Source organism: Sinohyriopsis cumingii, chromosome 16, assembly GCF_028554795.1.
Source record: "Sinohyriopsis cumingii isolate HCF-2022 chromosome 16, ASM2855479v2, whole genome shotgun sequence".
In the NCBI taxonomy this organism is placed as follows: domain Eukaryota; kingdom Metazoa; phylum Mollusca; class Bivalvia; order Unionida; family Unionidae; genus Sinohyriopsis; species Sinohyriopsis cumingii.
In genome coordinates this window covers 70,534,691-70,651,770 of record NC_142976.1, presented here as the reverse complement: position 1 = coordinate 70,651,770, position 117,080 = coordinate 70,534,691, and the positions used below count along the sequence as shown (strand labels likewise).

Genomic DNA, 117,080 nt, shown 5'->3' with positions numbered 1-117,080 from the left:
TCAAAAAGATAAAGGCTAGAAAGCTTAGCGTGACGGGTAATAAAACTGGATAGACATAGACATATACATATAAATAAGGACATACATACATACATACATACATACATACACGCACGCACGCACGCATGCACACATACATACATACATACATACATACATACATACATACATACATATATTGATGACCATCAATCTATCACAACTAAAAGATAAATTCGACTAAAAAAAATTAGGCAAGAGAGCAAATCTTTTCGAGACAGTGGAGTGGCCCTGAAAGGGGCCATTCGTTTATTTGTTAACACCATTCCGTTAACACAGAGAGCATCGCATACATCTTCTCCTCTTCTCAAACTTCTTGTGACTTCTGGACCGTAGATGATGACTCTCTTTAGACAGCTTTATCTCTCCACATAGATCTTTCTTTTCCAAACGCTCGTTTCGGTAATCCGCATGATTGTCCATGATGATTTGACGTACATGGGTAAGTCCGTATGGAATAGAATCAAACGATACGAGAGTAGATAATTCAACGTTAGTCCACATCTAGTGACGAAAACAGGTGAATGGAATGAAGTGAACCACTGTTATTTATAGTGGAAGAGGGGATCGAAACAGATTGAGTTTTTCACCAATCTTAACACACGTTACACAATTTAGTAACAGTGCAGATTTTGTCTTTGAATCCGAAGAGAGCTGACTGTTACGTCACATTCCAAACATAGATGCGCTGTCGTCTGTGCGCAGTGAATCAATGCGACAGAGTTTTCAAACATGACTGAAACCAAGAAGACGATGTATTGGGGTGCGCCAGCCGTGGAGACGAGACGGGATGTTATAGCATCAGCTATCAAAGTCAACACGGTCCTACTTCCAGAAGAGACCGGTTTTAAATAGGATTTAGTGGATTTTCTCTCTTCTTCGCAAGAATTTGTTCCGGTATCAGCACCTTCGCCAGCTTCTCCTTCCTTACCACACGTTGATGATTTTAAACAGAGACAGAAAGAAGAATTGGAGAAATTTTTGCAACAGCAGAAAGAAGCAGAAAAAGCATTTCTCCTTCAACAGCAACGGCGAGAAGAAGAAGAGGCAAGAAGGAAACAAAAGGAAGAAGAAGACGCAACAGAGAAGAAACAAGGTCTAGGAGAGAAGGAGAACAGTGAAAGTCAAACGGTTCTTGGATGCACTTCTCGCACGGTCGATCGGCCACGCAGAAATTAGACATTTTGGCAGAGTTAAGGAGTCTGAAACAAATGTATCAGACTTCTTTAATACGACCCAAGAGAAAAAGACCTTCCGGAGTCAAACAGCCTAACCTTGTTATTACGCCTGAGATACCAACCATAGCGATTTCTACCAAATCATCGACAGAAGCAAGTCCAGAGGTAGGCCTTGGCCGTGGCAAAGGGTGAAGGTAGTTAAAGCTGATTGCTTCCAGTTCCTGAGTTTTTTCTAGAAACTTTAGAACCACGGCCTACCCGTACACGGTGAAATTTAAAGATTTCATGTCCGACGTACTGATGGAGAAAGCAGAGGAGTTCACCACCAATGTGTGGGATTCTTTGTTAACCACACTGAAACGACAATGTCAAGCCAAAAAAAGATGATCGCTTGAGATTTTCCATTTATCACGACTGTGTGAAGTCCCCTTTTGGATCGAATTAAACAGCCCATCGGAATTTCCCCTTCCAAAGTCAGCAACAAGAATCAACACGTACAACAATCCAACGACAAGTTTCACCCATGGAAAAGCAACACTGTTCAAGACCCATGCGTCTCTTACCCAAGGGACCGGACGCAAAAATGTGTTATGGGTGGACAACCATCGCGTCACCAAAAGAGCTTCATCCAAATTAACAACCCTAAAGACAAGATGTTTTTAGCCCGTGCCTGTGGTCGGACAAACTTATGCTGACGAGAACGACACAGTAGAATGGAAAATAGCATGTAAAACTATTCAACAATCGGACCGAGTAAGAAACAACGAAGAGAAGCAGAACTCCTGTTACAGCAAGCGGGTATATCAAAAGACACACACTGTGGCATTCCTGAAATGCAAAATCTGCAAGACATCTTGGCTCCACGTTACACCTTGAAAGTACACCCTCATGAAGTGCGTAGACCTCTGTGGTTTCAGGCAAAAAGTTCAAAGATGGAAAATACATTCACGTCTATCATCACGATGAACATTTCGATGCCATTGCCAGTATCACTGCATTCCTGAGATGCAGTTATTACTGTGAGAAATTTGACTATGGCTATAACAATTGATAGGAACACAAGCAATGAGGATCGAAATGTGTGGTCTGTTCGGCCTCTAAATCCTGTCTGGATGAAGGACAAGAACGAGTGCATTGACTTGCTTGTCAGCGCACTTTTGTCAGCCATACCTGTTACCAACAACATCTGAAGACGCAAGGTTCACAGCAGAAAAGTGCTCGTCAACTGCTGAGATTGTGCCCTACTTGTAGACAAGGCATATATACCAATGATGCCAACTCTCACGTATATTCAGGAAAGAAATGATGTCACATTTCTCACCAAATCATGGATTTGGAACACGAATGCTACATTATAAAATACCATTCCAGACGTGAAGAGGAAGATGACCAGAAAAAGAAAGGCAATTTCATCTTTTCCGATTTCGAATGCATGCAAGAGACTGGTATTCACATTCATAATTTCTGCGTGGCCGATCGACCGTGCGAGAAGTGCATCCAAGAACCAAGCTTTAGTCATTGTCCTCACTGTAGCGAGATTATTGAAGGACGCGAAAAAATCTTTCTGGGACCTAACACGCAAGCTGATTTTGCCCAATGGTTCTTAGACCCCATCAACGAGACGTGGAGCCAAGAGGACATAAAACATTACGAAGACTGTCATCGCCACGGCGATGGATCACAATTTATAGGGGTACGATGGGCAGTTTCTTCTCAGATACTAAGTACCGAACGTCTTAAAGTCACTTGGAACGGAGCCAAACTCATTTCCATGCAAGTGGGAAAAGTGCAATTTAGAGATTCGACTAGTTACTTGGCCATGCCTTTGAGTCGAATGCCTAAAACATTTGGAATGATAGAAATGACCAAAGGCTATTTACCACACTTTTTCAAAACCGAAGCCAATCAACACGCCAATTCTACCCTTTAGCTTGAGTTTCACTGCGACCCCGACAACATGCGCACCGAACAACGAGAAGCTATCTACGATTGGTACCACACTCACGCCCCTAACCCCTCCGACTTTCAGGAAGAAATGCTAAAGTATTGTCGTTCCGACGTGGACATTTTACGGCGTTGCTGTGGGAAATTTCGAGAATTGTTCATGGAGCACGGAGGGATTGGTCCTTTTAAAGAAGCCTGCACCATTGCCAAAGTGTGTTCCTTTGTGTACCGCCAACGATTCATGCCCGAAAATACCCTGTGGGAAGACGAGTAGATCACCGTTTCAAAACCGATCCCGAATTTAAACGTATCATGGAACGTTACAAGCTGATGGACCGTCTGAACCTGCGGTACAGTTTGTACGGATGACGGACGAATGCCAACTGTTTGCTGTACCAAGCCGATTAGGAGAAAGGAAAAGAAATCAAATACTTATACGTGTGTTCGCTGTATCCTTACGTGTGAAAATATTGTCACTTTCCCTCAGGGCACCCGCAATTACTGACCGAACACATCGACCCGGACAAAATTCGACAATACAAAGGCTTGATTAAATGTAAAGTGTTGCCTCCCACGAACTTGTACCATCCCGTTTTACGTCAAAATTGCCAAAGAAAACCAAATACATGAAACACGTGGACGTCGTTCGTGAGGACTTGATCTAAGTCACTTATGAAGAAGAACTGGACATTGTAGAGTATAACGAATTCGGAAATGTGATCGTTGCTACTTACGTGACAACCCCTGCTCGCTTAAAATTGTACGAAACGTGACACCAATTAGGAGATCGTGTGCTGTATTTTGACACCGACGGTTGCATCTACATCTATCGCCTGGGTCCCTGTCACCCTAACACCAAAGGAGACCGTTTAGGAGCCCGGACGGACGAGCACACCGACGACAATATTCTAAGTTTTGCTAGTGGCGGTCCTAAAAATTACGGCTACGAATACCGGGACAAACAAGAAGAGCACACCGAGTGCAAAGTGAAAGGATTGACTCTCAATTATCGCATCAGCTAACTGGTGAAGTTTGGCGTACTGAAAGAAGCCTTGCAGTCTGGTAAGGGTCAAGATTTTAAAGTGACCACCTATGAACCGCACAAGATTGTACGTTTAGCAACACACCAACTCATCAGTCGGCCTTTGGAAAAAGTCGTCTATCAAATCGTGTACCACAAGCAAGTGAACGATGCGCAAGCTCGAGACTTCATTACGACTAGCATAAAAAGGGACAACGTCCAAGACCGATAGTTCATTGTAACTACCAGCATCAAGCGACAAAGATGAATCCTTGCAGAGAAGCACAAAACAAGTTCAGACAGACACAATCGATGTTCAGTGATTCTCAAGTGGAGTTGGATGCTGTACCTTGCAATGACAGGGATGCCGTACGCTGTGACCTCAGCGATTCAGTACCACATCATGGGAACTTTGCTATGAATACTTGGACAGAACATAATGGAACTTTGCTATAACTACTACTACCACTATACCTACCATGGAAAGTGATGCTGATCGTGTCAAACCTGATGAATGCGAAAGCAATGCCACTCTTTATCGTACACCTTTTCACTTTACTGGTTTCCATGGTTGATGTCAACCTCCACGTGAAACTATGCGTCTACCACCTAACGGATGTCATCCAACCCTGAGTAAATTCACCATACCCTCATCTTAATGAAAGACGAATATTCGTCCCCTGTACGTTTGCCTGAATACCATGACTTTGAAAGTCGATTCCAAACGTTCCAAGGAAAATGGCCTAAATATCTGGAAAGACCTAACCCCGAAGAATTAGCCAGAGCAGGAGTTTTCTTCTTGGGCGAAGGGGATAAAGTCAAGTGTTTCAGTTGCGTTGTGTCATTTTACCACTGGGAACAGAAAGATTCATCTTACCTAGAACATGCTCAATGGTCTCCGGACTGTCACTCCCTACCTTTAGTAGGGCCTTAGCAATCTCTGGATGGATAAATTACAAGAGAACATTCGTGGTTTGCCTGTGGAATTGAGATCACTCATTTACACAGAATTGGTCAAAATACAAGTTCAACGGAAAGAACAATTGTATCCGTTACGTCAACGATGTACAAACCACTGGTACCTGAATGCTATAAGAGGATTGATTCATTTCAAAGAGTTTCAATGGTCAGACATTGTTCAACTGGACGACGACCAGAAGATTTTTGTGGCTACTCATCCTACTATTTATATAGTGACCATACTGCAACGAATTCCAGAAGAAGAGTTAAAGGATAACCAAAATATTTTACGCTATCAAATTTTGTCTGTAGAGGGAAAGTATTTGCGATGTATAGTGTGTGAACTAGTGACTACATAATTTCGATTTGCTACTGGAGTACGATCAGTTCTGTGCAAGAAGTACACTTATTACCTCAATGAAAAGAAAGACATTGCTGTGAATGTCTAGTCTAGAAGAGAACATTCAGAATCTACCTTTATAACCGAGAGAACGCATTTACCAATAGTTGGTCAAAATACGAGTTCAACACAAAGAACAATTTCATCCGTTACGTCACTAATGCTGGAACCACTGGTACCTGAATGGTATAAGAGCACTGATTCATTTGCAAACTTTCCATCGGTCAGACATTGTTGAACTGGACGAGGACCGGAAGACTTTGCTGGCTACTCATCCTACTACATACAAGGCGACCATACTGAATCGAATTTCAACGGAAGAGTTAAAGGATTACCAAAATCTTTTACGTTATCATATTGTTTCTGTAGAAGAAAATTCTGCGCGGTGTTTGACATGTGTACTAGTGACTAAACGATTTGAAAACAACGACGGAGTACGGTCAGTTTGGTGCAAAACGTACTTATTACCTTCGACAGAAAGAGGTATAAAAACGGACTATCATGCCACGACCTTTATCAACTCGTGATACAATGATTACCGTGGAAGGAAATCAATGACAGTATTCAGACAGTGGAGGATTACCAACACTTATTACGAGAACTGTATCCCATGAATTCGGGTCGCCGTGTAGTGTGCGTCTTAGAGACTTCCTTTCTGGGATTTCGTTTACCAACCGATTCCTTGTGGGCTCTGTACGATTTGGACAGTGAGGTACCGCCAAAAACATGAAAGTGGTACCTTTAAACGTCCACGAGAGACTGGTTCTGTTAAAAGCCTCGCACTTTCATCTGGATACTTCTCGACCTCTACGGGAAAAATATTCGTAAACTTTTAGGTACTGAAGATGTGTATGAGGATTTGTGTGTAGAATGTGACTTACACACTCACTGGACAGATGCACATGACTGGAAAATATAGGGTTTCGAGGCTTGGTCCAAAGAAGTGGCCAATCATGCCATGGAACTGTGATCCTGACTTCAAACGTCCAGAGAAAAAAGTAACCTTTAAACCTGTGTTAGTGACAGTGTCAGAAGAAGAATCACCGAGGAAAACCACTTTCTTCAGGACAGAATTCTCATGGACATTCCCGAAAAACATGTTGTACAGAGACTTGTTTATATTCCACTTTGATCGTTTTGATGCGTATTTTATCGCATTACTTAACCATTTGACTTTTATGTATTTTGTCTTTCATGCTGTTCCACTTGAAAAAAAAAATTAATAAACGTGTCCTGAAAAAAGTATAAAAACTCTTGTCTTGTCTGTCTTCGTGTCAAAAGTGACATTCCTAAACTATAGCTACCTCTCTTGTCTTGCCCCTCGTCCTCCACTTTCAAAGTCATTGACGGACACTTAGATAGTGCCAGTTGGGAGGCTTTGGATCTTCGTCATCCCTTTAACATGTTAATGTCCGGACCTAGCGGATTAGGCAAAACCGAATTTGTCAAACGATCAATCGATTACATCAACGACGGATCGTATGGTTTTACAACGAGTGGCAATCAGCGTACATCCTCTGAGAGAAAATCAGGGCGATTCCATCGTGCTTGTGGAAGGCATTCCTTGCTAAGACGATGTGATCGTGTCTGTCCGAGTAGAACCCATCCAGTCATCTTTGACGATATGTTAGGAGAAGACGAAGAAGAAATTAAACTGTGGATCACGTGCAAAAGGCATCATAGTAATGTCACTGTCATTTACATCACCCAAAATCTGTTTCAACAAACTAACGCTCATCTCACCATCAGTCTCAATGCTCATTACGTGGTCTTATTTAAAGGCCCTATAGATAAAGCAAAAGTGCTAATTTTAGTAAAAAAGTTAGGAACGCTTATGCTGACTCATATGTACGAGGATGCCACTCAAACGCTGCACGCCTATTTACTCGTGGATTTAAAACCTACCACCCCCGATTATTTGCGATTCGCACCTATCGGTTTCACCACTAGTGCCAAGACGGAGGGCCCGTCGTGTATACGTCCCAATCGTCGAATTAACAATCACAACAAAATCTATTAAAAAAATTCGGACACTTTGGGTCTGTCTCATATACCGTCAAAATGATGTCCCTTAAGTCTCATCTTTCCGTCAAATTGATTCGTGTCTTGTACGGAATCATTCGCGAAAAATCTACAAATACGTGCACGTGTCTTAGAAGCCAGTCTCAGAGAAGTCTTACGTTGGTTTACGGCGACAGGACGTCAATTACTGCAAGGCATTATTCACATTCCACATCAAAGCAAACGCGTTTTTCACAGACACAAATTAGCCTTGACGCAACTGACTGATCCTCGCATAAGACACTCAAACCAAAGCGCAAATCATTTTGAAACCTGGAGAAAGTGGCACTCTAGGAGGTGTCATCATTCGCTCCCTCATAAAATGGGTTCCCAATGTTCCAAAAGTCATCCCCAAGAAACAAAATCTCCCCGACGTACCCAGAAGAAAAAGAGCAGCGGTGTCAAGACCAGGTCACAGCCTCAGAAAAAGAAAAGTCCCCCATAAAAGACCACACAAAACAGCTTCTACTTGCAAGAGAGGCACATCGGACAGGACGCAACCTTACATTCTCAAACTACAAACTTCAGCGACGGTGATCTCGTCTCCAGTATCCTCGGGTTCTTCCACTTCTCCGTTGCTAATGATGCCAGCCAAACCCAATTTGACACCAGCTTTTCCTCATTTGATGACAAGACGGAAAGTCGCGTCTCCAAAAACTTATCCTCCAGCGGTGACACATTATTTTTCTTTAGCTGCAGTGGCAGATGTTTACAAAGTACCTGCTTCCAAAATCAAAGTCCAAGAGAGAAGGGGCATCTTACAGAGTTTACTGGAATTATCCAAGCAAGAACTGTCCCGATCTAGTCCTTTGCGAAGCCCTTCACGGCGCGCGATGCCGATTATCAAGTTGATACGACTTAAAGACAATCAGTGGTGACGCATTGCAGTATAAAAAAGACCTGAGGCAAACGATGGAAATCAGTGTTATTGTGCACTTGAACATCCAAAGATGCCCCCTCAAAGTAGTGCACACCGTCACCATCGTTGTTCTCCTGTCCAAAAAGGAAAAGGAAAAAGACAAGGACACTATCGTCATCCAAAAACAAAAAATGTTCGACCAAGCATCAACATCACTTCCAGAAAAGACCCTATCGTCCAAAGAAAAGGAAAAGCCACCAAAGGGGAGAATTTTTTGGCATGTAAAATATGGTCAATTAGTTTAAACAAAACCTTGAACAAAAGCCTTTAACATAAAAAGATAAAAGGACGCGTGTCAAGACAAGGATTTTAGTGTATTTTTGTGTGCTTCTGAACATCCAAAGATGCCCCCCACAAAGAAGTGCACACCGTCACCATCGTTGTTCGTCTGTCCAAGAAGGAAAAGGAAAAAGAAAAGGACAGTCTCGTTATCTGAATAAACACTTCGCCAAGCGTCGACGTCTCGCCCAGAAAAGGCGCACTCGTCCAAATAAAAAGAAAAGCAACCATAAGAGAGGATTTATTTCCAACCATATCAGACAAATAAGATAAAAGGACGCACGTCAATCGATATACATCGGTATCTTTTTTGCTCCTGAACCAAACAGATCTCCTCTAAAAAAGTACAAACGACTCTCTGGATAAAAAAGTAAAGAAAAGGAATGGACTTCCTCCTCGTTTAGCCAAACATTGGGACATGTTGTCTGTCCTATCCAAAGCTCCTCCTCGCATGCAAAAACAACTCATTAAAAAAGTCTCCAAAGATGTCATCGATACCGTGAGCGAATTTTGATGAATGTCTTGAAAGGCACGATACCTTTGTCTAAACACCATAAAGAATGCTTAACCAAACATCGACGCATTCTTCGCCAAATGGTCCAAAAGAAAATATCCATCTGTCAAAAGAAAAAGACGATGATGCAACGTAGAAGATTTATTTTAGGACCTCTTGCCGAAGGAATAGCGGGAGCCATGCTGGGAGGACTCCTGGAAGGTCTTTTACCCATGGGTCCAAGATAACAAGGGTCTAGAAGATAAAAGGGACCTCTGGAGTCAAAAGATCTCAGACGTGACCTTTGGAATAGAATGGAAGGACGAAAACTGGCTTTAGTACCTTATAAACGATGGATGGAATACCATTGTTAGCAAGAACAACGAACCCAGCAGTTGCCTCCTAATCCTCATTTGACTGTGATGTACCAGCTACAACACGAATTGCAATCGGTGATGGATCGCAACGATTTATCCGAAACAGAAAAATCGCAAAGGTTCGATCAACTGTTGCAACCACAACAGTGGTTTCACCAGAAAGCTTTAGACGAAACAGCTCTACCCATTCTGAATGATTTTAAGACCCTGATGAAAAGTCCATCACCACCACCAAAACCACTCCCACGAATGCCTGAGGAAGAAGAGGTACGAGAAGTCTTTCAAACACCGTCATCAGTTCCCTTTCTATGTAAGATTTCAGCGTCCTTTTTGACGCCTTCCCCCACTCCCCAGGGAGAAAAACTCTAAGCATGGGTTAAAAGGATGATGTCCACTCCTCCTTCGACAAAAGTCAAAAAGAAAGAATGGAAACCAGAAGTGAAAAAAGAAGACCAAAGCCATCAAATTACCACCCCGACCGCCACCCCTACCCTAGACTTCTACTCCCGTGGCACATCGGACACGTAAAACCGTTTCCACACCACCATTTCGCCCCATACAAAGTAGCATCAGCAAAGGGTGACTTGAATGGAGAAGGTGTTAGCCAGCATTTAGTACGATCCGGCCCATTCTTCAGGTTACGGAGAAGTTCAGAAATTGTATGGTGCTGCCAAAACCTGACTGAAAAGTACCCGTTTGCTTCAAGTGCGACTATGGTTACAAGAACAAGCCACATACACCTTACATAAACCCATTTGACGAAAATTTTCCAGAAGTCGTCGTTGAGTGGAGGGCATCGATCATCAATGGCAAGCCGATTTAGTCAATGTCTCTCATTTGGCCACTTACAATCGTGGCTACAAATATTGTTTTGTGTCATCGGCGCCTTTTCCAAATTTGACTGGGTCGTGCTATTGACTTCCAAATCGAGAGCGAGTTAGTGCGAGCCCTCCAACTGGTGTTAAAACAAAGTGGTCGTCACCCTCCTCGATGGCAAACCGACAGAGGCACCGAATCTCTGAACCAAGTTTTCCAAGAAGATTTGAAGAAACGTGACATTCATTTTTTTACCACCGAGAATCCTGAAACCAAAGCAGCATCGTGGATCGTTTTCAACGTACATTGAAAGAACGCATGTGGAAATATTATACGCATCAACACACTCTCAAGTAAATCTTACCACACCTGGTCCAAACGTACAACCATTTTTACCATCGAAGTATCGGATGTGCTCCCCAAGAAGTGACTCCCGATAAAGAAGTGACTGTTTCTGAGCTCCTGTTTGGTAAGTCCCCGACGGCTGCTATCCAAAGGAAAGGTGGAGTATTGGCAGCAGGAGACTGAGTGTGCATTGGCAAAACCAAACGCACTTTCGACAAAGGTTACTTACCCAACTGGACCACTTAATTGTTTCGTTTCACTGGACGAGTGCATATCCGTCATCCTGTCGTCTATAAATTGTAAGACATGAACGGAGAAATATTAGAAGGAACGTTTTACTTACAGGAGTTATAAAGCATGACTAAAAAAGACTACGTGAACGGCATAGAAAGCATTCTTGACGAAGAACCCGTAAAGTGGGAAAATGACGTGTCAAAGAAGCCAAAGTACGTTGGAAGGGATATCCTTCGTTTTTTTATTCTTGGATCGACGCTTCGCAAGTCATCGACTATAAAAAGACGCGCCCTTCAATACAGTCTCAGCTGCCACTACAACCGTGACCACTCCTTCACCGACTTCTTCTCTGCAAGATCTACAAAAGCAACCCTTGTAGGTCTGGTGTGGAGAACGTGTACCTAAAACGCAAATCGTCTTATTCTGCCAAATCTTTGTGGCGTATTCTGTCATCGGTACTGCCATTGCCAATTTGAGTTTGCAACAAGAAGACAAACAATTATGGATCATTTTACTGAGCAGTTGCATCGGTTACATTCTTCCCAATCCTCTCCTGAAATACTCCTCTAACGGGAACAACGGGAACCTTGCGTCCAACATCAGTAACCCTCTCAGCAGCCACCACTCCAACAATAGCAATCCTCTTTTAGACACTACTCTCACTTCGAGTGACCCCTCCGGTAGCACAACTCTAGAATTATGAACAACAATAACCAATTTTACTTAACGTTACCCAGTGATATTCCATGGAAGTGTTTCCCCACAATACCTTGTGCTGTTCGACGGCCAGATTACGTCAGGCCATCCAGTTAGATCACGAAGTCCTTTGGAAAGTGGTTTCGGTGGAAATGATTCATCCTACACAAATAAAAAACATCATTGAAAAGCAAAACACTTTGAGATCGAAGTTCTGGACGCCTAAGAGTACTTGGATAAAACACCAACTGTAGATGACTCTTAGAAACGACGAGTAGACCCTACTACTCGACATTACATCTAAATTGTGAAAGTTTCGGCAGGCTATTATGTTAGCAGTCAACATTTGGTGGACACGATCTATTTTACAGATTCAATGCACTGTTTAGTAAAGCCTTATGAAATTTCCGGATAGAAAACGTTGGACATTCAATTTTGTCCAGAATTTGTTGGACAGTCCTGGTGCCAATGTCAAGGTGATTAAGCCAGGTGAGCCGGTACCATTCATTACCAAAAACTTGGATATTGAGAAGTATTTTAGATCCCATGTAGAACTGAACCAATGACTCAATTTGATTTTTGTGTAATCTGATGTGGTGGAGTACAACATGGTGAGACGCACCTCCGTACCGTTACTGCGTGTCATTCCTTTCAAAGTTGATTCTGGCACGACCATTAGCAGCAGGGGGGGGGGGCGAATCGGACATTTTGTCCAATCGTTATTTTGCTTAATTATTACTTTCTGCACTCAACGATCTAGTGTCGTCAGCGCCTGGTAAAAAAAAAACGACGACGTCGTTGGGGGATCGTCCAATCGTCATTTGGTTTAATTAACACCTTCTGCGCGCCGATCCCCAGCGTCGTCAGCGTCCGGTAAGCACATCGACGACCGCGTCGATGTCATCGCCCCCTCTGCTGCTTACAATGAAAATTATTTACAACTAACCGAATATTTGGTCAAGTCCGATACGATATCGTGTCCGAGGATCATGTAAATTTATCGTTACGAATCCATGTGGGGTCGACTGAGCATGACTAAAAAAGTTTCGAAAAACATTAAAGTCCATGTCACCGCCGCACCATGTCTGCCAAATATTTCGTAGCGTGTGTGTATCAACGCCGTTGAACACAGCAAGAATATTACAGTTGTCTCTAATTACTTTTGGAATCTGAGTGTATCGTTGAGTGACATATATCACGTCGGTGTTTTTATGCCTGCCTCTGGAAAATATCCTAGCTGGGTTTTTTTGATTGTCTAACATAACATCATCGTACACGACTAGATTGTTAACATCGCCATCAATATCATCAATACCCGGTGCATCATTGATATCCGTAATAAACTCAATAACATTTTTTTTAGCGATCGCTGATGCATTCTCGATAAAATCTTTCAACACCTCGTAGCATCGTTGATCATCTACGCTAGGAGCAACCAAATACAACTTATCCCACTTCATCCATCTCATTATTAAATTAAGTAACAATTGCGTCTTGCCGGATCCAGATGGTCCGATGATAATCATCCGGATCGAGTTTGGTAACGCTGCAACATGCTTAACTGGTTCTCTCGTTTTAGTCGCCGAAAAATCAATTATATTCATATCTCTATACATAAATTATGGATCTATATTGTGTGAAGTGTAGAGTGCGTACTGGCACAAATGATATGACAACCGCTACAACAAGAAATAACAGATCGGCGCTTACTGGCAAGTGTGTACAATGCGGTACAAAGAAATTTAGATTTATTTCTATTAAACCCGGGGATGTTTTAAAAAAAAGCGAGGAGGTGACATCGCAGCCAGGTTATCAAAACTCCCCGGAACACCGTGGGCAAAGTATCCAGGAGAAAAACACCTCCCAGGATATAACTGCTGTGGCCCCGGAACACGATTAGATATTAGACTCGATGATCAAAATCAGCCCAAACCCGGTGAGTATCCAATAAACGCTATCGATAAGGCGTGTCATGCTCATGATGTTGCTTACAAAAGTAGCGATCTGCAACAGCGTCATATCGCGGATGTAAAATTAATTCACGCATTAAATGCTATTCCTGATAAATCCGTCAAAGAAAAATTGGCCTCATGGTTGGTAAAATCGGCTATGAAAGGTAAATTAATGATTGGAAGCGGAGCTTCTGGCGCTGGTAATTGAAAACGATAGCGTTTATAATAACAACATGGAATCCATCTATTATTCTCCGAGAGGATACTGGAAGGGGAAGGCCGCAATTGGTAAGCTTGCAAGCGCTGCAAAGGTAACAAAGACCACTGCGGCTAATTGGTTATCCAAACAGGCTATATGGCAAATCTATCTAACACCGCCTAAACAAATCAACTTCTCGCGCTTTGATGTCAGCGTACCTAATGAAGTTCATCAGGCTGATATACTATTTTTGCCGCATGACAACGGTTACAAATACGCGCTAACCGTAGTTGATGTTGCGAGTCGATACAAACAAGCGGAGCCGTTAAAAACAAAGTCGGCAACTGAAGTAGCCGCTGCGTTTGAAAGAATTTATCGAAGAGGCCCTCTGCGCTGGCCAAATCTATTACAAGTTGATCCCGGTAGTGAATTTCGCGGCGCTGTTTTATCAACGCTGAAACATCATAGCGTCGCGATACGACGAGGTCATACTGCGCTACATCGTGATCAGGCAATTGTTGAACGATTCAATCGGACTCTTGCTGAACGGTTATTTGGATATCAATACGCGAAGGAATTCATCCAAGAAAAACGATCTCGTGAATGGGTTAAAAGGTTGCCAGGTGTAATTGCAGCGTTAAATAACGAGATTACCCGAGCAATCAACATGAAGCCCAGCGACGCGATTAAATACGAGTATATACCCAAAAGATCAAAAATAAATAGCGTTTCCAAGCCGATTCTTGGCGATGTCACTGTTAGATATCTATATGAACCAGGAGAGCTTGAAGGCGGTAAAAAAAGGGCTACCGATCCTATTTGGAGTGTTACCACACATAACATATCAACGATAACACGATCAACTGGTAGACCACCGATCTATAGACTGGATTCAACTGCTCCTCAGCGCGGATTTACACGCGAGCAACTACAAGTGATACCTAACGATACTCAATTACCCCCACGTGGTCTTAACTAGCGCCGTTGCGTCTATTGCACTCAAGACAGGTCAACCTCACATTGTTTTTGACATAACCGAGACTGTTATCGATCCTATCCACGGTAAATTGGCGAGTGTCTTTATCCGAATAACGCCAACTCATTATACAATTGCAACTCGCGCAGTGATTATTCTGTTGTTGTCGTAGCGAGATTATTAATTCGGCATCAATATCAAAACGCCGCTGTTTTTTTTTATCCTGTTGGCGGTAACCCGAGAGTTTTCTATCAATGACGCTTGCATCGATGGTGACTTTGTCGCCGGCTTCGTCGGTGGCTTCGTCAATAACAATTCTTCGAAGCTGATTTATCCTTCGTACTCGGGACACTGCAAGATAGACTAGATTCGACCATTCGATGCGATTATCAACCATCCAAACAATTGTGTCCGTGATGGTTAGTCCCTGCGAGGAATGTATTGTTGTTGCGTATCCTAGCGTCCACGGGGATTTATCAGCACGTAGCGCGTCCTCGACGACGCTGATATCAACGAGCACGATATCATTCAGCACGAGAATTTGTTTTTCTGTCCGGCCTGGAATTTCAACTTCAATGTTCTGCCGCCGTGTGTACGCGGGTCTATAACATAACGGCACTGGACGCGTTGGAAACTTTTCCTTATGCAACGTAAACAACTTCCGCTGAAGTGTGTCTCTGACTATCTTTCTACTCGCTACAATCAAATCGTTTGGTCTCCATGTTTCCCAGAATTCATTCAACGGCGTTTCCGGAATCACCTCGCGGATTATTTCACACTGAACTCTATCCGGCTGTAATCTGATTAATTTCTTAACCTCGCGCAGTTGTTCATCAAGTGCTCGGTAATCAGTATCGGTTTCTTCATAATAGTCCACGAACCCGCTCAACCAATCATGTGGACCCTCGCCGACAAATGGTGGTGGTTGGCCATGGTCGCCACACATGATCACCGCTGTATTCGCGCGCAACAACCACTCAAGAAACATTTGTAAAGTATCTAACGAAACAGTACATATCTCATCCCAGATGATAATGTCGGGAATAAATTTTTCACCCATTCGATCAGGAGTCCACTCACCGCCGCTGTATCGAAAAAAGCTGTGATAAGTAACGGCGTCAACATTTCGTTGTTTTATCTCTCGCGCTAGTCTATGGGTCGGTGTAAGCACGATTATACTTGCCCGCGTTCGAAATAATTCAATTGCCCGAGTCGTCTTTCCTGACCCGCCACAGCCGCTTAAATAAACCGTCTTGTGTCTACAAATTGGATCAGAACACGATGGTGCATTAGACCATTCTGACAATTTATCACCGCGTAAGTAGTTGTTCTCAACGGTGACATCTGCTGACGGGGAATAATCGCGTCGTATTTCATTTTTAATTCTCCATGTACCCCAACTCTCGTCCGGACTAGTAAACTCGGCTACGTTTCCCTTATACTTTACGTCAATATAAAATGAATCAACGGCTACTCTAACCGCGGTATCGGGGAATCTATTTATCATCGAGAATAAATTGATAGCGGCATAACCCAGCATAGACGCCCTCAAATGTGGATACGCCGGGCTGTCTCCATCGCTGTAGGTAACAACTGTACCCAACCTCGTTCCATTGGACAAGAAAGCTGTTTTGCAGTTCACGTATCTATTTTTTGCCACTGCCTCCTTGATTACGAAATCATATTCTGCGTCATCTATAATCAGCCGTGAGCAATATCGTTTGTAGTCGTGGTTTTTTCCGCCTTGTGTAAACTTACCAATTATTCTTCTACCGAGATCTTTTGCCTCGCGGTTTCGTTGGTTAAATATCCTCCTGGACCATTCGATGATATATTCCTCGTCGGCATCAATGTTTTTTCTGGACTCGTCAATTATGCTATCTAGACGCTCCGGTTCTGGTAACCAGACTTCAGTCTGTGCCCGGTATGATATAATCGCGTCACTGACAATCAACGAAACTAGCATGCTACAATCAATCATATACCGTAGCAGCGCTATTGGCAGCCACTTCTTTTCAGCCATGTGTCTACCGATCCAAATATAGCAACAGCGATGGAGTCCTGCCGCGAATTCAAATGATACTATGCGAGCGAATCCGGTTAAATCAAAATCAGGCAGTGGTCCATTAATAGCAACACGAGTCATTTCATGACTGGGGTGTCCAAATCGTCTAAAGTACTCAGCGGCGGATCCATACCCGAGAAAACTCGCTGGATAACAGGCAACCATATCAACCGAGATCATAGCGTCGCGGTTGTATTCAGTGTTCCATAATCCACCGTGATAATACTCCAAACAACTGGATTGTACATCCGGCAGAAATTCCTTGCGCGTTGGTCTCCACGCATTTTTCCTTGCTGCAACATGAGCTACAACCGATGGAATCGTAAAACAATTTGTTAGCAGTTGTTCATCATGCTCCTCAAATTCCATGGCGGTTTTTTTCATCCTGTTGTGAAATGCTTCAGTGCGATATAATTCACCGTTTGGTCTTACAAACTGATCAAAGGTATCCGCATCGTTTTCAGCGCTGCGAAGTAACCACATTGATACAGGGTCGTTTTTACACAAGTAGGCAATAGCATCAAATAGTTTCCTCTCCGCGAGAAAACCGTCCTTGGAGAATTGTTCTCCCAGGAATTCTTCGGGGATATACTTTACTGTTCTATCCCGTGGAAATATTGTGATCGCGGGCGTCCATGCGTGTTCGTTATGATCAATAATTTTGATTGGGGCTCCCTTCGATTTATACTTCGATTCGTATAATACTTCACCGGTTATCGTTGTAACGGTTATTGGAAATCTCAGCGATGTTTCTAATCTCGCTATGTCGCTGATGGTTGCTCCACGCTCTTTTACGGTTAGTTCCCACTGGTTGATTTTGCTACGTCGTAAATCAGTCAATTTGTTTCCTCGACATGCATTTGTAAAATGCTCTATTATTCGTTCTGCTACACAATTTATCCCAGTTGACTGTTTCATCGGTTTCAGTTTTCCGATATCAGGTTTCTTATTTAACGGGTATATTCCATAAACAACTGCTGTTTCAGGATACGCTCGTTCATAGTATGGTCTATCAATTCCGGTTAACAACCCCGGCTTGGAGTCGCGGCTGACAGTGACTGTTTTCTTGTCGCTGAAAACTGGTTCAAATTTATCACGTATGATCCAATCGCCTGATTCCACCCGGACAATGAATTTTACTCTGAAGAAATACCTTTTACCGTCAAGTTGTGATATTATCGTTGCTGCGCGGTTGTCGTTCATGGTAGCATCAACAACACCATCAATTCGAAATGTTGACCAACTATGAGATGCACCATCACGCTTGAATTCATTGATACAATCGCGTATTTTACTCAACAGGGTTTTATCGTTTATTAACGCTTTTGGTGTGTCCTTGAGGACTCTATCGAGATTGAACTTAATATTTTTCCAGGGCTTAATTACTGCTAATCTCTCAAACTCATCCATATAATTAAAACAAGTATTTAAATAAAAGAATATAGTATAATGAATAAATGCAAATGGTTGATGATTGGGTCGACAACCCCGTGCAATAAATCATGCAGAGGTGAATTCTGTGGGTATCATTTACAAAGCGTTCGTAATGGTTCTCTTGGCCCCCTCCCGTGCTTGGTTTGTCACGTTGGTGTAAGAGGAAAATCGCAGTTGTGTATTAATTGTGGCGGAAAGCGATACAGGGAACTAAAACGCTATTATGACAAACGAATTAAAAACGCCGTCATTGACCCCACCGCTGACTCCGTCATCAAAACCCCCCAAGACTACATTGAAAGGTTTATAATTAAACCAAATAATAAATTAGACAAGTAGTATTATTATATAAATGGACCAAGAATTTCAGCCGCATCCCCTGCTCGTCAATTACGAGGCATCTCGCGACGGTATTGTTAGAAACCGCAGACTGAAGAAGCCGGTTGGATGGAAAAACAATCACGGGTATTTAATGTTTACTGCTGGAGGGAAAAAATATCTCTGTCACAGAATCATCTATGAATGTTTCCACGGATTGATCAACGATAGTCTCGTTATTGATCACATTGATTCTAATTATCAAAATAACAGACTGTGTAATCTGCAAGCTATCTCTCAGAGTGAAAATATTAAAAAAGGCCAGACTGGTAAGTACTCAAAAGCAGCAAGGGGCGTCAAATCATTTGATACGTCAACGCACGAGGAAAAAATATTTCAGTCAATGAATGAGGCAGGAAAATATTTTGACATTTGTAGCGCCTCAGTACGATTTGTTGCAGAACGAGTATATCAAACAGCTTTCTCAAGTAAAAACGGAGATAGAATTCGATTTTCATATTTGAAGTGGGATAACTCGTGAGGGTATGACGAAGTCACCATGATAGAGTTATGCTGTCACGTGATTTGCAAATAGTCGTCTGTTTCAATGTAAATAAGTTACCTATGCGCGTTCACCTGGAACGCATTACGTGCTTATATTTTTTAAAAACTCGTTATTTGTTAGGTGCGGTCCGTAGTCCAATGCAAACATGTTTGACTATGAAACTCGAGTCAACAATTTACGGGTTCGCGCCTCGCAGCGGGCAATTGCCTGGCGGGAAACGGTCAGATGTTTTTTTTTTCTATATAATTGGGGGGGAGGGGATAAAACCCCCTTCGTTGAAGTTCAAAACGAACCAAAACGCAGCCCACACTATCATTCATAGTGTGCGCGGTTGGTTTTTTCCAACTACGCAACCATGATTGATTTTCATGGGTTGCGTTTTGGTTCGGTTGAGTGCAAACCACGCCCCCGTCATTGTTTGTACTGTCCATAATTAAGTATATGTATATGCCTGCAATCTGCCACAACACTCGAGTGGAGATTTACGGCATTGTACTGTCCATGTATGCCTGCAATCTGCCACAACACTCGAGTGGAGATTTACGGCATTGTACTGTCCATGTATGCCTGCAATCTGCCACAACACTCGAGTGGAGATTTACGGCATTGTACTGTCCATACAAAAACGGGGTCATTTTTGACCCCCAATAATTTTATTAAACTTTAAACTTTAAACTTAAATTTTATTAAAATTTTTGATATTAGAAATAAGATGTTTATAAGAATATGGATTCCCAAGACATCAATAATATATTAACTGAGATTTCAAAATTAAAAAATCAAGGAATTGTATTATCTGATAGGCTCAACAGCGAGGAAATATTATCCGATTATGAGGCTATAAACGAACAATCGAAGCGAGGGCGTTTTACGCTAGCCCGCGAGTATTCTTTTATAAAACGATTACAACATACAATTAATGAGAACCTGTATGGCAATGACGTAAGCGTATTCATTGGGTTATTCACTGCCGTTGAAACAATACGAAAAAAACTCGGGCAGCTTTATGAAAAACGCCGCGAGATCTCTAGTAAGATTAAAAACATTAGGAGGATCATAGACGAAACCCCTGTGGGGAGCCTCAGCTTGAAGTTACCTGTGCCCACGTCGCGTGACGAAGTCGGCATACAAATGTAACATTATATATATGTGATGTACACAATGACACGATATATTTCTGCCACCATGGAAAGACCCGGCGGAAAATTTTATTTTAAATTGCAGATCAATTTACAATAATGGTAGGTGAATCACTTACTACTCGGCTAGCCAGAGAGCGACTAGCAGCGCTTATAAAGTTTATACCGTTACGAGACAGAGTGAGAGAGAAACTTCAAACGCGACAACAAATGCAAACTGATTTTGCTGTTGGAAGTGAACAGTTATTTGCCCCGGTAACTAAAGCGACTAAGGATGTTACGGCGGTAACTGTACCCGTTCTTGGTGCGCTTGAAAAGATAGCGGCAGAGACAAAACAAACAAAAAGGTCTTTAGAAACACTCCCTGCAAAAATAGCGGCTGCTACAACACGGAGGCCACCACCACTCGCTATAACCGAACCACAAGAACCTTATGTTACAATGGCCGACGAAGAAGAACTAGGCGCTACTGCGAAAAAACCAGAAGAAGAAATACCCGAAGAAACACCAGAAGAAGAAACACCGAAAGAAAAAAAGAAAGAGGGAAATATACCCCGTAATGTTCTTAAAAAGTCCGCAATAGATCAAATTAGAGACATCGACGACGATGAAGAATTAGTTAATTTTGTTGCTACAACATCAACTAAGAGCATTCGAGATGAGTATATCAATGAAGGTTACAAGAAAAAAATAACCTCGACGGAGAACTGGGCAAGAATAGTGTATTTAGCGAGTAAACATAGAGACGCATTACCACATCGTGGTGATTCCGATTACGATGAATTCCTCGAGAAAGTTAAGAGTAGAACACCAAAAAAAGGAAAAGGATACTCTGTTGGTAAAGAATCCTACGGCGTTACCTGCCCTAATAGTGTTCTCAGTGATATATCACGGCTGGAAGTACTAATCGGAGGAAAACGAGCCGGAAATAACTCTACGGAAATAATCAATGAGGCCGCTGATATTTGCAAGCGGTTATTTACAGGCGGTATTATGGACATTAATGCATATCGAACGCTCATAGACGAACTCGTGGATGATTAATTGGAAAACTGGTGTTTTTAATAAGGATGATCATACACTACAACCACGATAAACCAGTACTCGTCTACGTGGTAAACTCGCGATTGCCTGTTTACCGCGCGTACTGTGGAGATGGTCTCGGTAGCACCATTGCGGGGTTATTTACAAGAATGGCTCCAAAAGTAGCGCCGTTAGCCAAACAATTAGGAATGAAGGCTATTGATGTTATTCGTGATAAGGGTATTAGTGCTATTGGAGATGTTGCCGGAAAGGCGCTTTCAGCCGCGCGGAACAAACTAATGTCATTGGTGAAATCCAAGAGATTTTCAAAAAGAAAACAGATGCCATCAACGATAGTGATGCCTGCAAATGTCAGTAAAGTAATAAATAACGCCGTGGAAGAAAAATTAGAGTCGTTGGCGGCGACGACTCCGTCGTTGGCGACTTCGCCATCCGCCGATGCGGCAACCAACGCGCTCATGAACGCGATAGCGGGAAGTGGTCTACGACGAAAAAATCGCAATTGAAAACATCAACATGATAAATAATAGAATGTTTGCGCGTACCGCTGATCCCGCGTTTGATATGGACGCCCCAGTGCGCAGGGATGATTCTGTCCGTGATTATCAATTTTATTCTTATTATGCAGCGCAACCTGACCTACGATCGCGAATTGAACTTCAGGTCCAAGATACCAGTAAATACTTTCTGCCGTGTGAAGCGTTTATCGAAATCGAGGGAGAACTCGTGACAAATGCCGCCGATAATGCACCATACGCAGATGACCATCGTGTTCGAGTTGGCTTCGTCAACAACGGTATCATGGCGTTATTTGAGAGCGCCAGATATCTTATTGACGGGCGAGAAATTGAATCAATAGAACGCGAGGTTGATGTTGCAACAACGATAATTGGGTTAGCGAGATACTCGGATGATTATACAAGATCGGCGGGCCCATCTATGATGTTTGCGAAGGACACCACTAATAACGCTGATCATCTTCAGTACGTTAACTTGCTGGTGGAAAAAGATACCGCAATTGATCAGGCTGAAGCAAATAACCCAGACCGCAGAGTAAAACTAGGCGCTAATTTCAATATTATAAAAAGTCTTAACGATAATTACAATATGGGATTCGCAGCACGAGTAGGAATGTTGCAAGGACCACGCCGAAAGTTTTCATGCGCGATTCCACTCCATCACATATTTGGATTCTGCAGAAATGTCAGGAAGGTTATCTATGGGGCTAAGCATACAATCGCGCTGACGCGAAGGGGCGATGATAACAATGCAATATGGCATGCTGCTGGCGTCGCTGCCGGTAAAGTCGTTTTAACTAAAATGGCATTGTGGATGCCGGTGCTGACTCCATCAGTTACCACGGAAGCACGATTGTTAGCATTTATGGAACAGGGGGGGAAATCGTTGTTGAGTTGGCTAGCGGTAACAACTGATGCTAAAGAGGATAACGTCGCCGATACGTTTACATGGCACTTGGCATCAAAACAGGGTGTTTCAGCCCCGCGTCATATATTCATAGCGCTACAGAATAGGGAACGATTGGGCAGTCAAGAACGCAGCCATATGATATTTGATCAATTAGGAGTCAGGGATGTTTCGCTGAGAATAAACGGACAACAGGAACCATCCGAGGACATACAGCTTAATTACGGCGACAACCATATCGCACGTGTGTACCATCGATTGCTGTCGTATATGGGTCGTGATCAAAACGTCGACACTGGTTTGCAAATATCGCAACTTGATTTTAAAAACCTGTATCCGATTTATTATTTTTCGTTGGAACATCTTGATTTAACGAGACAATCCGTCGTTGATATACACTTCCGAGCTCGTATAACCCCGGGTGGTGCCGATTATAGAGCGGTTGCTGTCATTCTCAGCGATAAATCAATGCTGCTAGAAGGTGTTGGTGGACGAATGAGAATCGTTGATGCGCCAGTGGAAAACATGTAATTGAAAACACAAACGCGTTTACAATAAAATGTCGTATAGTGTCGTCAGTGTAGAGTTGACTGATGGTCAAGTCAAGAAATTACGATCAAAGTCGGCTAAACAATGCGGGACCACAATAACGCTGAAGCCGTCACAGATGGCGGGTGGTAATCATAAGATATCGTTGACGGAGCGTCAAATAAAACATTTCAATGATGCGATGAAGAATAAAAAGGGTATTCAAATAGATTTTTCAGCCGCAGCAATTAAAAACATGGAAAAGACCGGTGGGATATTTCCGCTGTTAGCTGCGATTCCGGCATTGATTTCCGCGGCCGCACCAGCAGTGGCTAAGGCGGCGGCGTTAGGAGCCGTTGGTACCGCGGCGGGAATGGCATTAAAGAAGGCAACCGGGAAAGGCTACAAAAAAAAAACGACCCGTGGCCGGAAAGGGTCTAAGACTACCGGGAACCCCGTATTCATGGTACTCGGGAAAGGGTCTAAGACTACCGGGAACCGTTTATTAACGCAAGAGTCAATGACTCCAATGTCTAATTTTGATTTAATAGACGCCGCAAACGCGTTAGCGATAAAAAACTTCAGAGGTGTTTTTATGAGGGATCAATTACCGGCGGCACCAAGGAATATTGAAACCGGCATAATTAACCTCGATGGGTCCTCCGGAGCGGGAACTCATTGGGTTGCGTACGCGATTGATCCGCGCGCGATCGTCTATTTTGATTCATACGGGTTAGCCCCGCCGAAAGAGTTCATGCGGTATGTCCGGGCGTGTTCAGCCCGGGTTTTTTATTCCACTCTGCCAACACAGCGATTAAGCGGCCCACCGATATGTGGCCGTGAGGTATTGAACGTACTCGCGGCGATTTCATTATCGCGGAAACCACCTCATGTGGTTGTAAACGAATACACTAGTGGGAAATTTAGAGACAATTACATTAGATAATAATGATTGATATTTGGGGACGACCGGTTTCGGCGCTGAAAAAGCCCACGGAAACGCCCACCACCGATGACATAAAAAAACTAATCGAGGATGAAATCGCTGATACGTTGAATTTAACAAGTGTTGACCCAGGTGAAATAGTTGTATTTCAAGACTGCCAGGGTAAATTGAAATCCAGTAATGTGTCGCTGGATGACGTTTTAATGCGACATCCTAATGTCGCCAATGGCACTATCGCGTTGTATACCGGCGACGGACGACTCAAACCGGGTAAACATATATCGGAGGTGACGAATGAGATAACATCCGTTCGAGACAGACTTACATCGTTGAATATATCTATGATCGAATTCGACGCGCGGGTGAAAAAATCTGTCACCGATATACAACTCACTACCGCTAGTTTTTTTGGGACCCCGACGGTAACCGAACCAAATCTTGCAACAATAAAGAATACTATTTCGGAGTTTACGACGCTGTCGGGCCAATTTTACACGTTACGAAAAAATGTTAACAGGATCGATGACAACTTTGATAAATTCTTTGGTAAAAAAAATACCAAGCCGGATGAAATCACAATAACTATAAATGATATCATTGCGTATAGACAGGAAATAGAAACAATCAAAACTAATGTTGCAACGAGCAAAGGGAATGTAGACGCGCATGAACGAGAAATAGGAATAATCGGCGCTAATGTTGCAACGATCATAAATAATGGAGACTCGCATGAACGGAAAATAGAAACAATCAAAACTGATGTTACAACGATCATAAATAATATGGACGCGCATACACAGGAAATAGAAACAATCAAAACTGATATTGAAGCGAACAAAAAGGGTGTGGACGCGCATACACAGGAAATAGGAACAATCAAAACCGATATTGAAGCGAACAAAAAAAATGTAGACGCGTATTGGCGGGGAATAGGATTAATCAAAACTGATGTTGCAGCGAACAAAAAAAGGTATAGACGTACATACATATGAAATAGGAACAATCAAACTTGATGTTGCGGCGAACAAAAAAAGTATGACCGAGAATACACGGGAAATAGAAACAATCAAAACTAATGTTGTAACGATCATAAATAATGTAGACGCGCATGGACAGAGAATAGAAACAATTAACACTAATGCTATAGCGAGCAAAAAAAGTATAGACGTGCATGAAGGGGAAATAGAAGTACTCAAAATTAATGTTATAGCGAACAAAAAAAGTATAGACACGCATATACAGGAAATAAATACACTCATTGCTAGGGTTGCAGCGAACAAAAAAGATGTGGACACGCATATACAGGAAATAGGAACGATTAAAACTGATGTTGAAGCGATTAAAGACGGACTACCGAGAGTAGCAGAGCAATTCGAAAAAATAAAAATCCCTCATGAGAACATCATCAACACAGTATACACAATTCGGCATGGATCATTCGATTGGACTCCTACACAGAATACAGTAAATATTACCGCAACTGTTAAGGGTATTTATCGATTGACACTGGTTTCAATGATGCAGTTTAATATATTATCGTCGAGTTCATCCGGGTTTAACAATACAATATCAACAATTATAGACAAGAACGCAACTGAACAGTTTACAATTTATGCCGTTGATAGAAATCTAGCCGGGGCAAACATTACATGGTATGTGGAATTTGCAGCGAATCTAAGTAATTAAAAACACTAGCTCTTTTAAAATAAAAATGACCACCAAGGAAATTGAATCAGAGGTATCACCGACGTCACATCAATATCGATTCGATACCGCAAAAGAATTCTCCGCGAACTTAAAAACGCTTTCCGAACAATACCGTGCAAAAATAAAAAAATACCGCCGAAAAATAACCGCCATCGACGCGGTCGTGTACTCAGTGTCGGGCATAGTAGCTGGCGCCGGTGTTATTTTATCCACGGTAACCACGATAGCCCCGATCGCTGTTCCAATCGCTGTCTCCGCGATGACAACAGTTGCTGAAGTCGCCAACGCAATCACAGGACGATATCATCGTGTTTTCAGAAAAAACTCAACGAGTATACAGTAAAACATCAAATAGTATCCGACGCGTACTCGAAATTATCCGGGTTGATCTCGTTATCGATTGATAATTTGTTCGTATCCGATGTTGAATTCTCCACGATGGTCCAGTTGTATAGCTCCGCGATGTCAAAAATCGAGGATTTTCAACTGGAAGCCGGAACCACCTGGTTGTTGAAATTAGACACTAAAGACAACGAATAATAATAATGTCGCTGAACCCCGAAGGGTTTCAATTACTTCAGCGGATCGCGGAGAACACCACTCCGGTACAAACAAATATGATATCAATAACGTCAACGAAACCCGAATTCAGTGTGAACTTCCCGTCGCCGGTTCCAGTGAAGGAAATAGCGCTGGCAAAATTGCGAGTATATCACAGTTGGCCTAATATTCGAGCGAACGCATTTAACGGACAACAACCTAATAACTCGCTGGTTTTTGCACGGACAAATAAACCCGATGGAACCCCAAACTGGGAGGAGGTTACAATACCAACTGGGTCATACCAAATAGAACAAATCAATAAAGAATTTCAACGCAGGATAAAATCGATCACAGGAAAGGAATCAAAAATCGCTATTACGGTTCATGAACCGACGTTATCGTCGACGATTGAAATAAGCACACCGGGGTATATGGTTGATATCTATAACAGTTCAATAAGAACCATACTAGGATGGCCTAAGAATCCACCTCATGAAATCCCCGCGGACTCACACACGAATGCGCAATCGTATCATAAGATTGATTCCACTTATCAAATTGATTTGCCTATTATAAAAAGCGTGTTATTATTACCCAGTAGGTTTACATTTCAAGACAGGAATACCATGCAATGGATATTTTCGTATAAGGAAACTCCTAAATTGTCCGACGCGGCCATAATTAGTTTAAGTGATATTAATAAGTATTTTATCGAGATTAATCGTGATTACCAATTACAACTAGGACGGCTACGGGCAACAAAAGCACAAAAACACGTTGAGGCGTTAAATCAACTTATATCAGACATGGAATATATCAATGAACGAATCGTTAAAGCAATATCCGATAGCAGCGATGATAATAAACAAAAATTCCTAACCGAGTATAATATCGCAGAAGCCGATTTACCCGATTTCAAGTTTCCAGGATACAACGCGCCAGAACTAAGAAAGTCTCTTAATGATTTTCTCAGTCCATCAACTCATATCCTCAGACACGATAACGGGGATGATGGTAGGCATATTGCCCCGTACAACGTAAATATCGCATCGGTGATAGCAATCAATCTAGTGTGTGATGTTATCGAAGGGAGTTACCAGGTAGATACCAATCAATCAAATCAAGCTCAACAGGGATATATCCTTTATTCATTTTCACCAACAGCCCCTCCGGGATTTTTAATCGTTGAGAATCCGATTAATCCGGTCTATATGCGATGCCATGATCGGTTTTTAACAAGAATTAATTTTAAACTCACCGATCAGTCAAATAACCTAATTGATCTACAGGAGGAGGAGTTAGTGATCACTCTGTTTGTAAGATCATAAAGACCCTCATTGTAAATAACCACTTAGCAGCAGGGGGGGCGATGACATCGACGCGGTCGTCGATGTGCTTACCGGACGCTGACGACGCTGGGGATCGACGCGCAGAAGGTGTTAATTAAACCAAATGACGATTGGACGATCCCCCAACGACGTCGTCGTTTTTTTTTACCAGGCGCTGACGACACTAGATCGTTGAGTGCAGAAAGTAATAATTAAGCAAAATAACGATTGGACAAAATGTCCGATTCGCCCCCCCCCCCCTGCTGCTCCATTGACGAGGAAGTGGAAACACCTATGCCCGTTCACCGCAAATTTGTACATCCTCATTATTTACCCGTCAGTAAGTCGTATTCACATGAAAATCCATTTTGAAAACTATTCTATAACGACTCGTAATTCATCTATTCTGTGTCCCAAAGAGTTGTTCGACAGCGAGGACATGGTTTAGGAGATATGTTGAAATCAGCTTTTCGTTTGGTGGCCCAGTGTTGAAACAGATGGGGACACGAGGTTTGCACACCTTGAAAGATGACGTTGACGCAAGGCAAATAATGTCTCCAATATGTCATCATCGACAAAATCCGAAAGAAAACTTTATGAGAGCAGCAAAAATGTCTTGCTTCAACGGGCAAAGACATTTTGGTCTGACGAGAAATTCTTATAAATGCCTTAGACGCTACCGAGTCAGGCATTCCTGCTTCCCTGACACCAAAGCATACACAATGCAGAAAGAGACGACGAAGACAACCCTTCAGAGGACTTCATACCCTCAGAGCTAGAAAGACCAAGAGAAGAAGAGCCGCCCGAGATATAGACGTGTTTTTGATTATTAAATCACAGAGAGAAGAAAATTATCCACCAAGAGTCTTGTGCCTCATCCCGTCTCCACTTTGACGAATTTAACTCCCATCGAGTTTGAAATCAAACGACAGCCCGAAGATTACATCGATCTGAATAGCGGTTACTTGCACCTGAAAGTCAAAGTGATCAAAACGGATAACACCGTCCCAGGAGTCAATGCTATAGTAGTTCCCGTCAACAATTTGATGCATTCCTAGTTCAGTGAAGTGGATTTGTACTTGAATAACAAACTCGTCAGCATTTTGGGTAATTACCCTTAACGAGCGTACCTGGAAAATTTCTTGATGTACCGAAAAGAGACCAAGAACACTCATCTGGATGTTTGCGGAGTATGGAAACCTGACTCAGGAGGCGAGGACAATCTTAACGACACAGTCGTGACAGCAGATGACGATCCTCACAATGTAGGCTTTAACGACCGTCGAAGGAAAATCCTGCAAGGACGTAGCTTAGAACTGATGGATCGTTTGCATTTGAACATGTGGTTACAAGACAAGTATTTGCTCATTGGAGTGGATATCCGCCCGAGACTGAATCTCAGCATTAACATTTTCCTTTCGATGGCTCATGCCAACGAGTACAAAACCATCATCCAAGAAGACAGACTTTGCGTGGAAGTGTTACATAAAGAGGGAAACGACACCAGTCACACTTTGAGCAGAACGACTGCCAAGTATCCGATACGACGCGTGGAAGTGAAAACTTTCACAATTGCATCTGGATTCCTATCCAATATCGAAGGTCATCTGTTCCAAGGACAGTTACCCAAACGTTTGATCGTTAGCATCGTTATCAATGCAGATGTCAGCGGAGCCCACGATCAAAATTATTTCCAGTTTAAGCACTACAGAGTCCAAAATCGAAGCAAGTCGCGATGGCAAGAGTTTGTGTACCATGCCTTTTGAACCTAAATTTGCCAAGAAGAATTACTTGAGGTCGTACTTGTCCGAGTACGAAGACACGGGACAATTATGGACCAACACCAGTCACGGCATTTCGTACAAAGATTATGCAGAAGATTATACTTTGCGGGCCGTTGATTTCACTCCAGACCGAGGCAGCGACGAGCGACATTTCTACCCTATACCATCTGGTCAAATGCGTGAGGAACTTCAGTCCGCAGGAGCTCTACCCCACACGGTGAACGTTATCTTGAATGCCTAATTGTACAATACGATAGAAATCAACACTTAAAGCGAAGTCATTGTAGACTATTAGAAGCTATGGAAGACACGTATCGCTCTTCTAATGATAGAGACTCATTGGAATGGAATGGGAGGATACCGTGAATGTCGTGGAAGACAAAGGAGCCATGGAGGATATAGTGATGAGGTCCAGATGGCCAGAACAAGAACAACATTTAGTTTTTTGTTTTGCCAAACACCTGGCAGAAAAAATTACGGAATTGATCAAGAAAGATTGATATGGATGTCAAAACTATCATCTCAGTCAAATTCAACACGATAAATGTCTGATGATGAGTCAAGAATAAAATTTGAACAAATATCTGGAGGACGCTATGGGTCTCATCTCGGAAGAAGCAGTGTTGCATCAGTGGTATAAAGACTTACGTGATCATTTCTCTCCTACATTGATTGCTCTAGAGATCCATCGTATCGAAAATCTATTGGCTCAAAGTGGGGACACGAAGCGAAATGCCAGGAATGAATTGATGACTTATCATTACCTGTGAAAAATCAAGAACACAAAAAATGGATACCTGGGAACTTTATTACATTTTAAACCACAGTTTGTACACTGCTTCTTGGAATTCTGTCGTGTGTGTTCAAGATGAACTGCCTCATCGCAAACATCAAGACCATCAAGCTTATGTCATCAACACCGACGACAGTCATCTCCCAGGAACCCACTGGGTAGCCGTCTACTTCCCAAAAGAGTTTTGTGTGGAGCATTTTGATTCGTATGGATTACCACCTTTGGAAGACGACATCATCGACCTTATGAGATAAAATGCCCAGACAACACGATTCAATAATGTGGAATTACAAGGCACAGATTCCATGGTGTGTGGAGAATATTTATGTGTATTTTCTTCATCGACGCATTCTTGGATATTCTTTAGAACATTGAGTGACTTATTTTGATCGTAACTCTTCTAGAAACGATGACAAAGTAGATTATGGCTATATTTTGTCTTCAGCTATAAAATGTAGTATACATCAATGGCCCAATGACTTCCAACAGTGGAAACCTAACTTCACTTCACAACGTGGTCAACCGTGTCAAAAATAGTTTGTTTATTTTATTGTTCATTGCTGGTTGTTGGTTGTTAGTTGTTTGAATAAAAACTTGTGTTTTGAAAAAATGTGTCTGTCGTTTGTTTTCAAACAATATTGTGACTATACATGCTCTTTAACGTCTGTCTATCCGTCAGCCTAAGATAACCTCTATAGCATTCCGACCCAATAAAAATCGAAGGATGTTTTCTTTCGCGTCCTCACTTGAACAATATAAAGCGAAGCAGTCTCCTCCAGTTGGTATATTTCCATATTGGTCTCAACCTGGTTTTGCTGTTGTTGCCAGGGCAATCCTGTAAAGCAGTTCTGGTTTGAAGCCCTCATTTGTGATAATTGATCCCACATACTTGAAGCTTGTGACTCTTTCCAGCTTCTGTCGACCGACCTTTATTTTTGTACTTTTGCCGTTGGTGTTGTTTGTCATCAGTTTGATTTTTTTGTGCTAATCTCCATACCGTATGCTGTGGAGGTTGTGTCGATGTGCTCAACCAACTCAGCCAGTTCTTTTTCATCTACTGCTAAACCATCAGTATCATCTGCGAAGCGAAAGTTGGTGATTGTTGTTCCTCTGATGCTGACAGTGCCCTCATGGTCATGCAATGCATCCTCCATGATCCTTTCCAGAAAATTTTTGAAGAGTTTAGGTGACAGCATACATCCCTGTCTGACTCCAACTGTTGTTCGAAACCAATGTCCTCTGCGGCCATTGATGAGGACAGCACTGGTGGCTTTGAAAAAGAGGTACTCAACAATCTGCACCAGGTTTGAGCTGATGTTGTAATTCCTTATAGTTGCCCATTAGGTCACATGCCTTACCCTATCAAAGGCCTTTTTGAAACCTATAAAGACGTGGTATATATTCAGCTGATGCTGAAGGTATTTATCGCAAAGGAGTCTGAGACTGAAGATTTGATTTGTGGTGCTCCTTCCTGTTTGGAAGCCTGCTTGCTCTTCAGCAATAATTTCTCTGCTTGAGGCTTTAGTCTGTTGAGAATTATCTTCAGCATGATTTTGCTTGGGTGATTGATCAGACTGATAGTTATGTATTTTGGCATAGCTGTAGGTTTCCTTTTTTGGGCAGCATGATGACCAAGGAGTCCATATGGTGGGCCATTCTCCTGTCTGCCATATTTTGTTGCAGATTGTTGTCAGGACTGTGACTATCTCTTTTCCTCCTGCTTGAACGAGCTCTGCTGGTATGTTGTCAACGTCAAATGACTTTCCTTTCTTTAGTGACCTAACTGCAATTTCTACTTCTTCATGAAGAATGGAGTTATCATCAATTTCTTCTGCCTGGGGGCAATTTAGTGCTGCTGGATTTCCTTGCGTCTTATGATTGTACAATTCTGAGCAGTATTCTGTCCATCGCTTGAGGATCTCTTGATCTTCTGTGAGGCATTTTCCTAATTTGTCTTAGATGGTGGTAGTTTTCTGTTGTTTATGGGTTGTGAGATCTTTCACCAGTTGATATGCCATTTTGCAATCAATTCTATTCAGAATGTCTTCGATTTTGCAGCACTGTCTTTCTATCCAGGATTCCTTTGCCTTTTTTATGCTTTTCTTGATCATGTTTATCTCTCTGTATTTTCTAGCTTCTTCATGATCTCTTTTTCCCTTTCTCAGTTCTCTTCTTTTGTCTCATAGTTCAAGGACATCAGTTGTGACCCATTGTTTCTTTGTTCGACGATATTTGCCAATGATCCTGCTATCTGTGCTAGTCACAGCTGTGTTGAATGTGGCTGTTAATGACTCAAGGTCGGTGTCTTGGCTGTACAGGGTTATCAAAGGTGCAAAGTTACCACCTATCATTGCTTGGAAGACTTTTGGATCTTTCAATATTTTTAGGTCAAATCTGATTCTTGGTTGGTTAGGCTTTTTGATCATTTTCAGGTGGAGGCGAAGAAACGCTGTCATTAATAAATAATGGTTACTGCCAATATCTGCTTCTGGAAAACTTTGTCTTCTGGCGATATTCAATTCTGTGCAGAATCATTTTTTTCCCCCACCAAGATGTAGTCAATCTGGTTGTGATGTTGTCCATCTGGACTGTGCTAAGTCCGTCTTCTATATGCTTTTTGAGGGCCGAATGTGTTGGCTAGCAAAAGATTGTTCTAGGCAGCAAACTCCAAGAGCCTGACTGTTGATTTCATCGAGGAAGACTTCCTGCCAGTGATGCTGTGCTATCATCACAATATTTTACCCGAAGTTGGGAGACTCTTGGGAGCGGGAGCATCTTGATCCATCCTGTATGGACCCAAAAGCCCAGTAAGTCATAGTAAATGTAATAAAGGGGTTACAAACTTTATACATGGTTTGGTGCAAACACAGGCTTACATGTTATACATGCGTATCCCCCCAAAAATCCAAATAAAAAGTTTACGCTATTTCCAGCTCAAAAGCTCAAAGACGAAGAAAGTTTCGGGGTATTTGGGGGTATCATCTATGATGACAACGAACTGGAGAATTTCTACAACCAACTGCAAAATGTCATTGACAACTCACCCAAGAAGGACATTCTGTTTGTACAAGGAGACTGGAATGTAAAGGTGGGAGTTGATTCAGACAAACTACTATACTGACTATTTAAAACATCATCCATTAAATGCCTGAAAAACTATCCTGCAATAAAGTGATTTATCATCATTGTATACGAAACTTAAAGAGATAAATATTAAAGCCATTATTAAATGGTTGTCATGAAGAGTTGAGAAGAAAAAAAACCTCAAGTAATCCTCCACAGTAATTTGAAGTTGCATATTTAGTTTTGTTTCATTTCAGTCTGACATATATAAATCATTTTATTCTACCAAAACCATGCCCAAGTCTTACATCAGAGTGAATAATACTCTAAGACAAAAACAGCCAAAGACTATTAGAGAGATTTTTTTTAAACTCATGAATAATTTTTTGTTCGGTAAACTTAAGGAAAATTTTAAAGATGTAATAAAGGGTTTAAATGGAAAAAAAGCCCCAAAATAATGCATAATGAAGACGAATCTCAAATTTAATAAGCGCAAAAACTGTCTCTAACTAAACTGTCAATCACGAAAAGATTAATTAAATTAAGTGTACCATCAGGAGTTACAAATCCAATGTTTAATAGTGTCCTTGAGTTATGTTTAAATTTATTTCTTTTATTTTGTTTCAACCTTTCATCTTTCTTTATTCTCATAATCACCAGTAGCATGTTATTTTCCTCGCAAACATTTCCCATTAATTTCCTATGTTTGGAATAAAAAACCCGATAAAATCCTAATAGTTTCAGTTTAGGATATGTGCCCTCTTCTTTGCCAGGGGTAGGTCAGTGGTATACAGCAGCCCACCATAGCATGCTAAATGAACCCAAACAACCAAACATTTTACAAAAGGAATTTTTTTCAAAGTTAGACTGTCAAATTTATGACCAGAAAATTTGTACAGTGCAAGACAACAGAGGATTTTTGCTCACTTCCACCTCCTTCCACACACCCCTTCGTTGCTGGTTTATGCCACCCCACCTACCCACCCCGCCAAACCATATTCCTGGTAGCCATTATTTGCATCGCCTAAGTTGTGACAATCATCTATTAGAAGCAAAATGTCAGTATCCAGGTCTTCTAATATGACATCAGGATCTATTGCAATTACATTGTCGTCTCTAAAAAGCTACTTCCTAATGCAAGTGTCTTGGTTTGCATAGAAGTAGTAATGGGGGGACAATGGGAATTAGCATTAAAGTCAGGGTCCTCCCACTATACGGAGATATAAATTTAACATGGGTGGGCTACTATACGGACAAGGGGGAATTTAACATGGGTGGGCTACTAAACAGACAAGGGAAATTTAACATGGTGATATGGAACTGGGCCTGTATAGCAACAAGGAAAACTTGATCATTGCGACAAGGGATTGGGCCTATATAGCGACAAGGGGAATTGGATAGGTGTGACAGCCACTTGCAACAATGTTGCAAGTGGCTAACCTCAATAGGGCAGAGCAGTTGGTAACAGTGTTGCAAGTGGCTGACCTGAATACACGCTACTGTAGGTAGGGATAAAAACAATAGAGACATAGACATAGATACATGTATAGAGACATAGACATATACAAACAAACACACAAATATACAATCAACTAAAAACATTTTAGGCAAGAGAGAAGACATCTTTTCAAGACATATGAGTGGCCATAAAAAAAGCCTTTGGCTTTCTTCTTCTTCTAATTTCTCTCTTCTCTTCTTCTTCTCCACCAACTTCTCATCCTCTTCATCACATTTGTCTTCTTCCCATTCTCTTTCTCCTCCTGTTTCTTCTTTTCATTTTCTTCCTCCTTTCTCTCCTTATACATTCATTCTTGTACCCTCTCCTTTTCGTCCATGTCTTCCTTTTCATCTTTTACCTCCTTTATCATATCTTTTAACATATCTTTAGCCTTTCTTAATTTTGGGTCGCCGGGTGACCTTGATGACTCTGCTCAGTCATATCTGTCTAAGACATGAGCTCTGCCTTGAGGATAAGCCATGAGTAATCTAATATCTAATGAGTAATCTATCACTAAGAACCCGTATGATCAATCTGGATGGACTGCCAGTGTGGACTGGACTGCTGGTAATGTCGTGATGACTAGTGTATTATTATTATGGATCCAACAGATCTCTCATTAACCCATGCACCTGGACTTACATTATAAACGCTGCATATCAGAAACAATGTATACATAATATAACAAAGTAGAGATCATGGACGGCTTCCATGCTTTGAAACTGCATATAGATCATTTAAATTAATATTCTGTGGAATCAACACACAAGACAAAAACTAAAGCAGAAACTAGTAATGGGTTGAAATTACTAGGTCATTAAAACACTGCCATAACTAACAGACCCGTGAATGTGTCGTATCATAAACGTATAGTCCTAAATTAACCTTATGCACAATGCATAGTTAATAAAGAAGAGACAATGTATACATACTATAGACAGAACCAGAGTCATGGTAGACTTCCATGCTCTGACACAAGCAATACAACTAAGCAGACACTAGTAATATGTTTAAGTTACTAGGTCGCTAAAACAAAATACTGTCGTAACCACATGTTATAGATGCTACATAACAGAAACGATGTATACATAATATAGACAAAACAGGAGTCATGGCATACTTCCATGCTCTGAAGTTACATATAAAACATTTAATTGATATTTTGCTGAAACAACACAAGAAACATAAACTAAAGCAGAAACTAATAATGTGTTGAAATTACTAGGTCACTAAAAACACTGTCGTAACTAACATATATGTGAAGTGTCAAATCAGAAACCTATGGCCTGTTTTAAACTTATGCTGCATGCTTAGTTAAAACTTGAACTATAATTCTATAAAAACTATGTGAAAAATGAATAAACTAGGCATAATTATCAAGCAGCACCTCAGAATGTATGCTAACTTGTAATGACCTTGTGTAAGGTCAATGATAGCATCATGGGATGGTATTCCTGCAAGACTAAGTCCCAACAAGTGACAAATCTCTCTAAAAATTGGCAAAATAAAGCACACAACATGCAAGTAGATTCATAAATCTGCACCATAAATGCAAAATGAACATTGGATGGGTCCATAGGAATACCAAAAAGGGCTGGATTGTTGGAGGATATTGCACTGTGAAACTAAAATCTGGCAACACCTGGTGGTATCAAAGAGTGGTAATGTGCAAGAGTTACTGTCCTTTCTCTATCTAAAATTAGACTGGATTAGATATTTTTCGTCTTTTAGTAGGGCTGGTTTCACAAGCAGGCTAATATTCATAATGTAATGTGATTGGAGAACGTATTCGAAGGAGAATCCTCAATTTTCTTATGTAGTCATCATCAAGTTTCTTTATTATGTTCACATCCACATCAGAGTGAAATTAGTTGTTCTAAATATTTCTGAACAGAATCTCAATTCTATGTCTGATATATAAAAAGACCACAAAAAAATTAAAAGTCTTTTCTAATTTTATTCAAAAATAGAAATTATTAAGATGAGCTCAGATATGCTTAACTGTCAAAGCTATAAGAGTTAAATTTATTACATAACTTAAGGTTTATCTAAGTAATGATGTCAGACCATACATTTATTACATAATGTTTATCTAAGTAATGATGTCAGATCATACATTTATTACACAACTTAGGGTTTATCCATGAAATGATGTCAGATCATACATTTATTACACAACTTAGGGTTTATCTAAGTAATGATGTCAGATCATACATTTATTACATAACTTAGGGTTTATCTAAGGAATGATGTCAGATCATACATGTATAACATAACTTAATGATGTAATGATGTTAGATCATACATTTATCACATAACTTAGGGTTTATCTATGTAATGTGGCCCGATCATACATTTATTACATAACTTCAGGTTTATCCATGTAATGAGGTCTAATCATACATTACATAACTTCAGGTTTATCCATGTAATGGGGTCAGATCATACATTACATAACTTAAGGTTTATCCATGTAATGAGGTCTAATTATGCATTTATTACATACATTCAGGTTTATCCATGTAACGAGGTCAGATCATAAATTTATTACATAGGATTCATCAATGTAATGAGGTCAGATGATACACTGCATGATTTGAGGGTCTATATGTAATGAGGTCAGATCATACATTTATTACATAAAATAGGGTTTATGTAATTAGATCAGATCATATTATATAAGATAATAGTTATATTCATTATATAACTTTTTGGTTTATTGTCACTAGTGAAGTCACAGTGTAAACCAATCATGCATCAAACACAGACCTGTATATCTTCACATAAATCTATAAATAGTTTCCCCAGACTCTAATCCATAATGTTAACCATTTGTCCATAGTTGACTATATCCAACAAAGATGGATGGCCTAGAATCCACAATTTAAGCACTTCTTGTGTTACTGATCTGATCAGCTGATGATCCCCTTTCCTATACCAACAATAGGGTGCATAAATTGACTGAGACATGGTCAAAATTCTTACCTTCATCCCTATTTAATATTAAGATCATCTCTCTTATTGGGCAATTATTAATCCAATTGCTTTATTTGGTCTCTTCACACTTCATCAGAACATTTACATGTAATGTTATCATTTACAATCATACAGATTCTAGAAAGAATACCAAACAGCATTCAAACACTTCAGTGACAGAAATGAAGAATCTAATAAATGAATAGAACTCTGGCATGTGGCATCTTTGCAGAAAAACGACAGCTTGTAAAATCAATACCTTGAACAATACCCTGTACTTTTGTGAAATATTCTGTAGAAACAAGGAAGAAATCATAGCAGTAAACAACTCTGCAAGCAACATAATATAAAAACTTGATCAAGTAAGGTGGTCTTTTTTAAAGTCATGTCATAAATTCATAATTTCATTTTCATTAGAAATAAAATTTAGGAAACCAATAAAATAATGTCATTTTGTTGCAAGCAGCATGTGGCATGTAATATTATAAAATCTGTTTCATAAATGTTATATACCCCTGGAAAAAAAATACTTGTGTAGGAGCTTCATGTGAGTAGTTGTCCATGGCTGTAAGAATCCATGCTAGTGCCAATTCTAGTTCTAGGATAATGATAAAAATGATAAATGTTAATGACAAAACTGGATCCAAAATCCACGGGCATATGGCTAAATACAGAAGATGAGTAATCACTATATAAGAAATTTATTTTAAAAGTTTATTAATTTTTAAATATTCAGTAATATGATATTTACAGAACTGATGAAAATTCCTCATCATATGACATAATGACAGCAAAGTCACCAAAAAGGCTGAGTAATCATAAAACATGATATCAAACAAGCACAAACACAAATAATACATATGATTATAAAGCTCATATGAATGATGCATTATAATGAAACATCTTTTCATAAAGATACATGACCCCAAAAAATAACTGTATCATAAAATGGTTCATCATACACAATGAAAGTTTTCTGATGTAATCAATACAGGCACCAGTGACCCATTTTATTCGTCTCATTCTTATATACATATAAATTTTACCCTAGTTATAACACCAACCACTTTGTTTTTAACAAGTGATGACATAATATGATAAATTTGTTACATCCAAAGTACAAACTTTACAACACTGATATTTATAAAATCCAGGCTCCACTGCATCCTGTCCAAATAATTCAGCTGCAATAATGTACCTTTAATAGAAACACTGGATACTGCCAATTTCTATAAAATGGCCAAAATCCTAACAGTGTCCAGTTTAGGGAGGTTTCACTGTATAGATCAGACTTTATTGGGTACATGAACTCACTTTGTACTAACCTCAATTCGTTCATCTGTATTTGTACCAATCATGCTTTAATAGATATATCTGACATATCGGCAACAAATAAAAGATAATACACGTGGATGATTTCAAGTGAGCACATAGTACTAATGGAGAATGGTGTGGTTGAGGTTTGTTACTCAAATTTTCTTGATCCATTAAGTGAACACAAGCCAGGATACTGCAGAACACCAACTGAATAATTCCAGCTGTCATTTTTCATTTAACTGACCCATGGCCATGGTTGTGCTTGCTAGTAATGAAGATGCAGTACACCAAATGGAATACTCCATTCTGATTGGTCAGTTGAGATGATGTACAGTAGAAATCTTTTCCAGATGAGTTTTGCTAATCAATGTGCAGTTTTTAGTGTGCATGAACTAAATATATAACATAATTTGTGCATATTACTGATGGTAAATGTTTTAATTTTGTTAATGCCAAGAATATTGCTGGGGGTAGGGGTAGACAATTGGCTGGTGATCGTGATTTTGAGTACTTGAGGCACAGCCAAGTCTGCCACCTGGAGAACTGAAGTCCTAAATTTGGTACCTGTTGCAGCTCTAAGTCAACTGACAAGTAATTACTGCACTAGACTATATTAATGGCAATCTAAACAACTAATTAAATTACACAAAGTGAACCTAGGCACATCAGAACATTGAACAAATCTATGTTTATCAATACATTTATGTACAAATGATATTATTTGAATTAACAACTTGAAATAATATCTACATACAAGCCTTTAAGTGATTTTGGTCACGTTTTATGATTAATGCAACATTCAGCAACAATCATACATTTGCCCTTTCAATATGCAAGCTAAAAATGTAAAACTTTTTTTAGTCAATAATAGCAGATGGTTACATCTATTATTCTTATTCTTATTATTATCAAAATGTAAAAGAAAACATAAATTCTCATCCAAATAATAGATTTTCAATTGTTTTCTCGTTATTATGGATGGACTAGTAGATCATTATAAAGAAATCAGTTGTCTATAATGAATTACAAGAAATGTTTCTCCCCCTACTTTGTTAGATCCTTTAACATCAAATTTACCTGGCGAAAATTGCAATATGTTCATAAACAGAATTAAATTTCCATAATAACAGTAGGCTTTTTGTTTTTATTTTTAAAAAATTGATATAGTTGATGTCTAGGACCATTCTGGAATAACAGACCTTTTTTTGGTACAAAGGCCACAAATCTGGACATTTCAAAGACAGTATTAACAACTGGACAGGATGAAAAAACTAAAAGATGTGTCAAACTTGACAAAGTTTAAAATGCAGAAATAAAACAATATTGCATAAGAATTTGATGTGATTAAATGTGCAAATTTTAACAAAATTTAGCTGATAAAAGTTACATGTGTATCAACTGATCTGAAAGTTTAATGAACAACTTATAGGATCATGAATCTGAAAGGCAACATTTTAAGCTTGCCTTCCCAAAAACGTTCATGAGAAAAAACAATACCTATGTGCATTATTCCGTTGTACATAGACTTTCACATTTAACATCCTTCAAATTTACACAATGATGACATCAAAATGGAACATCACAACAATTCCATCTGCACTGCAACAGGCTTTCTTATTGGTCGTGTCAAAATCTCCTGCAGTCAAATTTGCACTATACTGCAGAAAACTCTGAGATCATTACTCCTCTGTAATCTAGTTCCATTCGGAATTACATTTCAGCTATTTCTGGCAAAAGTATTCAAAGTGAGTTACAATGAGGACAGCAGTCATGTCTGTAGACATGAGGAGGGAACAGCCATTTTACTATTACAAATATTCATCTTATTGTCTCTGCTGAAAATTGCTGGTAAAGCTCCATTTGCAAAAATAATACCATCAATATCATCAAATTTTTGAATACAAAATGATCCTCTGATATGGTATACTGGTTCAGCCATCTAAATGCAAGCTTTCCAATGTCACAGCAGGCATATTCATATAATTATTATAACAGAGACACAGTCATACAAGTAACAAAACATGGGTAACTGAAAATATCTGACTTGTCACTTTTATTTTCATTTGCAACATGTGAGGATTCTACTCATAACTGTTATAAAATCCAAAAGAAAACTGATCATTAACAACCATGAGATTTTATTCATTCATCTATGAGATTAGGTCTGATACTTAAGAAGAGTGTAAAAAAGAAAAGTATTGTTGAAAAATAAGTGTTCCTATGAATATTGGACCATTTCAAATTGAGATGTACTGCTTCTTTCTTTATCAATTCTACCCTGCAGATTGCAAGGCACTATCATTACAAATTAACCACACATACACAAGAAAGAAAGGAAACTCAGAATCTGGTATATCTGCTCTATGTCTGCTATCATGAGGATTTAGCAACTTTTTTTTCTGTAACATCTGATGGGGTTGCTTCATCCAAACGTCTTTTTCTCTTTGAACCAACCACTTCACTGGACTCATCTCCTTGTCCTTCTGCAGACTGTACCTCTGACCCTGACCATGTTTCTCCAGTTTTCATGTCCTTGACCTTTTGGAAGGCAAAGACACAGTAGAGGGCTGAAAGCAGGAAATTTCATCATCATAGTCATTCACTTTCTGGCCATAAATAAATGATTCATGACATAACTCTGTGCTACAAGGAACAGACAATGAGATTGCTTTCAAATGAAGGATGAAGAAAAAATTAAATCTAAACTAGAAATGTATGCCCCACCTGCTACTGTCTGAATTGTGCAAGAAGAAATGAGCAATAACTCAGTCACAATGCAAAGAAAGGGAAAATGACTGTACAATGAAGAGTACCACAAACATATGTATATGCCTGCCCAATTGTTTAATAGTTCTCTAATATAGGCACTATTAGGGCATGGTTAGACCCCAGAATCTATAGGTTAGGCACTATTAGGGCATGGTTAGACCCCAGAATCTATAGGTTTCGCTGTTAACCCCAGTTTCTTTAAGTCATAATGAACCTGACCTTTGATCATTTGCCAACAAAATCAATAGCTTCCTTCCCTACCCCACATGCAAACATCCACAACATTTGGTTAGGGTCCAAGATGTACAGCTAAACAAAATGTTGTTGTCTAAAACCAATTTTTTTCTATCAATCACAGTGACCTTGTCCTGTTATCTTTTGACACCAAATCAATAGGCTTCTTCCTTCATCCAAATGTAAGTCAGTCACAAAATGTGGTAATGGTCTGTACTACAGAAACCCTATTTTTTTCTTTAGTCAAAGTGACCATGACCCATTATTTTTAATCTTGCAGTCAGTGACCTTGATCCTATACAAAACATCAATAGGTTAATATCTTCACCCGAGTGTAAGTCATCCACAAACTTGTTAGGTTTGTGCTGTATAGCTAATGTTGCACCAAACCTTATTCTCCTTTCTGTCAGTGACCTTGACCTTTGAACTCCTGAGTCCAAAACTGATAGGTCTCTTCCCCACCCAAAATGCATAATACAGTATTTACAAAATATCAAAAACAGCAAATGGTGAAGAACTCAAGTTAGTGTGCACCAAGGAAATAGGCAATGAACAGATGAACAGAATTTATGACATAATATGACATACACCACCTTATGACATACATGCAAGGAAAAAGTGTAATCCAAGTGGACAAAAAGAGTAATCCACATATAACATGATACAATTTCAATGAGCTTATGTATAAAATGATTTATTTATCCCTCTGGACTTTTAACATCAATTACTGCTTCAAGTTTTCATATAAAACAATTTGAGCTTTAAAAAGCAACAGATTCTCATATTGCATTTCAAAACACTTTGTACCAGCTGCGACTATAAATGTTTTGCACACCAGTAGAGCACTAAGTGCTGGGTTATTACAGAGCCTGGATCTGAATTCAGTATTACTTTTGTTAACAATGCTGAACAATCTCTCACAGTCAGCAGAAGAACTAATATCCCTTCCATAACCTGACAAAGAAGAGAAAATTTATATCTTCCAGTTATTGGGTCTTTTAGCTAGCAAATAAGATGAAAAAATCAACTCTGTCCCCATGAAGTACATTGTCAGGTAGAGTGCCAACTTGATACTTCAGGAGTTCTCCTTCTAATTTATCAGCAGCTTTTCCTGCAGCACGGTGCATCATATGACAGAGACAACCTGATATGAACAATGATCAAAACATGTTTCAAAATACAGTATGCAAATCCTTTATGAATTCCAGTCATTACTGATGCAGCATCAGATGAAAACCCCATACAGTTCTGCCAACTTATATTTATTCAAAGCATTATCAAGCAAATAAAAAAATTATTTTTTTCCAGTGGAATCTATTGTTAATTCTGGTAATGAAAGAAGAGCACTCTGACTTTGCCCTTTTCATTGTCAAAGTCTCTTACACAGATTGGGTATAAGTTTTTGTCATCATAATCAGTACTCCTGTCTGTTTCAATACTAAATGGCCCAATTTTCATGGCTTCTGCAATTTTAAGTGAAGTATCTTCTTATTTTATTTTCTGCTCATCACATCCTTCTCACTTAAGAAGTCTGTCTTTTGATTTTAGTGAGTTCAGCAACTGACTAATCTGGATAATGTATTTATAGCAGGAACCAACTAAGATTGGTCCTTTTTTGAAGTCGGATGATGATTTCATTTATAAGATGAATTAGAGCTAGCATGTGTAGAACATAAACTTGGGAGAGAACAACATCTATGCATATTATGACTTTGTTGTATAATGCACATAAAACAATCTAATATTAATAATAATAATGATATTCTGTGCAAGGTGTTTGTCCTAAAACTAATTTTAAAGGTGAATCTGTGCACAGGAGTCACCTGCGTGCAACAGCCAGTATTGCCTTTTCCCATAACTGGCTGCTTGGGACGGTTTGTCTATACTTTCTAATGATGACATATATGAATACAAAATTAAAATTCTTAAACTCAAATAACTCTAAAGTTACAGAGCTCAACGGAAAATTAAATTTTCAGACATGTACTTCACCTTGAAAATAGGAACCCTATTGTGGCTCACAAACACCTCCTAGTGATGATAGAAACATGCAAAGTTTCATTCCTTAATCACAAATGGCATTAAAATTATAGGGAAATTATGTGAAGGTATGATAGAAAACATAAAATATTACGTCTTGATCATAACCATACACCCATAATGTGGTAAACAACACACCTTCTAGTGAAGATGTATAAGCGTACCAAGTTTCATCCCTTAATCTCAAAGTTTAGAATGGAATGGAAAGAGTGACACCACAGCAAAGTGCCTGAAAACACAATGTAACCATGTGTGACAGACTGATGGAAGACATGGGCAATATAATCTGTCCCACCGATGTTGCAGTGGGGAATACATTTTGTGATCTAGAGGAACTTCACAGATTTGTGTCCTGACCTGACTAGGAGTAGTTAAAATTGACAGAATGCATTCCAGTTGACCTGTGCACTTTTCCAGTCTTTTTGTTTAATACTGATAACAGTTGCTGTGATTTGCAGATCTACTTACTGATGGCTTCCCATTCTGCCTTGGAGAGTGTACCCTGTGTAGGAAGAAAATTAAAATTAAGATCCTGCTTATAACAAAACCTTATGACAAATAAAACAAATTAGATCTCTATGTCATCTGTTCTTGAACAAGGATGTAAGCAGTTCATCAGATCCAATAATCAACACATGTACTTCCCATTTATGGGCTCCAAAAATAGTAGATTCAAACTCATTTTTTAACTATATAATGTTAATTCTGCATAATTTCCCATGGATGACTGTCTCTTGAATGGTTTTATGAACTCATGTGCATTATGAATATAAACATTTTAACTTATTTCTTTTAAAAAAATGGAATTTGCAAGGATTTTTTTTACAACTTTCTGAATGTAATTCTTATCTTTAACACACGTGATTTTTGTTGAAAAATGGTAAAAATGCAAATTACAATTTGTTGGGGTCTTCTGTGCCTATCATCAGAGCTTCCTGTCTGTTGTGCTTCTTGAAGGAATTCATCTGCACTCTTATAATCTGTGTCTTTCAATCCCATCAGTTCTGTGCCTCTGTCTGGAGGGTAGGACTGAAAAAGACAAAACAAGAGGCCCAGGAAGGCTTTAGATAACTCACCTCATTGACTTGTGTATAAAAACCAAATGCAACAGCAGTTTGCCAAACATTCTGGGCCAGTAGGATTTCTATCAAAATTTCTTCCAACAACACTGACTGCATATATTATGAAAACAACTGTTTTGAGGTTTCTCTAATTTTATTTCATCTGTCGTCCATTTCTGCTGGCACATCAACATAATTTGCAAAATATTACAATACCTCTAAGCAAGGACGTTTTCAGTCAATTCTGTGGATCACGTCTTTTTAGAAAAATTTATGGAAATATTTTTATTTTCAGCAACAGCCACCAAATTTTATGGTGGAATGGCATAATTTCTATCAATTTTTAAAGTCTTCAGACCAGGATGCTGTCAAAATTGTTTTTTTTGGTTAAGTTGCTTTTTGTAAGTTATTACAAGTTTTTCTATTTTTGTAGCAGTGGTCATATTTGATGTCAGATTGGCATCATTTTTACAAAATGAATAGCCCTTCATGCTAAGATGCTGTAAATTTGGTCAAATTCTGCTAAGTAGTTTTTGAAAAGTTGTTTAAAGGATTTTATATTTTTAGTTAGAAGTGGGGGGGGCCCTGAGTGCCAGAGTGGTCTAAACCACTCACCATTACGGATCACTGCCATCTCACCTCTGTCTGCATGGGTTCGAGTCTCAGGTTGGGCCAATGTAGGTATGTGAGAAAGCTTGCCAGTAGCTTCCCGTGGGTCAGTGGTTCTTTCCATCTACCAGCCAATTTTGGTTGGAAGTAGAACAAATTTTGTAAAGAAAACTGGAATTTTACTTTCTGTATTCAAATCTGAATTTTCAGTTATTGTCTATAGGCTTGTATGACTAAACAACTTATTCTCAACAATGTCACTTACTTGAATCACGTGCACCATTCCCCACTTGGGTCTACAAACCCTAATCTTCGAGTCTCATCCTCCCACTTTCTGGAAGGTTGACAGTTATGCAACAATAAGAAACTAGTCTAGTGCAGTAAGGGGAAATGGGACATTTATACAGAAAATTTGCTATGGGAAATTAGGATGGCCATAGTAGCCAGCTGACCACTGTATACAGGTTACTGTTAGGTCAAGTTTTGCTAATTTCCCCCAGCAAATTTAATATATAAACATCCTGTATGTAATGGTCATCTGCATTTATATATAAAGTCAATTTACAGTCAAACCTGACCCAGAGATAATATTTTCAAAATGGATGTTGTGATGGCCATACTGAACATCAGACTGGCACCATTTTCATTTAGGATTTGGTTTTGTTGGCTTTAAGACATTAATGTTGGCTTTAAGACATTAATGTTGCCTTTAAGACATTAATGTTGGCTTTAAGATATCAGGAGTAGAAGTGGAAACAAGATTTTCATGAAGGCTTCCATGATAGCCACATTTAATATCGAAACAGAATCGTTTCCATTTAGGATCAACTAGACATCATAAGAAGTCTATTAGTGAAAATTCCATGTTGATATGACCATCCATTCAGGGCAAGAAGCAATAACATTTTCAAGATGGCTACAATGGCATCCATATTGTATATAATATTGGTACCATCATTTACGATCAACCAGACAACATAATGTCTTCTGGTGAAAAGCAAATTTTTAACTAAATTATGTTTCTTCCTGAATACTTAGGACAAAGGGCTATAACTCTTGCATATTACCTCCCCATGCCGCAGCAAGCTGTTGGTAGGTTTCTTTTGAGTGATATACTAACAATGAAACTCACATGGCAGGGTGGTAGAGAGGGTTTTCTAAGTAATGTGATTGGATAAGTATTCTCAGAAAAATTTAAAAATTTTGCACTCTCCTTCACATACATCCCCAATGACATTACATTAGGAGAATATGTATTAGGAGGAAAGAATGCTGAGCATCCAACCTCTACCTTATAGGAAATGATGGCTGGATTCCCCATGAGAATGATAGCCTGTTCTTCTAATTACATAAGCAACACAGCCTTGATGTCACTTGATTTATGACCCCAACATATCGTTAAGAAGATAATTATTGAAATCTTCTTACCTACAAAATTTCACCAGTAAATCCAACGAAGCTGATATGCTGTGTTGAATGTTTTAAATGGGTGTGGTGGTCATCTGGGATGCTTCCACTGGACCAACCAGATTCAAGGTTTGCCTCTGTGAAGGTAAATCTTTTGATAAAAACTCGAGAGAGAGTTTACTCTGCATGCCAGCCAACAGCTACTGCTATAATTCGGATCGAACATGAAGTTCAAGAAAGAGGCTTGCAGAGATTGCTCTAATCCAATGAGTGTATTCTTCATGTGAGTGGATCAATTTCTTGTGAGACCTCAGAGTACACCAAGTGTATAACCCATTTCAGCCACCAAGCAAGGGCTTGAGGGGTGATATCCGGTTTCCTGGCTATCACTGGAAGAAAGAGGTGTTTGTGCATGTCACAGCTTGTCTCTGTGCATTTCAAGTAGTGCCTGAGTGCATAAAGAGGATTTTGCATGGCTGCTGTTCTCAACCTATTTAAGGGAGAGAGTGAGTGAATGAAAACTCTGTGACAACCAACAGAAAGTAACTTAGTTTTGGCTATGAAGCCTTGCTGTGTCAAAAGGACCACTGAACCCTCTGATCTGAACTGAAGATCGTTTGGGTCAGTGGAAAGAGCATGCAACTCATTCACCCTGCATCTGAAGCTAAAGCCATGAGGAAATATGTTTCGTATGATAGTAACTTTGGTGAAGTATGTGCTAAAGGCTCGAATTTGGCCATCTTAAAACCCAGGTCAGATTTGGAAAAAAGTGAAGAGTTTTGGCTGATTGAGATTAGAACTGATAGATTGTTATCGTGCCCAACATCACATCTACCATGATGCCACAATGTATCCTATATCATGGAATGGTAGCCTTTGATAGGAATTTGGGCAGAATGTTTCTCCTCGAAGAGCCAAGAAAAAAGTCAGCTAGCTTAGGGAATGAGGTACACAGGGGGATGATGTTATTTACAAGGCACCAGTCCCTGAAAACATGCCACTATTCCTCACAAGATTTCAGAGTAGAGGGCCTTCTTGCTCTTGAGATTCTCTCCACAATCGAAGTTTAAATTATTTGTCTCACAAAGCTGTCTGGACAAGAGTCAAGCACAAAGAAGACAGTCCAGGCAGGGACAGAACACCTGTGACTGTAGCGGCTTGAGAAGATTTGGGTTGGCCAAACTCTTCCTGGGCAGATCACTAGATTGAGTAGATAGGAAAGCCAGGACTTGTTACATATGAAAGGGGATATCAGAATCACCTTGCATTTCTGACCCCATCACTTCTGTATTATTGTTTTGTTACCAAGACCATAGGGGTGGAGGGTGGGGTGGATAGGCAATGCCCACAACCATTGCCAACTGACTGACAGAGCATCCATGGTCCGAGCTTCTGGGTCTGGAGAGACAAAGATTGGCAACATATGATTTTGTCGCAAAAGATCAATCACTGAGCGCACCAAAAGTGATTAGATCCAAGTAAATACCAACTGACGGAGAGACAATTTGGTGTCAAGGACTTGACCATTCCAGGACAGAGTGTCAACCAAGACAATGAGTCTGCCAGGGGTGCATCTAATATATACGATGATATGGAGATTGTCACACCAACATAGGAACTGCCAAACCAGAAAACACAGATCGGGTGATTTGGTGAAGCCCTGTTTGAAGAGGTAGGACACCACCACAAAGTTGTCAGACATAATGCAGACCAGTTTGCCTGAGAGTCAATCCTTCTTGAAGTGAATGGCATTGATGATAGCTTTGATTTCTAAAAGGCTGATATGTAGAGGCCACTTCCCTGGTTCCCACATGCCGCTGACAGCAGTGAAGTCTGGCAACAGGTGGGCACCCCAACCATACATACTGGTGTCAATACATACTGTTTGAGTTTCTCCAATGGTCAGCCAACCTGGTTGCACCACTGATGCAGGAATGATCATACCCTGAGTATGATCATGACTGTTTGATTGAAAGGACTTGCGCCAGCAATGTCACTTGTAAGGGGCATGTAACAATACAGCCAAATGGGATCTAGTCCACTGCTGCATTGCTCTGATTTCTTTGATTTCAAGAGTTGCAAGAACTCTCTTGCTGAATCCCATGTCCTGTTGGGAAAGACTTGACAAGTTTGATGACCCTGATTGTGCAAACACAAGGAAGCCATACCAGATTCAGGTTGGTGATAAATTCCATACCTAGATAGGCAAAAAGTTGTGATGGATGGAGGTTGGACTTTTCCCAGTTCACTAGATAACCTAGATGATGTAAAAGTAGATCATGGTTTCTGCCTTGAAGTAGAACAGAATTTACCATATTTCTGGAGGATGTCATCCAGGTACGCTGCCATTGTTGTAGATGAAGTTGATCAGAACTGGGTGATGACATAATCCATGACTCTGGCAAAACCCAAATGCTGATGTTGAGACCACAGGGTAAGACTTTGAAAAGAAAAGCTGTGTTGTGGAATGTAAAATGGAGAAATTCTGTGATGAGGGGCAGATAGGGACATGAAATATGTGTTGGTCAAGACTGATGGCATACACGTCATATTGGATGGTAAGAAGGACTGGTCTCACTGTCTCCATCTTGAATTCTTCTGGTGAAATGAATTGGTGAGGCAACGCAGGTCAATGATCAGCCTCAACTGCCATTCACCTTCCAAATAAGAAACAGCCTCGAATAAAACTCCAGAGACTGTGGACTCTGCACAATGCCTGTTTATCAATGACTGACTGTATTTCCTGTTGTAAAAGCATCCTTCTCCCAATATAATAGTACGTCTGTGAAGAGGGAAGAGTAAGAAAGGGGAAGGGGTAGGAAAAATGAAAGCTGGATTTCCTCCAAATTGAACTGGATCACCCAGTCGGTTTGATGAGTTGGGAAATCCAGTGAGCCTGAAACTGAAGGACACCACTGCCCACATGCCGCAGGTAGGTCAATGTCTACAGCGATAAAGACTTGAAGGTGGAGAAACTTGGTTTCTTGCTGCCTCTGTATGGTTGTCTCCTAGGCTTCTGTCCTTTGGCAATGGGCTGGGATCTATACTGACTGACAAGACCTCTTGTTCCTAGTCTGCTTATTGCCCCTCCACAGTGATGGGGGCTGATCGTTTCTAAATGCCTGTGTTGGTTGAGTGGCAAGTTGGAGGGGCAGTTCCTTATCTGCCTGCCTCCAAACTACTAATATTCCTCCAAAACGCAATGGTGACCCAAATGGAGTCATCCATAAAGCCAGGGATGGATGAAGCTTAAGTGACATGGGCTGCAGACATGTGATACATCATATCAGGTTGAAGCTGGCCAACAACAGGCAATACATTTGCCTTTAAATCTAGAACTGAAGACATAGTGACTACATTCAGGACTAGCGCGGATGTGGCATGAAACACATTCTTGTCGACTTTAAATAAGGTGGAGCCGACATGTGACCTACTGTGAGATTTTTTTAAAATCAAGGGCTGGGAGACCAGAACTGAAGGCATCTGAGTGAGTGTTGTACCAGTGGAATGTCACTGGTACATGGCTTCATGAAAAGAAGCCTTAGTTTTCCCCAGATCAACAATTCTACCTGACAGGCAGTTATTGAATCTCCTTAATTTTAGCCAAATGGGGAAGGAGCTAAAAGTATGGTGTCTCTTTCTCCTGGTTGAAATCTACCGATGCTTTAACTTTGTAGTCTTGAGTAGTGGTGAAAGTTGAAGGGCATTCTGAAGTTGACAACACCCTATACATTTCCTCAACTGCAGCCTTGATACTAAATTCAGTCTGTTCCATGGTCAGATCTGAGTAGGCACTTCGTCACACACACTGACCTGGATTTGCAGCTCAGAATAAGCTATCCCAGGTGGCATCAATGACTCAATGCTGTCTTCTCTGAAAATGTAACTAACTGTCCAATGTGGATAAACAGTGAATATATGGAAGTCTGGCACTTCCAAAACAGCCAGCTGGTTTGCCTGGAATATGGTCATACTCGATTATGGTGGCATAGTGGATGGTTTGGCTATCATTGGTATTGGCTGCTCTCAGGGCTTCTCTGGATAGATTCCTCAATGACATCATAGTAAGAGTATTTTGTTGACGGTATGTCTAAACGAATGGATCTGTCAGTATGATCCCAATAAATTCTATTTAGTCTGACTGTCTGATCAAAAATGTCCCCATGCTGGGATGGGGTTGGACAGCTATTAACAGTACTGGCCAGTCCAAGGGCCTGGCTGACTGGACAGATTTGCCACTGAAATCTCTGTGATATTAAAGTAATGTACAGTTACAAGGATGGGTCTGTCATTAAGATCCCCATAAATCATAGTTGGCTAGACTGTATATGAAATGGATCCAATGGATCTGGAACAAACCCCATGCAAGAAGACTTACAGGTCCAAAAGCCATGCTTAGACATGTGGGGGGACTTACACCCACTGGGCTGCCTAAAACTGGGGAAACACATCCCCAATGAGTTGGAATTGCAAGCAACAAACGTTAGGTTATCCCTCAATGTATACTTAGGATGCCAATATTTTCTTCCTTGACTTATGCTGTCTGTCCTTTTTTATGATGCCTTATGGACTATTGCTTAGAACTTCGCATTTCATTCATTTAGTTGACATTTCTCCTAAAACAACATAAGAAGAAAATAAAGCACAAATGAGCAATTCAGCATGTCACTAACTCACTAATGTAATGGTCCACACTTCTGCTGGCAGAAAATGTACAAATAATTTATGCAACCTGCAGAAGAATGATTGTAGCACACAATAAATCCAAAATGAAATCTGAATACTAAAATGGCTTGGATTGTCAAAGGTAAAAAGTATGATGTTATCAGTATAGAAGTGAAGCAAGAAAATGGCAACAACTGGTGATGGCACTGGGAGGTTAAAGGGGCAAGAGTTATTGCAATTTGTCTATATGAGACAGAAAAAGATGATTTTTTATCTTCTAGTAGGGCTGGATTTGTGAGGTAGCAGGCTAATATTCCTCGTTAAATGTGACTGGTGAATGTGTCCGAATGACAAATACCCATAGCAATTTCCATCAAAAGCGGTAAGAGTTTCAAGATGGCAGCTGTGGTGTCATATCAACACCATTTTCATTCTGGATGAACAAGACATCACATCTTTTAGTAAAAACCCATGTTCATAAGACCATCCATTCAGAAAACAAAATAAATAAATTTCCATTCAGGCAATGTAGTGACAAGATTTTCATTTTCATATCACATCACCATTTTCATGTAGGACTAACTAGACAACAAAATCAACAGGCATTTCCATTAAAGTCCTTTACAATTTTCTTTGCTATGATCTTCAGACATGTCCTGGATGTTGCTACCAGCATCTTTTTCTGCTTAGTCAGAGCCTAGGCTACACATATTTTGTCCTAAAAGTATGACAGTATGCTAACACACACCCACGCTGCTAAAGTGCATAAGTGCATATGGTATTAAGGGCTAATAGTGATTACTGTCAAGAATACAGATTGTGTTCAGTTATAGGATTTTCTCCATTTTCCCCATCTGCAGAACTGAAAGTGAGCAACAAGGATACATTTTTTTTACTGAGATGTCAGTCTTCAAAATTTCTGCGCTGTTCTTCACTACCCAACTTCATCTAGCTGGCTGTGATCAGTGTGATCCTCAAGCAGTTAGGCTCTAGCACACTTGTTGACACTGTATCATAGCTGCCAACCCAAGAGTACACAATACTGATGACTTATGACAAAAAATGCTATTTATCAGGAACAAATACTGATTGTTAAAACTTTAATGCATATGTATCTATTAACAACATCTACAACCATTAGTAAAGTAACTTAATTATTTCATGTCAAAGATGCATCATGTATGCATTCTTCCACCCTCTGAAAATGGGCACCTGTTCCACTTGGGTGCCCACTCAGAAGAATGCATCACACACTCAGAAGCTTCTTCCACACCTTGTTTTTTCAATCATTATTGATTCCTATGTACCATCTTTCACTGATGATCTGAATTCTGTGATTTTTTTTATACTGAACTGTTTTCTTTTAGCACATGAGCAATAATTTGTGATTTTACTGAGTGGAAAATAAATCGCCAGCAAGGTTCATTTCTAAAAGAAATTAAGTAAACCAAACTTCAACTGAATTACATCAAGGTTCTCTCTGGCACTTATAAACATTACAGGCTGAGTTGTTGATGATAAAGCAGCAAGCTGATGATTTTCATGCTATTTTATGTCACTGGCACCTCCATACCCAATAGCGAAATCACAATTACACCATTTGCAAAATGCAAGGTTTTCTCTTTTACTAGATGTTTCACAAATATAAACAGGATGGCACAGTTGTTCTTCCTGTTCTGTTTTCTTTTCTTTTCTGGAGAAATTTCAGAATCTTCTGCTTTCCTTTTTGACATGATTAGAAGTTGAATACTAAGGATGATATTAAGTGATAGTGGCAACTGTTTGTGCAATCCAATATGGTGGTTAAAGACTGGCATGGTAGCCTCAAATTTGAATGAACCGATCATATTTTAGAACTTGAAGTCCCTATATCCATGTAATATATTTACTCTCAGAAAGGAACTAGATGCAGATTACAAAACGAAAATTGCAAGGAATTTTTTTTTAAATAATTAAAAAACGAATCTTTGAACAAGAAAAACATATAGCCATATTCAAGTCCAAAATACAGGACAAATACGGAAAAAAATGGGACACTTGGCAGCTATGTTGTACTGATTGTCTAACAAAAAAACAATGTGTAAACCAAATCACCATTGAATTTTACTTGGTTAAGGTGTTTCTGTGCCACTTTAATGGCTAAAAAAAAATCTAAGACAATTTGATACAATCACATTTCAGACATTCTATGATCGTCGTTCAGTTGGCCTAAGCATGTGACTGTCAAAACATTTCATTTGTCAGTCATGTCCAGCAAATACAATTCAGGATCCCTGAAATATTACCTCTAAGGCCTGCATTCTACCGAGGAGGGCTCTGTGTTCTGGATCTTGAATTTGCTCATTGAAATAATCAGCAAATGTTTTCTTGAAGCGCAACTTCATGCCATATTCTTCAGCTAATCTGAAATACAAATTTAAATGAATGAGAAAACTCCAATTTTTTAAAAATAATTTAATAGCTGGAGTATCAACATCTGGTCACTGTCAAATTATGCAAATGTGATGCATATCCAGAGCTCAGAAGACGAATGTACCAATAAATGTTCTTTAGTGTACATGCTACAGTGAGATAAATGCTGAACTAAATGCAAAATCCTAATGTAATCACGGGGTGTAAAAAGTCAGAGACTATGATTTACTTACCATATTTTCTTCTTGTTTTCAGACAACAACCATTCTTTTGCCCAAAATTTTGTCATTGCCTATAGTTTTCAAGTATCATTTATTACGACACATATGTACTTCTCCAATGATAAAGCAAGAAAGATACCAAATACTGTTTTTGGAAAGGAGAGACCATTCCTCCTCTTCCCCAAAATACCAAGTTGGAAATTGCCAAAGATTTACAATGGTTTCATGTTGTTTTCCTCTACTTTATCATTTTCATTTTAAGGATTCTAGCTAGTGTTCATTTTTAAAATTGTATAAAGCTTTTATTTCATTATTACATTTAAGAAATAAATCAAACCCATATCATTTGAAGTCAAATCTCTGCCAGAGTTCATAATGCAACAATACACCTTGGTAAAAGTTATTACATACATAATGTCATAATGTTACGATCATGTCATTTTGAGCTGTGCGGTAAACATTGGTGTTAAAAAAGCAGATTAACTTAAGACAAATCTGAATGCTGACTGGAAAATACGAAAAACTGTATATACCATCAAAACTAAAGAAAGAATCTTTATTAAGCACCCAATAAAAGGTAACTGAACAATATTTTCTGGTACACATCATTACATTGTGATATACTCTAAAGTTGTACTTTAAGACATCATCCAACTCACCTGGTAATTTCATGTGTTTCACGAATGAATTTATGATTTTGAGAAGAAAAAACAAATCTGAATAATTTTTATTTCTTGAAAAAATGTTAAAAGATAAAGTAACTAATGCTATTTATAAATTGGCATACATAATAAGGAGATTATTGCATGTCTAATGATATGTTTTACATGGGCTTGTTGTTTTGGCCATCCTGACTTGCAGGATTGTGAGTCAAAACAAATCGTCCACCTTAAATGTAAGAAAGTACACAAACAATAACCCATAAATATGCCCCTCCCTTGATAATTCGCACACAATGTGGGTCCAAAAACGTCAACCACACTATAAGCAAGGGCACATTACTAAGGAACCTAAAAAAACTAATATGAAGATGAAAATCAACAGTTGCAGGACAAAAAAAAAGGGGGGTAGCTGGTTATAATGTTGAATATTTGTTTCATAAGTGTTGAAATTAACTCTGAAGAAATATCTCTTTATAATGGTATAGTTGTTTTTTCATTATAAATTACCCTTTATTTCAAGATGAACTATACTGAAGAGATGGTTAAAAACAATATCCCATTCGGTTTCCGTACACTAAACATGTGTACCTCTAAACATATTGTGCTTTTGTGTTGAACTGGATACATTCAAGATTTGTGTGTGTGTGATTTGGATTTTTAACGTAGCTTTAACAATTTTTCAGTCATATCACTACGATGTCTGCAGTGTGGCAGTTTATTGTGATGTCTAGCACTGGGGCATCATGCTGCAGACACGTAACATGATGTACCACCCAGTCACATTATCCTGACACTGGGCCGACCAGTCCTAACACTAACCTCTTAATGCTGAGAGCCAAGCGAGGTAGCTGTAAGTACCATTTTTTAAAGTCTTTGGTATGACTTGGCCAGGGACTGAACCCACGACCTCCCACATCTGAGGCGGACGCTCTAACTACTAGTACACTGGAGCTGTCTGCATTCAAGATTGAAAGTTCTTTCAAAATTAAACAGGATTAATGTTTACATTCATTTTGAGAAACAACAACATTGAAACTCGTATTGTTTTCATTTCTTGATTCTTCTGTAGACTGATAGACAGACAAACACAGATATAATATAATTAGAGGAGAATGTAAAAAGATAAATTCACAAAGGTTATCATTACAAAATGTGGATCAATATTGAGACACGATAATGACCACAAGAGCTTATGCAGGTTGGAATTGGATGCCTTTAAACCATTTGTATCTCCCTTTTGATTAGATACAAAAAACATCATTATTGTGATTAATTTAATCGTTTTTTACACCACAACAGACATTCCCCAAGTTGTAGATCAAAATGGTCAGCACTTAATTACGTTCTCACAGAAGTGCTCATGGGTATCAATGTGATGGCTGATTGACTCTTTCGATGTTTTGTTATAAGAGAACAGGCCATAATTACACTGCTTACACTCAAAAAGAATTAAAGGTTAAAACATGAATTTCACCACACAAGACTCGTGTTTCTTTCTTTCATTGTTGCCACCTGTTAGTATTTACCAGAAATTTTGCATTGATCGTTATTTTGCTATTATTATTTACAGTGCTTACAAAAATATATTTCCAATAAAATCTAACAGGATATGTGATTTCCTATTAAACTATTAAATTTCATATTAATTCTAATATTGGGGGCACTAACTGCCATTTTTGATGTTCAAGATATGGTGCCAATTTTGGGGATATTTTCTTTTTTAAAAACAGGATCCAATGTAAACACCACATTATAAGTGGGTTTGCAAATTATCAAGGGAGCAGTGTATGCAGATGGTTAAATGCCATACTTAATTAGAACTGGAAAGAAGATGAGAAATTCTGGACAATCAACAACCCCTTCAAGGTGGAAATTATACTTGGCACCAAACAGGGGTATGTTCTCTTTATCTGGTAAGTCAAATGTCACTCTGTACACTTCATTCCCAAAGGACATGTCAGGGGACTCCCGGAGTCTGTGACTGAAAAATACAAATGAAAATAATTTAAAATCTCCACTGCCTGACTGCAACTATGAGGTATCCAGGGTTTTTCCAGGATGAAATTACTTTTGTCAAGGTTCACATATGACCATTACTGAATGGAATTAAAGAACATTATAGATTATAAAACATGCATTTTCTAAATCTAAACATGTTTCTCTTTCATGGCTCCCCAAAAACATCGAAGTCAGAAAAGCTGATCATGTACAAAACCATAAAATGTATCACACGAAACAAATTTGATTATATTCCTATAAATTGGCATGTAAAGTCATTTCAGTATATAGAACAAAAATTCTAATTTATTTTGCTGCATTATGCTACCAAGTGGGAACAACATAATGAACATAAATTATGTGTTGTTTGCTTTCAAGCCTTTAATTCTAAAGAATTCTATAGCAACATATAAATGTATCACATAGAAAGTAACATTTCCTATTACAGTATTTAAAAAAACAATAAATGCTAAAAATTTGGATCTGGTCTTGTAACAAAAAGAGTTTAACCCTAAATTTATCTGCACCAATAAAATCCCAAACAAGATTATTCAAACTACCTAATCTCCTTAAGATGATCTGGTTAAAATCTATCATTTAAAAAACATTTTCAAAGGGGTGGCTTTAAATTTTGACAAAAGACCTTCAAAATTATATACTGCTGTATAAACAAGGACTGAATTTTCTGTAAAATCAACTTGTCTTCTTGTAATTCATTAAACCAGTCCCCAAACAGGGGCTTGTACCATTTTTTAATATATAATACGAGGGACGAAAATTTCTCATTTCAGCTTTGAGATTCAACAATTTGGACTAAACATTTTACTTAAAACAAATAGCTGTCCATTTTCTAATCCAAGTTTCCTCCGAATATTCCCACCCCATTTTTCATATTTGGCCATTTAGGCTGGTGTGTGGGGTCATTGCAACTGCATATAGAAAATTTGGAATTTGCCACCACCATGCAGTAGTGACATATGCTAGTCGCTTACCAGTAGGCCTAGAGAATTTAAACTATGTTATATCAACTCATACCTGCATGAAATCCATAGGAAAATGATTTATTTTCTCAGAAATGGAAAGTATTATAATCATTATGTCGTTAATCAGATGACAGACAAGACAAAACTGCTGTAAACACCAGCAATCTGGCCAGTCTGATTTATCCAGCAGAGAGCACATATCAATGTGGTACTCACGTGATACAACAAAACTCCAAAAGATGTAACTGGAATATAATTTGGAGAATTTTGTGTTCTTTTGTTTTTGTATTCTTATGACAACCAGTATACGACTTTCTTGTAATATATACATTCATTCTTTTCTATAAAACATTTGAAAATATGAGTTGCTAGATTTGTGGTTTTATGCGACCAGCAATGCCAATTGCGAGTACATGTACCAGGTCACATTTCATCAACAACATAGTTTTATCTTGTCTTTCAGCAGATTAAAGACATAACAATTTTAATACTAACAATTTCTGAGAAAATAAGTCATTTTCATATCGATTTCATGCATGCATCACTCGATCTAATAACGTTTAAAGTTTGCTAGGCCATCCATTAGTGGCTACGCTTTGCCACCACTATGCTGGCTTCTTGTAATGCTAGACTGGTTTTCATACCTTCCATCTGAAGTAAGATATGAATATCGAACAGATTTTGAAAATAAAAGTCTACTACACAAATCTAATCCACTGGGCGTTTAGACTGACTCAGCATATATGTTTATTGCAAGCAACCAAATGACCGATACTGCACTCTCCGAATATTCTGGTTAGAACTCTATAAATTTAACTCATGATCAGTTTAGTTACAACTCAGTGACGTGATTGTTTCGGGTGTCAAGTGGTGAGGGAAAATTCCTGGGTTTTTCCCAACTTTCATCAATATTTACGAAATTCATGGACTTTTCACGGTTGGGAAAAAATTATCATTTCTCTCAACTTTTTCCTAGATTTCCCAGTAATGTGGTAACCCCGATGTGAAGCAGGTCATAGAGACTTACTTCTGCTCATGATGAGTAGTACCATTCAAGATGACTCAAGTTTCATGGCTATATGTGAGAGAAACTGAGCTAAATGCAAACATTTAACATAATTGCTGGGGTGTGAAAAGTGTATAGTTGTTCACTGTGACCTATGCTGACAGTGAGTAGTACCCTCTAAGAGGAATACACCCATCATGTTTATGTTGATGGTGAGTAGTACCCTCTAAGAGGAATACACCCATCATGTTTTTGTTGATGGTGAGTAGTACCCTATAAGAGGAATACACCCATCATGTTTATTTTGATGGTGAGTAGTACCCTCTAAGAGGAATACACCCATCATGTTTATGACAGTGAGTAGTACCCTCTAAGAGGAATACACCCATCATGTTTATGTTGACAGTGAGTAGTACCCTCTAAGAGGAATAAACCCATCATGTTTACGTTGATGGTGAGTAGCACTCTCTAAGAGGAATACACCCATCATGTTTATGACGACAGTGAGTAGTACCCTCTAAGAGGAATACACCCATCATGTTTATGACGACAGTGAGTAGCACCCTCTAAGAGGAATACACCCATCATGTTTATGACAGTGAGTAGTACCCTCTAAGAGGAATACACCCATCATGTTTATGTTGATGGTGAGTAGCACCCTCTAAGAGGAATACACCCATCATGTTTATGATGACAGTGAGTAGTACCCTCTAAGAGGAATACACCCATCATGTTTATGTTGATGGTGAGTAGTACCCTATAAGAGGAATACACCCATCATGTTTATTTTGATGGTGAGTAGCACCCTCTAAGAGGAATACACCCATCATGTTTATGTTGATGGTGAGTAGCACCCTCTAAGAGGAATACACCCATCATGTTTATGATGACAGTGAGTAGCACCCTCTAAGAGGAATACACCCATCATGTTTATGTTGATGGTGAGTAGCACCCTCTAAGAGGAATACACCCATCATGTTTATGACGACAGTGAGTAGTACCCTCGAAGAGGAATACACCCATCATGTTTATGTTGATGGTGAGTAGCACCCTCTAAGAGGAATACACCCATCATGTTTATGACGACAGTGAGTAGTACCCTCTAAGAGGAATACACCCATCATGTTTATGTTGATGGTGAGTAGCACCCTCTAAGAGGAATACACCCATCATGTTTATGACAGTGAGTAGTACCCTCTAAGAGGAATACACCCATCATGTTTATGTTGATGGTGAGTAGCACCCTCTAAGAGGAATACACCCATCATGTTTATGATGACAGTGAGTAGTACCCTTGAAGAGGAATACACCCATCATGTTTATGTTAATGGTGAATAGTACCCTCTTAGAAGAATACACCCATCAGGTTTATGATGACAGTGAGTAGCACCCTCTAAGAGGAATACACCCATCATGTTTATGTTGATGGTGAGTAGTACCCTCAAAGAGGTATACACCCATCATGTTTATGTTGATGGTGAGTAGCACCCTCTAAGAGGAATACACCCATCATGTTTATGTCAACAGTGAGTAGTACCCACTAAGAGGAATACACCCATCATGTTTATGACGACAGTGAGTAGTACCCTCTAAGAGGAATACACCCATCATGTTTATGTTGATGGTGAGTAGTACCCTTTAAGAAGAATACACCCATCATGTTTATGACGACAGTGAGTAGCACCCTCTAAGAGGAATACACCCATCATGTTTATGACGACAGTGAGTAGCACCCTCTAAGAGGAATACACCCATCATGTTTATGACGACAGTGAGTAGCACCCTCTAAGAGGAATATACCCATCATGTTTATGTTGATGGTGAGTAGCACCCTCTAAGAGGAATACACCCATCATGTTTATGTTGATGGTGAGTAGCACCCTCTAAGAGGAATACACCCATCATGTTTATGTTGATGGTGAGTAGCACCCTCTAAGAGGAATATACCCATCATGTTTATGACAACAGTGAGTAGCACCCTCTAAGAGGAATACACCCATCATGTTTATGACGACAGTGAGTAGCACCCTCTAAGAGGAATACACCCATCATGTTTATGACAGTGAGTAGTACCCTCTAAGAGGAATACACCCATCATGTTTATGTTGATGGTGAGTAGCACCCTCTAAGAGGAATACACCCATCATGTTTATGACAGTGAGTAGTACCCTTGAAGAGGAATACACCCATCATGTTTATGTTGATGGTGAGTAGCACCCTCTAAGAGGAATACACCCATCATGTTTATGACGACAGTGAGTAGCACCCTCTAAGAGGAATACACCAATCATGTTTATGTTGATGGTGAGTAGTACCTTCTAAGAGGAATACACCCATCATGTTTATGATGACAGTGAGTAGTACCCTTGAAGAGGAATACACCCATCATGTTTATGTTAATGGTGAATAGTACCCTCTAAGAAGAATACACCCATCATGTTTATGATGACAGTGAGTAGCACCCTCTAACAGGAATACACCCATCATGTTTATGTTGATGGTGAGTAGTACCCTCAAAGAGGTATACACCCATCATGTTTATGTTGATGGTGAGTAGCACCCTCTAAGAGGAATACACCCATCATGTTTATGTCAACAGTGAGTAGTACCCACTAAGAGGAATACACCCATCATGTTTATGACGACAGTGAGTAGTACCCTCTAAGAGGAATACACCCATCATGTTTATGTTGATGGTGAGTAGTACCCTTTAAGAAGAATACACCCATCATGTTTATGACGACAGTGAGTAGCACCCTCTAAGAGGAATACACCCATCATGTTTATGACGACAGTGAGTAGCACCCTCTAAGAGGAATACACCCATCATGTTTATGATGACAGTGAGTAGCACCCTCTAAGAGGAATATACCCATCATGTTTATGTTGATGGTGAGTAGCACCCTCTAAGAGGAATACACCCATCATGTTTATGTTGATGGTGAGTAGCACCCTCTAAGAGGAATACACCCATCATGTTTATGTTGATGGTGAGTAGCACCCTCTAAGAGGAATACACCCATCATGTTTATGACGACAGTGAGTAGCACCCTCTAAGAGGAATACACCCATCATGTTTATGACGACAGTGAGTAGCACCCTCTAAGAGGAATACACCCATCATGTTTATGACAGTGAGTAGTACCCTCTAAGAGGAATACACCCATCATGTTTATGTTGATGGTGAGTAGCACCCTCTAAGAGGAATACACCCATCATGTTTATGACAGTGAGTAGTACCCTCGAAGAGGAATACACCCATCATGTTTATGTTGATGGTGAGTAGCACCCTCTAAGAGGAATACACCCATCATGTTTATGACGACAGTGAGTAGCACCCTCTAAGAGGAATACACCAATCATGTTTATGTTGATGGTGAGTAGTACCTTCTAAGAGGAATACACCCATCATGTTTATGATGACAGTGAGTAGTACCCTTGAAGAGGAATACAGCCATCATGTTTATGTCAACAGTGAGTAGCACCCTCTAAGAGGAATACAGCCATCATGTTTATGTCAACAGTGAGTAGCATCCTCTAAGAGGAATACACCCATCATGTTTATGTTGATGGTGATTAGCACCCTCTAAGAGGAATACACCCATCATGTTTCATGCCCATACATAATGATGGTGTCAAAGAAACTAAACTAAATGCAAAAATTTAACACTGGTGCCAAAGACAATTATGGCAACAATGCTACTGGAATAGTAATCCCTAATGAAAATTGAAACAGACACTAACTGCTTGATTTAATTTTGAATTATGACTAAGATGTACTAAAACTATAGAGTGTATCACCTGGGTTTTTGCAATATGCATCATTTCATAATAATAAGGTCACAATATAATCTATACTGTGATACAATACAACCAAATTTAACGTTTGATTATTACCAGATAAAATGAATTAAATTATTGACCAGGTCAACTTTACTGCTTTTACCTAGGAGGTCATGAAGAAGCTAACACAAAATCTGCAGAAATGGAAAACACTAACGAAATAATAAAAAGCAAATTTCAGCGTTAATTTGTGGATCTTCTAATCCAGACTTGCCAACCCCAACGAGAGTCCTCGAGGGAGATTTTAATTATTTCAGGGAGGATTTCATCAAGGGTGAAACATGTTGAACAGGTTTACAAAAAGTGAATGATTTTGAAATAAACATATACTAATTCAATTCTAAAATGGTTTATTTTTAGATAATAAACAACAATATATAAATAACAGACTGAACAAAACTTAACAGTGAAACCCAGTAAAAGGTGCTTCAGCTTTGGTCCCAGCTTCTTTAAGGGATGAATCCACAAGTTTAAAAATATGTGACACATCCTGGGTGTTTCTCTTTGTCTGTACAGATGTTAAGTGCCTGTGAAATAAAGTACATGAAATTTAAAATACTGACTCAGAAACAAAAAAACAAAATATAAATTGCATTCATTCGCAAAAATGAATTGCAATTCATGTTTCTTACTTTTTATTAAAACTTCAGGCACAATTAAGTATTTGTTTCTCTTCCCAATCTTACTATATATCTTAGGCAAGTAGGTGTTCTCAGGAAAGCGCTGATAAATCTAAATTGTTAAAGTACATTTTCGGGTTTATGGGCCATCCATTTAGTACATATGCAAAAATCTGGCAAATCTTGGCCCCTCCCATCTCCCTGTACACAGGCATACTTTTTTTATAAAAAAACCCAAGTTACATAGAACAGCCTATATTTAATCCATGCAGAAACGATCAAGGATTAATAATATTAATGTGTTTCATAAAACAGATAGACACCGACGTTGAATGTCTGGCTGCATCAAAGAAATAAGCCACGTAACCTTAAAAAGCTTGTCTAGGGTCCACTAAAATTCACCTCTCCCCGTTTATACGTACATAAATTATCAGCAGACCCATCCCCATATGCAAGCATATGCATTTGGGTTACCCCCTCCCTCTCCATGCATACATACTAAATGGACAGCCCCTTATGGCTAAATAATACTAATAATAATAATAATAATGAAGTCTTAGTATTTGTATTATCTGCAGATGTATCAATTCAACTGTCGTTCATTCAACTGTACCTGATTTAACCGATCTATCAGTGTATCCTAATTTCGCTAAAGATAATCATAATTTTAATGCTGGCACTCAAATTACAATTTGCAGTATACATTTATGGCCATAAAAATAAACAGTAAGATTAAAAACTTACTTTTGTGACTGGAGATGTTGACGACAATCATCGCGCCCGCCACTGGCAACAATGAAACATGAATTGCACGTCTTGCAAAATGCTCTGTGTTTATCACTACCACGAGCCAGGCATGGAAATTCCAGGCTATAAGAAGCTTGGAAAGAAGTTATATATTTTTTTGACTTTCCAACTTCATCCCGAATCTCCCTTTCTTTTAGACATCGTAGAACATAAGGATTCAAGTTTGTGTGCTTTTCAAAGAACTTCTGCACACTTCCGGTCTTACACATTGAGGAATTTCCAAAACATTTTTGCGTTAAACGAAACAAATTTTTTCCAATATTTTTGACGAAACAATTTTTTTCCAGGAGAAAAAAATAATGCAGGAGCGCAGGAGGTGCGGTTGAATTCAGTGAATCTCCTGCAAAAAACGGGAGGGTTGGCATGTCTGTTCTAATCACAGAAAAGTGTAACAATTCAATAAGATGCCCCCATTGGCCTGAGATCGCTCACCTGGCTGATATATGCCAAACAGTCAAATGTAAGAGCTTCTGGCCAACAAATATGTGTCAGCAAGATGCTTTCTTTTTGAATTTCTTTCTTTATTGCATTGGCTAACAATTGTTTCAAGGTTTCTTTAGCTTTTGCATCTTCACCAATACCTGATAGTATGTCAACATTGTTTGACCAATAATGAAAGTCCCCCATATCAGTACACCAAAAATTTCAAATTTGATCATATTCTGTTCAGCATGGTTTTTAAAAAATAAAGTTGAATATTTGATTATAATTTATACTGTTAGTGGTGCATTGGGATAGTTGATTTCAATCTGATGCCTTTATAACAAAATGCTATCTCTTATTTAATAAAAATTATGTTTATCAGTTTTTGAGAAATGTAGGAAGGCAGGGATGTGAAGATGTGAAGTTACACCTAGAAGTCTATGATGATTGACTAGTCATAGGGCCTTATCCACAACTGAGGCTGTCATCTCATTAAATTTACTTAACAACTGATTATCAGTTGAAAATTGAAACTTACAGCTCTTATGGATACCAAATGGATCCAGGAGTAGAAACCCAGGATTTTGTCATTTTTACACCCTCATGACTGTGCCTTCCTTAGATAGGTATATACTTCTTCACTTAGGTTAACAGAAACAGTAACCTCCCTCAAAACAGAATGGGCCCAAATGGTGTCTGTGATATCCATCCAAATCTCTGAAAAGACAGCCAATCCAGCAGTTACTGGAACACTGGGAAGAAGGGCTGCCTAAGAGAATGCAAATCCCCAGGGATGATTACCTCCCTCCTGGGAGAGGAGCACAAAGTCTTTTCCCCCTGGCCATGACCTCCTTGTCTAGCAAAAGATGGACAGGACAGTTTTGAACTGAGCCAGCCTGTGAAATGGTTGAGGATGGAACTGACTGAAAAATTTGGTTGATTAGGTTGGTCATTCTTCTTGGCTGGTTTTGATGGACCCAGAGTCACAGCCAGAGATCAATATGGCTTGACCGTCGAATGATGACATGCAATGTAAGGGATGAGACCACAGATGAGCATTTTCACACTGAGTGGTGCAGTCCTCAACAGGTTCTTACTGTGGTCCAGCAAGACCTTGAACATCTCCAAGGCTGCATCTCTGCAGGGGCCTTTACAAAAAGCACAATCCACAAAGACAGCACATGTCTGGACATCTGAGCCACAGTCTCTAGCAACTACTTAAGTGCAGCTGGAGACAACTATTACTCCTTAAAGTGATGGATGGAGGCCTCCATGAAGAGATCAGTATGAGAGGTTATCATCACTCAGATGTATGCCTTAAGTTCCAAGGCTGTCACAGCCAATACCCCTACATGATACACCCATGTCCAATGGGCCAAGCACAGGAGTGTGCCCAATAACTGGAGGCATACATTGATGTCTGGAGCGAAGCTAACCATCCCTTCTTCCTGGAGAACTCTTGGCCTCAGGAAAAATTTAGCTTCTGAACCATTGCTGAGTGAGGAAGCCGCAGAAGATCTGAACTGAATGTTAAATGGCCCCAGAAAGTCTACTGAGTTTGGAGAATCATAGTGTCCTCAAGCCCTGATGACTTTGGACAGAGATCTGGTGGGGAAGAAAGTGGTAAACTTAATAAACTACCTTATCAAAGAACCTGGTTTCATTCTCCTCTAACATCTCACCTGACAGATGGGAAGGGGCAGGGGAACCAAAAGGAGCAGAAGAACCTGCTGCAGCCAGCTCCTCTGGCAACTCAATAAAGTCTGCTAGGATGGAAAGGATATCATCATACGAAGTCTTTTTCAAGCCTTTTCAATTTTTCAGTATCACTCACTGTAACCACTCATGTGAGGTATTTAGACTAAGCGAAACAGCTGTCCTTCAAGTTGAATAAATCACTGATCCCTTCTTGACAGCCTTGTATGAGAGTGCCAGGTTGACACACTACTGGGTTGTGGAGATCCCCAAATTATATGAGGATTAAATGTGAATACAGGAAGGGGCAATTCTGACCCAATCTCCTTTCTTTGATGGACAAGCAAAGCCAGATGGTTATAAACTTCATGAACTACCTTGTCAAACAATTAAGTTTCCAATTCCCATAGGAATTGGATGATATTATAGAGAAAGGGTGGTATCAACAATAACCATATACCCGGCATGCCAATCAAAATCCAGTCTTTCAACTTAAGCCCATTAACTAGTAACTGCCTGGTGCCCTGAACCCAGCATACCAAATGACTGGTGCCCCACCTGGTGACAGAGATCTGACAAGCGAACCCAACTACACTGATTACAGGTACTCAACCTACCTTGATAAGGTGCCACTCATCCCTGTCATGAAAGGGTGCTGCTCATCCGTTCCAGAAAGGTGCACTCGCCTTCAGGTTTTTTCCCTGCCAAGGATCTATCCCTTACTGGCACTGACAGCATCAGATTGAGTATTAGGAATCCTGGCCTTTTGGCTCTTGGTTCCTGCTACAAAGAAGTAGACTTCCCTAACACAGAAAGTGATCCAGACCCATCCTGGAAATGGAAGGGTTCATCCTAAAATGAAAAGGTGGGAAAGGGGTCTTCCTTCTTCTTCCTTTAAGTGAGGCAACTTGCTGCCAAGTCCCACACATCATTTGACCAAAGGCAACAAAATGGATATCAATTTTTATGTGCACAACCCATATACAACAGGAGGGTGGATTGAGTATATAACAGAGCCTTCTTGTAATATTCTTACCTGCACCTTCAGAAACATTATGTTGCTGAAATGCAATCCAATAAAAACAACACAACCAGAACTAGAAAAGGATAGATGATACTGAACCTGATACTGGTATGAAACTGTGCAAAGACTGGGGAGAAAATAACTCTATAAATAGAAAAAAGGCAATGAATGACCAAAAATATGTCTAACAACAACAACGAAGGTTAAATTCATATTCTGTATGTTGGCTATGACTGGGATTATGTTATTTTCAATACTGGGCCTCCAATGACTAATTGGAGGAAGGAATATTAGTTTGGACTATTGACTCTTCATCCTAGAAAATGAAAACCAACGCAAGAGTAGCTGGTAATATATTACTCTTACTTAATAAGTTGCTTAAATGTTTTTCTATTTTTAGCAACAGTGACCATATTCGAATCAGACTGGCATCATTTCTATGAAACTGAAAGAACTCATCGCCAGAAAGCAATATGTAACATTGTCAAATTCAATTAAGCATTTTCTGAGAAAAAGTCATTTAAAATTTTCTCTACCATTAGTAATGGAACCCATAATTGATAGCAGATCAGCATAATTTGTGTTGTTTCAGGAAAAACATTCCGACCATGTGCATTAAATATTAGAAATTTAAGGCAAGGGAAGATATACACAAGTCATGTTTAGCATATACCAAATGTACTTCTACACAATGTTGTCTGAGGAAGTCTGGACTGCAGTATTATAGAAAGCAGCTAAGAGAAAAATAAGAGAAAAGATGAGTTTTCATCTTTTGAGTAGGTTGGATTTGGGAGGTAGCATGAGTTTTCATCTTTTGAGTCGGCTGAATTTGGAAGGTAGTATATTTATATCCCCAACTTAACGTGATTAGGGAACGTATCTGAAGGAGAAATTAAGTCCAGGCCGGACAAAAAGTATACAACACAGTGATTTGACTGGCTAAAATGTAAGACTAACTTAAAATGAGCCAATAAAATGTCTTAAGTCTAGATCTAATTTTGTGAGAGTATGTTGCTGAAATTCTGGTGCGACTATTGTGGGTCTTAAAGCAAATTAAATAGAGTTTGCTCATGTGGCAATCTGTCACAAGTGCCTTTATAATTGTATGGCACAAACTTACACAAGTTCTTGCGCATGTGGTGTGCTTCCTATGAAATAGCCCCCTAGTTTGAGATTCTCCACTGCATTCTGTAGCATCATCTGAGCCTGGGGAAGGCTTTCAAAGCAATAGTGGAATGAAAACTGGCAGCTGCAGAGATCAAGCTTCATATCTGGGTCCTTGTACACCTCTCTCAGTCTTACCTGTCAACAGAAACAAGAAATCTGCAGTGAGCAGCATACTGGCATAACTATCGCGGCTACCACATGTACTCGCTTATAAATCGAGTCCAACTGTAAACTGCATAGACACAGATCTGCCATCACATAATGAGCCATCAGATCCATGTCTGTGCAGTTTGTTAGGAGTAGTCAGTAGAACAAACAAAATAGACCCTGATCTCCAGGCAGATTATGCTATGACAGATCAATTTCTTTGTTGGATTCAATTTGAATTAACTTGAAAGTGAGTACATACGGTTAATAGACCCTGATCTCCAGGCAGATTATGCTATGACAGATCAAGGTCTTTGTTAGTTGCAATTTGAATTAACTTGAAAGTGAGTACATATGGTTAATAGACCCTGATCTCCAAGCAGATTATGCTATGACAGATCAAGGTCTTTGCTGTTTGCAATTTGACTTAACTTGAAAGTGAGTACGTACGGTACTTACATTGGAAAGCCATGATGGCTAAGCCAGTAAACACCAAATGAAACCAAACCTTAAGAATTTATAATTCAACCCAACCACTCTCTTCTTTCATTCACAGGGAATGGGATCACAAGATAAATCAGTCAAGCTCATGCATATATTGTTATCATAACCATAGATACAGTTGTTGTTGTTGTTGTAGGGTTTAACGCCATTTTTCAGCACACGATAGGCTATACATGGTGGCCAGTATTAATGGTGGAGGAAGAACCCGGGAAATCCCCGGAAAGAACCACCGACAATCGAGAAGCTACTGGCAAGCTTTCTCACATACCCACATTGGCCGAATCCAAGACTCGAACCTACGCAGACAGAGGTGAGATGGCAGTGATCCATAATGGAGAGCGCTTTAGACCACTCGACCACTCGGGGCCCCACCATAGATACAGAGTCTCAAGCTTATAAGTGTAGGTAAGATTACAAAATTGTATGCACACCTGAGGCAACCATTGCATAAATTACCTGAATCACACTACCCTGCTTTTTGTTTAAGAAACATAAATATTGATGAGATTGGAATAGAATTAGCTGTCTCTGTTCTGACAGCTCAAAGGGTTTATTTCTCCGAGTGTAATATTTCATGGATAATAAAAATAATAATACATAAATAATATCACAAAACCTAAAATTATATAAGAACCCTTAAAATCTATGTAATTAGATAAATGAAATAAATAGGAATCATCAACTGGAAAAAGCTAATACAATGCTATTAAGAGATTCATTGTAAATATGATTGTAATAAATCATATTAATTGTACTCTGATATGCTACTGGAAAAATTATTGTGGTTGAGAAATATTTCAGCATGAAAATCATAGTGAATGATGTCAAATGGATTAATGTAAGATAAATAATAAAAAAGAAATGTGATAAAAAAATTATAAGTTGCCAAATAATTAGAACCATTTAGGTTCCAACTTGAAAGAAGTTTCCATGTCACAGGTGATTCTGCTGAGGTTTAAGTTAGCATACTTTAGTACAATCTGCTGTTATGAATTCTGCAGTGAACACTTGATCCTTGTGTCTCTCTCTGCTCAACATCTCTTTGTATCGTACTTCTGACTGCTCTACAGATGTTCCTGCAATGTCTGCAAACAAATAAGGTCATATTATATAATCCTTGACTCATGATGCAAGGACAAACATCAAGGACAAATAAAGTCCAATCATAACTCATGATGCAAGGACAAACATCAAGGACAAATAACGTCCAATCATATAACTCATGAAGCAAGGACAGACATCATGGACAAATCAAGTCCAATTACATAACTCATGATGCAAGGACAAACTTCTAAGTCAAACTGGGACCAAAACTATGTCAATTTTGTATGGAGAAAAGTTGAAAATCAGGCTTGAACTGTCGTTTTATATTAAAACTTGTACTAACTTTGGTATTGATTCATTAAATTCTAAAAAGAAACAAAATGTGTGATTCATAGGACATGCAGACATGTAGATAGACAGACATGGGTAACATTACATAGCTCTCAAGAGAACATAAAAGACTAAAACCAACTTTAATCTTAAGAAAAGGAAACAGGAATTCCCTTAACTTATGAGCTAGGATGATATTTAATACAGTTATAAATCATAGAATGATACTGATCAAATATGGAACGAATGGTCAAATGGATGCATTCGAAATTAAACTGTCCATTCTGATTTTACAAATATTAATTCAGAAAACTGTTCAATCGAACAATGATACCTTTACAGAAAGAAGACAAAGTGAGACATAAAATCAAGATGTCCCAAGATACCAAGGGGGTCAGAATGCCAATGAATCATTTCATTGTGGAGGGGGTGAAACAAGGGATTTATCATGTAAAGTTATAAAGCATATCATGGTAATGACCATACATACACTGGTCACTCACAATAGGGCACAATAGTATCAGGTGGTCCATAAGAATATAACACTAGAAGTTTGGAAACTCATTAAAATATCACATTTTTAGTACCACATGATGAAATATATCCAGTAATAAGGTAGGAAAAGAAAATATCCTCTATTTATCAACAGCAAAATCATGCAAATTTTGGCAAGATTTTGTCTAATAAATGATAATAACTATAGCCTGAGTCCTATTTTATCCATGTACAACAAGTGGATTTTTTCCCCACAATTATGGTATAAATAACTTTCAGGAACTCTTAAAGATTTTCCCTTCAAAATCTCGTCAAATGACATGCAACTGCATAAAATGAAAAGTTGCAAAAATAAAACACTCACCTGTACAAACGAGTTTAGCAATGCCTCCTTTTTTCCATTTCAGAAGATCCCCACCTTTTCCTGAACAAAGGTCCAGGACAGCTATTCCTTTATGGCCTCTTTCCTTTTTTAAGGTCTGAAGGGTCTCCCCTAAAAATATAAACATATCATCCCCATGGAAATAAATAATGCACCTCATATCACTTAGTCTTTTGACATAATAACTGCTAGGATAATTAGGATCCTTATTTGACACAGATGAAAACAAGTACCAATGAGATCAAATGATGAACTTTATTTGACACAGATGAAAACAAGTACCAATGAGATCAAATGATGAACTTGGGCATAAAAAAGAACAAGCTGAGGGAAACAAACTGTGGATAAGACTATAACTGATATTCCTTTCTTGCATTATTTGTTACCATAGAGACGATGGTAATATACATCTAGAAATCTACAGCCCAACGGGAGGTGTTCAAGCCACTAAACTCATAAATGAATAAAGCAGTGCAGACTTACATGGGTCCAACAGGTAGGCAGAAGTAAGTTTAATCTACTCTAAGCATGATGATTGTTGTTGTTGTAGGGTTTAACGCCATTTTTCAGCACACGATAGGCTATACATAGCGGCCAGTATTAATGGTGGAGGAAGAACCCGGGAAATCCCCGGAAAGAACCACTGACCCTCGAGAAGCTACTGGCCAGATTTCTCACATACCCACATTGGCCGAATCCGAGACTTGAACCCACGCAGACAGAGGTGAGTTGGCAGTGATCCGTAATGGAGAGCGCTTTAGACCACTCGGCCACTCCAGGCCCCCTTAGCATGATGGTGGATTGTAAGTGGGTTTGAGATTCTTAAATCGAACCACCTTTTCCAATAAAAGTATTATAGTTTTCAATGTTAAAAACAAAATTTTTTTGAATTTTAAGTAGAACAAACCACCTTGTTAAACATTAACCCACATATAAAAAATTATGGAAGTAACGACATATAAAGCTTGAAACAAACTGTGTAAAGAGAAGCAGCTGAGGCTTCTTTTATTTCACTGACCTATAAGAACACTTTTGATCCAGTTATTAAAGTTTCTCATGTAGTAGATTCTGCTTTCTGCGCGGGCCTCCCGTCCAGACTCCTGTAGTTGATTGTAATGCTTGGCCACAATGTCTGCATTATACTGTCCATCTCCAGACTGAAATATATCTTAAAATTGTGTTTCCAAAGATCTTATTTTAAACTTAGGTATTATTATTAAATAAGAATTCCATACAATGTTCTTTCACCAACTCTGCCATGGCATATTCTCAAAACCTTGAAAAGAAAAATGAAGAAACCTACTGTAATCATTGTGTTAAAGCTGTATCAATGTCACTTTTTGCCGCTTATGCCGATACCACGTATAGCCAATTATTAAAATTGCCAATACCGATTATTTCAAGAAACCGCCTGTTCTACAGCTAGTGAAAGCACTAGCATTTGATTGACAAGTAAACCATGCCCATTTTTGTTATAACTAACAATGCCTAAAATGGGTGCAGATTTATGTTAACAGTTCAAATGTGGTCTCAAGCTACCATACATGTGATAACTATTTCCCACATTTTATATCCCACCTTATTTCTTATTGTTAACTTGTATATGCAAATAAAGCTCTTTACTAAATAACATATTTATTCCTAATCAGTTCTTTGGGGGCACATATGCTCTGTGACATTTTTCTTCATTCCTTCTTTTAATTTAATGATGGTAATCAATGCTTATATATACAGTACAGTAATGCCAGGTCAAGCTGACTCATGTAAGTTTCATTGATGGGAATGGAGATCATAATTTGCTTGTCGAGAAAAAATCTACAGCATTCAGGTATCATTCTTGGGATTTAGGAAGCAATTCACTACAAGCAATGCATGTAAAGCGCTGCAAAAATAAATTTCTGAACTCCTGGTTGATGGAGATGTACTTTGTGAAGCTAGCCATAAAAAAAAGGTGTGTGTGTGGGGGGCATTTAATTCCTGAATGCGTGAATCGACAGTCGCATTGTACATCACTTATCTTATATTGCAAAGTATGATCATAGGGTTTTAGTATTAAAGTGTCATTATCTAAATAATGTTTCTTACAAAATCCTTATTTGGAAACTAATATACATAATACAGATTTGCTTAATACCTGATGATTCTATTAAAAAAAGAGAGGCTGAAGGAAAGTAGATATTTTACATTTGATAATGCATTTATTTCAGGTGACAACAGTTAGACCTATGCACTAACGGTGATGCACAATGTAAAGACCATGGAAGTAGTGCAAAACAGTCATGTAATGATTTTGTAATATTATGGCTGTATTGCTTGTTGTCAATAAACTAATAACTATCCCATCTTTTTAATTTTCATTGCCTATTAAATTAATAGTCTTGAAAAAATATCACTACTTAATCTGGTGACATTTTTTAAAAAAATTGGCAACAAAATAATGATTGGTGATTTTTTTTAAAAGCCAGGACCATCCCTGTAATGTGTCTGCTGGAAGTTCAACAGCCACACGAGGCCTCATTGGTTGGTTGGCTGCCATGATTGGGATGAGTGCACGCATGGCATTGATAATCTGTTGTGAGCAGACAATCAGCGGTAGTTAACAGCAAGCGTGTTAAAGAGTATTTACTTTAAAGAATATACTGTCTTTCAACTAACCCCCAAATCTAATGTTTACTCCTTAATTTCCACTATTTGATTCTGATTTAAAATTCAAGCCATGTCAGGATGTCAATTTATATTTTGGAAATATTTGTTTACATTGGCACCGATTTTTTCTGCCGATACCGATTATACAGATTGTTCCAATAATTGGCCTGATTATGAGTATGGCCGATTAACCAGTACAGCTTTACATTGTGTAGTGAAAAGTAGCTCACTGTGACATACCTTTTGCCATTGTGAATAGTACTCGTCAAAATGAAAACAATCAGCAAGTTTTATGAATTACATACAACAGTGACAAAGAAACTGAACTTAACATTGTTGCTTATGCTAACAACACATAAACACCATCAGAAAAGTGATCCTTCTGTCACACCTAAAATTTATCCTGGGTATTGCTTAATCTTATTCATCCAATGCAAACATTCTCCTTTCCAAAAAATGTATTACTGTAACAGGTATAATTAAGCTAAAATACAGAGCAGATTTTGTCTTCTTCGTCTGATATGACATAAATGAGCTAAATAATATGATATATGATATGCCACAAGTTTCTATTAAATGTACGTATGCTCCATTATGTTGCTATATACCTGGATGTTAGTCACAATGAAGCAAATGATTTTTGATACGACACTGTGACTCTAAAAAAGATGCAATGTGATAAATTGTTTTCATCTTAGCTTCATACAGGGCAGGGCTTTACATATTTTATAAAAGTCAGCTTGCCCTGGGCAATCTGACTGGAAAATTGAATTTGCCTTTGGTGGATAAAAACATCTGCAATTTTTGCATATTTGGAGCTCACACACTGCCCATGGTTAGGTTTGGACTTGAAGGTGGGCGAGTCCAGTATATATACAAACATTATGAATAAAATATAATTGGCAAGTAAAAACATAAATATTTCCTATTTATCAAAACTTGATTTAAATAGTACATTATAACGTCAGTGTGACAAAGTCATAAACTGACCTATCCAATGACTAAATGTAAAAAAAGAATGTATATTGTGCAAAATAAAGGACTGACAGACGAAAGAAACTGTCAGCAGTTAAGTACTTGAAGAATGCAGTGCTGATGGCAAGAATGTGGAATTTAAAACCAGCAGAACATAAAGCATTAAAACTGAATATGAATCAATGTTTAGGACTTGTCAGTTTGCAAGTACCTTACAAAACACCAACTTTCCAGAGATAATTTGAGCTTGTACCAGGAGTCAGGCAAGTGGATTTGTAAAGCCCTGTATACAGAAATAATGAAGTAATTATTTCATCTTAGTTTCATATAAAGGAGATAATGTGATAGTTTGTTTTCATCTTAACTTCAGATGGAAAGTAATGAAAGCATTGTTTTCCTCTTATCTTCATATAAGGGAGACAGTGAAACAAGCTTAGATGGATGGTTTAACAAGATCTGTCTATATAAGGTAAATGTAAAAGCGTTCATGCTAGTGTATGAAACTAAAACGTAACACATCTGTGGCAGTTTTAATTCACAGATTTTCAATTAGGAGTTGCCTAGACTTGCAATTTTTCCAAGCTTTGCCAATGCAATGTTTTACACACACACACACACACACAAAACAAACGTAAACAGCCAACCACGTTCTCATGAAAGATGAATTTTATTCTTAAATAAATGATACTTACATATTCAGCTTTACTGGATTCAGTTTGTTCTAAAACATAAAAAGCTTGTTTATTAAAAAAATGCAGAGAGTATGGGAAAGGGGAACAATAGGCACAATTTAATATGTTTTTAATAATATCAATTGGTGCTGAAACAACTAGTGATACTTGCTGGCAAATTTTTCACCTTCATGTTATGAAGAATTTAGTACATATAAACACAAAAGTACTTATATATGTACTGAGGAGATCACAGAATATAAATTATTACAAACTGAACACATATCTTTCTCACCAAATTTTTCAGACTTGCGCACGGGCCAGTACAATGCAAACGTAAGCTTGCAAGAGCTGAATTTGAGCTTGTCCTGGACAATGGTCAAGTGGATTTGTAGACCAAGACTATCAATACTAAAGAGGAAATTATCAAAATGAAATTATTAAAGCTCATGATAATAGAACCTTCTTTATCTGTTAGTGAAGTCATTTGCGATATTCAATACATTTCTAAATGCTATTCATCGTGCTGTTTGAAACCAACAATAACTGATATCAGTACCTAGATTGCATTAGGGCCATTGCTGATTTTTTCTAAAAATAATAACTAAACTGCACCCAAAACTCACATAGACTACAACACCCTAAAGATGTTTTTTGAAACAACCCATATAGGTGTACAGCACATACAAAAATGTATTCACACCATAGTGGTCAAATTTACAAACCATGATGGTCAACTCATCACACCATAGCTATTATGCATTCAAACCATAGAGATGATGTCTTCACACCACAATCATCATGTATTCAAAACATAGTGATCAAGTCTTCACACTACAATCATCATGTATTTAAAACATAGTGATCAAGTCTTCACACAATATTCATCATGTATTCAAAACAAGTCTTCGCACCACAATCATCAAGTCTTCACATTACAATCATCATGTATTCAAACTATGGTGATCATGTCTTTACACCATAATCATCATGCATTCAAAACATGGTGATCATGTCTTCATACCACAGTCATAATGTATTCAAAATATAGTGATCAAGTCTTCGCACCACAATCATCAATTATTCAAACCATGGTGATCTTGTATTCACATCACAATCATCATGTATTCAAACCATGGTGATCATGTCTTCACACCACAATCATCAAGTCTTCACATCACAATCATAAAGTCTTTGCACCACAATCAAGTGTTCACATCACAATCATCTAGTCTTCAGATCACAATCATCATGTCTTCACAACACAATCATCAAGTCTTCACACCATAATCATCATGTCTCCACACCATTGTTTGGTTTGGTTTGGTGCTTTACAGAACAGCAACACAAGTAGGTTATTTAGTGCTATGAAAATTAGAGTAATGTGCTATGCCCAAGGACACACCACAGTAGCTGACCCATGCAGGTCAGATTTTTGCGAAGATTACATTCAACTCCAACATGATTAAAGTTCTGTTTGAAAATAGACTGAAAATTGTGGTGTCTGTGTGTGTGATTTAGATTTTTAATGTAGCTTTAAAAAAAAAAATCACAATGCAACAATGTCTACAGTGTGGCAGGTTATAGTGATGTCTAGCATCATCTCACACCCAGTCACATAATCCTTACACCAGGCTGCCCAGTCCTAACACTAACCTCTTAATGCTGAGCATAAAGCAAGGCAGCGGTAAGTACCATTTAAATAAGTCTTTGGTATGTCATGGCCGGGTTACGAACCCATGACTTGCCACATCCGAGGCAGATACTGTAACCACGTAGGCTACCAGAGCTGTCAGAGGAAAAATGTGAATTTAATTTAATGCAACTAAATACTATATTCTTATGCTGAGTAGATCAGGACAACCAAGTTCATTTATTTACAATTTATACGTGTAAAGGTCGCATAGACTACCTTAGGTTGGGGTTGGGTGCTCCCAGTATTATCTTTAATTATTACAGAAGATCCACCCTGGCTCATTTTTGTTAAAAATTGAAGTAGTGATAGAGATGCAAAGCTCCGATCCCCGAGTCAGGGATGCCAACAATTAAATTATTGAATACACAAAAGGTGGAATTCAAATAAACAACAAATTTAATGCCATTCAATAAAGATAGTCCTTCCTCAAATGAAATTCAATATTCAAAACCCTATCACTCGTCTTTTACTCAACCAAGTGATGGCCAATTCATCATCTGACTTAGTGTGATAGATTTTCCTCCTGTCCTGTGTTTCTACTCATATGTAGTATTTGTTGACTGGTACCCAGTACCCCTTCAGTCCATCAACCACGTCCTTCACCCTTCCACTTTCATTCTCTCCTATTCTTGTCTCCCAGAGACTCGGGACCAACTGTACCATGGTGTTTCCCTTCTCCATCTCCTACAGCTCCTCCAGTCCCTAAAAGCTTCCTTTCCAAAGCTCCTTTGTAATTCCCAGAATAAAAATGTTTCCCGCCAATTTCGATTGACGTTGGAGTAGCTTATAACTTCCTTATGTAATTCCTGCAAGATGGTTTAGTGACTACTGACATTTAGTTTCAAGACACTAGATTTAAACTTGCGACTCCAATGATGACCACGCCTTGCTCAATTCCGAGTGGATGTCAATTCACCCATGGTCTACATAATTTGCTGACATTGCCCTCTCCCTGGCAGACTGTCAAGGGTGGATTTACGACCCCTACTTGATGTTCCTTTGAGCCCAACACCAACAATTTATGCCACTTACCTGTGAATCGCAAGCAGCCAAATAAGGCGCCTGTAACAAGTTCCTATGGCCATGTTATATACAACTGGCTTCCCACCCGTCTTTTTTATGTTGGCTTACACTTGCAACATTTATGAAGTGAATAATTAGCCTCAGGGTCTAGCATATACATGTTGCAATCTGGCTATTGTTCCGTACTTATAACATGACAATATGAAAAACTCTCAGAAAGGATAGATGAAAATCCCTACCACCCTGGCATTATTATTAGCAACAGTATGAAAAGAACACCACACATCAATATGACTGAGTTTCCTCAGAAGAACTCAAATTTTCTAGTACATTAACTTTCTCAGAGAATACTTACTTGATCACTTACTTAATATATGTTAGAAATATTAGCCTGCTATCTCACAAATCAAGCCCTACTGAAAGATGAAAATCATCTTGTCCTGTATATCTCTTATAAAGGGCAATAACTCTTGTCCATTACCTCCTCTTGTTACCACCAGGTGTTGTTAGTTTTTAGCTGAGCAATATCCTAACAAGGATGCTTGCATTGCAGGAATGGTTGGGACAGTTTTTAAGTAATGTGACTGGGTAACTATTCTCAAGTGTGATTATGACTGATTGAGGGGACAAGAAAATTAGCCCCATTGTGATAGCAATGACATTTGTAAGAAGCACATAAAAAGATAGCCAAGCTGGATCAAGTCTGCAGCTGCACTGAAGAATCCAGTAGTTATAAGAACTATCTCAATGAAATATATGTCCTGTTGGAAATGGACTTGATGAGTTTGACAATTCTGATTGTACAAACATAAGCAAGCTGCACCAGATTCAGGTTGATTAAGAACTCCATACCCAGATGAACAAAAGTCTGGGATGGACAGAGGTCTAAATCAGATCACTTCTGTCCTATGTGAAATTTAGATATAATTTTAATCAGATTGAAGCATGGCGTGTCATGTTAAAATTATGATTTTGTACTCCCAAACCCGTTGACACAGCCATGTTTCATGAAAATACAATTTTTCAGTACATGTAATCTTTATTAAAAAAAAAACAATTAAAAAAACCATTTTCAATATATGCCCATTACATGTAGAATGTGTAAAAAGTAAACAGTCATGATTGGAGCTGATGTAAAACTACCCCTTGGGCAGTTTAAATAGTGGCAATTAGAGGCAATGAGGTCAGGTATAAACCACCATTTCGATATTACTTAATTGGCTGACAATAGCTAGTGAGATGTATTTGAAGGCTGCAGTGGGTGAGCCCAATGTAATAATTTGTATAGGTTGAATCAGGAAGTGAAACAACTTTTACAGCTAAATCAAAGATGCTAGATGCATATACAAGAACAAAAGTTATTACATATTACTACCTTGAATTATAATATTCAAGCCACATGTATTACATTTTTGACAACTTTGTGAACAGTGGCAACATTTCTTTGAAGTCAGATTTTGCTGCATAAGTAGAATGCAAAGCATGATCATTTCAGTTGTGGAAATAGTTTTCAAGTGTAGTTCATTTCTGAAGCCAATTTAGGATAGCTATCAGCAAAGCCCAACAAAAATAAATTTCAGAACTCCTGATTGACTGAGTTTTACTTTGTGAAGCATGCCAGTGTAGCAATAACACTAATGGCACTTGCATTACCTACAAACCCCTTTCAACCTTATTGAATCTATATTCAAATTGTAGCTATTGCAACACTGTGTGACAATATTAAAAAAGGGGAAATTCTGGCTTGTGGAAATAGCAGTGCGAGCTTGTGGAATTTCAGTCAGGGCTTGTGAGTTTCATTAAATCACCAGCCCAGGGCCTGTGTCTAAAAAATATTTCTTTGAGCACTGTCAGTGCAAGATATGATATATTAGATACCCTGACAATATTATTATTAATTATTATTTGGCATTCCTCCACCGCCATTACATTTCAACCAATCTGATATGTCAACGGAACTTGAAAACATCAGGAAAAATACATCAGAGTATGTACAGTCTGACTAAGGAATCAGACTTAAATCTGTGGAAAAAGTGTAAATATCAGATGCCAAGTGTGTGAGACATTCCTGAAAATTTAGCCTCCTGTTCCCGTCAGTTGACCAGGGAACATGCTACATGATGCTGTTTATTTTTGAAGTAAAATGTTGACCAAGAAAATAAATATCTAGGTGGATATTTTAAATTGTAGGACTATACCTCATCCAAAACTGTCAATGTAATTGATCATTGATTTTGCCATATGCATATATTAGGGTATGTAAATTGGGACCTTTCAGGGATGTATCAAGATGGAAATAAAGTGAATAATTGCCACTAAAGGCATAAGTAATCAAATTCTAAAAACTTACCCCCATTACTGAAATAGTTCTGAATCCCTACATAACCAATTATCTGTCAAAATGGACTGACTTTTTATCAGTATTTATACTGATGCATATGCTACTGATAGACTTGAATTTAAGTGAAAAGTGACTTCTCCTTTAGGATGGAACAGGGAGAAATGGAAGCAAAGCATGATATGCAATTATGCCCTCTATTTCTCTGTAATTATTTCTGCAATATTTTATTTTCAAGTTGAAACTTACTGAATTTTATGCATATTATTTCAACATTTCATATGCATATTGTTGTTTTTGTAGGGTTTAACGCCATTTTTCAGCACATGATAGGCTATACATGGCGGCCAGTATTAATGGTGGAAGAAGAACCCTGGAAAACCCCGGAAAGAACCACCGACCCACGAGAAACTACTGGCAAGCTTTCTCACATACCCACATTGGCTGAATCCGAGACTCGAACCCATGCAGACAGGTGAGATGGCAGTGATCCGTAACAGACAGCACTTTAGACCACTCTGCCACCCCATCATATGCATATAAAAATTATTATTCTTATGCGGTGCATTTTCTCCACTCAACTTAAGACCAAGGTAGAAACAATACATTGTAATAAATTAAAATTGATAGGAATAACTAGATTACAGCATTGTAATTGCAAGTTAGAAAAAATGCTTAATCAACTACCCTGAAAGATAATTATTTTTGTTTGCAAAAGTTCACTAAAGGATGGCAATTTAAAAAAAGTGTAAACTTATTTGAAACAACCCCTGCAACAATACATGAGAGCAAATACACGTCTTCATACTATTTTGTTCATCTCAATTTCTTTGTTGCCAATAAAATGTTACATTTTAGATAACACAATGAAACATTAAATTCAGTAAATGAATGAACTAAAACCTTCTTTCCAACTGAAATGAAACAGCAAACATGTGAGTGCATCTATTTTGAGAAAGAGGGGCTTTCTTATTGCAACCACTAACATTCTTTGTACAACAGTCCATTGATAGGATTGCAAATTTGTGATTTTAAAATTTGTCTATGTACATGAAGTAACGTCAGGCATTGGTTAAATTGTATCTGCCTTTGCTGCTTATTTTCAATTATTTTCAAAAACATGATAACAACTTTGACCGTACAGTACTTTTCAAGTTTCAACAGCATCGTCCTGTACACTGGGACCCAAAAAATTGCATTTATATGCTAAATCTTGATTAAACACAGCAATGTCCACCAATTTGTCCCCCCTGACAGGTTTACTTATGGTTTCAAACTGATTTTATGAACTAAATAATGCTCATGCAGCAGTTGAAATCTTCAGGTCATGGATTCTGTTCTTAAACACAAATTGCTATTTCCATACCATTGTTTAAGTTTCAAAAAATAAATTTGTATGAATTATCTTGCTGAAACCGGCTGATACTGATAGTTACTATAAAAAGAGCCATATATAACACATCTCTGCTATAACTTACTCGGGAAAGGGTTAATAGTCAATCAACTTGCAAAACACATGCCTGTGAATGTGCAAGTCTTTGTTTGTTGGTGCAATTGAAATCAGAACCAGCTGTTTGATGACTTGATGTCTACATTTCACTTTGAGCTACAACACAGTAAATAACTGGCTAAGGTGAGACAGCATTATAAACATAAGGTCATAAACATCTAATTAACCACAGGCAAAGTCATTTTCACTTTCGTAACAGAAAAAGGCAAAGTTTTCATTTTTAGGTAACTTAGTTGCCCACTTCGCCTGGTAGATTGACCCTTGTATAAGTTGGAATTAACTAAAATGTATAGGTTCTGCTTTTGTTACTTGAAACATCAAAATACACTAATAAACCAAAATACACATAAAAATACCATATTATTAACACATTTTAGATAAATATATTGGTGTACACCCTATTATTTGAAATTATTTTAATAAGCAAACAAAATTTAAATTAACTGATCCTGGTTTAAATTTTTTACATTTTATCAATTTCTAGCACAATTCATATAATGACATTACTCGTTTGCCTTCCACATAACTTGACTGGACTGGTATGATAAACTGTGAATCAGTCAGAGCTTAAAATGTCATAGTGACATTATGATTGTGAGAGTCCACATTGCAGGATCATATTTATAATTTAATATATTAATTGGGCAGAAATAGGTATTTTATTATTATTATATAATTCATGTTCATTGCTAACTGAAATAAAGTCACCAGTTGCAATTATTGTGCTGTTCTGACTTTACATACATTTATCCAATTATGCAACCTTGAACCAGGATTACCTGTTCAAGTTTTGTTTACTCTGAACAATATAGCTACCCGATTACTGTTCATGCTAATTTGTTCTATTATAGTACAAATAATAACTTTCCAATTGGTTAGTTTGCTACCTGTCTGTATAAACAACATAGCATGAACAGCATATTAGTGAGTCATTCCAGCAGATTATTTCTGTAGTGTGCTGGTCACAGGTTTGCAGTAAGGTTGGTAGTTTACTTTTTGAATTTATTAGTATATTAATGTTAGTGTTCTTTTGTAAAGTGTACATTTTTTTAATTTAAGATTATCTTTTTAAAACTCAGCTATAGACTCTTTGGGATGAAATGTATGATCACCATAATTTGCCACCAGTGATATTGTTCTCATAATTTTGTAACATGGTAGTATCTTACGGAAAAGTTGCACATAAGGAATAAGATGGAATGGGAATATCTATATTTTACATAATATTTAATTGCATAGTGATCTTGAAACCTGTGTCATGCATTTGTGCAATACTAAACCTAGCAGAACAGAATATGTATCTCTTTTTTATATATTTGAACACGCCAGTAAGATTCAATACCAAATTTATTTAAATCTATGGTAATTATTAACTTTTTAGTTTCTTTGCATTCCCATAAGAGTGCCTGATGATTTTGTTACAAGAAAAAAAGTGACCTCTATCTTTGTCCAATAAGATAAGGTACTTTGATTCATATTATATAATATAGGTAATGTATCATTTTTGTACATATTTTTCTCTCTGAAATGTATGTGATAGCCTGTTTATATATATTCCAATTAGTGCACATACTAGTTTATCTGCATATTCTTTTCCGGGCCTACCATTCTGTCCATATGCTTGTCTGTCTGTCTGCTCTCTACTTTTGCTCTACATAGATTGCTTTGTATTTAGATTTATTTGGTTCACTATCTCCCTATATGGTAATTAATAAATATAAGAGGTACTATTTAATGTGTGTGTGTGTGTGATTTAGATTTTTAACGTAGCTTTAACAATTTTTCAGTCATATCGCTACGATGTCTGCAATGTGCAGTTTATAGTGATATCTAGCACTGGGGCATTATGCCGCAGACATGTAGCATGATGTCCCACCCAGTCACATTATCCAGACACCGGGCCAACCAGTCCTAACACTAACCTCTTAATACTGAGCACCAAGCAAGGCAGCTGTTAGTACCGTTTTTGTAAGTCTTTGGTATGACTCGGCCGTGGATCGAATCCACGACCTCCCGCATAGTATTTAATGTACAGGAGCTGAATCAATATATACATGCAGAGCAGTAATGTGCTGATGACCATATTGTTGTGTATTTGCAGAGTGACAGAAAGGTGGAGAAATACGTTTGCCTTTATTGATCAACTCTTGCACAATAAACCCAATTTCTTTCAACAAAACTTGTCTCGTCTTTTCTATTCTTGAACTAAAATGCACGTGCTGCAATATCCAGAATGTAATATCATATACCTACGTGTTTACAAGTAAATAAAGACGAAACTGACATATAAAACGAGGTAACTGTCCAATCAAGTATGACCAAGTGACTTCATTACACGAATGGACCAATAAACAGAAAAATGTTAATAATTCCTTTAAAAATCACTTATATCGTGTTGTTTTCGTCGTTTTATCCTTTTTCAAGTACATGCAAAACATAATAAAGTTATTATTATGGTAAAAATGTGTATTTCGGTATTTGAGTGTACTTCGGTGTTTCTAGTAAACAGTTCAACTTTGTTAATTCGAAGTTATATGTACAAAATACGTGCTGTAGTGTAATAACCAGCATAACAACATGAACCATTACGAAAATAGGTTTTAGTGTTGTTTTTGATCACTTGTTTCAAACATTCAAGTCCAAATCAATTGACAAAGACGGCAAATACTCATCTCTGATGAATAAACATATTATGTTTTTGTAAATTTAAAAGACTTGACAACCACCTACAAAGCACGCAAAAATAACCAGCTAACCCGATATGTTACCCGTACCTGCCATGTCAATGTACCGCAGACGCTACCGTAAGTTGATCTCATGCTTGCGACATCAGTATCTTTGTCTTTTAAATGCTGAAATCGAGCTGTACGTAATAAATTCACCTCATTGTAACGTAAGTTCTGATTATAGTTGTATAAAAGCGAAAAAGTAACTACAAAGATGTCGTTAAGAAAGGCACCTGTCTAAACTGCTTACTACAGCATAATCGATTCCCCAAATACCATTTGAAAGCTTAGGCTAAATCCAAATACGGAAACTAATTACCATGAAGTCCACCGCCAAAATGACCGACGGGTGGTATTTTGCCAAGCATATTCAAGGCGTTCCAACATATTCAAGAGCAGACATTGCACCTAGAAAACTTGGTTAGACATCAGCACACATCGAAATTGATTGGATAAAATTAATGTTTTTACATCGATAATGTGCGATGTAAAACTACATACCAAATTTGGATTAAATCTTACAATCCTTAACTGGATTATGATGCGGAAGCAAACTTTAGACGGACGTGCGAACAGAATCAATAACTCAAATGATACCGCTGAATGCTAAAAATTAAACAAATTCAAGATCAGATATATACAAAAACTGCATGTCAAATTTGGACGAAACACAACAATCTTTGATAAAGGTGTGTTGCGGAAGCTAAAATCAGGACGCAGAGCAACCTTAGGAAGTAGCTCCTCAAAATCACATCTACCATCATAGTATTGTACCTTACTGGAAGAATCACATGTACCATCACAGTATTGTACCTTGCTGGAAGAATCAGATGTACCATCATAGTATTGTACCTTACTGGAAGAATCACATGTACCATCATAGTATTGTACGCTGCTGGAAGAATCACATGTACCATCATAGTATTGTACCTTGCTGGAAGAATCAGATGTACCATCATAGTATTGTACCTTGCTGGAAGAATCACATGTACCATCATAGTATTGTACCTTACTGGAAGAACAAATCATAAGTTAAATAGTCGAACTCATTCGAGATCTAAACAATCAATTCAGTACACAGGTTGAAACACAGTTCCAGTCAAGTTACCTGTGGAAAACAGTTGTCTCACGAACGGACGGAAGGACAACGAATTAGTTGACCAAAGTAACAGACTGGCACGCTTAGAACGTGCTTACTATAAGTTGTATCCGACGTCATCGAGCCAGACACTGATATTAGTAGTATAGGGGGCCACTATAGCCTCAATGGGAATTAGCATTACAGAACCCCCCTGGGCCACTATAGCCTCAATGGAAATTTAACATGGAGAAAAACCCTGGGCCACAATAGCCTCAAGGGAAATTGAACATGGAGAAAAACTCATGGGCCACTCTAGCCTCAAGGGAAATTGAACATGGAGAATAAACCCTGGGCCACTCTAGCCTCAAGTGAAATTGAACATGGAGAAAAAACCCTGGGCCACTCTAGCGACAAGGGGAATTGAACATGGGAATAGAGTGTGGGTCTGTCTAGGGACTAGGGGAATTTAACATATGGAAATTGAACATGGTGGGTCTGTATAGCGTCAAGGGGAATTGAACATGGTGGGATTGTCTAGGGACAATAATGGTAGAGGGTCAAACACAACAGAGACAGAGACATACATGCACTAGTACAAGCGTGAGATTTATATATAAAGCATTACCAAGACCTGAAATCTTGCTGGGGTGTTCAAAAATTTGCATAATTGTAATGATGCTATAAATAGCTATAATCAAGGAAATGCTCAATGACAAAATGGATGTGACTAAAAGTAACGCTAAAATGACGAAATTGTCCCAGAATTTAAAGGAAAATAAACATATCCCCGAAAATTAGGTTACAATGGTTTAGAATAAAATGGATAAACCTACTTACAATATCAACTTGTGTGACGATCAAGGATAAACACCAATGTATCTATTTATAGCTATAATCAGCTAAAATTCCTATGAAATCTCACTATCTATTTATACTACAACTTGTGGGTTATTCCTTTGGAAAATCCCACTATCTTTTTATAGCCTCAGCTTGAGTGACGTTCCTGTTTATGAACTCTAGCATATATGTATAGCTACAACCTGTGGAAATCCCCAAGTCCATACTTATAGTCTCGAAATTTCCAGCGTCAGTGACGTCACTGTACTGAACATTAGGGAATAAATGTCAACAGTGTTGCAAGTGGCTGACCTGAATACACGCTACTGCAGGTAGGTAGGTAGAGTGTATTTGATAGGGATAAAGGGAGTTTTATACGGACAAACAGAGACCAAAAGACACACACACACAAACACACAAACACACACACACACACACAACGTACGCGCGCAGACATACACACACACACACACACAAATACACAAACACACACACACACACACAACGTACGCGCGCAGGCATAATCACACACACACACACACACACAAACACACAACGTACGCGCGCAGACATACTCACACACACACACACACACACACACACACACACAGAGGGAAGAGGAAAAAACAAACCCCAAATATACTATCAACACAGAAGGGAGATAATACAAACCCCAAATAAACTATCCACACAAACGTACGCGAACGCATACAAACCCCAAATATACTATCAACACAGAAGGGAGATAATACAAACCCCAAACAAACTATCCACACAAACGTACGCGAACGCATACAAACCCCAAATAAACTATTCACACAACGTCGCTAACGCATACAAACCCCAAATATGATATCCACACTCGGGAGGAAGAAGAAAAAAACAACCAAATATACGATCTACACAACGTACGCGAACACACACACATACATACACACACACACACACACACACACACACACACACACACACACACACACACAGAGGGAAGAGGAAAAAACAAACCCCAAATATACTATCAACACAGAAGGGAGATAATACAAAGCCCAAATAAACTATCCACACAAACGTACGCGAACGCATACAAACCTCAAATATGGTATCAACACAGAAGGGAGATAATACAAACCCCCAAAAACTATCCACACAAACGTACGCGAACGCATACCCCAAATATACTATCAACACAGAAGGGAGATAATACAAACCCCAAATAAACTATCCACACAAACGTACGCGAACGCATACAAACCCCAAATATACTATCAACACAGAAGGAGATAATACAAACCCCAAATAAACTATCCACAAAAACGTACGCGAACGCATACAAACCCCAAATATACTATCTACACAACGTCGCTAACGCATACAAACCCCAAATATGCTATCCACACTCGGGAGGAAGAAGAAGAAAACAACCTACGATCTACACAACGAACGCGAACACACACACATATACACACACACACACACACACAGAGGGAAGAGGAAAAAACAAACCCCAAATATACTATCAACACAGAAGGGAGATAATACAAAGCCCAAATAAACTATCCACACAAACGTACGCGAACGCATACAAACCCCAAATATACTATCAACACAGAAGGGAGATAATACAAACCCCAAACAAACTATCCACACAAACGTACGCGAACGCATACAAACCCCAAATAAACTATTCACACAACGTCGCTAACGCATACAAACCCCAAATATGCTATCCACACTCGGGAGGAAGAAGAAGAAAACAACCAAATATACGATCTACACAACGTACGCGAACACACACACATAAACACACACACACACACACACACACACACACACACACACACACACACACATACACACACACACAGAGGGAAGAGGAAAAAACAAACCCCAAATATGCTATCAACACAGAAGGGAGATAATACAAACCCCAAATAAACTATCCACACAAACGTACGCGAACGCATACAAACCCCAAATAAACTATTCACACAACGTCGCTAACGCATACAAACCCCAAATATGCTATCCACACTCGGGAGGAAGAAGAAGAAAACAACCAAATATACGATCTACACAACGTACGCGAACACACACACATACACACACACACACACACACACACACACACACACACAGAGGGAAGAGGAAAAAAAACCCCCAAATATACTATCAACACAGAAGGGAGATAATACAAAGCCCAAATAAACTATCCACACAAACGTACGCGAACGCATACAAACCCCAAATATACTATCAACACAGAAGGGAGATAATACAAACCCCAAATAAACTATCCACACAAACGTACGCGAACGCATACAAACCCCAAATATACTATCAACACAGAAGGGAGATAATACAAACCCCAAATAAACTATCCACACAAACGTACGCGAACGGATACAAACCCCAAATATACTATCAACACAGAAGGGAGATAATACAAACCCCAAATAAACTATCCACACAAACGTACGCGAACGCATACAAACCCCAAATATACTATCAACACAGAGGGAGATAATACAAACCCCAAATAAACTATCCACACAAACGTACGCGAACGCATACAAACCCCAAATATACTATCCACACAACGTCGCTAACGCATACAAACTCCAAATATGCTATCCACACTCGGGAGGAAGAAGAAAAAACAACCAAATATACGATCTACACAACGTACGCGAACACACACACACACATACACACACACAGAGGGAAGAGGAAAAAACAAACCCCAAATATATTATCAACACAGAAGGGAGATAATACAAACCCCAAATAAACTATCCACACAAACGTACGCGAACGCATACAAACCCCAAATACACTATCAACACAGAAGGGAGATAATACAAACCCCAAATAAACTATCCACACAAACGTACGCGAACGCATACAAACCCCAAATATACTATCCACACAACGTCGCTAACGCATACAAACCACAAATATACTATCCACACTCGGGAGGAAGAAGAAAAAAACAACCAAATATGCGATCTACACAACGTACGCGAACAACACACACACACACACACACACACACACACACACACACACACACACACACACACACACACACACACACACACACACACAGGCACACCACAGAGGGAAGAAGAAGAAAACCATTATACACTATCCACACGCAGTGAAGAAATAACCCTTTATATATATACTATCAACAGGGAGTGAAGAAAATAACCCATTATATTCCATCAACACAGAGTGAAGAAGAAAATGTTTTTTGAAAGAACCTAAGCCCTCACATGCAATGACCAACTCTGCCAAACACCTACACCCCACCCACCCCCACTCCCAACACTACAAAACCCATTTAACCCGTTATTGTATGGCATCAGTGTGTGATTTAGGAAATATCAAGACACAAAATGATGGACGAATAGACTAACTATTGTTTACAGACTTGCATGCCTAAAGAGCGTGCGTGAAGGAAAACATCCTTCCATTTCAATTCTAACTAAAACATGATCCAGAGGGATAGAGAGAGGTGAAAGAGCACAATTTCATAAAGTGTGAGTAAAAACAAAACACGCCATCCTTATTATACAATGTCAAGACCAAGAGACACTTACGTTTTCTTTCTGGTCTATTCTCTTTTAGAAGGTAGTATGAAATTTCACATCAGGGCCAACGCATCGGCTCACATTGTCAATTTTTCCATTTCCATGTTTTTACTGGCACAAGTTCTTCATCATCTTCAATTTCTTCTTCTTCTGAATCCCTCTTCTCTGTTTCGTCTTGTTTTTGTTTCTTCTCTTTTCTCGTAGGGCACTCTGAATTCCAGTGTCCTTTCTCCTGACAACGATATTAGGTATCTTGACTTTTGTCTCTCTTTCTTAGACGAAGCAGGTATTCTGGAGACAAATACCCATTTACCTTTGCAGATATAGCAAACTTCATTAGCACTTACACACTTTCGTATGACTCTCATCAAATCAACGACCAAAAGAGTAAGTTTTGTTGCCACTTTCGCATGTGAATTATGCTTTCGTATGACTTTTAGCAAATATTTGACCAGCAGGTCGATCTGTGCTGACTCTTCCATTTTCTTGATCGTTTGAGAGCGGAATGAATACTCTGACGCTAAGACACTCTCCTTATATACAGGGACCTGCTGCGTATGAAACCTAGTCAAATGTAATTTTGCAATAAGATGAAACGATTTCATTGAGGAAGTAAAAAGCAATGATGTACCGTATCGCCTCACACAAAACCTGAAGTTTTAGTTCAAATCCGTGTCAGCGATTTCGAAGACGACATAACTGAGCTTTAATCAATGCTCTCCAATTATGCCACAAAACCACGAGTCCTGATTCACGCCAAAAGAAATTTCGTTCGGTCCATAACAAATAGTATCACATCTGAGAAACGCAAAAACGAACTTCCAGAAAACTGAGAACGACGGCTTACACCTACAACGTAAATGTGTGAGTTCAAGTAGTGCGTAAAACTTAGTCAAATTAAATTTTTATAGTCAAGACGAAACGATCTCTTTTCGAACAAGAAAGCAGACACCAAGCGACAATGGCGATCCGTGTCACACAACACTTTTCAAAATGTATATTATCAGAGGTTTGTTCTAGCGATCTGCACGGTTAAATTAAATGTTGATGTATTTTGCAATAAGACGGACACAATTTCCATGGGATCGCCCATGGTACGATTGTTCGTGCATTAGTTTAATTTTTAAAAAATTTTTTTTTATATAAATCGCCTATAGGATAGACCCAGTAAAGCATGGCCAGTCTCGTCACTGTCTGAATAGCTACTCAAGTCAATTCGAAGCGAACGCGGTAAGAAAATAAGTATAGCCAATGAAATGGCTTACAACGGGTGATGCATTGTTTTGTTCTAGGACTGTGTGGCATAATAATCCATATGTTCTTGCGTTGTTACCATTACAGTGCAGACAGACTGAAATGTGAACTTACAAGCCCTCTTTGTGTGTGTTGTACCATTTCCTCTTACCACATCAAAATACTGAGCGTCACAGTATTGGTTCGCGTTTTCAAGCTGACCATTTTTTTTATATCTCACTTAAACATTTCGACATAAACACTCACATCGGTAGAGTCAGAACAGACGTGTTACAGTATTGAGGGGCATGTTATCTTTTCTTTTTCAAACTAATAAATTTGGGGTTTGTATGAAGTAAAGAACCGAAAGTACAGTGAAACTCAAGGATGATGACCCAATCTGTCTGTCTATTGATGCGTGTATTTACTTAAGAAGAAATATGACCTCTAAAACACAAAGAGATACGGCAAGCATGATTAGATTAAACACAACGATGTTTTCCTTCACGCCCGTGTAATTTAGAGTTTCAATCGTCTTTGAAGACAAACTTGGTCTCCTTTTGTAGGGCTTGAAATAATAAAAAAAAACTGAAAAACCTTAAGCACTTTGCTATAGATAATTTCATCAACAGACTAAACAACATAAATACCGTTACAACAATAGAAAGCCTTAAATCTTCTATGAAAAAGAAATGCATCAAAAAAATTAAAGATTAACGATAGCTAACCAATGAAACCGAATTTAAGAAAGGCAATGACATGTGAAGAAATGCCTCTCACTTTGGAAAGGTAGGCAAATGTACTCTGTCATGCACCGTCAACTTGAAAAAAATTATAAACAGAGAGAAACCTGAATTCAAAATTCAGTTGTTTCTTTTTCTTCAAAATTATTTCGTTTCTTTTTTTTGGAACAAATCTAAGCACTAATATAGAGTGGAAAAGGGAAAATGCACATACAAGCTTTGATATTTCTGAAAAAAGGAGGGGATATTCCTAACGTTCATAACCACCTATATATGCTTGGATTTGTCTGTGACTTATCCACAAAACAAGATGTACATATTTCTGGTCAAGCTGCAAGTGTGTGCGTGTTTTTGAAAATGGTAAAAATTGGATATACAATTTTCTCGTGACACTTATAAAGTGAAGAGTCTGTGCAAGTGTCAAAAGCCAAAGTCATATAAGTTTTGTATTTTGTACGGCTTGTAAAGATTTCTACTTTAGAAAATGTGAAGTATCACAAGTTATTATCACAAACAGAAGTGGAACATAGGGGCTTGCAAGAAAGAAAATAACCCAGACAGTTGGTGTCATCAAGAGTGCTAGACGGTACCCGAACTTGCTTGCCTGCTTACTTGAATTAAAGTGATTTTCGCTCTAATGGAGCATGTATCACTGGTTTAATAACGCACCGCGTGATTTTTAATTACTCCTGGAGAAGGAAAGAGAGCCTCATCCCCCAGGCTTTTATGTACTCACAGACTATTTTTAAATTTAGCCACTCAGGTGTAGGACTAACTAGTCCTTAACAACAGTTTGGGTGCAACGAAATTTGGTTAGTTATCGTTAATCTTTAATTTTTTTGATGCATTTCTATTGTTGTAACGGTATTTATGTTGTTTGGTCTGTTGATGAAATTATCTATAGCAAAGTGCTTAAGATTTTTCAGTTTTTTTTATTATTTCAAGCCCTACAAAAGGAGACCAAGTTTGTCTTCAAAGACGATTGAAACTCTAAATTACACGGGCGTGAAGGAAAACATCGTTGTGTTTAATCTAATCATGCTTGCCGTATCTCTTTGTGTTTTAGAGGTCATATTTCTTCTTAAGTAAATACACGCATCAATAGACAGACAGATTGGGTCATCATCCTTGAGTTTCACTGTACTTTCGGTTCTTTACTTCATACAAACCCCAAATTTATTAGTTTGAAAAAGAAAAGATAACATGCCCCTCAATACTGTAACACGTCTGTTCTGACTCTACCGATGTGAGTGTTTATGTCGAAATGTTTAAGTGAGATATAAAAAAATGGTCAGCTTGAAAACGCGAACCAATACTGTGACGCTCAGTATTTTGATGTGGTAAGAGGAAATGGTACAACACACACAAAGAGGGCTTGTAAGTTCACATTTCAATCTGTCTGCACTGTAATGGTAACAACGCAAGAACATATGGATTATTATGCCACACAGTCCTAGAACAAAACAATGCATCACCCGTTGTAAGCCATTTCATTGGCTATACTTATTTTCTTACCGCGTTCGCTTCGAATTGACTTGAGTAGCTATTCAGACAGTGACGAGAATGGCCATGCTTTACTGGGTCTATCCTATAGGCGATTTATATAAAAAAATATTTTTAAAAATTAAACTAATGCACGAACAATCGTACCATGGGCGATCCCATGGAAATTGTGTCCGTCTTATTGCAAAATACATCAACATTTAATTTAACCGTGCAGATCGCTAGAACAAACCTCTGATAATATACATTTTGAAAAGTGTTGTGTGACACGGATCGCCATTGTCGCTTGGTGTCTGCTTTCTTGTTCGAAAAGAGATCGTTTCGTCTTGACTATAAAAATTTAATTTGACTAAGTTTTACGCACTACTTGAACTCACACATTTACGTTGTAGGTGTAAGCCGTCGTTCTCAGTTTTTTGGAAGTTCGTTTTTGCGTTTCTCAGATGTGATACTATTTGTTATGGACCGAACGAAATTTCTTTTGGCGTGAATCAGGACTCGTGGTTTTGTGGCATAATTGGAGAGCATTGATTAAAGCTCAGTTATGTCGTCTTCGAAATCGCTGACACGGATTTGAACTAAAACTTCAGGTTTTGTGTGAGGCGATACGGTACATCATTGCTTTTTACTTCCTCAATGAAATCGTTTCATCTTATTGCAAAATTACATTTGACTAGGTTTCATACGCAGCAGGTCCATGTATATAAGGAGAGTGTCTTAGCGTCAAAGTATTCATTCCGCTCTCAAACGATCAAGAAGATGGAAGAGTCAGCACAGATCGACCTGCTGGTCAAATATTTGCTAAAAGTCATACGAAAGCATAATTCACATGCGAAAGTGGCAACAAAACTTACTCTTTTGGTCGTTGATTTGATGAGAGTCATACGAAAGTGTGTAAGTGCTAATGAAGTTTGCTATATCTGCAAAGGTAAATGGGTATTTGTCTCCAGAATACCTGCTTCGTCTAAGAAAGAGAGACAAAAGTCAAGATACCTAATATCGTTGTCAGGAGAAAGGACACTGGAATTCAGAGTGCCCTACGAGAAAAGAGAAGAAACAAAAACAAGACGAAACAGAGAAGAGGGATTCAGAAGAAGAAGAAATTGAAGATGATGAAGAACTTGTGCCAGTAAAAACATGGAAATGGAAAAATTGACAATGTGAGCCGATGCGTTGGCCCTGATGTGAAATTTCATACTACCTTCTAAAAGAGAATAGACCAGAAAGAAAACGTAAGTGTCTCTTGGTCTTGACATTGTATAATAAGGATGGCGTGTTTTGTTTTTACTCACACTTTATGAAATTGTGCTCTTTCACCTCTCTCTATCCCTCTGGATCATGTTTTAGTTAGAATTGAAATGGAAGGATGTTTTCCTTCACGCACGCTCTTTAGGCATGCAAGTCCGTAAACAATAGTCAGTCTATTCGTCCATCATTTTGTGTCTTGATATTTCCTAAATCACACACTGATGTCATAAAATAACGGGTTAAATGGGTTTTGTAGTGTTGGGAGTGGGGGTGGGTGGGGTGTAGGTGTTTGGCAGAGTTGGTCATTGCAGGTGAGGGCTTAGGTTCTTTCAAAAAACATTTTCTTCTTCACTCTGTGTTGATGGAATATAATGGGTTATTTTCTTCACTCTCTGTTGATAGTATATATATAAAGGGTTATTTCTTCACTGCGTGTGAATAGTGTATAATGGTTTTCTTCTTCTTCCCTCTGTGGTGTGCCTGTGTGTGTGTGTGTGTGTGTTCGCGTACGTTGTGTAGATCGCATATTTGGTTGTTTTTTTCTTCTTCCTCCCGAGTGTGGATAGTATATTTGCGGTTTGTATGCGTTAGCGACGTTGTGTGGATAGTATATTTGGGGTTTGTATGCGTTCGCGTACGTTTGTGTGGATAGTTTATTTGGGGTTTGTATTATCTCCTTCTGTGTTGATAGTGTATTTGGGGTTTGTATGCGTTCGCGTACGTTTGTGTGGATAGTTTATTTGGGCTTTGTATTATCTCCCTTCTGTGTTGATAGTATGTTTGGGGTTTGTATGCGTTCGCGTACGTTTGTGTGGATAGTTTATTTGGGGTTTGTATTATCTCCCTTCTGTGTTGATAGTATATTTGGGGTTTGTATGCGTTCGCGTACGTTTGTGTGGATAGTTTATTTGGGGTTTGTATTATCTCCCTTCTGTGTTGATAGTATATTTGGGGTTTGTTTTTTCCTCTTCCCTCTGTGTGTGTGTGTGTGTGTGTGTGTATGTGTGTATATTCGCGTACGTTGTGTAGATCGTATATTTGGTTGTTTTTTTCTTCTTCCTCCCGAGTGTGGATAGCATATTTGGGGTTTGTATGCGTTAGCGACGTTGTGTGAATAGTTTATTTTGGGTTTGTATGCGTTCGCGTACGTTTGTGTGGATAGTTTGTTTTGGGGTTTGTATTATCTCCCTTCTGTGTTGATAGTATATTTGGGGTTTGTATGCGTTCGCGTACGTTTGTGTGGATAGTTTATTTGGGCTTTGTATTATCTCCCTTCTGTGTTGATAGTATATTTGGGGTTTGTTTTTTCCTCTTCCCTCTGTGTGTGTGTGTGTGTGTGTATGTGTGTGTGTATATGTGTGTGTGTTCGGGTACGTTGTGTAGATCGTAGATTTGGTTGTTTTCTTCTTCTTCCTCCCGAGTGTGGATAGCATATTTGGGGTTTGTATGCGTTAGCGACGTTGTGTGGATAGTATATTTGGGGTTTGTATGCGTTCGCGTACGTTTTTGTGGATAGTTTATTTGGGGTTTGTATTATCTCCTTCTGTGTTGATAGTATATTTGGGGTTGTATGCGTTCGCGTACGTTTGTGTGGATAGTTTATTTGGGGTTTGTATTATCTCCCTTCTGTGTTGATAGTGTATTTGGGGTTTGTATGCGTTCGCGTACGTTTGTGTGGATAGTTTATTTGGGGTTTGTATTATCTCCCTTCTGTGTTGATAGTATATTTGGGGTTTGTTTTTTCCTCTTCCCTCTGTGTGTGTGTGTGTGTGTGTGTGTGTGTGTGTTCGCGTACGTTGTGTAGATCGTATATTTGGTTGTTTTTACTTCTTCCTCCCGAGTGTGGATAGCATATCTGGAGTTTGTATGCGTTAGCGACGTTGTGTGGATAGTATATTTGGGGTTTGTATGCGTTCGGGTACGTTTGTGTGGATAGTTTATTTGGGGTTTGTATTATCTCCCTTCTGTGTTGATAGTATATTTGGGGTTTGTATGCGTTCGCGTACGTTTGTGTGGATAGTTTATTTGGGCTTTGTATTATCTCCCTTCTGTGTTGATAGTATATTTGGGGTTTGTTTTTTCCTCTTCCCTCTGTGTGTGTGTGTGTGTGTGTGTGTGTGTGTGTGTGTGTGTGTGTGTGTGTGTGTGTATGTGTGTGTATTCGCGTACGTTGTGTAGATCGTATATTTGGTTGTTTTTTTTTTCTTCCTCCCGAGTGTGGATAGCATATTTGGGGTTTGTATGCGTTAGCGACGTTGTGTAGTAAGTTTATTTGGGGTTTGTATGCGTTCGCGTACGTTTTTGTGAATAGTTTCTTTGGGGTTTGTATTATCTCCCTTCAGTGTTGATAGTATATTTGGGGTTTGTATGCGTTCGCGTACGTTTGTGTGGATAGTTTATTTGGGGTTTGTATTATCTCCCTTCTGTATTGATAGTATATTTGGGGTTTGTTTTTTCCTCTTCCCTCTCTCTCTGTGTGTGTGTGTGTGTGAGTATGTCTGCGCGCGTACGTTGTGTGTTTGTGTGTGTGTGTGTGAGTATGTCTGCGCGCGTACGTTGTGTGTGTGTGTGTTTGTGTGTTTGTGTGTGTGTGTATGTCTGCGCGCGTACGTTGTGTGTGTGTGTGTGTTTGTGTGTTTGTGTGTGTGTGTCTATTGGTCTCTGTTTGTCCGTATAAAACTCCCTTTATCCCTATCAAATACACTCTACCTACCTACCTGCAGTAGCGTGTATTCATGTCAGCCACTTGCAACACTGTTGACATTTATCCCCTAATGTTCAGTACAGTGACGTCACTGACGCTGGAAATTTCGAGACTATAAGTATGGACTTGGGGATTTCCACAGGTTGTAGCTATACATATATGCTAGAGTTCATAAACAGGAACGTCACTCATGCTGAGGCTATAAAAAGATAGTGGGATTTTCCAAAGGAATAACCCACAAGTTGTAGTATAAATAGATAGTGAGATTTCATAGGAATTTTAGCTGATTATAGCTATAAATAGATACATTGGTGTTTATCCTTGATCGTCACACAAGTTGATATTGTAAGTAGGTTTATCCATTTTATTCTAAACCATTGTAACCTAATTTTCGGGGATATGTTTATTTTCCTTTAAATTCTGGGACAATTTCGTCATTTTAGCGTTACTTTTAGTCACATCCATTTTGTCGTTGAGCATTTCCTTGATTATAGCTATTTATAGCATCATTACAATTATGCAAATTTTTGAACACCCCAGCAAGATTTCAGGTCTTGGTAATGCTTTATATATAAATCTCACACTTGTACTAGTGCATGTATGTCTCTGTCTCTGTTGTGTTTGACCCTCTACCATCATTGTCCCTAGACAATCCCACCATGTTCAATTCCCCTTGACGCTATACAGACCCACCATGTTCAATTTCCATATGTTAAATTCCCCTAGTCCCTAGACAGACCCACACTCTATTCCCATGTTCAATTCCCCTTGTCGCTAGAGTGGCCCAGGGTTTTTTCTCCATGTTCAATTTCACTTGAGGCTAGAGTGGCCCAGGGTTTATTCTCCATGTTCAATTTCCCTTGAGGCTAGAGTGGCCCATGAGTTTTTCTCCATGTTCAATTTCCCTTGAGGCTATTGTGGCCCAGGGTTTTTCTCCATGTTAAATTTCCATTGAGGCTATAGTGGCCCAGGGGGGTTCTGTAATGCTAATTCCCATTGAGGCTATAGTGGCCCCCAATACTACTGATATTATAGTCTATATTCATCGAAGAAGGTTGATTACGAAAAACTAACCTCTTGTTCTTCACAAAAGCATCGCTCACAACTAAATTAAATGCGAGATATCAATAGATATTTTTGTTGTTGTCAAATATGAAGAAGAAAAAAAATATCTTATTTAATCATTCTTTTAATACGTGGAGAGGTATCTGCGCAATGGGAACAGAGAATGTTTGATACAAATTTGAATATCATCCCTAGAAACTTGACCTAGGTTTGCTTATTTTCTTTTCTGCGATTCCGAAACCTTTGTTGACATGCCTCAGTTACCAACTCATAACCCTTCAATATACATTCTTTGACCAAACCATCATCAGCACCTCTACTGATAGTGAAGGATAAACTTCACCGTCAATGCCAATAAGTACATTATCTGGTGAAGTCCAGCGCTCTCTTGACCATAATAAATTTTCAGCTATTTTTTTTTCTCAATATGCGGGAAATATTTATCCACATTTTTTCTTAAAAGGGGGGTACTAACCTAGTATTTTTGGTAACATTAAAAACACAATTTGCTAGAGTGGAATAATTTCTGCTTGTCAGGTCTAATTTGATTTCAACTGCATTTCCATTTCTTTTCTTCTTTTTCTGTTGTTGTTGGGGGGGGTGTATTTGTAATTTAATTTGCATCTCTCTTCTTTTGCATTTGCGTTTCTAACTGCTGCTCTTCCATCTCTTTTTTCTGTCTGAATTTACATTTGAATTTTTCTTTCTCTTTCTTCTTTCTTGATTTACCTTTGTCTTTCTCTTTCCACTTTCCAATTATGGATTTCTTCATTTCTTTTTTAATTATTTTTGGGTAATTCTATTTGTCTGTCTTTTTAAATTAATTCTTTTAATTTCATTTCAGACCTAGATATAGACTTACTATTTAATCCTAAAGCACTTGCATCAATAATCTCCTTTTTCACGAAATACTTTAGCAAAATATTTTTAATTTCTTTATTTCACCAAAACGGTCTTATGTACGTAAGAGAGTAATTCTTGACAAGCTTCATGAACACATCGTTCTTTAAACAATCCAACACTTCTAATATATGAATAATCGTTCTGCAAATGTGCGGTTGAACTGTTCCACATAGCCCGGTCGCATTGTACGTCAACATGTCCCGAACGAATCAACACCTTATATTATGCTAACAACAAAGCAACGGCTTAAAAACATTCTCGGTCCACTTCAGCGGCAGAGGGGGCGAACAGACCGACTTTGGAAGCGTCCAAAAACCGAAATAAGCCTTCCTAAAAAAAGGATTAATAACCGTAAAAATCAAAATAACTAACTACAGAGGCTCTCTAATGGAGTCCCTAGAGTCCCTAGGTTAGTTCATGTTATTTCTCCAACTAAAAACTTGTTAATGGCGTGTATATTACAAAAAACGAACCAACTTGAGGTCTCGCCCCCTCTGCTGATATTAATTTATCCAAATATTTTATCAAGTCCAATACCATATCTTGTTCTAGGATCGTGCAAATTTTTTGTTATAAATCCATGCGGAGTAGCTTGCGCTCGTGAAAAGAAATTTTTAAATTTAATTATATCCATATCACCGCTGCACCAGGTTTGATGAATATTTCTCATTGTGTGTGTATCAACTCCATTAAACACAACTAAAATATTACAGTTATCTCTGATCACTTTTGGTATTTGTGTGTATCGTTGAGTAACATAAATAACATCGGTGTTTTTATGTCTACCTCGAGAAAAAATTCTAGCTGGATTTGATTGTTTGTCCAGCATCACATCATCATACACAATCAAATTATTAATAAATCCGTCAATGGAATCAACTGATGGTGCTTCATTAATATCGGTTATAAACTCGATAACATCGTTATCTCTATCTGTCTGCGCGTTTTCATTAAAATCCTTAAGTACATCATAACATCGTTGATCATCAACTGACGGGGCTACCAAATACAATTTATCCCACTTTAACCATCTCATTATAAGATTGAGTAACAACTGTGTCTTTCCACTTCCAGATGGTCCTATTATTATCATTCTGATGCAATTTGGTAACGCGGGATTGTGCTTGACAGGTTTTCGTTTTCTTGTCGCTGAGAAATCGATTATATCCATGCTGTATAAAATATCCATGGATTTATATTGTGTGAAGTGCAGGACGCGTACCCCGACGAATATACTAACAACTATTACCACAAAAAATAACAGATCAGCGGTTACGGGTAAGTGTACGCGGTGTGGTACAAAGAAATTTAAATTTATTCCCGGTGATAATTCAGGGACAAAGTCAGCGTTAAAAAAAAGCAACGAGGAGGTGATATTGCAGCAAAATTAACAAAATTACCGGGAACTCCGTGGGCTAAATACCCAGGAGAAAAACATCTACCAGGATATAATTATTGCGGTCCTGGTACTCGACTCGATATCAGGCTTGATAATCAAGATCAACCAAAACCAGCGAGGAACCAATAAACGCTATTGATAAAGCATGCCATGTTCATGATGTTGCGTATAAAAGCAATGATCTACAAATAGGCATATTACAGATGTGAAATTAATTCATGCGTTAGATTCTATAAAAAATAAAAATATCAAAGAAAAATTAGCTAATTGGTTAGTAAGATCCGCGATGAAAGGTAAATTAGCGCTTGGGGCTGGTAATATATAAATGGAATCGATTTATTATTCCCCAATTGGATACAGGAAAGGTAAAGCAGCACTTAGTAAACTTGCTGATGCAGCAGCGGTTAAACATTCTATTGCTAAAGCATGGTTATCCAAACAGGCAATATGGCAAATTTACCTACCATCACCGAAACAAATTCAGTACGCGTATTTCGATGTTAGTGTTCCTAATGAAGTTCATCAAGCTGATATTCTGTTTTTACCACATGATACTGTACGTAGAAAAACGTACAAATACGCGCTAACCGTTGTTGATGTTGCAAGTAGATATAAAGCAGCAGAGCCGTTGTCAACAAAGACAGCTGCTGAAGTTGCTTCTGAGTTTAAACGAATTTATCAACGAGGTGGTCTACGATGGCCACAGCTATTACAAGTTGACCCTGGCAAAGAATTTCTTGGTCCTGTATCATCGTTAATGAAGCAACATAATACCAAAATACGACGAGGACATACTGCAATTCATCGTGATCAGGCAATTGTTGAACGATTTAATCGAACGCTAGCTGAGCGGTTATTTGGATATCAATACGCGAAGAAATTTATTCAAGATAAAAGATCTCGTGAATGGGTGGCAAGATTACCAAATGTGATAACTGCATTAAATAATGAGATTACTCGAACAACCAACATGAAACCTATTCATGCAATTAGAAGCGCGCACATACCAATACAACGACGTGATTTTTCAGCGCAACCATTATTAGGTAATATCACTGTCAGGTATTTATATGAGCCCGGTGAACTTGAAGGTGGTAAAAAAAGAGCGACTGATCCTATCTGGAGTATTACGACGCACAAGATATCCACCGTGACAAGATCCACAGGTAGACCCGCAATCTACAGACTGAATTCAACTGCTCCTCAACGTGGATTTGTACGTGAACAATTACAAGTAATTCCCGAGCATATACACAATTACCACCCAAATCACTTAACTAGCACCTCTACGTCGGTTACATTCAAGACAGGTCAACATGATATTTTCTCGTGTATGACCAAGATTGTTATTTTTTCTATCTACGGTAAATTGTCTTGGATCATTTTTCAGATACCGCCATAACATTATACAATTACAACTTGCACAATGATTATTCTGTTGTTGTTTGAGCGCATTAATAAAATCAGCATAAGATCAAAATCGCGTTTTTTATTGTCACCTTGTTTATAACCAGATAATTTTTTTCTTATTATATCGCTTTGACATTCGTCAATATCATCATTAATCACTGACGAGTCCATGACGATTCGTCTCAATTGAGATGTTTTCTAACTCGAGACACTGCAAGATAAACTAAGTTCGACCATTCGATACGATTATCAACGATCCAAACAACTGTATCAGTAATAGTTAATCCCTGAGATGAATGAATCGTCATCGCGTATCCAAGCGTCCACGGGGATTTATCAGCACGTAGAAGATCTTCAACAACATCAACATCAACTGCAACAATATCATTCAACACAATATTGTTTCCTTGACTCGGTCTGTCCTGGTATATCAACGTCAATATTTTGCCATCGCGTATCTGCTGGTCGATAACATAACGGAACTGGCAACGTTGGAAACTTTTCTCGTTGTAACTGAAACAACTCCCGTTGAAGTGTATCACGAACTATCTTTCTACTTGCAACTATCAAATCGTTTGGTCCCCACGTTTGTAGAAAGTCTTTCATGGGTGTTTCTGAAATTATCTCGCGCATTACTTCACACTGAATTTGATTCGGTTGTAGTCTGATGAATTTTTTAAATTCCTTTAATTCTGCATCAAGTGCTCTATGATCATCAGCCACTTCTTCATAGTAATCAGCGAAATCTTTCAGCCAATCATGTGGAGATGGTCCAACTACGGGTGGTGGTTGACCGTGATCGCCCACATTATCACATCAGTATTTCTTGTTAATAACCAATCAAGAAATATTTTTAATGTTTCTAGCGGTACAGTGCATATTTCATCCCATATTATAATCCTTGGAATATATTTTTCTTTCATCCTTAAAGATGTCCATGCATCACCCTTCCATCGGAAAAAGCTGTGATAAGTACATGATTGTACTCCTCGTTGTTTCATTTCTCGCGCGAGTCTGTGTGTAGGTGTTAGCACAATCATATCTGAATTCTGAAATAGTTCGAACGCTCGAGTGGTTTGACCAGAACCTCCAGGTCCGTTTAGATAAACCGTTTTGTGTCTAGTTATTGGATCGTATACCGATGGTGCAGAAGATATATGATTATTTCTGCCTGATTTTATCAGGTAAATATCTTTAACCGCAACATCAGCGGATTCGGAATAATCGAGTATATATTCCTTTTTTATTCTCCACGAACCCCACTATGCACAAGTGTCTACGTTTAATTTTTCTAACAGTATTGAATATTTTTTACTTGTATAAAAGGAATCCGTAGCAACTCTGACAGCGAACTTAGAAACCTTACTTATCATCGATAATAGGTTTATTGAAACGTACGCGAGCATTGAAGATCTTAAATGAGCATACTGCTTTGACTCACCGTCCATGTACCTCACAATTGTACCTAGTTTATTTCCATTTGACAAGAAAGCTGTTTCTCGACTTATAAACGCATTTGTGTTCGTTGCATCAGCGATTATGAAATCTAACTCAGCATCATCCATAATCAATCTTGTACAATGTCGTCTGTGATCATATGCTCCTCCTTGGGTGAACTTACCAATTATTTTTCTACCAAGATCTTTTGTAATTTTATTCTCGTAATCGGTTATATCCGAATACTCCTTTTGTTGTGGTAATCAAACTTCGGTTTGTTTCCGGTATGATATAATTGCTTCACTTACAATCAACCGTGTTAACATCGCACAATCGAGCATATACCGTAATAGTACTATTGGTGTCCACAAATTGGATGAAGTCCTTTAGACATTTCCAATGACTCGATACGAGCAAATCCAGTCAGGTCAAAATCCGGTAATGGTCCATATATCGATACTCGCGTCATTTCGTGCGTCGGACGACCGAATCTTTTAAAGTACACAGAACAATCTCCGTATCCAAAGAAAACTTCCGGGATAACACGCGACCATATCAACTGAAATAACATCTCTGTGATCGTATTTAGCATTCCACAATCCGCCGTGTCCATATTCGACACAGCTGGATACTATGTCATCAAGAAATTCAAACCGAGTTGGCTTCCACGAATTTTTCTTTCTAGCAAAATGAGCCGCAACTGACGGCAAGTAAAACAGTTGCTCAATAGTTCGTCAGTATCATCAATATACTGTAGTGCAAGATTTTTCATTTTCTCGTGAAGAAGATCTGTTCGATAAATAACGCCATTTGGTCTCACAAACTGATCAAATTTATTTTTTCTTCCACGCATGATTCGTCGTTAGAACTCTGAAATAACCATTTTGACACAGGATCGTTTTTAGTTATTTCGTTAATAAAATCAAACATGTCTTCGCGGTAAATTTTAACAGTTCGATCTCGTGGAAATATTATTACTGCGTTAGTCCACGCGTGTGCGTTATGATCAATAATTTCAATCGAAGCTCCTTTTGATTTATATTTTGACTCATACAAAATCTCTCCAGCTATCGTCGCTACGGTTACTGGAAATTTTAATTTTTTCCTAACTCAGCGACATCTTTGATAGACGCACCGGTATCTTTAACCATTTCTCCCCACGTGTTTATTATTTTACGTCTTTTAACCGTTAGACCGTTTCCACGAGTCGAAAAGGTAAAATGTTCTGTTACTCGTTCAGCCACACAATTTATTTTTGAAAATTTCATCGGCGCCAGTTTATCAACGCTAGGTTTTTCATTTATCACATGGATTCAATAAATAACCGCGGTCACAGGATATGCTCGTTCATAATACGGTTTGTGAATACCTGTCAATAGACCTGGTTTGGAATCTTTACTTAGTACGACAGTTTTTTTAATTACCGTGGACAGGATCATATTTGTCACGGATAATCCAATTATCTGTTTCTGTCAACACGACAAATTTTATTCTGAAAAGATACTTTCGATTATCAAGGTATTTAACGATAGTTGTCGCTCGTTTGTCATTCATCATAGCGTCGATGATATCTTTGTTGCGTATAATCTTGAACGTTGACCAGACATGAGATGCACCATCTGTGTGAAATTCTTTCTTGGCGTCGTGAATTTTATTAATCAAACCTTTATTTTTCGGATCATCCAGATCTTGCATCGGTAGGTTAGGAGATATTCTGTCGAGGTTGAATTTATCTGCGCTCCAGGGCTTTATTCGGGATAATCTATCGAATTCGTTCATATTATATTTCAGACAAGTATTTAAATTAAAATATTATGTATACAATGTCTCAATGCAAATGGCTCATGGTGGGTTCATTGACTCGTTCTAATAAATCCTGTAAAAAGGAATTCTGCGGACAACACATGCAAAACGTTCACCATGGAAGCTTAGGACCAATACCATGTCTGCTGTGTGGTGCTGGAGTACGAAGAAAAACACAATTGTGTGCGTGTTGTGGTGGTAAACGATACAGAGAGCTTAAAAGATATTATGACCAAAAAGATGATGTCAGTGAGGGAGCTATAAAATCCGTGGAGGATTATCTAACTAAGTTTTCAGACAAATTATGATTTAAACAAATGATACTATTGTATAATGGAACAAAATATGAACCACGAGTTTATAAAGCATCCTATAATAACAAACTACAAATCAAATATTGACGGTATGATCAGAAATTGTCAGAAGAAAGTACCAGTTGGTTTTATTAATAATCATGATTATCTATTGTTTACTGTTGGGAAGAAAACTTATATTTGTCATCGTTTCACATACGAGTGTCACAAGGGGTTGATCAAAGACGGTCTTGTAATCGATCATATCAACGAGATGAAAATTGACAATAATTTATCCAATCTTCGAGCTGTTACACAGAGCGAGAATTTAACACGTGGTAATACTGGGAGATGTAAAACAATTGTAAGGAGGTCGGTAAAGTCTACAAATACAGACACCGGTGAAGAAAGTATATTTCAATCAATGAACGCGGCTGCGAAATACTTTGATATCTGCATGCCTTCAGTACGTTTTGTCGCGAAAAATTTATACAAATCCACTTTCTCAAAAAATTTAAACAGAAAATCACCTTCCAATATTATTAGTGAGATAAACTATCATCACTATCTTAAATTGTATTTATTAACCATTTATTATTTTGGGTCGCAGCATTTCCCCCATATACTACTTATTTTTCGATTATGCGAAAGGGAGATAATTCTCTCAATATAGCTTTCTTCGTAGATTTCCGATTTTTATGGTCGTAATTAGTTAATTAATCATCTACGTCGTAATTAATACCAATAATTATACCAAAGAAAGATATTTATGAATTTTTAACTCACAAAATAGAAAAATAAACGTATTTCACATCGTACAATATAGCGAGTTATTTTTAGATCCGTTATGAGAAATCGGGGCAAAACACTCTGTTTTTAATGCAGATATTTACAATCTGTTCTGAAATAAGTCGATCTGCAGGTAGTAAAACGTTTGATGGTGCAGTGGTAGTATGTACAAGACAGAACACTCTGTTAGTGCAAGATATTTACAATCTGTTACGTGAAAACTTGGCAGAAACACGCTGCTCTCATTTACATATTCAGAAACCGCTGTTTTAATACAGAACTATTTACAATCTATTCAAAAACCGCTGTTTTAATACAGAAATGTTTACAATCTATTCAGAAACCGTTGTTTTAATGCAGAAATATTTAAACCGATCTGTAGCTATATAATAACTTCTAAAACATTTAGTGTTAGATGATTCGATAGCTCAGTTGATAACGTATCTGGCCGTGATACTCGAGGCCGCAGGATCGAATCCCATAATTGAAAACTGGTCGGTGGTTACGCATATTAGCGACTTTTATAATTAATTGGGGCACGGCCAGCCACCCCTCCGATCAACAGAACCCCTCCAACCACACGTCACTGGTGGTTGATACATGTTTTGTATCACCCACGGGCTGATTATTGGGGTGTGTGTGTGTGTGTTCTGTTGAGCGTAGAAAATGGCCTCATATATGTTTGTGCCGTCCTTAATTAAGATTTCATTCATTGTATATATTTCATATGCCTAACGAACTTGCTAAAACACTCATTGTATATATTTATGCCGTCATTCATTCATTGTATATATTTCATATACCTAATGAGCTTGCCAAACCACTCGAATAGAGGTTCATGTCATTCATTGTATATATTTATGCCGTCATTCATATAAAACACTCGAATAGAGGTTCAATCATTCATCATAGATGTTGTGCTGTGCCCCTTCCTGAACTTGCTAAAAGACTCGATTAGGGGTTCATAGGGGATATTTTTTTAAAACAGATATATACCGTATACTAATGAACTACGAAAATATTAATAATGTAATGTTGCTATTAAAAATTGGAAAAAGATGGAATTAATATATCTGATGAACTAAATCCTGAAAAAATAGTTTCTGATTTTGAAATTTTACAAGAACGTAAAAACCAAGGAATACACACACTATCATCTGAATACAAGTTCATAAAACGGTTTCAGGCGGCGATGTTCCTTTCACTAGCTACTGTAGAAGATGATCAAGTGAAGGAATTCGTTCCTCTCTCTGCAGTAGAAAAAATTAGATTAGAGTTATTCCACGAATACGAGGCAAAGAAAACGATTAGTACTCGTATAAGACGATTAAGAAAAATTATGTTAGATCGTGAAACGATCCAAAGTAACCTCGTTGGTGAAGTAGTACAAAATAATTCTGGTGAAAATGAAAATGAAATTTTCGGTAACTGGGGTCCCTGTCAACGCTGACCACGTGCAATATTATATATTTATTCTGAAATATTTTATTTATTTTGAAATATTATATATTTATTCTGAAATATTTTATTTATTTTGAAATATTATTCATTTATTCTAAAATATATATTTATTCTGAAATTATATTTATTCTGAAATATTATATATTTATTCTGAAATATTTTATTTATTCTGAAATATTATATAATTATTCTGAAATATTTTATTTATTTTGAAATATTATATATTTATTCTGAAACATTTTATTTATTTTGAAATATTATATATTTATTCTGAAATATTTTATTTATTCTGAAATATTATATATTTATTCTGAAATATTTTATTTATTCTGAAATATTTTATTTGTTTTGAAAATATATTTATTTTGAAATATTATATATTTATTCTGAAATATTTTATTTATTCTGAAATATTATATATTTATTCTGAAATATTTTATTTTTTCTGAAATATTTTATTTATTCTGAAATATTTTATTTATTCTGAAATTTTTTATTTATTCTGAAATATTATATTTTTTCTGAAATATTTTATTTATTCTGAAATATTTTATTTATTCTGAAATATTTTATTTATTCTGAAATATTTCACCATTTTTAGTCAATTTGGTTATTTTTTTATAGCTATTTTAGTCGATTTGTCAAGGAAAATTGATGAATTTTCCAATATCATTCGGGTCAAGCCTCAGGCGGTTCTCTAATTGATTTATCGATAAATCGTTAAAAATCAGTAAAATTAGCTCAAAATATGAGATTTTTCATGCGATTTTTGTTAATTTTTCTGGTAATTTTCGAAAAAAGTGAGGATTTTTAACGATTTATCGATAAATCAATTAGAGAACCGTTTGAGGTTTGACCAGACAAAAATCTGTAATTTGACAAATCGATTAAAATAACAAATTTGACTAAAATGTTGGAATATTTCTGATAAAATAAAAATATTTCTGATAAAATAAAATAAAATATTTCTGATCAAAGATCTATGATCAAAAATCATTACGATAAAAGTTTTTAAGACGAAGATCTACGATAAAAGTCTTTAAGACGATGATCTACGATAAAAGTCTTTAAGACGAAGATCTACGATAAAAGTCTTTAAGACGAAGATCTACGATAAAAGTCTTTAAGACTTTACATGTAGATTGACAGTCAATTCCTCCCAACGCAGGTCAATTAATCGTCCTATGTGGTCTGTGAGTTTAAAATTTATTCGTGTTAACATAGTATTATGACACTGCAGATAGACAGGATTGGTTGGTACATACACGATCAAATCCCCAGGGGCAACTTGTGGTTTGAACGTGTATAAAATGTATCCTTGTTGAGCCTGATGTGATTTTCCAAGATCTATTTGATAGCTGCCATCGATTACGTCACAAACTAGATTAACCGCGATTGTCGATGTTATATTAACGATTCCCGGAGATACGTGTCTACCGCCGCCGTGTGGATCATTATTATATCTAAGAACAGTTGTTGGTGGAGTTATTTTTTTTCCATGCATCGATTATTTTAGGAAAATATTCATCAATGACATCATTGACAGATTTTCTTAATTTATCTGGATTATAATCAGGGAACTTAAACGTTGTAATGTCAGCTTCGGGTATTTTGTATTTGGTTGCGAAAAACCTTGTATAATCGCCTGATGATTCAAAAACCAGGTTTATGATTCTATTATGAAAATATTCAATGGTATCAGCTCTATGATTTAAAATTTCTTTTTGTTTAATAATTTCTACAGGCGTAGATGTCAAATCAGAGAAATATTCATGAAAAAAAAAAACCACGTAAATTATTTAGTTGCTCTTTGTGGTCTGAATTTATGATATTAATGACATTATTGATATTTATATCGTAAAATGAATTATACAGGTTATTACCGTTATCAGCGTTGTGTAAAACCCAATAGTATTCACCAGTTCGTTCGACACGAAATTGATCTCGTTTATCCCATACTCGTTTTTCTATGTTCCACCAAATACTTGTATAATTCATTTTAATATTATGATGAATACTTTTCGTCGATGTAAAATCATCCCGAGTTGGATCTGATATCTGTGCAGGTATTGGTGGTGTTATTTCAGGCCAACCTAGCACGTTTCTGATTGACGATTGATAAATATCAACGACGTAATCAGGAGAATGTATCTCAACCGCAGAAGATAGCGTCGGCTCATGAACATTAATTGATATTTTTGCTTCTTTTCCGGTTATTGATTTTATTCTACGAGCAAATTCATCATTGATTTGTTCGATCTCATAACTGCCAGTTGGTATTCCAACAACGACCCTATCAGGCGTTCCATCTGGTTTGTTTTTATTAGCAAATACAAGTGAATTATTTGCTGGTGTACCATTAAATGATCTCGATCTGATATTTGGCCAACTATGGTATACTCGTATTTGCGCTAGTGCAATTTCATTAGCTCGAATTGCAGTTGGAAAATTGATGCTAAATTCAGGATTAATCGAGCTTAACGAGATCATCGTGGTTTTGTGCGGGGTTGTGTTCGTCCCGATCTGCTGGAGTAATTCCGTCATTATTAATACTCGTACCTTTCATACCAGCGCAGTTGTATATTTTAATCATCTCTGAAAACTCAAAATCAGATATAATTCCATCACTGAGACTCGCTGATAACAACGAAGATAACTTCGAGTATACGACATTTGCTATGTGTAATTTTATCATGTAATCGGATAATTTTTCATTCGTGCAAGTACATATTTTTTTTGTTGCAATGATATTGAGCACACCTGCAATCGTTGTTGTAACTGAAATATAAATAGTTACAGCTACTGGTGCCATCATTGCCATTGTTGATAATATCACACCGGTTCCAGCAACAACAGCGGATACTGAATAAACGATTACGTCGACGATAACTAGTCGTCGTCGATATTTCTTTACTTTTACCGTGTATTGTTCGACTCGATCTTTCAAGTTCGTTTGCCATTCACGCGCTTGATTGTACCTAAATTTTTGAACGTCGATTGAGGTACTCATTATATTTTATACAGTAAATAATTGAGGTGTTTCAGCTACAAATTCTAGACACCACCAGTAAGATGTTGCGGTTAATGTCTTATCAGCTGCTTCCAGAATAAATATTTCCTCGTTTCCGCTATTTAATACAACACATACTACCCCAGAAAACTTATCAGTTGAATGACGCCATGGATAAGTTGTAAATATTTCAAATTTTGAAATCTTCCAAAAGCGCCTACGTGCACATCATACTCGGCCCACAACGTGGATAATTTACCGTCAGCGGTGCCATAGTTGACGTCAACGTATTTTTTTGTTGCTGCGTCTTCGTTGGATCTCTCAAAACTACTATCTTATTTCCGTTCATTGTGTCACCGGTATTTTTCATGCGATTAGCAACACTTGCTGTAATTTGATCTCTGATAGTTATAAACGATATATTTGAATCCCTGATTCTACCGCTGTTAGTAAACACAGGGATATTATCCGAGACCGCACCATTTAATATTGCTGGATTTTAGTTTACCATGTTGATCCTGAAAAATAACAACCTCATCTGGGTCAACTCCAGCCAGGTTCATAATATCAGCGACTTCTTTAGTCGCGTATTTCGACAGATCAACGTCATCGGACTTTTTCTTAACTGCAGAAGAAGATCTTCTTCCGTAAATATCAACCATTATATAAGATCTAAGATCCAAGATATGTCTAAAACGAAGCGATTGCTTGTATAATCATGCACAACTTTATGTGGCGGTTTGGATGATTTTGATATAGCGTTAAGTACATTAATTACTTCACGGCCGCATATTGGCGGATCTGTCATTGTTTGTGTGGGTAGCGTTGAATACCAAACTTGCGCGTGAAGTGGTGCAACATACTTGATAAATTCAATGGGTGGAGCTAACCCGTATGAATCAAAATAAACGATTCCACGTGGATCAACCGCGTATGATACCCAATGAGTACCAGGTCCTGAATTCGAGTCAAGATTAATAATACATGTTTCGAATTCATTCGGTTGTTTCGGTAATTGATCTCGCATAAAACACCTCTGTTTTTTTATATTTAATAGTTTAGTAGCATCAAGTAAATCAAAATTTGATGCTGGAGCGTCTAAAGAAATGATGCTGGAAGCCTTAGACCTCTCCCCCAACGAGATCCTGGCAATCTTAGGCCGCGTCCCTTTTTTGTATCCATTTCCTGTAGCTTTCTTTAGAGCCATTTCAGCAGCTGTTCCAACAGCACCTAATGCGGCTGCTTTTGCTACGGCTGGCGCGACAGCAGCTATTAACGCTGGAATAGACGCGAGAAGTGGAAAAATACCACCGGTTTTAGCTGAGTCCTTTATCGCATCCGCAGAGAGATTACGTTTGACGCCTGTTTTTGATTGTTTAGCGTCGTTGAAATGTTTAAGTTGATGTTCTGATAATGTTTATCTTGACCACCCGTGATCTGATCTCGCTTTAGTGATATTTTCATTCCGCAGTTTTTTGCTGAATTTGATTGAAGGTTTTTAATCTGACCAGGAGTCAGACTGACACTAACGTGATGATATGGCATTTTATGATAAATACTTGCCACGCTCCAAATAATGATCAAAGATTTTCCACTGGTGCATCAACGACCCTCATTCGACCACTACCACCTTCAAGTAACATGGCTTTATCGCTGAGTATAACCGCGATTGCTCTATAGTCAACACTGCCTGTATTTAACGTTGCTTATATCAACGACAGATTGTTTTGATAGATCAAGATGATCCAGTGAAAAATAATAAATCGGATACAAAGTTCTGAAATCATGTTGTGATATTTGCAACCCAGTGCCTACATTTTGATCACGTCCCATGAATGACATCAAACGATGAGATGCACGTCCTATATGATTTTGTTCATAATTTAGTTGTAAATTTTCTGTTGGTTCTTGTCCGTTTACCCGTAAAGAAATATCTGTGATACCTAGTTTATTAAATATCATATGAGAGTGAACTTGTGAGTTTAAACGATTATGGTTCTGAAACGCAATAAAAATATGCCGTGGTGCAGAAACACCTTGTTGTGATGCTATATGCCATGTAAACTGACCGTTAACGTCAGTTTGTATACTATCTGTGCTTGTTGTTAACCATGACAACAAGGATTTACCACCTGTGTCCATGAAAGAAATCAATTTCTGTTCTTCTGCGATCGTTGGAGTCATTACCGGCACCCACAGTGAAAGTTTCCATAATACTACTTTACCAGCATCACCAAGAGTTCTCCACAGAGCATCGTTATCATCACCCTTTCTTACAAGAACAACCGTGTGTCTAGCTCCAAAAATAACCTTTTTAATATTTCTACAAAATCCTAATATATGCGGTAGTGGAATTGTACATGAAAAGCTTCTATTGGCTTCTAGCAACATATTTCTACGCGTTGTAAATCCCAAGTTGAAATCTGGGTTAGCACCATAAACAACCGGTCACACATCAGCATCAGCGGCATTGGTAAAATTTCTTGGTCGTCTTATATTGTACGGATCATTATTGGGGTGACCATAATTATCTTTCACAAACATCATTGTGGGACCTGCTGATCTTGTATAATCATCAGAATATCTTGCTAGACCAATTATTGTTGTAGGAACGTCGACATCTTTCTGAATTGATTCAATATTTTTTCCATCGATCATATAATTGGCGCTATCAAATAATGCCATGATCCCGTTGTTGACAAAACCAACTTTTACTGCATCTGCGTAATTAGTATTATCCGTTTTCATAATTGTACCTTCTACCTCAATAAAAGCGTCAGCGGGTAGAAAATATCTACTTGTGTCATGAACTTGTAGTTCAATTCTTCCACGTTGATCTGGTGTTCGTGCGTCATAAGAATAAAACTGATAATCACGTACCGATTGATCTTTAAGGACAGGTGCTTCCATGTCAAATGCTGTGTCGGATATGCGCTTGAACATTTTATTGTAATTATTTTCGTCTAACACGTTGATTACCGCGTTCGGGAAGTTCCACTTCGGGAAGTTCCACTTCCTGATATCAAACTTGAAATATGATTTCCCGATTCACCGAGTCCCCGATCTGCTAACGCTGCTAGTTTTTGATTTGCAGCTTGATTTATTATTTTGGTGACATCTGCGGGCATCACTTCAGTACTTGGTAATTTTACTGGTTGTCGTTTTCGTCTTATTAATCGTGCTAGTCTATCTTTGATCGCCGAGAACGCTTTACCAGCAACATTGATAACTGCACCAGCAGCTTTTTCACGAACAATATCAATAGCTTTCATCGATAATTGTTTTGCAACAGGTGCTACTTTTGGAGCTATCCTTGTAAATAATCCCTGAATAACATCACCAAGTCCATCTCCGTAAATTGCTCTGTAGATTGGTAATCGTGAGTTTACCGCTCTGACCTGTACGGATTTACGATGATTATTGTGTACGATCATCTTATTTTATTTACCATTTATCTAATCGCGGTGACTAATCATCAACGAGCTCATCAATAAGTTCCCGGTAAACGCCAATATCCATGATGCCACCGCGAAATAATCGTTGGCAAATATCAGCTGCTTCATTGGTTATTTCTGGTGAGTTATTTCCGGCATTTTTCCCCGTTATGAGAACTTGTAACTGTGATACGTCATTGAGGATATTATTGGGACAAACAAAATTATTTTCTCCTGATGTAGTCAGGAAACCACTTCCTACAGCGCTCGGAGGATCATCATCATCCTCCCCTGCCAACATCCGTTCTCTTCTTTTGTTTTCTTGAATAGTCTTAAGGGCGATTTTTCTCCTTTTGCTTTTGTAAGTAGCTCCTCAGACCTCTCCAGTTCCACATCAACCTTTGCTGCGGTGAAGAAGATTGTTGTTGTTCCATTTGTTGCAGAGGTGGAGGAAGTTGATATGAAGATTCCTGCTGAGAGAGTTGTTCTTGTTCTGGTTGTTTTATTCTCTCTCTATAAAGTCTTTTTACTTCTTTATCAAGATTTTTGTATTCTAAATCACAATCTCTGGCTTCTTTTTAGGTTTTATATACACGATATATCCATTTAACAAGATTATCATCACTTACTTTTTCATGACGGGGTTTTAAAATATTAGATTTATTAAATATACAAAATAATATTGTTTCGGGTAATTTTTCTCTTTTAGTATTCTAATATTTTCGACAAACCCTTTCTTAAATCTTGAATTCAATTCTACGTTTTCTTCTACTGGTTTGAGTTCAGGTGCAAGTTCTTTTCTCAAGTCGGCGACTTCAGTACGACGTTTTCCAATATCTTCAAGCATTTCTTCACCGACAGGTGGAGGCTGAGCCGCAGCTATATCAGTTGGAAGATCTCGTAAAATCTTTTTTGTTTGTTTGGTTCTTTTTGCTATTTTTTCAGTCTGCGCTGCAGTTTGTTCTAATACTGGAAAAATACCCTCTTTCCTCTTCTTATCCTCCTCCTTAATATCTCCCCATCTAGTTTTTTCAACAGCCGCTGTAGCTTTCTCAGTAGCTGTAGTGACGGGCTTAAATAATTTTTTAGTGTCTTCTTCGTACTCAACTTGTGCTTCCTGCTGCGCTTGTAGTTTTTTTTTCTGAATGAATATCTAACAGGAAGAAATTTTTTGATTGCTTCTAATCGTTCTCGAGGTATCCTTGCAGTATGAGATTCAGGATGTACCATTTTATTATAACATAATGATATAACTATTGCAGCAGAGGGGGCGAGACCTCAAGTTGGTTCGTTTTTTTGTAATATACACACCATTAACAAGTTTTTAGTTGGAGAAATAACATGAACTAACCTAGGGACTATAGGGAGTCTTTGAGAGAGCCTCTGTAGTTAGTTATTTTGATTTTTAAGGTTATTAATCCTTTTTTAGGAAGGCTTATTTCGGTTTTTGGACGCTTCCAAAGTCGGTCTGTTCGCCCCCTCTGCTGCTACTTCACCGCAAAATTATGGCGGCCATGTTTGTGGCGAACGCGTATAGCTAGGCTTGAATGCGTCTGCGATATTTGCTGAATCAGTGGATACTCCTTGTATCTGCTGTCAGCGTCTAGGACGGTTAATGCGCACTTATATATGAGTCCAC

The 117,080-nt window shown here is 38.3% G+C and overlaps 1 protein-coding gene across 1 annotated transcript; it reads right to left on the bottom strand.

Annotated features, from left to right (window-relative positions):
- Positions 1-38,745: 38,745 nt before the first annotated feature.
- On the bottom strand, positions 38,746-85,643 carry LOC149780743 (mRNA cap guanine-N(7) methyltransferase-like). The gene is made up of 11 exons (XM_089937805.1): positions 85,544-85,643; positions 76,224-76,252; positions 72,929-73,067; positions 71,893-72,021; positions 70,629-70,744; positions 68,962-69,143; positions 57,253-57,423; positions 54,433-54,550; positions 45,303-45,434; positions 44,874-44,907; positions 38,746-41,929 (listed from the first exon to the last, which is right to left on the bottom strand). The coding sequence occupies exons 1-11, from the start codon at positions 85,548-85,550 to the stop codon at positions 41,736-41,738; spliced, it is 1,251 nt and encodes a 416-aa protein (XP_089793931.1). The 5' UTR covers positions 85,551-85,643; the 3' UTR covers positions 38,746-41,735.
- Between the last annotated feature and the right edge of the window lie 31,437 nt (positions 85,644-117,080).

Bases quoted from the DNA above. Each gene is read 5' to 3' on its own strand.
- LOC149780743 (XM_089937805.1), bottom strand. The intron at 73,068-76,223 runs GTAAGTATCATT...GATATATTTCAG, and splicing joins AATCCAGTAAAGCTGAATAT to TCTGGAGATGGACAGTATAA. The intron at 69,144-70,628 runs GTATGCTAACTT...TTCTGTTGACAG, and splicing joins TAACAGCAGATTGTACTAAA to GTAAGACTGAGAGAGGTGTA.